Source organism: Juglans regia, chromosome 16 (assembly GCF_001411555.2).
Source record: "Juglans regia cultivar Chandler chromosome 16, Walnut 2.0, whole genome shotgun sequence".
NCBI lineage: Eukaryota > Viridiplantae > Streptophyta > Magnoliopsida > Fagales > Juglandaceae > Juglans > Juglans regia.
In genome coordinates this window covers 18,626,433-18,748,328 of record NC_049916.1, presented here as the reverse complement: position 1 = coordinate 18,748,328, position 121,896 = coordinate 18,626,433, and the positions used below count along the sequence as shown (strand labels likewise).

General features: G+C 33.9%; 8 protein-coding genes and 1 non-coding gene across 11 annotated transcripts; 4 read left to right on the top strand and 5 right to left on the bottom strand.

The window, feature by feature from the left end:
- Positions 1 to 727: 727 nt before the first annotated feature.
- Positions 728 to 2,707, bottom strand: LOC108989777 (two-component response regulator ARR5-like). The gene is made up of 5 exons (XM_018963513.2): positions 2,033 to 2,707; positions 1,859 to 1,938; positions 1,644 to 1,721; positions 1,488 to 1,558; positions 728 to 1,380 (listed from the first exon to the last, which is right to left on the bottom strand). Exons 1-5 carry the CDS (start codon positions 2,184 to 2,186, stop codon positions 1,071 to 1,073), a joined length of 693 nt encoding a protein of 230 aa, XP_018819058.1. The 5' UTR covers positions 2,187 to 2,707; the 3' UTR covers positions 728 to 1,070.
- A 26,807-nt stretch (positions 2,708 to 29,514) lies between these two features.
- LOC108989846 (metalloendoproteinase 2-MMP-like) lies at positions 29,515 to 31,008 on the top strand. The gene has a single exon (XM_018963607.2). It carries the CDS (start codon positions 29,721 to 29,723, stop codon positions 30,837 to 30,839), a length of 1,119 nt encoding a protein of 372 aa, XP_018819152.1. The 5' UTR covers positions 29,515 to 29,720; the 3' UTR covers positions 30,840 to 31,008.
- Positions 31,009 to 33,681: 2,673 nt separating this feature from the next.
- LOC108989784 lies at positions 33,682 to 34,410 on the bottom strand. Its single transcript, XM_018963526.1, has one exon. It carries the CDS (start codon positions 34,408 to 34,410, stop codon positions 33,682 to 33,684), a length of 729 nt encoding a protein of 242 aa, XP_018819071.1.
- Positions 34,411 to 54,163: 19,753 nt separating this feature from the next.
- Positions 54,164 to 54,724, bottom strand: LOC109017697 (uncharacterized mitochondrial protein AtMg00810-like). The gene has a single exon (XM_018999901.1). It carries the CDS (start codon positions 54,722 to 54,724, stop codon positions 54,164 to 54,166), a length of 561 nt encoding a protein of 186 aa, XP_018855446.1.
- Positions 54,725 to 67,295: 12,571 nt separating this feature from the next.
- Positions 67,296 to 78,474, top strand: LOC108989830. Of its 3 annotated transcripts, none has more exons than XM_018963586.2 (7): positions 67,296 to 67,654; positions 68,110 to 68,249; positions 68,552 to 68,601; positions 68,684 to 69,243; positions 69,441 to 69,521; positions 76,885 to 76,947; positions 78,135 to 78,474. In XM_018963586.2, exons 1-7 carry the CDS (start codon positions 67,601 to 67,603, stop codon positions 78,183 to 78,185), a joined length of 999 nt encoding a protein of 332 aa, XP_018819131.1. In that variant the 5' UTR covers positions 67,296 to 67,600; the 3' UTR covers positions 78,186 to 78,474. The 3 variants fall into 3 exon arrangements, with proteins under 3 accessions (XP_018819131.1, XP_018819130.1, XP_018819132.1); XM_018963585.2 differs by having other exon boundaries at positions 68,552 to 68,604; XM_018963587.2 differs by having other exon boundaries at positions 67,302 to 67,654; positions 68,552 to 68,586.
- A 16,367-nt stretch (positions 78,475 to 94,841) lies between these two features.
- On the top strand, positions 94,842 to 95,689 carry LOC108989804 (zinc finger protein 5-like). Its single transcript, XM_018963549.2, has one exon. It carries the CDS (start codon positions 94,868 to 94,870, stop codon positions 95,687 to 95,689), a length of 822 nt encoding a protein of 273 aa, XP_018819094.1. The 5' UTR covers positions 94,842 to 94,867.
- Positions 95,690 to 109,685: 13,996 nt separating this feature from the next.
- On the top strand, positions 109,686 to 116,218 carry LOC108989840 (chaperone protein dnaJ 16-like). Its single transcript, XM_018963601.2, has 11 exons — positions 109,686 to 110,087; positions 111,488 to 111,611; positions 111,825 to 111,907; positions 112,058 to 112,169; positions 112,457 to 112,561; positions 113,829 to 113,879; positions 114,585 to 114,674; positions 114,749 to 114,857; positions 115,185 to 115,333; positions 115,411 to 115,464; positions 115,576 to 116,218. The coding sequence occupies exons 1-11, from the start codon at positions 109,951 to 109,953 to the stop codon at positions 115,789 to 115,791; spliced, it is 1,230 nt and encodes a 409-aa protein (XP_018819146.1). The 5' UTR covers positions 109,686 to 109,950; the 3' UTR covers positions 115,792 to 116,218.
- A 434-nt stretch (positions 116,219 to 116,652) lies between these two features.
- Positions 116,653 to 118,471, bottom strand: LOC108987099 (peroxidase 65-like). Its single transcript, XM_018959958.2, has one exon. The coding sequence runs from the start codon at positions 118,170 to 118,172 to the stop codon at positions 117,177 to 117,179; it is 996 nt and encodes a 331-aa protein (XP_018815503.1). The 5' UTR covers positions 118,173 to 118,471; the 3' UTR covers positions 116,653 to 117,176.
- A 1,580-nt stretch (positions 118,472 to 120,051) lies between these two features.
- Positions 120,052 to 120,142, bottom strand: LOC118344918. The gene has a single exon (XR_004798648.1). It is a non-coding gene; the product is annotated as a small nucleolar RNA snoR118 (small nucleolar RNA).
- Between the last annotated feature and the right edge of the window lie 1,754 nt (positions 120,143 to 121,896).

Sequence of the window (121,896 nt, the reverse complement as noted above, 5' to 3'; positions counted from 1 at the left end):
AAATCTTCTCAAATCTCTTACCAAATCCCCTTATCCAACAATCTATGCAGCCTCCCGGATTGACATATTCTATTTCTACCTATAATTTTCTCAGAATACTATTTTCTTTTCTTTTATATAATTCGAAGAGATAGACCTTTTCTCTGAATATTATAACACCTAAATTTCATTGTGGACTTAAAATATTTGAGTGAGAATTATGTGCAAGTTTTTGACTCAGAAAATTATACAAAATTCATATCCATATTTGCAATCCCATTTTGCACTTTCTCTTCTGTTAATAACTCTAAATCTTATTTTATGTCCATTTGGATACTTGAAATATATGTTAATAATAGAGATATTTTATTAGATTTTGAAAAACAAAAAAGAAAATGTTAAATAAAAATATTATAAAATTAAAAATATTCATATTTTGAAATTTAAAAAAGTAATATTGTTTTTTAATATTTTATTTAAAAGTTTAAAAAATTGAAATAATTAAAAAATTAAAAAAATTTAAAATTAAAAAATATTTTGTATTTAGGTAATATTTGAATAAAAATTCTTTATCATCAGTCACTATTTACCACTATACATTTCACTCCCTATAAAAAATATCTCCATATCCTATGAAAAATATTTTCGTATCCTATAAAAAATATTCAACGTCCTATAAAAAAATTATAGATATGAGATGTGAGAGTAAATAGTACTAATGCAAAGAAAATCTAACGTCTAAAATACTTGCAATATTTGTGCTCTCAACGGGCCATAACTCCTTTTTATTTCCTCCACGAAGAAATTTGAATCGGATAGCTAGATTCATCTTAAAGTAATAACGTAATCGGTTATAATTATCAGTAATTCAGTATTAGTGACTGGAACTCATCGTCCTCGTAGGAACAAACGAAACAAAAGACGCCAAAAGACAACCCCGTAATGCAACAAAAACCGTTACACGTAACGGAGAATTGCAGTTCTGACTTCTGAGTCTTCTGACTCAGGGAAGAGAAGAAAGGGACGTAATTGCATGGATTGGAGGATTTCCGACTTGTAGAGTGAAGCAGGTGTGAATGGATCTAGATCGATCATCCGGTGTTGGTAATTTTAAGCCGTCTAATCGGAGAATCCAAAGGTGTAGGGATAGACGAAGGTACCGATGGCGATGATATAGGCGACCGCGACGGCGGTTCTGGTAACTGCGACGGCGACGTTGAGGACGTAACGGGCGGTTCTGAGGAATTCAGATCGCAACTCTCTTGTAGCTTTCTCTTGTCAATTCCTCCGTTATTCTCACTTCCAAATCCAACCTCTCTCATCATGTAATCCTTCAAACGTTTCACATCCGATAACTTCACCGGCTTCATTATGAAATCCTCCGCCCCTTCCTCCAAACATCTACGCCACACAAATTTCCAATTGAAGATAAAAGATTTTATTACAAGATCTCGAATGACAATATCGTTCACTGAATATAGATTTGATTGTTTGAAAAGAAGAAATACCGGTCAATTCGAGCCAAGACGTTCTCGGAAGACATTATCACCACAGGTATCTCTCGGAAAGTAGAGGATTCCTGTTTCAACAAAGCGTTTAGATTTACCGAACGAAAATCGGTTTAGATTTCGTCTTAGGAAGTGATGTATGTGGAATTTTCTAACCTTGATTTTCTTGAGCAATTCGTATCCGGTCATTCCAGGCATACAGTAGTCTGTGATGATCAGATCCACCTTCAAGCCCTAAAAGTGACACCCAGCTGAAAATCAGAATCTCTGATGCACAGAAGCTGAATCCAATAACGGAAATGAACATTTGACAATGTGAATTTGGATTTTTTTTTTTTTTTTCACATGCATGAAATTCTGTTCAAACTCACATCAAAAGAAACAGAGGAGCTCTTCTCCTCGTCCAGCCCCAAGAATTGCAGGGCTCTCCTTCCGCTATCCACGGCCGTTACTGGACATTCCAACGGTTTATTCAATCAGAATTCCGTGATGAAATAAACAAAAGAAGAAAAGAAAAAAGAGGACTTTCGTATCAAGAGGCAAACCTTTGCAAGAAGAAATCTTAAGCAGCTTCTCGATGATCTTCCGATCAACGAGGCTGTCATCGACGGCCAGAACGTGAGCTTCTTCGGGATCATAAGGCGAAACACCAAAACCATCGTTACTTCGCCGTGAAACAACAACGTTCCCCCCCTCCATCTCCGAGTCAGAAGGTCTTCGCCTTACAGTAATAAGCTTTTTTTTTTTTTTTTTTTTGTGGTTTCAAATTTCGAAATATTGATTCTCTCTCGAAGAAGCAAAAGCAAAACGGAGTTCCTCTCTGCGTCAGCGAGCAATCTTTTTTATACGCAGTAATGGAAATGTCTCTCTGTCTCAATCCTCACACACACTGTCTCTCTGTACGAGTCCCTATCTCAAATCAGATCCTCTCTCTCTCTCTCTCTCTCTCTCTCTCTAACAAATCTCATATAGCTGAGATTCTGATATCCTGTGCAGATCTCCAAAATCACAGCCCCGACATCTCGCGATTGTCCCGAAAGTTTCGTGAGTGATCGCGACCGAGACCAAGCGCGAGATTTTGGTCAATCTCGGACATGTGTGGCACGACACAGCAATTGGTCGGTAGAGAGGGGGGTGAGTTGACCGGAGGTCAATGCGAGGACCGGCCCGTCAAATCCGTAGGTGGTGGGAAAAGGAGAGAAAATTTTAGACAGAAAAGAGCGATAGGAAGATGACTCGGGAATCGGCGGCATAAAAAGGGCGGGACAAAATTATTTTTACGGCCTTTTACCGGTGACATTTTTCTACGTCGTTCGTACAATCTGACAGGTGGTAAGTTTCACTTTCACATCTTCCCACGAATCGTTCTTTTTAACTTCTCTTTGACTTAAAGATAGACAGCCCATCATTATATTAAAAAAAAAAAAAGACAGCGCAGCAGTGCACGTGCCACCTCGTGCTCCCTATTTCCTTGATTTTGCTTGATATTATTGTTTTGGTGAGAATATTTTGCAAAAAATATTCAAACATTATATATAATTTATATTTGAAAAAATATCATGGTTTATATATAGTTTTTATACTTAAATGCAAGATTGGTTCATACAGTATGCTCTAAAGTCAAATTATCAGTGTACTTTGTAATTGACCTGGTTTTAATTTCGGATTTTTTTAGTTTTTCTCGGTTTTAATTTTCTTTTGTTTCTTTTTAATTTTTGTAGTTTTTATTCCTTTCGTTTTCATTTAATTTTAAAATTTTATATATTGAAATATGTTATGTACTTTAAGTGAAAAATATAAAGGTATTTTGAAAAGGATATGGAATTCCTATAATGTCTACAGATAAACCAAGCATAATTCCATATATATAATTCCCTTAAAGACTTATTATAATAATTTCTTATTTATAGCCAAATATGACGTACCAAGGAATTTAGATTTTAAAAATCACATTCTTAAAAATGAAGATATTGAAATAAATGGTGAGATTATTCGAATCAAAATCCCCATAAATATTTTCTTCAGCATATACGAGTAGAAGTAATTTTAAGAATTTAGCTTATTACTAATTTTTCAAATAATTTATAGTTTTAAAACTTAAAATAATTTGTTTACGCTATTTTTATAAGTGATAGAAAAATGTTTTGTTTAATTCGTTGGCGATAGAGATTCAAACTTCAACAAATTATTAGCTTATGTCTATTATTTACCATATAATATAAAATGCAAAATATTATAAAAGCACGTAATTGGTACGTACACAGTCCCATTTCTCCCTATTAGAAAAATACAGAAATTAATTTTAGATATAGATCAAGTTATTGACCAACCAAACTCTATGATATATATTAGGAGAGAGGTAGGAGAGAGTGATGTTATATACAACACTCTCATCTTATTTTGATCGTATTAAATGGTATATAATATATTCATCACCATTAAATAGAAGCATGATAAAAAGGCATGCACATTCATCAAAGAGGTAGTGGAGAATCGATTCCTTATAGATTTTTAAATAGTGTGTGATAAAGAAATGATCATGGAAGGAAGATCCTGATTTTTTTTTTTTTTTTTTGTTGGTTTAATCAATCCTTGGCGGTTATCTAGGATTTTTTCAAGTGAATTTACTTTCTACCAAGAATATTTCTGGAGACAGATTCATAATTTACCTTTAGTAGGTATTGTGAGGGAGGTTGTTCCTAATGTCGGGCCAGAACCCACGAGGCATTGATCGGTCTAAGGACAGACTAGTAGGACGAAATTGGTATGAGAGAATAGGATGGTCGGGTCGGGTCGGGTCGAATCAGGTCAAAAAGGGAGAGGACGGCCCAAGAAGCCCATAAAGAAGCAACAAGGTAGAACACACGCACGAGGGGCATGGGACTAAGTCAGAAGGCCTGACACTTCTAATGGCTGACAATCCTCATGCACTAGGTCAGGGACAATCCTAGCCCTTGGGCACCGACGATTGAATAGACCTGAAAAGTAGGCACGTCTGATCGTGGTCATGGCGCATTTAATGAAGGATGGAGGCAGAAACGCCATGACAAGGACCCAAGGCTGTCAGCGGTCACCACGATCAGGGTCGGCCTGTCACATGAAAAGGAGTTGGTAGAGGACACGACCTGGGTACAAAGCGGCACCACTACGATCAACTTGTCAAGGGATCATCCCTACCAGGCATATATATTCCCCCCTCGAGGGCAAACAAACTCTCTACACACTTTCATTTAAAATTTCCTTAGATCACAAATGCATAACCCAAATTAACTTAGACATCGGAGGTATCCACCACTACCCCGAGCCCTCGTTTCCTATATTTGCAGGAACAGATCAACCCAGTACACGGAGTTGCTTAGGCTGCAAAATACAACATCAACAGTGGCATCGTCTGTGGGATATATCTTATAGAAGTGTGTCCTTTATATGCTAGCAACGACACGTTCCTAGACTTCACAAAGAGAAGAAGATCAATTTGGAATGATGGAAGCAAGACTCACTGAAATGGGAGACACAATGAAGAAGCTGATGAAGGAGGTGGGAGCCCTCTGGCAAGAAAACGATGTGTTACAAAGAACCAATGGAAAACTGGCGGAAGGAGCAGAACCTAGCCACAATGAGCATGCCGGTTCACAACGCACCCTAGAGATCGTTATGGTTGAAGAAGAAAGACACATTATACACCTTGAGTTTCGGGAGGTCGGGGACAAGTACGCAAAAATGGCTAAGCGAATGGGCGCGTCATCCTCTATAGACTAGCTGCTTACTAGCACGGATCTACTGTACAACGGGAAAGTCATGATCGTTCCTTTCCCGACCAAGTTTAAGGTCCCCCAGATAGAAGTGTACGGGTCCAAGGACCTACTGGAACACTTGGAGACATTCAAGACCCACATGGTTCACAGGAGAGGTTGCGTGTCAAGCCTTCCCACTGACGCTAAAAGGGGCGGCAAGAGCCTGGACCGTGCTGGCGGCTTTATCAATGCCGAGGACACCCTCTAAGCTTTGACGGCCCCCCAGAGAATCAAGCTAGAACAGGCGGATAAGAAAGCTGCATGATAGAATAGTGGAGTGAACTGCTAAGGGAACAAGAAGGGCGCGTAGGAAGTCAAACGAAGGAACGAGGCATCGACTCGGGCTCTTGGCGGACTGTGCGTACATACAAGTATGGCTATGGAGGGTGAACGTGCCCCAGCGGGAGGAACCTAAAAAGGGTCAGGAGGGCCACAAATACTGTACATACCACCAAACGGACCGACATCAGACTAAGGACTGTTATACACTAAAATAGAGGATGGAAGAGTTGGGGAGCCTGTTGGAACAACGATGTCAGGAGGAAAAAATGTCGGCATGATGAACAAATGACCGCCCAAGGCCCCGACTAAGTGAAAGCTTGAGGAGACAAAGGGCCAAAGGAGCCCACAACATCGAAGCCAGGTAAGGATAAGCTGTCTGGTAGGCGAAATCTGCATGATCGCAAGGGGATATGTGGGAGGAGGGCCCACCTCGTCCAGATGAATGACGCACGCCTATAGAGCTTGGTACGAAGAAGTTTTCATAGCAAGGAGGGCCATCGTTGGCGCCAGGAGACACGCGGTGGGACCCATCATAACATTCATGGAGAAAAATGAAGAAGACATCCTCCACCTCCATGACGATGCCTTGGTAGTTATCATGTTGGTCGCCAACTTCATTGATTTGGAGACTATTCCTAATTATATTGAGGTCTCGTTTGAATTCGAAACTTACCTCAATTCATCTCTTCTTATCATTACAATTTTTTCAAATTTTCATACAAAATATAATAAATAATTCAACTTTTTTAAATTTTAAAATAATAATAATATTAAAAAATAATATTCTAACAATATTTTATTTAATTAATCTAAAATAATCTCAACTCATATCTGAATCTCTTTTGTAGAGATGAATTTCAATAGAACTTGGTTCTAAAAGAAAAAAAAATCTATACTTTCCAAAATTCAAAAAAAAAAAAATCAATTTGGATTGAGAGATGCTATTTATTACTATTTATAAGTTTCAATTCATAAATTTTACTATTATTTTTAAATTATCACAATTTATTATATTTCATCTGTGAATTCAAACGAGATGTTAATATGTATATCTTTTCATCTCGACTTTGAATCCAAACACCATGTTAACGTGTATATATCTACCTCACTGTAGGCCCCATGCCTAGTACTCTAGAAAGTACAAATCAATAAAGCAACCCTTGGATGGATTCTAGAAAATGGAGATGGAAAAAACTATTATGCGGTCCAATCCTCATCGATTTATCGACCCATTTGACCGCTCAATGATTTTGTTTTGTTTTTTTTTTCCTTAATAATAAAAAATAATAATTTTAAATATAATGATTTATTTTTTTATTTTTTTAAAATATTTAAATATAATAAAAAATATGAATAAAAAAAAATTACTTTCATAACTAATGATATAAATAAACTGTTACTCAAGCAGCAGAATAGTATCATTCAATAGAGAATTACAATTAGAACAATGCTACACAATTTCTTTAGGGCACTGTTATGGATTCCGAATTTGGAACCCATTTTGTATCCCGAATAGGTTTTTTATTTTTTTTTATTTTTATGTATTTTTTTATTCATCATAAACATTTTATAAAAAAATAAAAAAATCACAATACCATTAAAAAATATTTTTTTAATCATTCAGTAAAAAAAAAAATATATTCGGGACACACTTTGGGTCCCGAATTTGGGACCCAAAGCATTTCCCATTTCTTTAACCTTCACACATCATATTTTTTTAATATTTTTTTAAATTTTTTTTGAATTTATTTTTTTTAAATTAAATTAATTTTTTATTCATTATTTATATATTAAAAATTTGATAAAAAAAATTTAAAAAATGTAATATATAAAAATTGTTTGAATAATAAGAGATTATATAATTTTTTTTCTTACAATTATATTATAATTCAATTATTATTTTTTAAAAATTGTTATATGAACTTTAAGGTCTAAAGTGAATAGAGATATACATAAATATTGAGCATTTAATGTTGCTAATATTCACTCAAAAAGTTATAAAAGTAGTCATCTGATTCGGTTTGGATACTCATCTCAACTCTGAGGGTACGGAGAGATGATTTTCCATCCAAAACGCATGCCGTAAAATTTTATTAGTGCTGCTACACTCGTAGCTGGAAGCTAGAGTTGTTAATAGGATTTTATTTTATTTTATTTTTATATATATTTTTAAATATTTTTTAAAAAAATTAAAAATTTATAATATTATTAAAAAATATTTTTTTAATCACTAAATAAAAATAAAAATTAAAAAAATAAAGGTAGAGTTAAGCGGTAAAATAGAGAGAAAAGAGTAATATTATCCAAATTTTAAAGATGATTTTCCATTTAAGAACAAATTACAAATCTCTAAAGAGTTAATATAAATTTAAATATATTTATATACTATTACTTAATATATTATTCTTAAAAGGTTTATATTCTATTACTTAATATAAATATATTTATAACTAATACTCAGTCATTTCAAATACTATGCAATAATTGGTATGACCCACAACTATCAAATTTTTTAAAAATTAAAATTATCTCATTTCACTTCTATCTAAACATACAAATTTTTAAAAACAATTTCATCTCATCTTAATTTAACAATCTCAGTACTATTTATAAATCATCTTAATTCATCTCATCTCATTATTCAAATGAGATCGTAAGTTTAGATAGTAAGTTAAGATGAAAGTTGAATAAAATATTATTAGAATATTATTTTATAATATTATTATTTTAGAATTTGAAAAAGTTAAATTGTATATTGTATTTGGTATAAGAATTTAAAAAAATTATAATGATTAAATGAGATAATTTTTAAAAACATTTCCTCCCATGCTCAAACAAATATAATTCTCAATTTTAAATATTCAACTTTTTCATATAATTATTATCTAATAATTATAATTTTTTTAAATTTCTAAACAAAACTACTTTTACAAATTTCTAAATAAAAATTATATTCAAACAATTTTTCAACTTAGTAATATCTTTATTTAAGTTCTTCTATCTCATATTTCAAAACCTAATAAAATATTTTAACTTAAACTATTTTACAACTATTTACAAATATATTGAAATATTCTAAGTGTCGTTTGAATTCGAAGATGAGTTGAGATGGATTGTGAATAGTAGTGAGATGAATTATAAATAGTAGTGAGATTTGTGAGTTAAAATTATTGAATAGTAATGAATAGTAGTGAAATGAGTTGAGATGAATTGAGATGGACTGTAAATACAAACAATAAGTTGAGATGAGTTGAGATAAATTATAAATACAAACGAGTACTATAAATAATAGTGAAATAAGTTGAGATGAGTTGAATAGTCATAGATTGGTGACCATATTTCAAAAGGCACAACAGAGTTGGCTATCACTTAATACCTTAATTCGTCACAACTAAGCATTACGTACGCTATTTAAGTGCGGGTCCACTTGATTTTTAATACGTGCCACTAGCCATAAAGATACATTTAAGATTAACCAACCAAACCAAACCAAATTGCTCTTCAATTTGACGACGTCCCTTTTCCGCTAACATTAAACATCGATCTATACAACCAACAACCAGCTTAACGATAGAGGAAGCAAAAGATAAATTTCCAACTCAACTTTCTCTTGTATTTCCGGGATTCAAAAGTTCATTCTTTGAAATTTAAAAGCCTAAAAGGAGAAGTAGATATACACAGTAAATTACGCTAATTAACATTTATTGAATATTTATTATTATTATAAAAATTCAGTTAAAAATATTGTTGAATTAAATTTAGATATCTATCCTTTTTTTTTTTCTAAGTCGGAACTCGTTTGGATAGTGAGATAATATGAAATAAGATTATTTTACATGAGTTAAATAAGATATTATTAAAATATTATTATTATTTTGGGATTTAAAAAAGTTGAATTGCTTATTATATTTTGTGTGAAGGTTTGGAAAGTTGTATTGATTAGATGAGATGAAACCATCTCTGTATCCAAACGAGATCTTAAAATTTCGATAAAAAAATTTGAAGTGAACATGATATGTAATAGGCCTGCAACCCGTCCAACCTATACTATTTTTTAACCCGACCCGAACCGTCTGTATACCTAGGCCAAAACGACTCGACCAATAATATGCGAGTCGAGTCTAAAATTACTAATAATATTCGCACAACAACAAATTTGATTTACCAACGATTCCTAAGAATCATCCATCTTACTTTCCCAATTCCTCAGTCACAACAAAACTTTCGTTAGACCTCAAACTCCAAAATCCACAAATTCACCCGAAACAAAACAAAAACCCCAACAAAGTTTCCCTTTATTTCTTAATCCAATAGAAACAAAATTTTTTCCAAGTCAACTGCCAAGCTTCAAATTCAATCAAAACAAGAACCTTGCTTTCCCATAGCAATGGATTCCAAGAACTACGAAACCCATAAAACAAGAACCTTGCTTTCCCTTTATTTCTTAATCCATCAGAAACACCATGCCAAGAGTTTTCGGAACTCATTGGAATCAAGGTCGATAGGAAAAAAACCTCCTAGTTCATGTTTTGTTGAAACAGGAAAACGCGGTGACAATGTTAGTAGTAAACAAATCGTCAGCCATTGTATATTGCGGATCCTCGGATGGGCTGGTGAACTTCTGGGGGAATGCGAGCAGCATTTGTCTCACGATAGGGTTCTTCGGGGCCACAAGTTGGCGATGTTGTGTCTTGCCACGGCGGGAAATCTGGTGTTCAGTGGGTCGGCGGATAAGAATATTTTCGTGTGGAGGAGGGAGGAGCAGAACGAGGCCCACATTTGCCTCTCAATTCTAACTGGTCACATAGGGCCTGTCGAGTGCCTCACCATCGACGAAGATCACGAGTCAGAAAAGGTCGATCAACGGTGGATAGTGTATAGCGGGAGCTTAGACAAGTCGGTGAAGTGTGGCACGTGCTTGGGAACGCGCCGAAATTAAGGCAGATGAGGGCGGCGGAGCGACCTTGCGATCTTCATAGTGTGTGAGACAGAGTGAGACGTTTGTATCGATCTAAAGACTTGGCTGCTAGGGTTTTCTGAAAACTCGAACACCTGAATGCTGAAACGTTTTATTTTTTTAAAAGAGTCGGGTCTGCCCATTATTTATCGAATTGAAGCCGACGTTGATGCAAAACAGTCTTCTATCGGAAGGATTTGATCAGGTTAGACGGGTCCAACAAGTATTTTGCATAGGCCTAATTATGTAATCCTATTCCATCCTAGGTTGTCTATAAAGCCATCATTTTTATGTTGTTATATTAAGATTGTGATATTTTATGATGGAGTGTAATGCACGGTAGAAATTGAAAATCTTGGTTAAGGGTGGCAATTGGTGGGTTATTGAATTCGTATTGTTTCAATTGAATTTAGTTAAGCAATAAGTAACCTAAACCCGAACCGAATAAATAAATGTGTAAATCAATCCCTAATCAGCTATTTTGTTAAAAAATAGGTTCACTTTTTCATGACTCATCTTTTTTTTTTTCAAAGGGTTTATGCAATGTAGCTATGTTAAGATTATGCCAATTGCAATTGTGTATTAGAATAGAGTTACTTTAACTTGACACAAATTTGATTGACTACACTAATTATTAATAAAATTATTCAAATTCACGTTAAATTAAAGAATTCTACTATGGTATCGATAAAAGATATTGATAGTTTGAACGAATCACTCTAATTTATTTATTTATTTTATATATATTTTAAATATCTTTAAATATTTTTAAAAAGAATACATTAATTCACTATAAATACTTTCTTTATGATTAAGTTAAAAAAAAATTTATTTACAGTCCTTAAATAGAGAGTACATGTGCAAGACTTTAATTAAACAAAAAAAAATATCATTTTGTTAAAGATATTATTATAATTTTAAAAAAATTTAAAAATTTAAAAATAAAATTAATTAAATTATAATGCAGTATCTAAATAAAAATTATACGTGACATTAATAAAAAAACAAAAAAAAGATTATGGGTCCATTTGGGGGCCAGTTTATCTGTCCCCGAGCATTTTTCTAAATTAAATTGAATTTAATAAAACTCCAAATTTTCAAACCTTATCTCGGCAAGTGGCCCAACAGGACAAGGGAGAGAATTGAGGAGATTTGGGGAGTCCCAAAGAAATCTGTAGGTGGGACCATGTTTGGACTTTTGCCACCAAAGTTTAAAATATTAAATTTAAATGTTCAGACACTGCAGCATCGAATCTGGGATAAGTTGTCTTTCCCAGATTGATTTCTTAATTTGTATTCATACTCCATTCTGTAATCGCCATTTAAAAATAAAAAATAAAAAAAAAATTCTATTATAAAAAATAATCTCTAGCAATTTAATATGATTTATTAAATTATAAAATATTTTTATTATAAAATAAATCTAACGAATTCAATAAAATTTCATCAAGTATAAAATTATTTTTATTATAAAATAAATCTAACAAATCAAATAAAATCACATTAATTTATAAAATTATTTTTCTATAATTTGTTTTTGGGACGCAACAGTATTATTTTTCTATATGATATATTATTTCTATTTTATAATAAAAAAATATTTTACAATCTAATTTATCATGAAAAGTCATATTAAAGTTTAGACCTTATATTTTTTATTTTCTATTAATTTTTGAAAGAATTAAGTAATGGGGTTGTAAAAGTGGAATTCCATGTTTTCCACTCATGTTTCCTTTTTTGAAGAAAGCCAATTAAGATTCTAAATAAAAAGTTATGCCCATCATTAATATAATTTGCGTAGCATTTTAAGCATATATTATACTTAAATCAAGGACTTTTATTTGAGAGAGGAATATTTGAAGTACCATAACTGCCATCAAAATGAGAATTGTATTGAGAGACTTTATATTTTAACCATGGCTACACAAATTGTTGGAGATTTTATATTGCAAAATAAAAATATGATATTTGAGATCACATGCATAAATTGCATTCTTTTCAGATAATATTTGAATTCATACAATTATCTTTTTAAAATTAGCCCCATTTTTTAATTTGATTTTCATCTTTTGACCCTTGATTTTATAAAACAGTATGTAGAGTACTAATGAACATTGTTGAGTGGGGATACCAATTAATTCAATATATATATATATATATATATATGAATTAATCTTCCCATAAACTACTATTCATTATCCACACCTCACACCTTATGAAAATAGAAAGAAAAAATTGTCAAAGTGTGGGATATGGAGGTCAATAGTAGCTGATGCGTAGCAAAACCATATATATATATATAGAAATGCTATACACCATACTCTCATCCTATTTTGATCATACTAAGTAGTATGTGGTACATTCATCACCATTAGATGATAAAGAAGTATGTAATAAATGATCATTTAATGGTGATATATGTGTCACATCATACTTAATGAGATGAAAATGTGATGGTAATATGGTGTATAGAATTTTCCAAATATATTTTCGCTTGTCATTCAAGTCCTTTAATAGCTATGCCTTTGGTAATTAAGGCTCCGTTTGGATACAGAAACGGTTTCATCTTATCTCATCATTATAATTTTCTTAAATTTTCACGTAAAATATAATAAACTATTCAACTTTTTCAAATCTTAAAATAATAATAATAATATTAAAAAATAATATTCTAATAATATTTTATTCAATTTTTAACTTTTATTTAAAACTATCTCATCTCATCTCACTATTCAAACCGGACCTAAATCAATCTCAAAAAGAGATTGGTGTATTTTAATATGGTATAAACAATTATCTCATTATTATTGCAAGATACATTGGTTCATACAATACAACCCCAATGATTAAGCATAAAATGTTTTTTAATAGACAAATAATTTTATTATAACAATACAGGGTACAAAAGATGGGGTTGAGAACCTCTACATAGGTTCTAAAAAGTCAAAGAAATGTATAAAGAAAGAGAAAATATATTTGTAAGTTTCATTTTTTACACATTCAACATATGTTGATATGGAAGTTTCAACTATATTAAAAAATTACTGGTATTTTGATTTTTTTAAAAAAAATTATAATGAGTCACACTATAAGTGGTGTTTTAACAAACTGACTTATGTGTATCAAATTTATAAAGAAAATATAAGGAGAAGAAGTTAGGACTAATAGACTAGTCTAAATGCCATGTTTTCTTTGCCAATAGATTGCCAATGGTCCAAAAGAAGATATGCCATGCAGTTGGTTCGAATTGGCAATCCTATAAAAGCATATCAAGGTTTCTATTGTAGTGTAGCCCCCTTGGATAATAGAACCCATCAAAGAGCCGAAACCCATTACGAAATGCAATGTTGCTAAGCTTCCAAATTCTTCTTAAAAGACTCGTGTGACTCTTGAATTCAGGGCTAAATTGCAAATAATTATTGAGCTAGTAGGTTATGAAAGGTAGAAATCGCCGTGTGATCATGAGAATGGTTTGTGGGCAGCAATGAATAAAGACTTTTATTTGTTATCTGTTGATAGAGAAGTGCGTCAACTTCCTGGCTTTAGGGAAACGAGGCAAATAGGTTGGAATTAGGAGTGAGAATCGGGCAGTCTGGATCGAAAAAACCGACCGGACCGAATCGGGAATAGTCCCGGTCGGTTTTGGTCCAAATTTCATGCGATCGAATTCATTCGGTCCAGTCTAGGGGTTTTTCAGATCAGACCGGACCGGACATAATGAAAATTTAAAAAATATATATTTTATAATTTATATATATTAATTATATAATTTTCATTTAACCTAATCCTATCACTAACTCACCATTAAGTACTTATTAACTAATACTAATATTTATGATTTTATACTAATACTAATACTAATATTTATACTAATACAAGTATTGTATTAATAGTCTAGACTCTAGACTCTAGACTCTAATATGGTATAAAAAAGAAAAATACTAATAATCTAATATAGACTATAGTTATACTAATATAGTCATAACTTATACTAAATCAGTATAACTAATATTACTAATATATAGCTATACTATATTACTAATAGTCTAATGCTAATACTATTATATAGTTATACTAATCATGATTCATAATAACTAATTACTATAAGTCTATAGCATTAATGTATTATTATATAATATATAGTATCAGTATCACTATATCATTATAATATATATACACACACACACACACACACACACTATAAGCCTATATGTAGTAGTAATAGTAACACTATAATAGTATAATATATAGTATTAGTACTAATTTAGTATTAATGTATTATTATATAATATATATTCCATGATAATTGAAATTGGGCAAAAAAAAAAAAAAATCAGATTTAGATGGCTTGAATGACCCATTTTGGGCATGGTCAAGATTGAATGGACCGATCGGACAGGACTGAAATGGACCGGACCGGTCCGGTCCTATACATTACTCAATCTGGTCCAGGGTGAAAAATTCCTAGACCAAATAGGTCCGGTCCGGTCTACAAAACCACCTAAGACCAGACCGAGATCACCCCTAGTTGGAATGGAGTGTTAGACTAATGATAATCTTGTAAGTATTTGAGAAATACAGAGAATTGTATTGATAGTTGGAATCCATGTGCCGATATTGAAGATGTGTGAATGATCAAATCTTGAAGATCAAAAGCCAAATAACTTAATGGAGCTGTGTGTTTGGCTGTTGAGGTTCCAACGATAAATGGTTCTAGGGTTTGAGCGCCATTTTGAGTGATGAACGAGGCGCACAAGCCCATCATTTTGAAGAATGGCTTTTTAATTTTTATAGATTGGTGATATATTATGTGTATTTGGAGCTGGTCGAAATAGAATATATCAATATTTTTTTTTTGTTTTAGGAGAAAAAAATATATATAGAAAGAAAAATGTTGATCGAACTGATGCATTTGATTGATGCAGCATTTTGTGTGTTTTTTTAATATATATTAAAACAAAAAAGGGCAAAATGTGCTATCGGTTAGATGCATCGGTACTCGTAGCACTATCCATATAGAAAAGTTCTACAATAATGGCTTCTAAGCCTTAAGAGGAGAACGAGGACGGGATAATAGTCCAACTAGGTCGCACACCTTATATGAGTGAGATTGATTGTGGATTCGAAGAAAGAAGAGGTGAGAGCAAAAAATCAAATGTTCTATAAATGTAAATCTTCAAAACATTAACATTAATACATCAAATAGGAACCTACATTAATCACGTAAAAAAGAAAGAAGGAAGAATTGGTTGACATTGTGATAATGGGAAACAAAGCCAAACAAACAAAGTTTATTACTAGGAAATCTTAAAAAGGTAAAAAGAAAAGGGGGAATAGAAATCTTGAGTGAATTTGTGAGCACCGAGGGGGAGGAGCCCACACAAACATTGTGAATTTTAAAATAGCGCCGTTTACCTTTGCATTTGCATGATTATCAAAAGACATTGATTGTGTGGGGCCTTAACATGTAGTCGGGGATTCGTTTATTTTCATAATTTTTCTCAATTTAATTTATCTAATTATTATAATTTTTTTAATTTTTTATATAAAATAAAATAAATAATTTAATTTTTTTAAATATTAGAATAAAAATAATATTAAAAATATATATTTTGATAATATTTTATTTAATTTTTAATTTTAATTTCACTAAATACAGTTTTAAAATATATAATTTCTATGTACTTCTTTTTAAAACAATAAATCTATTATTAAAAAATAATTTTTTGATATAAATCTAAAATTTATTTAAAACTATAAATATCATTTATCTTATTTATAATTATTATTTTGCACCGATCATTTCTCATCATCACTGTTTATGAACTTTAAAGAGATGGTTCTTTTTTTGCCCTTTTTCTTTTCAAAAGGAACAACGACCGTGTGAATGACCCATCTTTTTCCTTAAATATATATGGAATCTCTTTTTCGTCAAAACAGTGGGATTTGGGGGTATTTTGTTGCTGATACTTGTACGGGCAAAATCCAGCAGGAGCCGATGATCCCACTTTAACGGACAGGTAATCAGAACATCTTCCAATTTTTCAAACACCACCGATCCACTTTAAGGATTAATGTAGGATATGCTATAATATTATGGGAATAATGATATTTATAAAGATTACAAAGACTAAATAAATAATCATGTTCTCTTTAGAAACATCATTAGACGGACTTTGAAACAATCATGATTTGGGCGAAACAGTGAAAGACACCCTTTCAGCCGGCCTCGTTTGCATTCAAAATCTACCTTATCTTATCTCAACTCATCTTATCTCATCATTACAATTTTTTCAAATTTTCACATAAAATATAATAAACAATTTAAATTTTTTAAATCTCAAAACAATTTTTTTAAGTTTTTACACAAAATATAATAAATAATCTAATTTTTATTTTACTATTCACAAACTATCTCAATCCATCTCTGAATCTATATCACTCCGCATTGAGAAGTTCATGTTACAGCATCTTATATAATGTGTGCATTTTGATGTGCCAAAAGTAGTTTACTCAAACCCAAAGTTAGGTTTGATTCTGGAGAAATCTCCAACCTGAACCCCAAAATTAACTCAAAAATGGAAAGTATCATTTGTCTGTGTTTTTTGTGTCGTCTTTTATGATAAGAGAAATGACGTTCTTTATTTTAGTTTTTATTATTTAAAATCACACTCGTTGATGTGACACATTTGAAATGATTATTTATTTATGAGAAAAACATATGAAATTACTTAAAAAACATATCAAACAACTGTAACTAGATAATAAAACTTATGATAATAATTAATAAAAGAGAAATATTTGGTCCATAAAGATATCTTATAAAAACAAAATTACAAATTGATATGGTTTGATATGAAATGTCATATGTACTTGATAAATATAAAAATTTTACAATCTGATATATCACATCAAACTATATTTAATTTGTAGGTTAATTTTTGTCAAAGCTCTTATAGAACTAAGCACTTCAGTAATAAAATTGCTCAAAATTAAATATGAAAGACACACCAACCCTATTCCAAGTGTCTCCTTTCACTTGTTTTGGTTTCTGGGCCAAAAATATTGGCCCATAATTAGTAAGGTAATCGTTAGTGGATTGGAGAAGAGCTGGACAGGCCCAATCTTGCACACACTAAAGTTTAAACTCCGTACCAATACCTTGACATCTGACAATTGTTTAAAAAAAAAAAAAAAAAAGAAAAGAAAAGAAGAGAAGAAGGTCATTGGGCAGAGCGACAGTGGTTCACTTGAGCGCGAAGGAAGTTACGCAGGAATTAACAATGGAGTGCGCCGGAAAAGTGAGGAGAACTACGTGTTTGGGTCCACCCAGAAGACGCTGTGTCCGCTGCGGAGCCGTTGCTTATTGCTCCGTCTTCCACCAGGTTCCTCCGACGTGCATAAGCTTTTTTTTTTTTTTTTTTTTTAACTCTTAGCTTTTATGTGAGTTCCGAGCGTAATTGTTCTACAAAACACACAATTCGAATATCATGCTGATTATTAGCGCCCGAGTTCTTAAATCTAGTAGCGATAAGTGTTTTGGTGTGCGACAAAACATCTAGGTCTGCCTCAGTTCGTGTAGAATTGTTGTGTGCTTGGAAAGCGAAATTGGCTTCTGATTACAATTTGGCGAAAGAATACTAATTAAAATTCATGCTTATTAGACTTATTAGACTAGAGTGGTTTAGTGATCCAGTTTGTCAGCTTATGCAACCTAGTATTTCTAATGCTTTGAATAACCTGGCTATTACATATATATCCAATCATTACCTGTGTTGCTTTTGTGAAATAAGATATTGCAACAATTTCAATCTACTTTACAATGAAATTATTGTTGAAAGCCTGAAAGAACATGAACTATATTACTCATTACCCATATCTTCCCACTGCCCACGGTTCTATATTTGTTTTGTTTGGCTGAAAAGTGATGTATCAATATTACCACTAATGGGACATTACTTGTAATGGTTTAGCTGTAAGATTATGCACGGTTCTTCAATGTCTATGCTATACTGCCCACAAGCTGCTGCTAACCCTTCATTTCCACCACCGTAGAAGTTATTTACTTGGGTTGATATTTGGCATTTTTACTTACTAAAATTTCATATCATTGTCTTGAATTTTTTCTTAATTCTGGAAAATTTAAACTATCGCCTTCTTTTTTTTTTTTTTTAATTCTGGAGTGGTCATAAAAGAAGAGTGCAAAAAATTTGAACAACAAATGAGACGTGGAGATGTCTTGAATGATCCTTTCACATTTTCTCAGGAAGCTACACTTCAGGTAATATTCTCGTGTTATATTATATGTTTGGGTGACTTTATCGATCTACTTCTTTTGTTCAACTCTGCTAGGTCTGTGAAAAGGAGGCCAGGTGTTTATTCTGAGCAAAAGCGGCATCCATCAAGTGGGAATGTGGTTGCATGATTTCTCGTGTGTTGGTTACTTCCTCTGATTGTGAAGGAGACAAAGGTCCCAGCAGTTTTTACCGATTATTGTGAAGAAGCTTGTCATCTTGGAGCTTATTGCATAAGCACTGTAACTGGCCATCCTCCCACATTTCCTGTGTGTTTCACTTTCTTTCTGTCTCTTTTTCCCCAACTTACTGTTTCATTCTGTTCAAAAGCATGGATTTGTCACTGCTTAATTTGATTAGATTCAAAATTATTCCTCTGCCTTGTATATACAATTAAATCCTTTCAGACAGCCAACGGTGGTTGAAAACAGTGCTTTATTTCTCCCTTGATACAGTAATTGCTTCCGCTACGGGATGTGAAATGGTCTTCTTTTGATAGATTCATGGAGCTTTGGAATCAAACCATCACTCCCTTGTGTTATCTGCAGGTATAAGACATCTTACTGATGCAGCTCTCCTAAAGTTTTCGGGTGTTCATGGAAAAATTTTGCGAGACGTGTGCCTCACTCTGGTGATCATGATCTAGAGGCTTGATGACAGGTTTGGAATGTGAGATGAGAATTTTGTATTTTGTTTGAAAGTTTAAAATATTATGTTTTAATATTATTATTGTTTTGAGATTTAAAAAAGTTGAATTGTTTATTATATTTTGTATAGAGATTTAAAAAATGTATAATAATGAAATGAAATGAGATGAAAATTTTGTGTTTTGTCAAAAGAGTACTGCTAGAGCCAACGGTGGCTCTAGCATGTGTTTTTTCATATATTTTTTTCAGTTATTTTTTATAGAGATTTTTTTAATATTTTTTAATATTTAAAAAAAATAAATAAATATATAACATTATTAAAAAACACTTCCTTAAACAAAAAATTATTTTTTGTGTTTTTTATTTTACTTCTTGATTAAGGAAATATTTTTTTAATAATATTGTAAATTTTTTTATTTTATTTTTTAAGAATATTTAAAATTATTAAAAAAATCTATATAAAAAAAATACAAAAAAAACACATGCTAACTCCAGCGATAGGCTGTAGGAGCTACCAGCAGTGACTCTAGCATTATTCTTGTCAAAAACTCCAAACTTGTATGGTTTCTGTACACCTTTTTCAAATCAAGGCCAGGTTCATTTGCAATCATGATCGTTATTTTGTTCTTTTAACTGCTGCATTATTAAATTTAGTTCAATATAATTAGAATGGTGATTTATCGGGTTGCTCTTGCTTGTATTTCGTCGAACTCGTTCATCTTTTTCCCTCCTCACCCACGAAACAGGAAAAAAAACGACACAAATGCATACATAAAACATCTAAGGAGACAGTAATTAAGCAATCTGGCTCAACAACATTGAATTATTTCCTTCAAGAAACATAGAAAAAAAATAGGAATTGAAAGAATAAGACTGAACATCGTACGTATGTAAAATGGGGGGGAGGAAACAGAAAATATTTCATCCTTGCTGCATGACAAATTGAGACAAGGAGGGGCATAACTTCAGCTAGCGCTTTTGGGTGGTCTTCTGGTACTTGTCTTTGATCCAATGGAAACCCAGGGAGGCTCCTTCCTTAACCTTCTTAACACCGGTGGATGCGGCGGATTTAGTTTTCCCGAAGCCGTCTTCAACCTTTCTAGAATACTTACCCTTTGCACCACTGCCATGGCTGCTATTCTTGGTGTCAGGAACAGGATCTGGGTTGCTGTAGTCCCATTGATCAGCCCACGAGGTATAAGAATTGTTGGACTCCATTACTTACAAAGCTAAGCTATATAGCTTATGATCTTTTCTTGAGAAAGATAAAAAGACAGATCACCAAGTTAACTTGATTGCAGGTTCTTTTGGGGTTAGAAGATGGTTTTGGAGACGGGGGTCTATGCATATATATACATATATTATAGATAGATGCTGTATTTTATCGTCTAGATGGGTGGTGTTGGAGACCAAAATCAGCGCGTTTGAATTGAACAGAGAAGAGCAACAGGGATGTAGCAAACAAGAAGAGAGAACCTTCGTCCGGAATACAAACAAAAAAAAAAAAAGATTGGCAACACGCAATTCCCTTTCCGAGAAACTTTATTCGAAAAGCAGCAGCCGCTCGAAGGAAAAGGATCAGTTGGCATTCGTTGAATGCTCCACCGCGTCGCCCAGCAACCCTACATTAATTAATTAATTAGTTACATATCGTTCGCAATACATGATGTACGCGGCATGAAAATTATTTATATATATATATATATTTGAATGCTAATATTGGAACCTCATTTTCCACATGTTTGTAACGAGATTAATTATATTCTAGTATTCATTTTGATTAAACATTGGGTAAGGTAAGAAACAGTGAAATTACTACTTATCTTAGAAGTTTAAGTCTCGTTTAGTTACACAGATGAGATGAGATGATAAATCAGTAAATATTAGTGAGATAGTTTGTAAATATATTTAGTAAAATTGTATGAATTATAATATTTTATGGAGTTTTAAGAAATGATAAAAAAAAATTGAATAAAAATATTATAAGTTAAAATATTGTTACAATTTTATTTTTATTTTATAAAATCAATTGAAAATATTATATCTAACCATGTCAATTTATTATCTGTACTTTTATGAGGCAGGTATTATAAATTTTGAAGACTGGCTAGCTAGCTACTTGGAACGGAGGTATCTTAGCGTATTAATAAACATGGCAATGATTGATATATATTAAACATTATATTAAACTAAACGTTTTGATTAAACAAAACTTTGTTCTAAGTGAAACAATTATTAACATTAAAAATATCGAAAATTCCATGGCACCAACATGTGTGCCAACCACCTTGAGATTCCCTATTTTCCTTTTTTTTTTTTTTATTTAAATCTTTTTGCATTTTCATTATTGATTTATTTAATTTTGTGCCATGCACGTGTGAAAAGTTGCGTACATGGTTGTTAAAGAAAGAGTCTATTAGAGTCATAACTTAAGATGAAGGAAAGGGACTTTGAGTTAATTTTTCGGAACACGCTTAATTTTTAAAGAAAAAAGAGTAATACTACGTACAATCGTAGAAATCGGAAATGTTGTGCAGTCGTTTTGAAAAAAAGTGAGGTCTATTATTAAAAAATTAATTTCTTTTCATGTGGATCCCATATTTATTCATTTTTTTCAAAGCGACTGCACGATACTTGTACATTTACGACTACAAGTATCATTTCTCAAAAAAAAATTTATAAATTACACTATCATTTCGCTCTTTTAATGAGGTGGTATTGTAGAAGGAAATAGATTTGGATTATAGAAAAAAATTATGCTTGAGATGAAACTCTTTTAGACCTCGTTTGTGAGATTTAATACGACTCTAAATAAAAGTAGGGAATATAACGACTTATAATCCAATAGGATGTATTTAATTAAAAACAAATAGCATTGTTCATGTCATGTCGTTTAGGGAATATATATATATATATATATAAATATATATAACATAAATTATAGGAATGGACTGCGTTATTTTTCCTCTCCAGAGTTTATTTATTTATTTTTCCTTTCGTTTTTTGAATTGAAGAGCCCATGCATGCACCACATTCAACGATTCAATTTTCAACAACTTATTTACGCCAATTAATTCTCAATGAATGAAAAATTCTTGTGCCATTATGTGGCGTTTGGATGAACTATATATTCTCATGCTAGGAGAGAAAATTGAGATCCATATGAGAATTTTTATTTTCATCCCAACTCTCATCCGAAGGAAATATGGATTCCCATCTAAATAGATGGGATCCACTTTCCTAGCTTCCTGATCACGAGTTTATATATATGTTTATATATATGTATATATATATATATAAATGAAATGAACATATTATCTCTTTTAATTTTTTAAATTGTACACATAATTTTATTTGTATATAAAACTAAGACTTAGGCCAAGAATCAATCAATGAATGAGAATGATTTATAACTAATACACATAAGTCTGCTGAGTATTTTGTTTTTTAAAGGAGTGAGTTCGGTATATGTCATAAGTGACATGGATCGTTAATGGTATTTTTTTTAGAAAAATTATTTGCATCAATCTACTATTGGCTGCAGCTGTAACACACATAATGTGTTGAGTTAAAAAAAACAAAAAAACAAAAAACAAAAGACACCGCATTAGGTGTGTGGAGAGTGCAGGTTGATGTATAGCTGAACTTTTTGTTTTTAACTCTTTGATATTTGTAGTCTTAGGTGTGCAATACTTCACACTCTTTTTGAAAAGAACAATGCTAGATACAAGTTCAAAATAGACAAGTCTCATATAAGCATTTTGTAAAAAAAAAATGAATCCCACTAATAAAGAATAGTTTTTTCTTTACACTTTTTAAAGGTGGGGCCTACTTTTTTACACGAACTTATACTAGATTTGTCTATTTAAAACTTGTCGAAATCATTTCTCTTTTGAAAAAAATGGATAAGTCTGAAATCTACATAATTTTTTTTTATTTTTTAATGCTAGCCCCATTTTTTTTAAAAGGAAGTGAGCGGAGCTTACATCCTAAAATTGTATTTAGTATTATTATTTTTAATGCTAATTATTGTTTGACACCGTTTGGTTTAGTGAGCTTTAATGCTACCATTTGATCAAGAAGTTTTATGTTAATATTTGATCTTTCTGAACTTCTTGAAATAAAAAACAGAATATATATTTCCTAGAAAAAGCGTCTTAAATGGTTCAAACTATATATGGATATTTTGGGAAAAATAAAAACAAAGGTGATTCCACCCGAATGAGTAATTCTACATATAATTGTGAAGTACATAAATACCGCGTAATCACTTTAAAAAAGAATAAAATTCACTATTAAAAAGTTAATTTTTTTTTATGTGGGTCTCATGTTTTATTCACTTTTTTCAAAGTGATTACGCGATGATTGCATAATTCACAATTGTAAATATATTTTTTTTATTTCCAAACATGAGTTGAATCACATTTTCAGGAATGTAGATTCTCATGCATCACATTCCTAATAACATAGCCACAAATATTTTTGGGAAGATGAATTTTATGCATCAGTCACTATTCATTCCTACACTCCACACCTATAACTTTTTCATAAGGTGTGAGAGTGTTTTTTATAGTGTGGAGTATGGAATAATGAATAGTAATTGATGAGAAGAATTTTTCTTTTTAAAAAGTTGAATTCTGTGAACCAAACGTAATATGAGAGTAATCCCTAACAAATATGATGCCTCCTAGCTACCTAATTTGTTATGAATTTACGGGGAATCAAAGTCAGATGGGGAAAAAACAAATACTGTTACGCTAATTTAAGGTGTGAAAATAAAATCCTCGCTAAAAAGCATAATGTATCATATTCAACGCAGGCTTCATTTTCAGATATCTTACATGACCCTTCAAATTTGACCAAACAAGGCAAAAAGACGTAACCTCTTTGCTAGCAATTAGAGTCATTTACACGTTTTACAGTTTTATATTATAATCTCGCACAATGAGTGGTCTTCTAAGGTCAAATTGGAAACATTCCCTTAAACTTCTATTCCATCCTTCTGTCTATACTCTCAATTAGTATTGGGAGCGCATGAAGACTTTCTAGAATTCTTTTATTCAATCTTTTTTTTTCCATAATTCAAAGAGATATTAATAGACGTAAAATGTAAATTCAATACTATTTAACTCTTGATATGCTCTCTCCAACATTCAAGGTTCAAATTGATTTTTTTTCCTTGAATTACCGTGCATAATTAAATATAATTCATCGATAATTTTTATTTCAACTCATCTCATCTCATTTCATCTGTGAAAACAAACGAACCACAGATAAAATCGCAGTTCACCAAATTTGATAACTCTCGACCTACCTTTCCGTCTCCTTTAATTGAAGTTCATGGCAAGCAGGGAAGACAAATTGGTGGCTCAATATTGACAAATAATTAAATTTTGCACCAATTTTCATGATCTCTATTATTATAAGTCGTATTTAATTATCACAATAACTATTAATTCCTCATTCATAAACAGTACCAAACAAAAAGATGAACTTTCCCACAACTTCGTACAAGTTAAATTTTCCCACCAACAAATAATTCGCCAAACGTAAGAATAATACTATATTCTGTAAAATTTAATATGAAAAATTTTACAAAAGATATGCGAGACTTGCATATTTTTGAAATATATTTAATATAATTATATATATATATGGAAAATCAAATTTAGTATCCTGTAAAATTTTTTGTACGAAAATAAAAAAACAATTGAGTATCCAAATTGTTGTATTGAAAATCTAAAAAGTAAATTTTCCTATTCTTAAAAAATGTCACTGGTTTTAAAAATTGACCTTAATTATTATTATTTTATTTTTAAGAAAAAAGGGGGTCTATCTTAACTATACGCAATGGCGGAGCCAGAGGGACGGGTGGCCTGCCCCCTCCTGACAGAGATTCAACCCCCTGCCCTCGCTATTTTTCCAATAAAAATTATTAAAAAAAAACAAATTAAAAAATGGGTCTTCATACCCTTAAAAAGCTTTACAAATTTTTTTTTTCTTAAATTCTAAAATAACACATCACTAAGAGTAATAATATGTGATATGACCTGTGAACTCAACATGAATACAACACGAAATTAGTAAGTTTGCATTTGATGTTAACGGGTTCGAATAAAAACGGGTTTGAATTTGATGTTAACGGGTTCGAATCAAAACGGATTGACCCGTTAAAATACGATTTATAAACGGGTCATTAACGAGTTAATTGAGATTAACCCGTTTTGACTCATTTAAATTTTATTTCAAAATCACAATTTGAATATTATTGATCTGTAATATTGATATTTCTCAGAATGATTATATTTTTATTGGGAAATGCTAGGAGCCCAAAACGGACTCCCATTTATTTTGCCCGATTGTTTTATTTGTTATATTTTTTGGCTGAGTGATTAAGAAAATATTATTTAATAATATTGTAAATTTTTTTCTTTTTTTAAAAACATTTAAAAGTGTTAAAAAGATAATGTAAAAAAAAATCTTTAATATTTTCTTAATCACTAAGTAAAAAAAAAACTAAAAGAAAAAAAAGAAATCGAGCAAAATAAACGGGAGCCCAAAATGAGCTCCCTATCATTTTTCATTTTTATTGTTGAGATTGTAATTCTGAACTTATACTCATATTTGTTATTGTAGGATTTGTAATATTGGTTTTATTATATGTTAGAATTTGAAAAAGGTTGATATATTTTTTTTATTAGTAGGTAGTCTTGTTTTTATTTTAAGATATTGTGACTACTAATAAATATAAATTTTAACTTTTATGTAAAATTATGTTAATCGAGCCAAATGAGTTATGTGTGTTAGTTCAAACTATTTACATGAAACGTATTTAAATGAATTGTGTTGTATTGACATATTTTTAATTAAATATTAAACATGTCAAAACAGGATACCCGACACGATTTGTTATCTAAAATAAGTTGGATTAAGGTTTAAAAATTTAATATGTTTAGCTTAACGGGTTAAGTTCGAATTGACCTATATAATTGAATATTTATGACTTGGTACAACATGAAAAAGATTTGAAAAGATGAATTACCACCCCAATGGTGCACCTCTCAAAATTTAACAAAAATCCAAAAATGTCTGTCCCACATTCTAGAGGAATTTTTGAAGTCAACAAAATAATCCCCTAACTCTAACAGATCAAAAACAAAAATGATAGACCTACTATTTGTTAATAATTTATTTATAACTATGAATTAAAATAATAAATTTTTTAAAATTAAAGTTTGAATTTTATTTTGATTTGATGTTTTTAAATATTTAGAAAATATTATTTTATTAAGAATTGTAAATTAATTGTGATTGAGTTTTAAGCCTATCAGTACTCAATAAAAAATGCTGGCATTGTCGCACCTTTTTCAAAATATATATATATATATATATATATAAATATAGATAGAGATTTGTTTTGATATAAAATAATAAGACTAAAAAACTTAGCTTGAATCTTTAATAAAATCTAGATACTTTTAATTCAAAAGTTTGGCCTAAAAGAATTTCTATAAAAAAAAGATTTTCTCTTCTTTTGAAAACCATCAACTTATGATTTTTCGCTATAATTAGTTTTTAATATTTATTCATTGCAACCTCTCTTGCTCTTTTCACGACCATAATTTGAAGCGAGAATATTGTAATAATGCTAAGTGCTAACGTGGGATTTTAGTAGATGGACATATGTAAAATAAAGAAATATATAGTAATGTTAAATATAATATTAGGTTAAAATTCGAACATAAAATAAGATAATTTGTTGACAAATTTAAACTCGACTCATATTAATATAGAAATTAAATAAATAAGACTTAATTATCTACTATTCACTTAATAAGACTCACTTAAATTCAACTAATTTACACCCTAAATAAGGTTAAAAAGGGTCATTTCTTTTGAAAACGTGACATATCACGTACGTAGTTCTCAGATGAATTGGTTTTCTTTCTCAATAATGATACTTTACGTAGTTGTTACATTACATAAGGATTGAAAAGGACGTTTTGAAAATAAAGAGTCTATTTTTTTAAAGTCAAATCCATAGATTAATATGAATTTTTCCTTCAGTTTTAATTATGGAGAAATGGCTCTCATGCTTACGTCGTAGCTGCATTTGATTTGTGTGCTTCTCACGACTTTCTCCATGTAGATATTATATTAATTTTGAACCTGTAATTTAACTCCACGTGTATATGAATGGAAGCTACGCCGCCTTTCAATTGCACTTGGAAAACAAAAAACCTCTTGGTTCAACCTCCAACTTTGACCGCTTTATCTGTCCGTTCTTTAATTTTTTTTTTTAAACAAAAAGGAAGATGGTGAGATTAGCGTAGCTATCCTTTCTAAATGTGATATTATAAGAGCTTATTTCTGCTGTGAAATATTCAGTTTGAGCTATAGCTACAGTCTAATGGGCGAATTTGAGCTGAGTACTTTTTATTGCTTGTCCGTTCTTTAATTTAAGTGCTAGTTTAGGAGTTAAGATGAGATAAAAATTTTATAAATAATAATAAAATAGTTTATAAATAATAATGAGATAGTTTGAGATTTAATTTAAATGATGGTTTGGAGGTTTAGATAAGATAATTTTTTTATAAATAATAGTGAGATAGTTTGAGCTGAGTACCTTTTAAATTTTGAGAAATGATAGAGAAAAAGTTATATAAAACATATTATAAAATTAAAATATTATTAGAATATAATTTTATAATATTATTATTGTTTGGATATTTGAAAAAATTGAATTATTTTTTATTTTTTGTTTGGAAGTTTAATATAATTGTAATGATTAGTTTGAAAATATTTTTGTATTTGAATTATGTTTGGAAAGAATATGAGATGAGAATTTTAAGATGTGATCTATTTCTAAACAAGCCCACTTTTCTACCATTTCCAAGTCTCAAAATATTTTTTTTAATTTAAGAAGACAAACACACATATATATTTATACGAGAAATGATATTTGTAGTCGTGAAGTGTATAAGTATCATATAATTTTTTTTATAAAGTGTGAGTAAATACAAGATCCACATGAAAAAAAATATTTTTTTAATAGTAAATCTCAATAATTTAAAAAAGATTATGCAGTACTTGCACATTCCATGATTGTATCTAGCCTTATTCTATTTATTATATTTATTAGTAAAAAATGTTTTTTATTCATCTCAAATTATAATTTCTTATTTATTTTCTATTTTATTTCATGTTTAAAATCCACTCTAACAGTGAATATTATTTAATTTTATACAATTTACACATAATAAGTATCTATAAATCTTATCTATCTCAAATAATATCTATTAATATGTCATTTAAAAGAGGATTTTCGCCACTAAAAATTATATGTCTTATTTGTTAAAGATAAATGTTTTAGTTATAGAATAGTGTTATAAAAAAGTTTACAAACTAACGTAATTTGTTATAGTATAAATTCTTCGTACTCATTTTAAAAAGAAATACAGTTTATAATTAAAAAAATAATTTATTTTATATAAATTCTAAATTAAATCTCTTATTTTAAAAGAATTATGCGACATCTTAAAGAAAAATGTTTTAAGTAATATTGTGAATTTCAGAAAAATATTTAAGAATATAAAAAAATGAATGAAAAGAAAAATATATATAGCTTCAGCCTTTCAGGAGATCGTATACGGCGCCATTTACGACGTCACGTCCTCGTTTATTTCTCGCAATTATTTTCGTCTGATTTTATCTTACTTAATTATTATAATTTTTTTTAATTTTTATATAAAATAAAATAAAAACTTAAATTTATAAAATTTTAAAATAAAAATAATATTAAAAAATATATTTTAATAATATATTATTTAATTTTTAATTTTAATTTTAAATCATCTCTTCTTAAATTTGCGAAAACAAACGTTATTTACGTCTTCAATCGTCAAAAGATATAAAATTATAAAAAGTTTAAAAACACCAATATTTTTATATTTTTGCGCGTTCAAACCATCACGAACCGGAACCTTCCAAAGTCCGAAGCAGACATACTTTTCAACGCTAAAGATATGCAAAAAAATATTGAATGCATTTTCTTGACGAATACGATCTCCTGAAAGGCTGAAGCTATATATATATATATACGATTCACTTGACAACGACGACGAGGAACTCGAACATTTCAACCCCATTCTCTCTCTCTCTCTCTCGATTATTAAGCCCTCCTTCTTGGGTTTCACAGTTTCGATTCATTAGCCGCCTAAAAAAGATCAAAGCTTTTGTCTGAATTCTCTAATTTAAGAATGAGAATCATCTGCTTGTTCGCGTTTGCAGTTGCAGTGTCGTTCTTCCTCTCCTCCACTCCAGCCTCTGCTCGTTTCTTCCCCAATATCACATCTATACCGCCGTGGTTAAACGCCACCCATGGCGCGTGGGACTCGTTCCGGAATCTCTCCGGCTGCCACCCTGGCGAAAAAGCCGACGGCTTGTCCAAGCTCAAGAACTACTTGAAACACTTTGGTTACATCAACTCCTCGTCCAATTTCACCGACGACTTCGATAGCGACCTCAAAACCGCCATCGAGACATACCAGAAGAACTTCAACCTCAACGTCACGGGTGACCTCGACCCAGAGACCGTTCAGCAGATTGTGCGGCCCAGATGCGGCGTCGCTGATATTGTCAACGGCTCCACAACCATGAACTCCGGGAAAACGACGCAGTCGTCCAACGCTACGCACATACACACCGTCTCTCACTACACCTTCTTCCCCGGCAAACCGCGGTGGCCGCAATATAACCGGGACCTTACCTATGCATTCCAACCGGAAAACGAGCTGACTGACGTCGTCAAGGGCGTGTTCACTCGCGCCTTCAGCCGGTGGTCAGCGGTGACAGCTTTGACATTCACACAGACGGACTCGTTGGCCGATGCCGACCTCAAGATCGGTTTCTTTGTGGGGGACCACGGAGATGGAGAGCCGTTCGACGGTCTACTCGGAACGCTGGCCCACGCGTTCTCGCCTACAAGCGGTCGGCTCCACCTGGATGGAGACGAGAATTGGGTGGTATCGAGTGACATCACCGAAGCGACGGAGACATCGGCAGTGGACCTGGAGTCGGTAGCGGTGCACGAGATCGGGCATCTTCTGGGGCTGGGCCACTCCTCAGTGGAAAACGCGATCATGTACCCAACGATCCCGTCCCGAACGAGGAAGGTAGAGCTGGCCAGCGACGACATCTTGGGGATACAGGAGCTGTACGGAACAAACCCGAGTTACAACGGTTCGACTTCTACTACTACACCGTCCAGCGAGAACGAGGGAGACACTGTTTATGGCAGTTCCGCCCAGATTTCTGGTTCTTTGTGGGGCTTCAAGGCTGCCATGGCCGCCGGTTTTGGCTTATTGTTGGTCTTGTAATTTCTTTTATTTTATTTTTTGTTTTTTACTAGGTTTATAGTTCTATTCACATACATATGATTTGATTTGATTGGTGGTAAGTTTAGTGGTACATATTATCATGGAGAGGCAATTATTTTAGTGACTCTTGTATATGATATCTTTTCCATACCCGATTTTGATTTTATAATACTAATAATATAGTCTTGTTTTTTTTTTTTTTGTTTACCTAATTCGTTGAATTTGTTGGTCTTAATATTTAATAAGAAGGTCTTGTTAAGTTCACGGTCGAAGTCCTCTAATTTTGGTGGTCAGATGCCTCTGATCTTGAGGCTCTTAGGGTACGTTTGGGTATTGAAAAGTGTTGAGAATATTTATGAATAGTTATGAGTAGAGATTGGAGTGAGTTTGTGGGTCCCATTGAGAGTATTTTGAGTTGTTTGGATGTGTGAAGTATGTTGAGTTGTTGACTTTTGAGTAGGTAGTTGAAAAATGTGTGGGTCCCATAAATATTATAATGATTTATTTTTAATAATAAATATTATAATGATTTTATTATAGTGATTTTTTAATATTAATAAATATTATAGTGATTTTATTTTACTTTTATATATAATAATGATAAATATAATAATGATTTTATTTTTAATTTATATATAATAATGATAAATATTATAATGATTTTATTTTTAATTTATATATAATAATGATAAATATTATAATGATTTTATTTATATATATATAATAGTGATAAATATTATAGTAATGTTATTTTTTATTTATATATTATAGTGATTCAATTTTTAATTTATATATAATAGTGATAAATATTATAGTATTTTATTTTTTATTTATATATAATTGTGATTTTATTTTTATTTATATATTTTAGTGTTTTTACTTTTTTTTTTTATATATAATAGAGATAAATATTATAATGATTTTATTTTTTATTTATATATTATAGTGATTTTATTTTTTATTTATATATTATAATGATTTTATTTTTTATTTATATTTAATAGTGATAAATATTATAGTAATTTTATTTTTTATTTATTATATATTATAGTGATTTTATTTTTTATTTATATATTTTAGTGATTTTATTTTTTATTTATATATAATAGTGATTTTATTTTTTATTTATATATTATAGTTATTTTATTATAGTGATTTTATTTTTTATTTATATATTATAGTGATTTTATTTTTTATTTATATATTATAATGATTTTATTTTTTATTCATATTTAATAGTGATAAATATTATAGTGATTTTATTTTTTATTTATATATTATAGTGATTTTGTTTTTTATTTATATATTATAGTTATTTTATTATAGTGATTTTATTTTTTATTTATATATTATAATGATTTTATTTTTTATTTATATATTATAGTGATTTTATTTTTTATTTATATATTATAGTGATTTTATTTTTTATTCATATATTATAATGATTTTATTTTTTATTTATATTTAATAGTTATAAATATTATAGTGATTTTATTTTTTATTTATATATTATAGTGATTTTTTATTTATTTATATATTATAGTGATTTTATTTTTTATTTATATATTATAGCGATTTTATTTTTTATTTATATATAATAGTGATAAATATTTTTTATTTATATATTATAGTGATTTTATTTTTTATTTATATGTAATAGTGATAAATATTATAGAATGTTTGTGAATAGTTATGAGTAGAGATTGAAGTGAGTTTGTGGGTCCCATTGAGAGTATTTTAAGTTGTTTGGCATGTAAAGTATTTTCAAAAGTACGAGAATACTTGGAAAGTGTTGAAGAACTTTTAGTACCCAAACATTAATTTCTGGGTATAGTCATGGCTAGGATGATCTCTAGCTAGCTAGGATCGGACCCCCACCGATATATAGTGGATGCTTTTGAATTTTGATCCTTCCGGTAGCCATGCATGGAGATAGAGGCACGAATATTATGTGACATAGTTGGCGAGCTACTCATGAGATATTTGAAGTTTTTTTTTGAAATAAACCACAATTTCATTGCCAAATTAAGAAGTCGAACAATATTGTTTAATTATCCTAATTAATCTCATATATAGCTGGAAATAAAAGCTAACTGGACCTTCTTTAATTCAAACTTTTTCAGTGTCATAGGACAACAAGAGCTGTCTTGGCTAATACATGTACCACAGTACTGTTTCTTTCTCTATGTGTAAATTGAACCTTCCAGTCTGCCCCAGCTACCAGATAAGAGAGCTTTTATATCTTCTATGATGTGTCCATACCACGACAGATCTTCATGAACACAGTTGATGGCATTGATAATGACTCATCTCCTTCCAAAAGCACCTTATTTGAAAGCAAGTTCAGTATAGATTTAGACTATATTTGAATGTTCAGATGAGTTAAACTGAGTTGTGAATAATAATATTTTGTGAATTTCATTGAAATGAGCTTAATTTTTTTAAGTTGAGATAAATTTAAATTTTTAGGTTGAAATGTATGAATTAAGTTGAGATGAGTTTAATTTTTTTTATAAGAAATTGAAAAAATAGTAAATCCCATCAATAATTAATTTGAAATGAGTTGAAATCGATTCGTGCAGTCGCTTTGAAAAAGAGTGAGATCCACTATTAAAAAATTAATTTTTTTTTCATATGGATCCCATATTTATTTACTTTTTTCAAAGTGACTGCACTGCACTTACACACTCACGACTGCAAGTATCATTTTTCTATTCCAAACACAACCTAAATTCTTCTCTATATGTTATTATGCTGCTGGATGTGAAAGACGTACAGACGTTAATTCTTTTGATCAGTAATAATACTCAAATTTTTTTTTTGAATATTCAAGCTTTCATCATTAATTTAGCATATGTTGGATACAAAGAGGCCGGATTCCCTCCATTGTTATGCTCTCCTGAGAGAGTTTTAGTACATCCTTAGCTAAACAATGAACAATACAATTTGAGTTTCTAGATATATAAACAACCAATCCATACTCCAAGTTCTGAAGTTCAGCCTTGATGTCTTGTATAATCAATCCTACTGAGCTCCAGTCCTTTGCCTCTGAGTTGATATCTTTGATCACATTGAGAGCATCCCCTTCTAACAATACTCTTGAAATGTCTATCTGTTTACAAAGGAGAATTGCTCTTAGTGCAGCCATTGCTTCTGCAAGTTTAGCATCAGGAAAAATGCACCTTGATGATCTCAGAGTTGCTGTTATCCTTCCTTCCCAATTTCTGATCACCACTCCCACCCCCATTCTGCTGTGTACTCGGTCGACTGAGGCATCCCAATTTGCTTTGTAAACGTTGAGTGGTGGAGGTCTCCAAGTAGTTAATCCAGTAGGTCTTTCATTGATCAAGTCCACCTTCACCCTGTCATTGGCTTCTTTAAAGTCTTTGGTCGACTGAAGAGCTGCTTGGGCTATCCGAGATGGGTTCTCAAACTTTCCTTCAAACAAAAAGGCATTTCTTCTCCTCCACACATGATATGCTGTACAGGCAAACAACTCTACATCCTCTTCACTGAGTATTGCTATTACATGTTCCACTACCTCTTTGAAGGATTTGAACCCAACCTTCATTTTCTGAAGTCCTCTAGAGTTGACAGACCATAATACTCAAATTAAAGGGATGAATTCATGGGATTTGCACGGGATATATATATAATATATATGCAAATTTTCTTTATTGTTCATGGCATGCGTTGTGTATATATCAGCAATCCTATATTTTTAAGAGAGCACGATATTAAAAATATACTACAAATAATTAACGGTCTATTTAAAATTGTATCAGAAATCTTAAAAAATAATTAAATAGCTTCAAAAACTCTTTAATGATAAAATTAAGTTGTTTGATTGTTATATATTAAAGTATTTTTTTCATCTCAACAAAACTAAAAAATACGTTTAAGAAAAAACATTATTAATTTGATGTTTTCTCTCAAACGTACTTTTCTTGATAATACTGAACGTAATTTCAATTTTACATAAGAGTATCAATGAGTGAAAAAATCCTTAGAACTTTATGATAATTATATATTTGCCCTTTGATTTTATCAAAGGCAAAATGTTATGAATATTAAGTGCAATTGTATTGCTGTTTTATTTAGAGTACTGCTACAACTACAAAATAATTACATAAAACAATTACACAAATTGACGTGACTTCATCTAATTTATTAGATCTATTTTACAGTAAAAGTAACTTTATTATCTGACGAACCATATTAAATCATGTCAGTTTATGAGATTGATTTTGCGTAATTTATTTGTGGCTAGAGTATTTCCTTTTCAATTATGCATTGTTGAATGGATTTTTCTTCATTATATTTTTTGAAAATCCTATTAAACTATATTTATTGTTATTTGATTACAAAATTTGATTTCTATCAAGAATATGATCCTTATTTTTAAAAATCCAAATAATTATTATTTTTTTTTTGTCATTTCTACCTCAAAAATCAATTTTCTTTTTATATTATTTCTAAACAAATGTAATATGTTTGAAATTGCTTTAGATATATATATATATATATATATATATATATGATTTCTAAACAGTAAACAGTTTTAATAGGAATTCCAAACATGCACTAGATGATTTATCTCTTTTGATCAGTTTAAGCGTGTGGGACAAATAATAATTTCACATTGTATCAGATCAGAAGTTCTAAATTTAAACTTTAACTCTACACTTTATTTTATTTAAGTAAATATTTCACTTATTGATCCATTCATAATCAAGAGTCATTGAGAGGTTGTTGTTTGATAGATTAGAAAATGGAGGTGCAGCTACTAGCTAGCTATGTGAATGATATTTTAAATTCGGTCCAAAATATCAAGAATTCAATCATTTCACTTCACGTATTATATATTTTTTTACTTGGTATCATGTCCAACAATGCAATAAAAGTAAATTAAAGATACTAGAGCATATGGGTGTCCCATACATATTAAAGTCTTTGTTACAATAAAACTAGTGTACTTTGTAAGGGAGAAGGGAATACATGAATTAAAAGTACAATTATAGAAAGTGGTGGTTTGGTTACACAACATCAAATTATCTCATCTCATCTCATATAATTATTACAACTTTCTTAACTTTTCATACAAAATATAATAAATAATTCTATTTTTTTTAAATTTCAAAATAAAAAAATATTAAAAAATATTATTATAATAATATTTTATTCAAATTTTAACAAAATATCCAACTTTATTTCATCTTAATTGCGTAACCAAACGAGGTTGTGCTAATTTGCAAGTTAGATACCTCAACTTTTATTGCCCGGCCCTCCATGTTCTCATGGAGAAGCAAGAGTTTAACATGATAACTAGACCAAAAGATCAATAATTTATGGCCGGACTTGAAGAAACACATCATGTGACTGTACCATGCATGTCCAACAGTCGTTAGGATCGGTTGCAATTTTGCCACTATACCTGAATCTCATGCGCTACTCAATTGCTAACAGTTCTAAGCCCATCTAGAAAGATCGACACAATCGATCTAATGAAACTATAAACATGCATGGAAAGAGGGGGGAGAGAGAAAAAGCAATAGAAAGGGAGGGATCAAGAGCCACTCCTTCCCCCTCTTAGGGTGGTTCAAAGAAGAGAACTACTTCTTGTGTTTATATTTTTAAACAGAGGAAGAGGATAGAGCGAGGAGTACTTCATTGTGAAAACAAAATATATGGAAACCTGTCAATCGACATTATCATTGTTATTATATCAAAGAGAAATTATATTTCTAGTTCGTGTAGGTTCTGCGTATTCCATTTAAAAGAAGTGGGTAAATCTAGAATCTACATAAAAAAAATTATTTTTTTAATAATAGATCTCACTTTCTTTCAAATAGTATGCGCAGCACTTATACATCTTAAGACAATATCTATGATTAGTCTATATCAAAGCATGCGGAAGAGATTAGAATATGACTCATTCGTTATTGACATATTCTATGTATAATTTTTAATAAGTAGCATTGTGCCTAATCCAACTATATGTATATATATATTATGACATGCAATAATAAACATAGATTAATACATAACATGATGTAATGTACGTACCTGTGTGGAAGAGGTTATTGTACGTGTTTGCATTGAACTCACATGTTTATCACACAAAAAACCATTTTGTTGATTGTTGACTTTTACACATGCACGACTTTGAATGATCAGCTCGACTTCTAGGCTGTGTCCATTGGGGAGTAGATTTTACTGATCTTCTCACAAACATAGGCGAATTTTTGGTATCATTCTTGTCTCTTCCTGTTACAAGTCAGAACTCATTCCCAAACGGGCTGTGTTTTTGTTTTATGTTCTATGGGCATCACGATAGTGAATTCCATATATAACAGAATAAAAATTCAATACTTAATTTATATTTCCAAGTACCTTACTGCTTAAGCTAACTTTAAGTACTCTTTAAGGGTTTACAAATTAACGATAACTATTCCTCCAAAAAAAAAAATAACGATAACAATATAAATTATGAAACTCTTTATATGGTTGAGATTGATTTTAGTCACACCACCTTAATTTCTCTTAATTTATATATAAATTATATATATATATATATATTTTAAGAAGAGGACGGTACTCCAAGTTTATTGATAACCCTCACTTTTGATGGAAGAAAATCGTGGTTACAAACGGATACCTGGCGGCTACAAATAAGCATAAAGGCTCAAACCCAGGAATAAAAAAGCACTAAAATTATAATTCCATAATACAACATTAAACTAAAAATAAAAAACTATACAAACATAGCAAAAAGGACCACACAACTCGCAAAAACACTGTTAGCACCTGCAAAACAGAAAAGCAAAACAATACCAAACAAAACAAATAAGCAGAATACATCAATAACAAATCAACAATGAAGCGAAGGAATGCCCAGCTTGTCCAATCTGATGATGCCTCACAGCATTCTCGGTACTTCCCCAAGGCCTTGCCACTCCATTTGTTGGCCCATTGCGCCATACTTTGCAAGTCAATCATCAGTTTTATTTCCCTCTCTGAATATATGTCGAATTGAGCAAACTATAGAACCATAAGAGCAAGAATTTCCTCCCAGAAGTCTTCCAGATACCAAACTCCACATCTTCTTTTCTTCCACCATGACACCACCACTTGAGAATCAAGCGCAATATCCACATAACCAATCCCCATATTATTACGAACTTTAAGACCATACAGAAGGGCTAGTAATTCAGCTCTATTATCGACCCAACGTCAATAAGAAAAGCAAATGCTTGAACCAAATTACCTAGATCATCTTTGATAATACCACCCACCCTTGAAGGCCCAAGATTACCAAAATTGTTGCCATCTATATTTAACTTGAACCAACCTTGACTTGGTTTTTTCCAGGCCACCAACTGAGGATTGCGCCTTGACAGGACTAAAGGCGGAATAAACAAAGAATGTAAAACCTGAGTATTATGTTTGGAGCATTTAGAAACCTTATGAATGTCTTGACAAATCTCCCTAATCCAGTTTTGAATGGATTGCCCCTAAGGACTCTAATCGACCCTCCATGCGAGCAACACATTTGTGACGCCAAAGGCGCCAAGAAAGAAAAGAAGGGAGGAGCCCCACAAGAACCCCCACTTGGGTAGAAGAATTAGCATGTCTAAACCAAGCCTCTACTGTCGCTCTCCAATTGCCACCGACAAGTAAACCAAAAATACCACCACAATAACACCACACCCTATTAGCAAAATTTCCTTGGAACAAAACATGATTTTGGTCTTCATAATTTCCTTCATCGCAACAGTAACTCCTAGGCACAATGAGGGCACCATTTCGATGAAGGCGATCATCAACACTAAGAGCATTATTCCAAGCTTTCCACATGGAGACCGAAACCTTCAAAGGAAGCATCTTATGCCACACCTATGTATGCCTCGCCATAATGGAAACCCTTACACGGATACAATCCCAAGCTGATTTGATAGAAAAACAACCACTGTCATGCATTGTCCAGATCAGCACATCTGGCCCCCTCTTACAAACATAAAGAGCATCAATAATATCCTCCACATTATCATGCCCCATCAACTGAACCAGCAAATCCATGTCCCACAAGTCAGACATTTTACACTCAATAACTTTAAGCATAGGACGACCCATGATCGGGATATCCTTAAATAAATGGTCCTGATCCCTCCATTGATCATACCAAAAGTAAAGATTACCTTCCCTAATACGCCACTTCGAGTTATCTTGGACTAACGGAATACTTTTAACAATCATCTTCCAAAATCTCATACCCTTGTTCGTATCAATAAGAGACCAAGGTTTGGAACCCACATATTCACCTTTAAAGAATTGAGCCCAAACAGAATTACCTTGGAGTAGATTCCAAGCGAATTTCATATGCAAAGCCCTTTGCATATCATTTTGATTACATAAACCCAAACCTCCTTTTACCACTAGTTTAGACATTTTGTGCCAAGCCACCCATTTTTTCTTCACTTTCCCATTTGCCTCACCCCAGAAAAATGTACTCATCAATCAATGTAACTCTTTGATAATGGATTAAGGAACCTGTAAAACAACAAACAAATGCAAAGCAATACTAGAAAGCACATGCCGAAGTAAAATAATGCGACCTCCTGAAGAAAGAAGCTTCATCTTCCAACCACTAATTTTATTCCGGACTTTATTAAACATCTCCACCAAATGAATGTGGTTAAGCCTCCCCAAAATAATAGGCATCCCTAAATATTTTAAAGGAAAAAAAACCTTTTGAAAAACTAGTCATACTCATAAGCGCTCTCTTACGACCCAATAAAATTTTTTGAGAAAAAAAATTGCTGTTTTTTCTTCATTAATCCTTTGGCCTGACCACTTCTCATATGTGTCTAAAACAGATAATAACTCCAGAATAGATCTTGTGCTACCATTGGTAAAAATCACCACGTCATCGGCATACATGAGATGAGAAATTTGAATCATACCTCGGGCTTGATAAAATTGACTGAATCTATTTTCCACCACACTGTTCTTTAGGAGTCTAGAGAGAACCTCTTGAAGAATAATAAACAGATAAAGGGAGAGAGGATCCCACTACCGCAAACCATGACCGCCTTGGAAAAAACCTTTAGAGGTCCCATTCATCATAACAGAATACCAAGGAGACAAGAAGCAAGCCCAAAGTAAGTCACATACCTGAAGGGAAAAACCAAAGCAATGAAGAACCTCCAACAAGAAGTGCCAGTCAACTCGATCATACGCTTTAGCCATATCCACTTTAAGGATGATATTACCACCATGAGATTTCTTATTAATAGAATGGACAATTTCCTGTGTAAGAGAGATATTCTCAAATATACTGCGTCTAGGAATCAAGGCACCCTATTCAAGAGAGATAATCTTCGGAAGAAGGGTTGTCAAACGATGAACAATGACTTTAGAGCAAATTTTATAGAAGACCAAACAAAGGTTGATGGCCTAAACTTGTCAAAACTTGTAGGCTCTTCAACCTTCAGAATTAAGACAATGAATGAGGCTAAATAGAATCTCGGCAACTGCTTAGACAGGAAAAACTCTGAAACTGCTTCCCAGACATTCATCTTCACAATCTCCTAGCAACTTCTGAAGAAACCCGCTCCAAAATCGTCCCGCCTTGGAGAGCTATTAGTCAGAATAGAGGAAATAACTGCATAGATTTCTTCCATAGTAGGGGTACAATAGATACGAACATTCTCCTCACCTGAGATAACAGGAGAGATTAAGTAGGAAAGATCTGGAATTTCTCTTAGAGAATCCGCTTGAAGAAAACCAGGCAAATAATTAGCGGCACCTTGGTTAATGGCTTTCGGCGAATAAAAAATAGCCACATCCGTAGCTCTGATGTCAGAAATACGTTTACGTCTTTTATTAGCCAAGTAAGCATGGAAAAAAACGAAGTTTCTGTCCCCATCCACTTTCCATTTTACCTTCGCCATTTGCGCCAATTTAGTATCCTCTTTACTCCTCTAAGAAGAGAGTTCTGCAACAGCCAAATGAAGCTCCCTATCAGCATCTTCATCCCAGCCCTGAATTAAGCTACTTTCAAGCCTCTCCATGTTCTCTTCAAGCTGATTAATTCTGGCCGAAGTACGACCAAAGACCCCTTATTCCAAGCCTGGAGAGCCACCCAGACTTGTTTTAATTTATTAGTAAGCTTTCATAAACCCATACCTTCAACTGCTACCATCCAACCTTGCTGAACACAAGCCAAAAATTCAGGATGATCAACCCACATCTGCTGAAACCGAAACAGAGGAGGCCCCCATAAGAGAAAATATTTTTAGTTAACTCAATATGCATAGGACAATGATCAGATGTCGATCTCGATAAATATGAACAAACAGCATTATCAAATCTTGAAATAAGAGAGGCATCCAGAAACACACAATCTAGCTTTGCCCAACTTCTGGCTAACCCACGTTGCCTATTGCACCAAGAGAACCTTCTACCCTCTGTTTTCATTTCAAGCAAACCGCCTTGATGAATCCAACTATTGAACTCTTCCATAGCAACTTGAGGCCCAGGTCGACCACCCCTTCTTTCCGAGTTAGATTGAATAACATTGAAATCTCCTGCAAATAAACAAGGCACAGCCCCAAGACGAGTCAAGCTCAGGTCATCCCATAACTCCTGCCTTTCTAACCGAGAGCATTTTGCATAAATGAAATTGCATAAGAACTGTTGAGAACCCGTACCTACACGAAGAGAAATAAATTGAGAACTGCTATGAACAACTTGAACCTCCACAATATTTTTCCAAAAAACCCAAAATTTTCCTCCAACTTTTTCATTAGAACAACCATTCTCAAATTGCAAACAATGCATCAGACTTTGAGCTCTATCAACCATTCCCTTCTAGGCGTAGCTCATCCACATTAGGTAGAACTTCTTCAACTTGCACCACTGTATCCTGCCATAAAACCCATGTAGCCTCACCCATGGTCTATGTTTCCACAATGACCACCCCAGCTATATTATGAACATCATTGATCAAATCATGTGCAACCATAGGAGCCATATATTGGTCCTGCCCAATCGCCATATCACCAGCCTGAGTAATTTCCAATCCAGTAACCACAACCAACTGTTTTTCTTGATTGCTCATCAATGGGTCCCCTGTTTCGAACAGATTTTCCTCATTTTGTTGTTGCTCCACGATATAAGGTTCTTCTTCCTCCATCTTTTCCTGTTGAACTTATGGATTTTCTCCTGAATTAGGAACCTTTTTCCGAACCCAAATTTTTTTCCCAGTCATCGCCTTAAGAGCTCGACATGTCCAAGAATTATGTTCCTTCACCTTGCACCTACAACAGAATGTTGGAAGTGTTTCATAGATGATTTCTTGTTTCCGACTCAATGCCTATCCAGGAGGCCCAATCCAGAAATAAGGAAGAGGCTATTTAGAGGCATCCATGACCACACAAAGACGAGCTCCATCAGTCCGAGTGACGTACTAGGTTGGGTTATCACGCCGTTTGAAACTTCCAATAGGAGCAGTAAGTATACGTAAAATGGAATCGTGGTAGAAATTAGGAGGCAAACATGGAAGCACAATCCACCGAGACAAAAGCTGGTTCTTTTTCTTCACTAAATTCAGTCGTCCACTGGAAAGCCCGATAATTAACGCCATCGATATCACAGGCTTCACGCGATAGGGCTTTCAAAAAATCCTCCTCAGAGGACATGTGCATGAATACATTCCGAGGACGCCTCATTGCAGATACAACTAGTGTGCCTTCTAGCCCCCATCCGTAATGAATGAATGCCCGAATGGCGTCCAGAGAAGGTCATTGTTTAAGGAATTTCAAAACAATTGAAAACCTAAATGGTCCTGCTGATCTCTATATTTCTTCCTAGGAAAATTGGAAGTAGACTTCTCCGTCAATGGTTTTAGACGCATGGAACGAAACAGAGATCTCGGATAGAGCTTAAGGCACCGCCGAGATGAGGTCCACGAACCGACAACCTGCTTTGGTTGCCATGCAGCCTTACGTGAAAACCCTTATTCGGCAAAAAGGAGAAAAAACCCTAGCAGAGCTCAAATGTCGACTTTGTATACGTACACCACATACTTATATATATATATAATCATCTTTCTAATTTTTTTTTTATATTTATGTCGTAGGAGCATCCAGATCCAACTTACCATACATTTTTTTTTTACTAAAATATGATAAAAGATTTGGCAAGTGACCAGTTTACAGCATTCGCATTCGGTGCCCTAAACGTCATTTTTCCCTTTTAATTTGGGGGAAAGTTTAGGGCTTTTACCTCAAACTCTCCTCCATCCGAATCCCTAAAATAGGGTGTTTGCATTAGGATGCTATAGTGGATCCCTGTATAGTTGCCTACAGCTCGAATGTATCTTCATGTTGGCTACAGCTCATTGCTTCCTCGTCTCTCTCCCCCAAACCGTTGGGTGCCTTCGTCTTTTTCGCCCATCTCTCGCACCGTAGTCACCATTGACAACAACCTCTCAATCGATTCATCACTGTAAGTATCCCTATCCCGTCTCGCTTTCCTCCATTGCTGGGTTCCCCATTCTCATTCGTACACACTATGGCGATTCGGCTTCATGCAGCTTTAAAATTTCATCCATTCAGGATCCTCCATGGCTGTTTACACTGAGCTTCTCTATCCCATTTCACTAAGAATAAGGTTCCTTCATGGTTGGATTTTCAGATCCAATGCTTGACAAAAAAACCCTAGATTTCCTTCGGGTTTTCAGATCTCCTACGAATAAATGCTTTTCTAGGATTTTTGTTGCACTGCCTTTCCTCAATTTCTGTGATATCATCCACTCGGATCGTGAAGGTGAAAAGGGAGGCAGTCTAAAGGAATTTGTCATTTTCTTTTCTTTTGGAGTTGCTTTCACACGGCTAGAAGGGCCTCAACTGTTTGTGAAAATGTCCATTAAAAGTTGTGTCAAAGTGACCATCGTGTACTCCATTAACCCCATCTCGAAGGTTGTTGATGGCCCCCCAAGCAAAGACTACAGTGGTCGAAGAGAATTATAGTATTGTGAGTAGAGTGATAAGTAAAAAGTGAGGGGTCAGCAGTGCTACGAGAGAACCCATATGCAAAGAGAAAATTACTAAATTTATCAAAAACAGGCACGAGGAGCTTGTTTTAAACTATATAAATCTTTGTTTAATTTACAAATGTGCGAGGAAAGAGTAGGATGGATAAACCTGGAGGTTGACCCATAAAAACATATTCTTGTAGATTATCATGGAGAAAAGCATTCTTGACGTCAAGATGGCGAATGTCCCAACGATGAAAAAGAGCTAAGGTAAGGACGATCAGAATGGTGCCAGGTTGGATGATAGGAGAAAAAGTCTCTATATAGTTGACCCCATCCATTTGATAGAACCCTTTCACAACAAGGCGGGCTTTGAGTGGGTCGAGAGATCCGTCAACATTGATTTTGGTCTTGAAGACCTATTTACTATGGGTGGCCAGCGGGCCCTACCCCCGCTGCCCCGCCCCACTTCCGCTCTGCCCCCGCATGGCGGGGCAGACAACCCCGCTCCGCCCATGCGGGGGCCCCGCCCCCCGCCCTGCATCTAGGGCCCCTAGCGGGGGCGGGTGGCGGGGAGGGCTCAACCCTGCCCCACATTTCCCCTGCCTTGCCCCCGCTTACATTTATATATATATATATATATATATATATTATATACATATATATAATCATAAATATATATTTATATTTTATAAATTATGTATATATAAATATATATTACAATTTGTTAGACTTGTTCACAAAATATGCATTGACAAATTTAAAAACTACATAGTTTAAAAATTAATATACTACAATTTACACAAAATATGCACTAACAAATTTAAAAATTACATAGTTTTTAAATTATAATCATATTTACAAAATTTAAATTTATAATTTGGATCTAAAAATGTATTTTTAATTATTTTTGCACTTAGAAATAATTTTAAATCAAATAAAATATAGTGTTTTTTTAAGTGAAAAGAGGCGGGGCGGATTGGGTCCAATCCGCCCGCATCCCGGGGGTGGGGTGCCCCGCCCCGTAGTGGGCGGGTAGCACCCCTACTATTTGCAGCCAATGACATCCATGGACGGGGGGTGCATGTGTTGTTGTCATGGAGGGCTTGGATTTTGTCTTGCATAGCCTTGTACCAAACAAGATGTTTGAGGGCGAAGCTAACAGTCCTGGGTTCTTGTGGAAGATCAACAAGAGTATGAAGATTAGCATATTTATGGTTATGTTTGTGAATCTTAACCTTGGAGCGTGTAACCATGGTGGCGAGGAGGAGAATGGGGGGAGTTAGCCACTGGTGATAGTGGTGGAGTCGCAGAAGCGTTTGTCTCACAGAGAGCGTCACTCCACACGACACTACTAGAGGATGAAGTAGGTGCGGTGGGTGGGGTGGGCACAACTATCGTAGGAACGAGAATATCAGTATTAGGAGGAGGGACTTGTAAGGAAGAAGAACTAGCAGCACCTATAGTGTTAGTATTTGATATAGGATAATGCCATTGATGGAACGTAGATAATACTTGAGCAGTAGAGGATGGGATATGAAGGTTACCGGGTTGTTTAAATGGGAAGGTGGATTCATCAAAGACGGCATGTCGGGAAATGAAGGTTCATCGAGAGGGAGGGTGGTAGCATTTGTAACCTTGATGGTGATCACTATAGCCCATGAAGATACATTGTAGAGTTTTGGGATCAAACTTGTTATGTTTGGTGTTCGATGTGTTAGGATAGCATTTTGAGCCAAAGACACTGAGTGAGGTGTAGTTGGAAAAATGAACATAATGGACAGAAAAATGAGAATGAAGGTCAATGGCGGTAGAAAGGAGGCGATTAATTAAAAAGACAACAGTAGTAAATGCTTCTATCTAGAAGCGTTTTGGGACGCCACTATGAAAAAACATGGTCATGCCTAATTCCCGAATGATGCGGTGTCGGTATTCGATTGGGCCATTTTGTTCAGGGGTATGGGGGACATGAGTATTGATGTAAGATTCCCTCTTGCTGGAGGTGTGAGTTGAATTGGTGGTTAGCGAATTCGCCACCGCTGTCAGATTGAAAAATTTTGATTTTTTTGTTAAATTAACATTCAATGTATTTTTCAAATAAAAGAAAAGCATTAAAAAAATCAGATTCTTTTGCAAAGAGGGATAAACCACGTGTATTTGGAAAAACCATCAACTAGACATGTATAATATTGAAATTTTCCAATCGATGAAATTGGGGCAGGGCCCCACATGTCACAATAGATTTTATCAAATACATGAAGATTAGGATAAGAGGAGGGTAGAAAAGATAATTTGCTCATTTTTCCTAGTTGGCAGCTCTCACAAATTGAGGTGCCAGTATGCTTGCCGATGATTTGAATAAGACCTTTGGAGTGAAGAACATAAAGAGTAGAGGCTTGGGGATGATCCAACCGTTGACGCCACATTTCTTTGGGGACCGATCGAAATCGGGTGTAGAAATGAGCTTCAACAAGAGGAGATAAGATATACAAGTTACCCTTTCGTCGCCCGTTCAAGATTGTGCGATTGGTCACTTTGTCCTTAATGGAGAAACCAATACTATAAAATTCACAAAGCGAAGGATAATCAGACGTTAATTGACTAACAGATAAAATATTTTTTTCAAGATCAGGAACTAATAAAACATCTTTTATTTTAATTTGAGAGGCACCAGACCTGATAATAGTATCACCAATATGGGTGATTTCATGTAAAGTACCATCACCAACAATAACAACATCAATACCAAAATAACGTCAAAGATTTTCAAGCATACCTGAATTACCTGTGCAAAGTGATGAGAAGGGCTAGTGAGTTGGATGGACTGGGTGAAGCTGCACCCGTTAGAGGAGAAATTTCGATCACCTTGCCACCGACCATTGTGCCTTGTCTTTTTGTCCATAAAAGGCCATAGAAGGGTTAGAGAAAGAGTCATGGAGATGAGAACGAAGTTCATACCCTTGGAGGAGCGGCACTAATTCAGTGTACATCGGCATCGGTGGTTTGAGCATAGAGGTGGTGAAGGCTCGTACTTCGGTCCAAGGTTGCTCAGGAGAGAAAAAACCTTCATTTTATTCTCCATGGGTCATCTGATTGCTGCAAGGTTATCACATAGGGACTTAAACTGCCGAAGGTGTTCCGCAAGAGAGGAGATCGGCTCCTTCCTCAAATATGAAATCTGTTGGGTGAGATGAAATTCTCTCTCCTGAAAGACTTGTGCGTATGCGGCTTTAGAGCTTCCAACACTTGATTGGAGGTGTCAAAACCAACCACCAACTCGAGGGCTTCTTCGGACAAAGTCCCAATGAACCACCCACGGAGGAGACGATCGGCCTTGCGCCATTGAAGGTATGGCTGACTTAATTCTTGCGGGGGGGTTAAGGGAGTCATCATTAGTGTTTGGGTGGTGGGGGGGAGTCACCAGTGAGGTGGTCGACTAGGTGATCTTGACTTTCTGCCAAGGCTAAAAGTTGCTCCCTCCATAAAGGGTAATGTCCTTCATTGAGTCTGAGTGTGACAAAATTGTTAACACTCAGTGGAATGGAAGCCATGATAATTGAGAGGAAGACTCTCTTGCACTCTCACACGGCTCTTGATACCATAAAGATAATTAGATTCCAACTATTTGTGTAAATGTCTCACACATCGTGAGAGCATATATGAGAGCCTTCCATTATATATAGTGTGTGTAAAAATATGTAAAAGGAAAATACAAGAGAATATGGAAAATAAAGAGACGTTACAAAGAAAATTAGAGCAGATGATTTTGTGTTAAGTTTCCATATATACAGTTTGTAGCCATTGGGTCTGTGTTGATGATATGTGTCTCATTTTTCATATGTGGATTTGGAGCCGTTGGTTCCTTGTGGGTATTTTCAATAAGCAGTTGTAAGATACTATAAAGAGGATTGTATCTATAGCTAGCTATATATGGCTGCATGAGTAATGTATATCCATCATGGGTTCTTAGCTGTATATTATATGTAAATGAGAAATGTTTTAATTATAAAATTTTTTTATAAAAATAAATTCATAAACTGACGTGACTATAAATAAGATTATATAATTATATATTTTTATTATAAAATAGATATAATATATCATATAAAATTATATTAATTTATAAATTTATTTTTATATAATTTTTTAGTAACTATAAAAGCAGCAGCACTTCTCTATATAAATACAATCACGAAAACTGACGTGAGCTCAGGCGGGAAAAAGGAGTATTTCTACTACTTATAATTAGGGGTGTAAACTCAAACCGAAAAACCGGAAAACCGGTCTGGACCGGATTGAACCCGACCGGTTTTACCGGTTTTGAACCGGTCCGGTCCGGAACCGGTTTTTAAAATGTAAAAACCGGCCGGTTCCGATCCGGTTTCGGGATTTTTTGGCCCGGACCGTACCAGATCGGACCGGTTGATTAAAAAAATAAAAAATAATATTTTTATATATAAGTTTTATACAAAATATTTTATATATATTAAATATTAATATATATATAAGTTTTATATATAATGTATAATTATAAATTTTTATGTGAAATTTTATATATATTCATATATGAAATAATTTCTTATTATAATTTATAAATTATTATATAAAATATTAATACTAAATCACTAAAAGTTTATAACTAATACTAATATATAACTTATAACTATACCAATAGTCTAATATTAATACTATTATATAGTCTAATATATTAATAAAAGTATAAAACAGTTTTTTTAAATCAATTTTTTTTTTTATAAACAAATTTTTAATGACAAATTGTGAGACTTACATGTTAAAAAAATTGAAAAACCGGACCGGTAACCAGTAAAACCGAAACTACTGGTTTAGGAGGGTAACCGGTACGTAATCGGTTTTGAAAAATACAAAACCGGTACATACCGGTTCGGTCCTAGATTTTATTCAAAACCGGACCGGACCGGACCGGTTACGCCCATTTTTTAATTTCGTACCGTACCGGCCGGTACGGTCGAAATTTTTTGTTTCGGCCGTCCGGCCGGTACAGGTACTACATGTGTTCCGTACCGGTCAAAATACCGCTCGTACCGGATAGTACTGGCCGTTTCGGCCTGTACCGGCCTATATTTCGGCCGGTACCAGCCGATATTTCGGCCTATGTGTTTTTTTTTTTTTTTTCATTTTTTCAAACTACAAATTTATTTTTTAACCTCTAATTCTGACTAGACTATTTACAATTTTTATATATATGTATTTATATATAATTTATTTATATATAAACTATTATTTTGAAATATAATTTATATATATATTTATATATATAATTTATTTATATAAAGACTATCCCGAAACGCTATCCCGAAACGGTACCGGTATTAAAATATTTCGTTTCAGTGCCTTGACCGGTACGTCGTCCGGTACAGTATTCAAAACATTAGTTACGCCCCTACTTATAATAATAGGTAAACATACCTCTGTTATAGGACCTATTACATTCGATCTTCATAAAGCCTAAAATCAAAACGGGGAAAGAGAGATCTCCTTATAGGTTGTTCTTTGACACCCCATGAAGGGTCCATAGGCTTTGTGAATGGAGCTTAATTTACATGCCATGCATGGATTATTAATGATCAACTTGCAGGACAAAATTAAACTACCAAATGAAAATAATTTTCTTGGGCATCCACATGTTCGCACATATTGAGAGCTTTGAAGCCTGGTAGTATCTAAACATGCCTTTAATGTCTTTGGTAGCTGTCTGATTCGAAGCAGCTAGCTTATGATGCTAGCTAGGGATTGTAAACTTCGAGGCCAAAAATATATATATATATATATATTTAATTAAAATATTCTCTCGGATTGTACAATAATTTCACGTTTTTCCGACATCGATGATTTTGATCCTTTTGTACTATATTTCACCATGCATGTTGACAATTATATTTTTCGGACTCGGTTCCAATCAATTAGCTGCTGATCCTTTTTCTGATCCGGTGGTCAGATCATGGCCTATAAACAAACGTGCTGCATGCGGTGATTTTGAGTCCATTGCTTGTGAACAAGAAAAATAAATTATTATAGGAAACAAAGGAGACATCAAGGTTTTATAACTTGATTAGGTGGAAAGATCACCTTATACATCCATGGATCTAGATAGGGCTGAACAAAAACCCAGCAAACCCGACCCGACCCATTTTTCCAAATTAGTCCAGTCTGAAAACCCGACCTGTTTGCTGTTAAAATTGTAAACGGGTATTACTTGTTGCATGATTTTAACTTATTTCGATTTCTTATTTTCAGTTTATTTTTTATCTCTCTCTCTCTCTCTCTCTCATAGTCGAAAACTATCTCATTTTCTTCTTTTTCTTCGTCTGCAGACCGTGGCATCGTATCCGTAAAAGTGCACACAAATCAATTCGTTTGAAAGTTTTCATCAATGGCTGTTGTTGCTAGCTTTAGAAATGAAAAGCTAAGATTTGACTTTCATGATGATTCTCGAATATTTTGAAATATTTAAATAAATATATATTTGTTGGAGCTATGCAACAACATCGAGCTTAGAGATTTGAAAGGTATTTTAGGAGTTTCGTGTGAAACTATTTTCTATGGAGAATCGAAGAACATCTGAAAGTAGTGTGTTCAGTTTTTTTATTTTTTTTTATTTTTGATTTTCTCTTATGGGTTTTTCTTCTGGGTTTTTCCATCTGATTTTTTCTTCTGTGTTTTTCTCCTATGTTTTTCTTCTAGGTTTTTCCTTCCGATTTTTTCTTTTGGGTTTTTTCATCCGATTTTTTCTTCTATCTCCTGTGTTTTTCTTTTGGGTTTTTCCATCTGATTTTTTCTTATGTGTTTTTCTCCGACTTTTTGTTCTATGTTTTTCTCCTGTGTTTTTCCTCTGAATTTTTCCATCCGATTTTTTCTTCTATGCATATGTTTTTCTCGTGGGTTGTTCCATCCGATTTCGATTTTAAGATGATTATCGCGTGTGTCTAATTGTGATTTGGACTGGGTTATGAAATCTCCAAAAACAAAAACAAAAACAAAAAAACAAAAACAAAAGCAAAAATTCCGGTAATCAATTAACGGGTAATCGGTATGTGAAAGATTCGGGTTGGGTCGGGTCGAAAATTGGGTTTCCGGATCAGATTGATGAACAGCCTTAGATCTGGAGGCGAAATAATTATAGATGGAAGTTTAATACAAGTTCTCAACTCCCATTTGCACTTTGTTACCATGAGAAAATGAAGAAGATGAAGTTGGGGAGCAAGAACAAGAAGTTATCCGTCTTGTGCCAGAAGTCATATTGCCAAATCTCTCTTCTTTTTTTTTCTCTCTCATATTTTGGCTTTTATTTGCCTTTCTTTCCTTATTTGATCACCATGAAAAGGAAGAATTTATAGTCGAGTTCCTCGATCTCTGTCTGTGCATCTTCCAATTAGTTTATTGAAGCTTTCCTAGTTAACTTTCATCATCACCAAACAGAACTTCAGACATATATCCACAGTTTAGAAGTAATAATATTAATGAGAATTCTGGATCCGATATTCGATTGATAAAAACAACTACAAAGATTTTTTCTATAGGCAATGAAAAATAAAAGAAAGTAATTAATTACGATATATAATTTGTAAATATTGTAAGTCAAGCTCACTTTTACATCCCCAGCCACCTTTTCATGATGCCCATTACTTTTGTTTTCCACTAAAACATTGCACCAAAGGGACCTATATATATATGGCCAATGCCTCGATATCCACTCAGCTAAAACGTCTTAAAGTAGCTGATACCTGATAATGCTGATCTCTTAATTAGTACTGGAATCATGTGCCTTCTAATTACTTGATAAAGCCCTGTTCGGCTTTTAATTATACACAAGATCATCAGGTGTAACCTGAAAAAAGAGAACGGAAAAGACAAAGTCCGATGAAATTAGTCTTCAACTTTTTTAATTAGGGTCAAACATGATCAAGTAAGTGAGTATAATCAAACTATACTGCTATATATATATATATATATTTATATATACCTTGAATATACATGCATGATTTAGAACTGTATGCATAGTGCTCGAATCCAATGCCAACATCACGACGAAAAGTACTCATCATGAATCTTTGAATAAGAGGTAACGCAAAACCTTGTCAGTTGTCGACGACACTGGCTAGCCAGGGTGAAAATGTACAATAAATGAACAAGGCTTGCATGCTGCAGGCCAATATACTAATTGTGACATTTATTTACCTCCTAACATCATGCTAGCGCGCTCTTTTCTTATTTATTAATTTATTTCTTATCCCTAATTCACACCACTCTCAAACATTGCTTATAATATGCTGGCAAAAAGGCTGGATTAATACAGATCTACATCTCTGATGCCTCTCTCTCTCTCTCTCTCTCACTCTCTCTCTCTCTCTCTCTCTCTCCCCCCCCATCATGCTGGCTTCATGATGATGATTCTCTCTTGGGAAAGATTGTAATGGTCCTCAAACCGTCTCCGATCAGAAATATAGTTGACACCACAACACTTTCGGAATTCCATTATTTCTTCCTTGAAAGCGAAATACAACATCCTGAAGCTAGTAATCATGATCATGATGGCCGAACGCCTCTTCGGGTTACAGTCATCATTTGTCCCTCAGTTTCATCAATATCACCACTCCTCCATCTCTTACGACCCACCGGCACCAACCGCACCAAAACTACCACCCTTCTCAAAGATTGAAATAAGAAGAAAGAGAAAGAAGAAAATACAAGGTTAGGAGATCAAGAAGAGGAAACCCTTCCTCTGATCTCTCTATAATTCTAGTCTGTTTAGAGTGAAGGGTCTTCAGCTTCTTAAGTAACCTTGGAGCGATGTCAGTTTCTTCTCTTCGATCTCTTCTCTCCGGGAATTGAAGCCTAATGGTCCGATTGTTTTCTAGATAAATTGCAAATCCAGACAAGTGAAAGAGCTAGCTAGCTAGCTATTATCCATATGGTGTTTCTTTTGCTTTTCCATCATTAATATAATATAATATATATATATATATATATATATATATATGCATGCATGAGAGTTTCAGGTAGATCATGTTAATGTTGGGGCTGTGCTAAATATATTAAACTGATTGAAGGAGTACTACTCGAGCTGAATTCAACGGATATACACCCCGGTATGTGGGTAATATGTGCAGTTGCAGTAAAATAATAATGATGATCTCTCTCTCTCTCTCTCTCTCGTGCTGAATATTATTGTACATTTACACTTGTTTAATTTTCTTGGCTGTATAAGCTATATTGATGCAAGTTTCATAAAACAGTTAAAGGCAGATCTGCTTATATAATTGCTATATCTATGCATAGTAATAAATGCCGTCTCTAATGATCATCAAGATGGGCAGTTAAATATTGGTGGTTAATATCCATCAATTATATGAACCTATATCTATTAATTTAGATGTTAATGATCATGACCTAGTTCTCTAGCTGCCACCAGATGGCCGTCCAGATCCATCAATATTTACTCTGCTCCTTTCCTTGAGTCCAGATCCACCAGATCATAATATATATTATTTTCATGAGTTCTTTGTAAGAGAAAAAATCAGAAAAGGAAGAAGGAATGATAGAGAGTCAGGCCACGGAGTGTGCAGAGAACAAATTGATTCTCTGTGATGTATATTGAATTGCTTGCGGAATCCTGTACATCCTTACCACTATATATGCTGTACATGCTTGCTAAAAAGGAAATAACAGAATAACAAACCTATTACAGCTATGCACTACAAGACAAAAAAATGAATAATACAAAAGAGAATGTTCTGTACTCTTAATACTATAAGAACGACATGTAGATATTAAGAGAATAAACGACATGTAGTTGCAGCATGTTCTAAAACCCCCCCACAAGATGGAGAATGAAGGTTAACAATTCCCATCTTGACCAAATGAACTTGAAGCAGAGTAGCTGGCAGTGCTTTTGTAAGGAGATCTGCACATTGGAGATGAGAAGGAACATAAGCTGTGGAGATTGCACCTTCAAGTATCTCGGATAAGATGGCAATCTAACTCAATGTGCTTTGTGCGCTCATGGAAAACAGGGTTTGTTGCAATATGAATTGCAGCTTGATTATCACAGAAAAGTGTGGCAGCTTGAGGGTGAGGCACACGTAGATCAGTGAGGATAAACCTTAGCCAAGTAAGTTCAGAACATGTGGTTGCCATGGCCCTATATTCTGCTTCAGCTGAGCTTCTAGACACAATGGTTTGTTTCTTAGATTTCCAAGAAATCAAAGACTGACCCAAGAGAATGCAGTTAACCTGTCACTGATCTTCATGTATCAGGGCAAGATGCCCAGTCAAAATCACAATAAGAATTAAGATGCAGCTCTGAAGTAGATGACAGCAACAAGCCTTGACCAGGTGTAGCTTTAATATATCTTAAAATTTTCTGAGCAGAAGCTAAGTGAGTTGTGGTGGGCTGATCCATGAACTGGCTGAGAGTTTGGACAGGATAACTGATGTCTGGACGAGTGATTGTTAGGTAAAGCAGCCTACCAATCAATCTTCGATAGATGGAGGGATCAGCAAGAGGTGAACCAGTGGTTTTGCTCAACTTCAAATTTTGTTCCATAGGAATTTTTACTGGTTTGGACCCTAAAACACCAGAATCTGCAAGTATGTCAAGGGCATACTTTCGTTGGCAAATGTGAATACCTTCTGAAGATTGAGCTACTTCTATCCCAAGGAAGTATCTCAAAACACCAAGATCTTTAATTTTGAATTTGTTATGCAATGAGTCTTTGATAACAGCAATTGAACTTAAGGAATCACTAGCAACTAAAATGTCATCCACATATATGAGTAGGGCAGTAAAAGAGTTACCATTTGTCATAGTGAACAAGCTATAGTCAGCCTTGGACTGAGTAAAACCAGAATCCAGTAGAAAGGAAGTTAGTTTCGCATACCACTGTCTAGAGGCTTGTTTCAAGCCATACAAACTCTTGAGCAATTTGCATACTTGCTAAGGACCCCCCTTGGTATATCCTAGTGGTTTATTCATGTAAATGTCCTCTCTAAGTCACCATGGAGGAAGACATTATTGACATCAAATTGATGCAAATGCCAGCCTCGTATTGCAGCAACTGAAAGAAGACATCTCACAGTAACCATTTTGGCTACTGGTGAGAATGTCTCATTGTAGTCAATCCCTTCCTGTTGGGTGTACCCTTTTGCAACCAACCTAGCTTTTAACCTTTCCACACTTCCATCAGAATTTCTCTTTACTTTGTAAACATACTTACAATCAATAGCTTCTTTGTTTAAGGGTAAATCTGTGAGGACCCAAGTTTCATTTTGTTCTAAGGCCAATAACTCAGTGTCCATGGCCTTACACCAGTTAGGATCTTTTATGGCTTGTGAGTATGAAGTAGGTTCAGAAGCAACAGAAAGACTAGAAGAGAAGACTTGTAACTCAGGTGAAAAAGACTGGTATGATAAATAATCATGTAGAGGAAAAGAACAACTAGTGAGAGGAGAAGATACCTTGTCCAGAGATTGAGAATGGGGGGTGAGTGCAGCTTGCTGGCAGTGGAAATCTTGAAGATAACTAGGAGCTTTTCTTGTCCTGGAAGACCTTCGAAGAACAGGTTGAGGTGAAAGAGAAGGGCTGCTGTCAGCTGGTGATTCAAGAGAGGTAGAGGAAAGAGGACTGATAGGATTAGAACTAGGAGATGAAGGACTGACAACTGTGAATTCAGTGGATGAAGAGGGATTAATAGGATCATGTTCAGGAGTCACATATGGATCATAATCATGATCTAAGTGAGATGGAAGAGAAACAGATTCTGGTTGAGCAGCAGTTTTAGTGGAAGAATTAGACTGAAATGGGAAAATAGTTTCATGAAAAATGACATCTCTTGAGATAAAAGTAGTGTGAGTTCCCAAGTCCAATAACTTGTATCCTTTGACCCCAAAAGGATAACCTAAAAAAATACATTTTCTCCCCCTTGGATCAAATTTCTTTCTGCCATGAGAGAGGGTGGATGCAAAACAAAGGCATCCAAAAACCTTTAAATGTGTATAGCTTGGCTTAGTGGAAAAAAGAACTTCATAAGGTGTCTGATTTTCTAACAAGGGGGTTGGTGTCCTATTGATGAGGTAAACTGCAGTTAGAATGCAGTCAGTCCAAAAAGATAATGGAAGACCAGATTGGAAATACAAAGCTCGTGCCACATTTAAAATGTGTTGGTGCTTCCTCTCCACAGTCCCATTTTGTTGAGGTGTCTCAACACAAGTTCTTTGATGAATGATCCCCTTTTTGTTAAAAAATTCAGTCATTTTGAATTCAATGCCATTATCACTTCGAAGGATTTTAATTTTAGTCTCAAATTGAGTCTCAATTAAATTATAGAAGGACTCTATACAATTCCTTGTCTCTGATTTGGCTTGTAAAAGGTAGACCCAGGTAGTTTTAGAGAAATCATCCACTATGGTCAGAAAATATCTTGTACCATCATGAGCTGTGGTGGAGCATGGACCCCAAATATCACAATGTATCATTTCAAAAATGGCAGTGGATTTATGAGAACTGGTTGGAAAGGGAAGTTTATGTTGTTTAGCAAGAGGACATATATAACAAAAACTAGTTTCATTAAACTTGTAACTCTGCTTTACAACAGGATCTTCAATTAAACCAAGTCTGGAATGTGATATGTGACCTAGGCGACAATGCCAAAGGTCACTATCATTACTATTATTTATAACTGAAAAGGAAATGGAAGGAAAAAATGGAGATAGATGAGATAGAGTATCAGCCAAAGCACTAGGAGAAACAGTGGTGGTCAAGAGGTGATACAAGCTGCACTTCACTTCACCCATCCCAATCGTGGTCCAAGTGGAAAGGTCCTGAATAAAACAAGCATTAGTCAAAAATATTAAGCAACAAGTTTGAGTTTCAGTGAGCCTTTTGGCAGAAATCAAGTTAAAAGAGAAAGAGGAAACACATAGGACATTGGTGAGAATCAATTTCTCAGTGACCTTGACAGTACCCAAGTGGGTAACAGGCATACAAGTACCATTAGGTAGCTTGACAGAACATGAAACTTCTGCAGTGATTGAAGTAAAAAGAGAGTGGCTACAGATCATATGATCTGTAGCACCTGAATCAATTACCCAGGGAATATTGGTGGAACAGACAGATTTATGTGTAAATGGAGAAAAATGAGTGAGAGGTATACCAGATATCTTTGAGGCTTTAGGAGCAGAAACATTATTTTTGAGAATGGTTTGTGCCTGATTAACTGAAGGAAGAGCAATGAGAGGATCCTTTTGCTGAAGTAAGTTCATGAGCTGCTGGTATTGTTCCTTAGTAAAACTCACTGTGTCCTCACGAGTTTCCTCTTGATAAGAATCATTTGAGAAGCTAGTTTGATTGGCAGATAGGACTAGACCTTTTCCCTTGTACAGCTTGTGCCCTGGGGGGTATCCATGAAGTTTGTAGCACTTCTCAGCTACATGGCCAGTCATATTGCAATGGGTGCAAGTAGGAGCTTGAGCATTACCAGCTTTAAAGCAATTTTCCAGTGAGTGACCCTCGATATGACAGTGTGTGCAATAGGGCCTTTCTTTTCTCTGATGAGGTTTGGTGTTGGATTTAAAAAATGCATGAGGGGTCTTAACAGCTAAAACCATAGAATCAGGGGATGGTGAATATGTAGTGAGGAGGTTATGTTGTTCTTGTTGCTGAATTAGGGAGAAAACTTTGTTGACAGTGGGAAGAGGTTCAATAAGCATGATCTGGTCTCTAGAGTTAGCATATTGGTCATTCAAGCCCATGAGGAACTGTATGACACAATCACGCTGATATCTATCATTTAAAATGCTTAGTTGCCCACAAGAGCAAATAGGAACAGGGTCATAAATAGCAATTTCATCCCACAAGGTTTTAAGATTACCATAGTAAGTACTTACAGAATCTCTATCTTGTCGAAGGTTTGCTAGACTCCTTTTTAATTGGAAAATTCGAGGTCCATTCTGTTGGGTAAAACGGTCCTTCAACTCTTCCCAGATTACTCGTGCATCATCCACAAAAGCTACACTGCACTTTATATCAGAGCTGACTGAGTTTTGAATCCATGATACTACCATGTTATTGCATCTTTCCCATGCATCGAAAAGAAGGTCATCCGTATCAGTTGGTTTGGAAATACTTCCATTAATGAACCCCAGCTTATTCTTGGCTCTAAGTGCTCGACGCATTGCTCGAGACCAAGTAGAATAGTTGTCTGTTGTAAGGAGGTCAGCAACAAGGACAAGGGCAGTGTTATCACCATTTTCAACTCTATAAGGATTGTTTGGGTTTGTGAAATTTAAATAAGGTGTGTTTGAATTTGGGTTTTCTGTGTTTGTTGAATGGTCTTCCATGGCTTTGTAGAAAGGGTTTTCTGTGTCTGTAAGAGTGCGATCAATAGCAGGAGTAAACCCCTGCTCTGATACCATGTAACAGAAAAAATCAGAAAAGGAAGAAGGAATGATAGAGAGTCAGGCCACGGAGTGTGCAGAGAACAAATTGATTCTCTGTGATGTATATTGAATTGCTTGCGGAATCCTGTACATCCTTACCACTATATATGCTGTACATGCTTGCTAAAAAGGAAATAACAGAATAACAAACCTATTACAGCTATGCACTACAAGACAAAAAATGAATAATACAAAAGAGAATGTTCTGTACTCTTAATACTATAAGAACGACATGGAGATATTAAGAGAATAAACGACATGTAGTTGCAGCATGTTCTAAAAGAAATGAACATGTTAATTCAAGGCTTAATTATATTAATTTCATCTCTATATCTATAAGATGTTGGAAAACAATGTATAAGATGATCTCGGGACCGATTATATATAGGACGAGATTTTCACTTAATTTGAATTATGACACCAATATAATATTATACGTACTTATGCAATTCCTAAATTAATTTAGATAGATCTGGATCGATGCATGCACGTACATATTCCATATCTATAATAAACAATGCAAACTTACTGCATATTTGCAACTGATCTATATATATATGCTCCTCCTACAGTTTCAGGTCATTTGTTATATCATATATATATATATATATATATATATATGTGTGTGTGCGCGCGCGCTTCTAACATTAAAGCAGAATTGGGTTTGTGCAACGTCTATTTAAACATTTTTTTTGTTTGCTAATAATACGTTTTTTTTTTTTTTGCAACGACCAAATTTATTTCTTTGCAAAAATTTTACAATTGTAACGAAATTTTTTCCTTGCAAACGTATTGTTGTAGTTAGTATGTGAACTTACTTTCGTAATTATATTACTAGTGATGACTGATCAGGATTAGCAAGAAGTTAGATTATGACACATCATCATGTACATTAGTATGATTTACAACGAGTTTATATATAATTCTATGTTGTAGTTCATAAATTCATAAGAAGTTGTCTAATTCATTGCAATTAATCGTTGGGACAATTTATTTCTAATTCATCGGAAATGAACGACACATATGATTTACAGCGTGTTTATATTTCCGTCTCAATTAATAATATTTTCAACAAAATTATTATCGTTGAATAAATATATTTGCAACTATTTCTCAATTCGTTGCAAGAAGGAATTTGCAACGATTTTTCAATTCGTTGTAGAAATATATTTGCAATATTGATTTCTGAATTCATTGCAGCGATAACTAATCTCGTTGGTAAAAGACTAGTATTTGCAATAAAAAGGGACTTGACCTACGTGTACAATACCAACGATAATATATGTATTTATAATTTTTTTTTATTTTTATGTCTTAGCACTTCTCGAAAAAAATTTATGGAAAAAAGAGTTTTCCTAGTTAAGTTATTTTGATAGTGGCTTGATTTAAACTGAAATTATTTTAGTCTTGCATACAAATTGAAAAGTCATTTTTATCAATATATTTATTTTTTTTATCGTCTCTTAAATTTAACATCAAATGGTTGGTAAATAAATAGATAATAAAAAATAATATTCCATTATTTAATATAACGTTGAGATATATTATATAATAAAAAGTGATAATTAAAAATGATGATGAATAATACTTTTCGTATGCATAATTCCATCCGCCAACGAAGGCCGAGACAGACCAATATGGCCATCTCTTGTCAACGAATAGCAACATTGCTGAGGAAAAAAAAAAAAAAACACAAGTAGCAATTAATGTTGAAGTAAAATGTTGGGAGGGGGCCGGGGAGACCAAGTCGAATCATGGCCTCATGTTCTTCAGGAAATCCTAAAAATAATTGTATCAAACATAAACATCAGGCATATATAAAAAGCATCGATTTTTTTTTCCCCTTGATAAAAAAACATCCAATTTATCATCGTATTGATTTAGTACGAAAACGGTTACATTTGTATAATTTGGTGGAGTTCATGAGAAGGTCATAGATTCATATTTTCATTGGTACGATATTGAAGAGATCATCAATTTTGTGTCCTATAGTACTTTTAATGAGATTGAAATTAGGACTATGATTCAAGCCCATTTTGCATGCAGTAGTACCATAATTGGCAGTTCCTTGTGTAAAGAAATAACACTGCTTTTGATTTTAAAAATTCTGAACTCATCTTCATTTGCTATACATGTTCAATTTATATACAAGGAAACTAAGTATGCTAATTAAGTATGGTAAGTTACAATGTATGATACCATAAGATTTACAAAAAAAATCAAAATTGTTCCTAAAATCAAGCTTGCACAAAAATCTACCAAATATTCATCATTTCCGTTGAGTTGGTAGAGAGAGATTTGCAGTATCTTCCTTAATACGACCCCGCAAGAACATACCATCAGTGAGTCCGATCTTGTTTCTGAGATGATTTGTACGTTGATGCGAGAGAGGTTTGGTTAGTAAATCTGCAAGTTGATCAATGGTATGAACATGACGAACATGAAGGGCATTTTTTTGAACCTAGTCTCGAACAAAGTGAAGATCCATTTGAATGTGCTTCATTCTTGAGTGCTGAACAGGATTAAAACTAATATGTGTTGCACCAAGATTGTCACAATACAACATCAGTGGTTTTGGTAGAGAAAATCTCATTTCTTGAAATAGAGAGAGTATCCACATTGACTCAGCTGCAGCAGTGGCCAGCACCCTATATTCGACTTCCGTAGACTACCTTGCAATTGCTCTTTATTTCTTACGAGATAGGAATTGTTCCAAGCAAAATGGGATAGGCAGATGTTGAGCTTCTATCATCCAAGTTTCCTGCCCAATCCGCATCTGAGAAGCATGTAAGTGCTGGACTGATGGTTTTTCTAATGGTTATGCCATGAAAAATTGTGTTCTTCAAGTAACGCATCAATCTTTTTGTGGCAGTCCAGTGAGTCGTTGTTAGACAATGCATGAACTGGAGTAGTTTATTGACTGCAAATTGATGTCAGGTCAAGTTAAAGAAAGGTATTGCAAGGCACCAATAACTCGACGATATTCAATGGAGTCAACTGAGGAAGTACCATCAAGCATCAGCCAGTTTCAAGGGAATCGAGGTGGACAATGGTGTTGTCACATCCTTGGCACCATCCACGCTAGTTCGAGCCAAAAGTTCATGGATGTGTTTATGTTGTGTTAAGAACAATCCATAACTTGTACGAATGACTTCAATTCCAAGAAAGAAATGCAGGGGCCCCAAATCTTTGATAGAAAATTTATTCCCAAGTTGAGCAATAATACTTGTCACAAATGCCGAGTTATTGTCTGTTATAATCAAATCATCAACATATACCAAACAATAGACAAGAATGGAGCCAGTATCATACACAACTAATGAGGAATCATATTTAGTATTCAGAAAACCAAATTCCAATAAGGCTTGTTTGAGAGTTGAGTACCAAGCACATGGTGCTTGTTTGAGACCATATATAACCTTTCAAAGACAACATACATGATCTGGATTTTTAGGATTCTGAAAGCCTGGTGGTTGTTTCATGTATACATTTTCTGTAAGATGACCATGAAGAAATGCGTTGTTTACGTCGAGCTATTTGAGTGACCAACCTTGCATCACAGCAAGAGATGAAACTGTGCAAATTGTAACTAGTTTGAGTACAGGACTGAAAGTCTCTTTGTAGCCAAGACCAAGTCTTTGATTAAAACCTTTCGCCATTACTCTCACTTTGAACCTGTTAATTGAGCCATCAACAAGTCTCTTGATCCGAAAGAGCCACTTGCATCCAATAATGTTGCACCCTTTTGGAGGTAGGACCAGTTGCCATGTATCATGGCGCATAAGAACAGTTAGCTCGGAAGACATGGCATCAAGCCATCGAGAATCAGAAAGGGTCTCACTTACACTGGTGGGTTCCAAGGAATGGGGTATTGGATGCTTGGTGATCAGAAAAGATTTTTTTGGTCTATAAATGTTATTCATTGAACGAGTGACCATAGTATGTGTGCGCAATGTATGTTGTTGAGGGATCATAGGTTCACTAATTTCTGATGTGTTTGATGGTGGAATTTCATGCGAAATTGAAGAAAGGATATAAACAAATACCTGAGGACGGATAGTCGGAGGAGAGGAATCCATCAAAGACGACGGAGGATGATCAGTACCCATACCTGGAGAATCATCAGCTGGCAACAGTGAAGAGGGGATTTTCGGCAGAGAGAGCAGTGTAGCAAATTCCTTTTTCAACATAGGAGAAAGGGGATTTTGAGATATTTGGAAGTGTAGGTTTCAGGTTAGCCAAAGGAAAAGTTCATTCATCAAACAGAACATGTCTCAAATAATAGAGACAATGTGTGTTGGGCTTAATGCACACATATGCATTTTGAGAAAGTGAGTAGCCCACAAAGATACACGACTTGGCTTTGGGCTCAAGTTTATGATTGTTGTATGGCCTGGTTAATGGATAGCAAAAACAACCAAATTGCTTGAGTTTTAGATAGTTTAGGGTCTGATTAAAAAGCTTCTCAAATGGAATTTGATTTTGCAATGTTGAAGTTGGCATTCTATTTATGAGATATACAGCAGTTTGAAAAGCATAAGGCCAGTATGAAATAGGCATATGAGCATTTGTGAAATGTGTGAGTCCTATTTCAACAAGATGACGATGTCGTCTTTCAAACATGTCATTTTGTTGGAAAGTGTGGGGGGCAATTGTGTAGTGACCGATGCCATGAACAAATAGGTAAGATTTGAGAGCGATATATTCTCCTCCATTGTCTGAGTATATACTTTTGATTCTAGTGTTAAATCTATTTTCCACAAGGTACCAAAATTGAACACTTGATTTAAGAGACATAGGATAAAGCCATATATATTTAGTGTAATGGTCAATAAAAGTAAGATAATATTTTGACCATCAATACCAATATCATGAGAAGAACCCCAAACATCTATATAAATTAATTACAGTGGACCAGTGGTGCTTTGCTAGTTAAACCATGAAAATGAAATGGTTAAGTCGTGACGATGAGCTTTATTTCGAGAACATGAAGTACATAGAGCATGATTTCCATTTTTATTTATAGGTAATGAAAAAGTATGAATAAGATGATGGACAACTTTAGAAGAGGGATGGCCAAGCTGTTTGTGCCATCCATCTATGGTGGTACGTTCATGAGCATAAGCAACAACATTTTTGGAAACCGTAGCCAGTGTTTCTAGTAAAGGGTACACGCATCTTCACATGCGCCTTTGAGTAGTATTATCCCATGATCTGATCCTTCACCAAAAAATGAGAAAGGTGAAACTCTAGATAAACATTATTTTGTTTGGTAAAATGATGATCAGAGATCAAATTTTTGTTAATTGTGGGAACACATAGAGTATCGCATAGGTGAAAAACACGATTAGGCGAGATAGAAGATAACGAGCCGACATGAGATACAGGCAAACCTGATCCATTACCAATTACCACCTCATCAGTACCATCATATTCAGAATGAATTTAAAGATTTGAAAGATCAGTGGTCATGTTATGGGATGTAGCTGAGTCAACAAGCCATTTTTTATCTCTGCCTTTTGAAGCAGTTGCACAGTTGGCAGTGAGGTCATTTGAAGCAATTTTGGGGCAGTTTTTGGCCGTATGGCCCATTTGATCACACATTTGATACTTGATATTTGGGCTTGAACTTTCAAAAACCTGAGTCCGAAGGCCATTTTTTTTTATTGTCACAGCCCCTGTTGTGGGAAGATGAACGACATTGAGTAGCAGTGCCATCATTGCCGATAGATCCCCCTTTTCGATGGTTGTAATTCGCGGTGGTAATCAAGTGCTACGTAGATTGGGTTTCCAGCCATCGAAGGTAATTTTCATGACCAACCAAAAGGTCATGAAGTTCTTCAAACTTTAGTGAAGTATCTCAAGCACGAATGGGCGCGACAATGTCCCTAAATTCAAGACCCAAACCATTTAAGATGTAAAAGGATCAGATCATTATCCGAAATAGGATGATCAATAATTGCAAGTTCATTTGCAATTATCTTGACTACTTGGAGGAATTCGGTGATAGAACGGCTGCCACGAGTGCTCAATGTGAGGTCCTCCTTGAGTTGCATCGCACGTGTTCCAGATTTTTCCGCATAAAGATGGGTAAGAGCTGCCCAAGCCTCATGAGATGTTTTGCAAGAGGCAAGGAGAGGAGTAATGGATGTGGAAGTGGAAGTGGAAGCAAGGATGGCATGAAGGATTAATTTATCTTGGTGAATACAGTGGGAATTCGCTGCTTTGGAGATAGCAAAATTGGCTTCATCAATGGCAGGATATGGACGTCTGTCATTGAAAAAATTAATGAGATCATAACCAATTAGCAGTGCTTCAAATTAAGATCTCCATTGAGGGAAGGTAGCAGGAGTGAGTTTTTCATTGATGGTGGTGGCAGTGTTAATGGTGATAATTGAATTATCAGAGGATGAGGAAGAAGAGGACCCAAGAACAACTGCCATTTCCGAGAATGAAGGAATTAAATCTCGTTAGACCAGTTCTACCGATACCATGTAAAGAAATAACACTGCTTTTGATTTAAATTCTATACTCATCTTTATTTGCTATATATGATCAATTTATATACAAAGAAACTGAGTATGTTAAGTAAGGTAAGTTACAACGTACGATACTATAAGATTTACAGAAAAAATCAAAATTGAAAAAATCAAAATTGTTCCTAAAATCAAGCTTGCATAAAATCTGCCAAATATTCATTGTCTCCGTTGAGTCTGAGTTGATAGAGAGATATTTGCAGTATCTTCCTTGATACGTTGTCATCTAAATTCCCAACAATTAAGAATGTCAATATAATCATATTCAGATAAAAATAACTTACCAACCTCAAGTAACTTCCTTCCTGACCTTTTTATAATTATAATTTAAAAATAACAAAACTGTTTTCTACCACACGACATGTATCAAAGAGAGATACACTAGATAACATTTAAGTCAAGTTCAAAACTATCATGAGATTCTCGAAACTTTTTATTTGAATTATTAAAGTGGGATATACATCTATAAAATAGAACTTCTGATTTATATATCAATTGTTTAATAAAAATTTTAAATAATATTAAATATTCAATAAATGTTTAAAGTGTATTTTATGTCTTTATTATTAGAGTACGGTCTCGTTTGGATAATGAGTTAAAATAAAATAAGTTGAAAAAAAAGTTGAAGACTAAATAAAATATTATTAGAATATTATTTTTTAATATTATTATTGTTTTGAGATTTAAAAAAATTGAATTGTTTATTATATTTTATATAAAAATCTGAAAAAGTTATAATAATGAGATGAGATGAGATAAAATATTTTTTGTATCTAAACGGAACCTAAGATATAATTTTAAGACGTATAAATCTCACATATTTGTTTTAAAAAGATAGAATCTATTATTAAAATATAAAATTTTTATGTAACTTTTAAATTTGTTCGTTGTTTTTTTAAAGGATTACACGAGGCTTTTGTTGGAAATATATTCTGAAATGCTTTATAAATTAGAGAATATGTAAAATAACAAGAACAAATTTGAAAGAGAGAACTCGATGTTGAGGCACGTTGTGATAGACGTTTTCCTTAGAGTAGATTCTGCCGTCTCCAATATTAAACATGCACTAGGCTTCATAGTCTACTCCCAAGATACAACAACGTTGGTTCCCGTTAATCTCCTCGTCGGTGCACACAAAAGGAGATCCTCGAACCCGATATAAAATAGCCAAAGCCCAAAGAAAAAAAGACAAAGAGAAAGATGAGGTGTTTCTCTAAATTTTGTAAAGAATTTGGAGTTTTTTGAATTTGTGGGTGGAGTTCCCTATTTATAGAGAATGAAAGAGCACTTTCTCAAATATTAGAGAATACATTAAAAATAGTTCTAATTCACCAAAGGATACAACCATTTGTTTGGTTGGAAAGCGGTTAAGGCTCATATCCCTAAGAGGTATACATTGGTTCAAGTACCAAGACACAAAATCTAGATAATCGATCCGATACATTGAACAATGGTAATGGTTCACATTATTTTCACTTTATATCAAATATTTTAATCATTTCTAAGATGAAAAACCAACAGCTCTTACCTCTTATGACTATACAGTTGTATTCTTTTTGGCCGAATGTGCAATATGTATTCTCATCAGGCTTTAAGTTATTAGAGAGCAAAATATGCTCACAATGGATTAACTACTATTCTTTACTTTATTATTACTTTTTACCTACTTTTCTACTATTCATTACTTTTCACCTATTTTTTACTACTATTCAATATTTTATTATTACTTTTTCATTACTTTTTCACTTCTATTCACAAACATTCTCAACACTTCTCAACACTTCTCACTACCCAAACGTACCCTAAAAGTAACTTTCAAAAGTTTTTCTAAATTCGAAAGTTACTGTACATACTTCAAATATATATTTTATTAATTATTTCTCTCTCACTTTCTTTCTATCACATATTTTATCACAATTAATATATTAATTTGAGTAAGTGATATATTAATTTAATAAGAATATGATTATTAATTAATATATAATAGGTAGAATAGTAAAATATGATAAAATTAAAAATTTTAATAATTAAGAAAATTAAATATTTTTGAAATTATAAGTTATTCATTACTATATAATAAATAAATATATAATCTAATGTGTAGATTTGATGTGAATAACTAAAATCAAATTTATTTTATATTATTTTATTGTTATATAATAAAAAAATAATTATTTTAATATGGAGATTCATATAAATAAAATAGTTAAAAGTTAAATTTTTTTTATATTCATAAAAAATATCTTTTAATTTTAGTTAATCCAAATAGAGTTCTCTAAGTAATGATCGAACGTCCCACATCGAATCCGATCAAAATCATAACACAAATATTTGACCATATCCGCACTCTGATGTCCCCACCCAGCATCGACGGTGCGTAGTGCGTGCGTCCTTCGAGTCCTTCCTCTTCTCATTTCCACCCATTAACCATATCAATGCATCATTCTCACGCGCATTCTCGTTTGCCAACCAATACGCTTACTTTTTTTCAAAATCAGTTCGACTCTCTCTAGATTTTTTTTTTCTTCTGAAAAAAGGGTCGTTACTTCCTTAAAATCAAATATTTCCTTCCGCCGAGCGAGTCTTCGGAATGGGATTAGGGTTTTTGTCGTTCGGTCAATGGCGGTGATGCTTTGTGTACTATACGTAGTTGGAGCGAGGTTACCTAATTGGTTAGCTAATTGATTATCTAGGGTTTGGGTTTTGAGATAATGGCCGAAACTTCCAGGGACAGAGTCACCATTACTCTGGGGCGTAGTGGCCAGGTTATATTCTTATCTTTTTACAGTTCTTCTGTTGCTTATTTAGCGTTTTGTTCCTTTTTCTGTTCTTTGTTTGATTCAATTAACCGCGGCAGAGTTTTCTTCACCGGCTGGTTTGAAGCTTTACATTTTATTGTTTTTGTTTTACTATTTGTTTGGTTTCAAGAAAATGAAGGAAATATTTTTTTAAAAAATAATCTGATTCTGTATGAATTAATGTATTCGACCGGGCTTGGTGTAACTGCTGAGCTTAGTTTAACTAGTTTTCTCGTTCTCGTTTTCTTTTTATATTGGGGAACAAAAACAACCGAGGTTTTTTTTTTTTTTTGTTCTCACCTTCACTTATATTACTGTACCGGCAACGAATTGGAAGGTTAAGTTTCCACGGGTTCCGGATGTTATAACTACACTCGTAGTGCTGTTCTGTTAGTGGATTGACTTGTACCCATCTTATACAGGTAATAAAGAGGGCTGGTCAAGTATCAAATTCCTATGCTGATTCTCTGCCTGCAGCTGGTGCTAAGCGGTCCGTAAGAGATAGATTAGGAAGTAATGTAGATGGTTCCTTTTTGAATGGAAGCGTGCTTAACAACAAACGGTGCGTCTTTCTTTCGTTTTTATTTGGTCCATTGTGTTGGCCTTATTATATGGCTTCTCTTTTCTGCTCATTAACTCTTTTCTTGGGGATGAATACACTGTTTGGAACTTTCAATATGTACACAATTTGTTTGGGCACATATCTGTTGTATGGATAAGTAAAAGTTCTCAACACTTGATAAGTGGAGTGATTGACTGATTTTCAAATGTCTTTTATAGGCTTTGCCTGCTTGATCTTTTTTGCCGTCTTATCTAAGTTAAATTTCTTGAATTAGAGCTGATGGTTATAATTACCATTTGCAGACGACGGGGAGATATTAGCATGCCAAGTTTGAGTGGTAATGGTTTAGATGGTAGTAAGTTCAAGTTCCATATATATGCCTTTGTTCTGTATTTATTTTCCAATTGCTAATGTCAGTTCCATCCAAATATAAGATGTACGCATTGGTAGAGATGACCTCCGATTTAAACTCATGCAAAAAAATGCATCTAGAAGAGCTCAGGATGACAATGATCAGAAGGGCGCTGACCTACGCGAGAAGTTGTCTAAGGCCAGTCGGCCCTCGGTAACTACCCTTGATTCAAGGCAGCGCCTTGCAGAACCAAAAGACACAAGTTTCCTGGGTCGAATTCCTTCTACAAGAAGAGCAGATGATTTGCCTCGGATGGACTCAACGAGAACTTCTTACTCGACATGGACTTTGGATCATTTGAGGAAAAGATCACCTGATAGAGCTCTAGGTATAGGTAGTTCTAGGGGTCTCTCCCCACCTAGGAACATGGAAGAACAGCATAGAAGGCCATTGAACAGGACAGCTGATGACGTAAGATCAGTTCCGTTTGTGAGGAAAGATGTTTTTGATACTTCACGACCTATTGGTACTGCTAATTTAATTGCAAAACCTGCAATACCTCCCGTACTTTCCAAGCCTGTGCCGCCGCCTCTTGGACAACTTCCTCCACAGACTGGCGTTGGACAAAAGATTTCATATATGGTACCGCTACTTATCTTAGATACTTCTGGATCATGGGGATGTTTACATCTCAAGTTTATCAACTTCCCTATTCTTTGATGAATTGCCACTAGTACCGTCTGGATATTTTTGTGAATATTTATTTTTTTGTTCAATTTCAAACACTATCTTTCTTTTGTCCATGTTCTTTACTTTGTTGCTGGTGGTTTTTTATGCAGGGTGATGAACAGAAAACTGTTGATGGCTTGTTACACTCACTGGGATTGGGAAAATATGTGATTATTTTCAAGGCTGAGGAAGTATGCTATGTTTTCTTTTTGCTTAATTTGACAAATATCTAAATTTTTCTAATGTCCTGAATCATGCATGTTTTCATGTAAAAATTGAAAGTCATGTATTGTCGCCATAATCTATAGAGCTTCATACCATGCAATGAGAACCAGCAAAAAGCATCATGTTAGGAATTAATCATGTCTTGATTTATTTAATATTTGTTCACTATTTTCTTCCTCATTTTCTTTAATGAATCGCACTTCCCATGCATCCTACTGCAGTCAATATGAAATCAAAGAGAGGTTACTTTTTCTAGTCACATAATTCAATCTTAATACTAAATAATATAATAAAAACTTCAGATATTGATTATTTGGGCATTCCATCTGCTAAAACAGTAAAATGCCGTTACATGAGAAAACAAAAACCTTGCTATATTTTTTTTGTAACTGAAGTTTTATTAACCCACCTTATATCTGATGTGTCAAGATAATTCTTCCCAACCCCATAGCTCCCATTGACCTCAAGGGGAAAATTCCCTAGTCCGATGGCCCCTAGAGATTGTTTGCACTCAAGGGGATTTGGGGGGGGGGGGGAGCATAACCCTAAACTCAAGACCTATACCACTTGAGCCAACCCCTAGGGGTTTCAATAATAGTCTTCTTCCGAAAAGACTCCCCTTCTTGATGATACCTCTGTAACCATTTCTCAAGGTGGTAGGATTACCCTAAACAAAAGCACTCTATCCAATTTACCAACTTATTTCTTATCCTTGTTCCCAATTCCAGTGAGCGTGTAGCTCCGAATTGAACTCTATCGTGACTTCCTTTGGAGTGGTCTTGGGGATGAATTTAAATTCCATCTTGGTCAAGTGGGACAAGATATGCTCCCCAATCTCTACTGGTGGGTTGAGAATTAGAAATTTGAGGGTCTGCAATTGGGCTTTATTGGGAATGGTTTTGGCAATATAATATAAAAGAGGAAGCTTTATGGAAGTTGGTGATTAAACACAAGTATTGGGGGGGGGGGGGATAGGGAGGTACGTGGGACTTATGGAGTGGGTGTATGGTTAGATGAGGGTGGGGTGTGTTTGGTCACCTAGAATTGGGATGGGAGATGGCTTAAGAATAAATTTGGCATGACATATGGAGATAGTGCCCTCAAGGACTCATTCCCTATAGTGTTCATAATTGCACAGGAGAAAGAAGCATCACTAGCAGACCTTATAGAGATGTTTGGTGACTTGGTCCAATGGAATGCAATTTTCACTAGGGCGGCCCAAGGTTGGGAAGTTAATAGTTTTGAAGATTTTTTTAGACACTTGTACTCCATGAGACCGAGTATTCAAGGAATTGACACTTTGTGGTGTGTACCCGCTAGAAAAGGTATATTTTCAGTTCGTTCTTTCTATAAGTCCCTCACACAGGGGTCGCTGATATTTTAAGTTCGAAAATATGTGGCTATCAGCGGATGAGTTTGTAGAGAAGGTGAGTGCTTGGTGGTCATCATATCAGTTTGTTGGTACTCCAAGTTTCATTCTTGCAAGCAAGTTAAAGGCGCTGAAACAAGACTTGAAGAAGTGGAACTTGGAAGTGTTTGGTCACATTGACGATCAGAAGTCTGCAATGTTGGAGGAATTGCAAGAGTTAGAGCGCAAAGAATTAGGGGGAGATACCTCGGAGGAGGTGGTTTTGAGGAAGGGTATAGTTATGGCAAACCTGGAAAGAGTTCTGTTGGCAGAAGAGATTTCATGGCGTCAAAAATCCAGGGCCCTTGGTTGAAAGAAGGGGATAGATGCACTAAGTTTTTTCACAAAGTGACTAATTCACACCGGCGTAACAATGATATTGAGTCGCTTCAAGTAGACTCTCAGGTGATTTCTTCCCCTCCCTAGCTAGAAAACCATATAGTACACTATTATGAAAACCTTATCACGGAATCGGAATCTTGGAGGCCGAAGCTTGATGCCTTGCCTTTCGAGGCAATTGACTCACAGAGAGCGTGTGATATAGAGAGGCCTTTTGCAGAAGAAGAGATTTACAAGGTCATCTCTAGTATGAATAAGGATAAAGCACCGGGTCCGGATGGTTTCTCAATAGGTTTTTTCCAAACATGTTGGGATATTGTGAAAGGTGATGTAATGCAGGTCTTTAATGAATTTCATTCTTCCCAAAAGTTTGAAAAATCTTTCAATGCGACTTTCATTGCTCTCATTCCCAAGAAACACGGGGCTTTGACTATTGAGGACTTCCGTCCAATAAGTCTGATCAGTTGCATGTATAAGATTATTGCGAAGGTTCTGGCCAACCGGCTTAGCCCAGTGTTAGAGCATATTATTTCCAAGTCTCAAAACGCATTTATTCGGGGGAGACAAATTCTTGATTCGGTACTTATTGCACATGAGTGTTTGGACCACAGACTTCGGGAGGGAGGATCAGGTGTTGTGTGCAAGCTTGACATGGAGAAGGCGTATGATCATGTGAACTGGGAATTTCTCTTATACTTGCTTGAGAGGTGTGGTTTTGGGGTTAGATGGAATTCATGGATGCGTTATTGTATTTCCACGGCCTGATTCTCAGTTCTAGTCAACGGCACACCTGCTGGTTTTTTTGATAGTTCACGGGGTTTGCGGCAGGGAGATCCTCTATCCCCACTTTTATTTGTTATAGTTATGGAGGCACTAAGTAGGATGATGTAGGCTGTTGTTGGAGGAGGGTTTTTAGCTGGTTTTCAGGTGGGCAATGGCTTGGGTGGCCCTATTATCATTTCACATCTCCTTTTTGCAGATGATACTTTAGTCTTCTGCGAAGCGGACAATAGCCAAATCCAAACACTACGAGCATTGCTACTTTGCTTCGAAGCAGTGTCAGGGCTCAAAGTGAACCTAGGTAAGTCTGAAATGGTTCCTGTGGGTGTGGTTCCTAATATCCTCAGTTTAGCAAGCATGCTGGAATGTAAAGTGTCTTCTTTTCCAATGAAATATCTGGGCCTTCCATTGGGAGCAACGTTTAAGAATAGAGCTATTTGGGATGGGGTGATGGAGAAGATAGAGAAAAGGTTGGCTGGATGGAAACGAGTATATTTATCAAAAGGGGGTCGCCTCACTCTTATTAAGAGTACACTCACTAACCTTCCTACATACTTTCTATCTTTATTTCCTATGCCTGCAGGGGTGGTAAATAGGATGGAGAAACTTTTTAGGGCATTCTTATGGGGAGGCATGGGGGAGGAGAAGAAATTTCATCTGATTAGATGGAAAACAGTTTGTGTCTCAGTTGTGAATGTAGGGTTGGGAGTGTGTAACTTGAGGACTTTTAATAAAGCTTTATTGGGAAAATGGCTTTGGAGATATCACTTGGAGGAGGGAGCATTGTGGAAGGAAACTGTTGATGCTAGATATGGCGTCGCTAGGGGAGGGTGGTGTTTCAATGAAGTAAGAGGGGGATATGGTGTGGGTTTATGGAAGTTTATAAGGAAGGGGTGGCCATGCTTTGCAAATCAAATCTGTTTTGTAATTGGTGAGGGCAATCGAATAAGTTTTTGGCGGGACATGTGGTGTGGAGATCAAACTTTGGAAATGGCTTTTCCGGCACTATATCGTATTGCAGTTAATAAGGAGGCGTCAGTAGCGGAAGTGCAACTATTTTCTCATGGTTCGTATCAGTGGAACATTCTTTTTAGTAGAGATCTACATGACTGGGAATTATCTATTGTTGCAGATTTTTTTAGATTACTATATTCTACACGGATCCTTATAGCACAACATGTTCGTTTGAAATGGAGATCTAACAATCATAAGTTAGGCACAGTGAAGGCGTATTATAACATCTTGACATCTCAAGATAATACTCCGTTTCCCTGGAAGAATATATGGAGGTCTCGTGTGCCTTCTAAAGTAGCCTTTTTTGTTTGGAGTGCCGCCCTTGAGAAGATATTGACCACGGATAACTTGAGAAATAAAGAATGTGTAGTCATGGAGTGGTGCTACATGTGTAGAAAGAATGGAGAATCGGTGAACCATCTCTTACTACATTGTGAGGTAGCAAGGGCATTGTGGGATGAGATTTTTCAAAGGGTTGATTTAGCTTGGGTTATGCCTATGAGAGTGGTGGACCTGTTGGGTTGTTGGAGGAAGATGCAAGGTTGTCATCAAGTGGCAATGGTATGGAAGATGATTCCATCGTGCATCATGTGGTGTATTTGGACGGAAAGGAATGCGCGCTGCTTTGAAGATAAGGAACGCACACTGGCCGAGTTGAAGAAATATTTGTTCCACACATTATTGTCTTGGCTTTCCGCCATTGTATTACAGGGGGGCAATGTTCATAATTTTTTGTCTTTAATCTATCGCACGTAGAATGTAATTAGGTGTTCTATTGTATACTTCCTGTGTACATGGGCTATACTTATTTCACTCATATATATAATATTGATCTTTTACTTATCAAAAAAAAAAAAGTCCCTCACACAACCGCAAAACAATCACTTTCCATGGAGAAGGATTTGGAAAGCACAAGCTCCGTCTGAAGTTGCATTTTTTATTTGGACAGTTGCGCTTGAAAGGATTTTGACGGTTGATAATTTAAGGAAGTGGGGTATGGTGGTCATGGAGTGGTGCTACTTGTGCAAAAGGAATGGAGAATAGATAGATCATTTTCTTTTACATTGTGAGGTGGCGAGGGAATTATGGGCTGGTATTCTTGATAGAGTCGAACTGAGTTAGGTAATGCCTAAAGAGTGTGGTGGAACTACTAGCGTGCTGGAACAGGAGGCATATCAATGCAAATTTGGCAATAACGTGGCATATGATACCTTTGTGCTTAATGTGGTGTCTATGGTTAGAAAGGAATGATGGGTGTTTTAATAACAAGGAGCGTGCAGTGGGGGAAATCTGAAATTTTTTTTATATTCTCTCTTTTACAGTGGTTTTTTGCTATTGTATTGAAGGGTGGGAATGTCCATGAGTTTCTTTCTTCTTTTCAGTTCACTAAAATGTAATTAGGTGTCTCACTTTGTATACTTCCTGTGTACTTGGACATTGCCTAGTATCATTCTATTCAATAAAGCTACTTATTTACTTATTAAAAAAAAAAAAGGCTCCTTCTAGGGTGTCATTTTTTGCTTGGACAACTTCTCTGGGAAAGATTATGACGGTGGATAATTTACGGAAACGCAAGGTGATTAAAGTGGACTGGTGTTGCATGTGCAAAACAAGCGGTGAGACTCTAGATCATCTTCTACTGCATTACGAGGTTGCTAGAATGTTATGGGAAGATGTTCTCAGACAGTTAGAGCTAGCTTGGGTTATGCCTGTCACAATGGTTGAGCTTTTGGCCTGTTGGACAAACCTAGGCGAAATCACTGTTGTGTGGAAGATGGTTACCATATGTATTTTGTGGTGCTTATGGCAGGAGCGTAATGACTAGATGTTCAAAGACAAGGAGTGCTCTCTAGAGGAGATTATATTACTTTTTGTTAGAACTTTATTTTTATGGGCCAAAAAGTTGTTGACTTCAATGACCTTGATTTTCATGATTTTCTTGTTTCTATTTCTTCATCCTAGATAGGTTTTACCTCTTGTATACCTTCTTGTGTACTTGGGCTATGCCTATTCTCGTTAATATAATTGTTTACTTATCAAAAAGAAAGAATTGCCTAATTAAAGATTCTCAGATTATGAATTCCCAACCCTCCACTAGAGATTGGTGTTGTACATACCTTATTCCACTTGACTAAGTGGAACTTAGTCTCCTCACCAATTCCACCCCACAAGAAGGCCCGAAAAATCTGCTCAATTCGATTAGCCACACTTGCCGGCCAAGAAAAAAGAGAGGAAGAAAAAATATGAGGGAAGGTTGGAAAGTGTACTCTTAATAAGAGTGGTTCTTCCCCCTCTAGACAGGTACAACCTTTTCCATCCAGCCAATCTCCTCTCAATTTTCTCCACAACCCCATCCCATATAGCCTTAGCCTTGAAAGAGGCCCCAAGTGGAAGGCCCAAGTATTTCAATGGCAATGAAGCAACCTTTCAACCTAGAATTCTTGCCAACCTGCTAATATTCCTAACATCACCCACCGCACCATTTTAGACTTCCCAAGGTTCACCTTAAGACCGGAAACAACTTCAAAACATATCGATAGAGCCTTCCTCGTCTAAATGTGACCCGGGTCCATATCACAAAATAATAAAGTGTCATCTGCAAAAAGAAGATGGGACACATTAATGAAACCATTGTTAATGCTTCCCACCGAGAAGCCCAATAGAAAACCAGTGCCAACTGTAGCTTCCAACATACGAGTAAGTGCATCCATAACAAATCTAGGCACATCTATAACAACTTATGGAAAGACTCAACCTCATACACTCCTTTCTTGGATAAATTCTGGCACATCTTGTCATCCTTGCGCCATTTAAATCTGAAAGCATTTATCCATCCATAAAAAGAGGCAAAGAGGTGGGCTTTTCAATATTGTGTTGCATGGATAAATTTAAGGGGAATCATTTGAAAACTTTGGGTTGTCTGCCACTAGTTTATATAGAAGGGAATGAGTGAAGCTTCGTAGAAAACACATGGACCATTGAGGGACTCAATATTTTCTTTCTTAATGCACTATTAAATGTCAGCCACTCTGTCTTTCTGGTCTAAGTTTCCAGGATTATCTGACTCTTTCTTCTTTCTCAAACTGGGAACTTTTGGTGTATATGGGTGTACCATCTTTTTATGGTTGTGAATAATACTTATCTTGTTTATAAATAGAAATTATCACTTATGATCATTAGCCTAGATTTGTTTAGTCTTTTGCTCTTTGTTAGTTATAGAAAAAATATTCACTTGTAGATTGCTGTAATGAGGAACTGAGACATGATATCTACTTTAACCATTGATAATTGATTCCAATATATTGAGCCTGCCTCTACAGATCTGTGTTATTCTACAATCTTATTTGATTTCTTTATAAATAAACTGTAAATAAGTTAATCTCAGAGATTTCAAAATGCTTTGACACTCATTTAATACACATCATTCACTTGGGAATGATAATGAGTGGGATATCTTTCAACTCATTGATAATGATGTGGATGGATGTAATGGTTAATCAAGCTTTGTTTAGCAGACCACAGTGACCTCTAAAATGTATATCTGCATCCTTTTTTATATACTTTTTATTAAGCTATGATCGATGAGAGAGCAATATTTCTTTGATTTATCAGTGCTGCAGTGTGAAGCCACAGTATGATATGAAATGGTTAATATCTTTGATTCATGATTGAATAGTTGAAACTTTAAATGTTTGTTGGGTTGTAAAGTATTCTGCACTGAACAATAGATGGGTTTAATAGCTTTTCATTTCATGCAGCTGATACTTATAATATTTCATAATGTATAGGTGGATATGGCTGCATTGAAGCAGATGAGAGAAAATGACCTCAAAGAACTGGGGATTCCTATGGTAAATTTTCTTTCTTTACCTTTGTTTCTCTGTTTTTTATCATTATTTCTATACCTTGATAGACATTGTTCAGGAACTCACCTGGATTATATGTAGATGACACCTTATTTCCTTGGGCTGCAGTTCATTCGTGGACAGTTTTAGTTGGAATCTGTAAACTGACTTAATTTTTTAAATTTTCCTCTCAAAGTTCACATTAAATGTGGTATCGTGTTTCTCTTTCAGCTGCATCTTTAGTAATAAGTGCTTTAAGAACATTAAGTTTGAGATATTTGTTTGATACTGTATGGGTGCAGATATCAATCCACACTCTGCTTGTGATTTAAGTGACACTTTTTATATCTGTAACTAGCTTTTGATTTAAATGTGATTACAAAAAAATCTAGAAAAAAACCCTTTTGTATTTTTTTTCCTATTTAAATTGCTATTTAAAACAAAGTTTATAATGTCTCCTCGTAGTGGGTTGCTCAAATAATTCCTTAGGAAATACTTTTTGAGTTATTTGTTTACATCTGTGTATGGACCAACTTGAAACGGTTTTGGGAACATGAAGAAAGATTCTGGAATGTACAAGATATGTTGATCCCAAGTCCCTTTATTTTTATTGGCACCGAGTGTCCAGGAACAGTAGCCCGACCTCGGGGGTGCACAAGCCCTCGACAAGGAGTTTCCCGCAAGTGCACCTCAGATAATTCAAGGGGGGAATCTCCCAGTCAAATGGCCCCTAGAGATTATTTGCATCCAAGGGGACTGAACCTTAGACCTTGCTGGAGCATACCCCCAAACCCAAGGCATTTACCACTTGAGCCAACCACCTTCAACTCCTCCGCCCCACCTCGGGGAAAAAAGAAGGAAGGGCAGGAAGGAGATTCAGCAGAAAAATGGAATGGAATACTCTAAAATGCATAATTGCTTTTATTGTTAGAGAAAGGAATCATAGTCGTGGAAATTTATTATATAAATGTCATTGCTATTGAATTTTAAGTTTTTGTGTGCTCTTCATTTTTACTTTTTTTTTGTCTTTCCATTCTTTCCTTTTCATTTGGTGCAAACAAGTAGCTGGCCCCCTCTGAATATATTATTAATCTCATCATGTTTCTGTGTCTGAATCATGATATTTTTGCCTTATTCATAGTAATCATGACATTCTTTGTCTGTTTTTCTTATAAAGGTTGTTTGAATTGCAGGGGCCAAGAAAAAAGATTCTTCTTGCTCTTTTGCCTCCATCCAAACGGTAACCGTGACAGTTACAGTTTCAAAGCTAAATTAATAGGAATTCTCTGAAATCAATACTCTGTGGAGCTCAGATTGGGTTTTGTAGGTGGTCCGTGTATCAGTTACAATTTTTTCTTTTCATCTGGCGAATGACATGATTATGGAACATTAAATAGATCTGGATAAGGAAATTTGAGATGTAGATTTTTTTTTTTTTTTTTCTCTCGATTATGGTTCAATGGCTTTCATATGGAATCTCAAATCAGTATTTTTGTTTTCCTTATAATGATATGGAACTGATTGTGAATTAAACACCGGTAAGGGGTAGGAGCATGTGAGTGTTAAGAGAGGTTGTTTAGGAAGTATGTGATTTGGATTAATGTGCTTGTGCTATATTTATGAACATATATGCTTGCTTCTTGGCCGTCCAACACCTGCCAAATTAAAAAAAAAAGTAAAATCTCTTTTCGGCGACCTCTAGCTAATGCCTTTTGCTTGCGAGCGAGCTGACTGTCAAGGCATATTACTCCCAATCACCAAATGTTTTAGAGAGGAGACTTGATATTTATATAGCAACTAGCAAGCTCATGTGACATGTATTAGTGGAACTGCCAGACTATATAGATAATTGTAGGTCCACCAACGATCGACAATTAAGGTTGACGCCTATAAGGAGGACTAATTAGGAGAATAACTTCCTTCTTGGAAGAACATTTGGAGGAGCATTATTGCCCTTTAAAGGCGACTTTTTTTCTTTGTATGGACAACCTCATAGGGTGAAAATCTTTATCATGGACAACTTGCGAAAATGACGAACTATTGTAATTAGTATATGCAAAAGAAAAGGGCAAAATGGTTTATCTTTTGTTTCTTCGTTGTAAGGTTGCTGTGGGACAATTTACGATTTCTTCAATAGATTGAGATTTATATCATATGGGTTATGCGGATATTTTAGATGAAAGTTGAATAAAATATTTTTATAATAATATTTTATAATATATTATTATTGTTTTAGGATTTGAAAAAATTGAATTGTTTATTATATTTTATATGGAAATTTGAGAAAGCTGGAATGATGAGATGAGATGAAACCGTTTCTATATTGAAACAGATTAGTCTTCCTCCTTGGTGCTCTTTCCAAACATCCTTTTAGCGGCTTCGTTCGACTGACTTAAATACATAAATAGGCAAATCCTGACTTATTAAATAAAAAGTTTATCCGACTTCAAAGTTGGATCGAACATATGGTAGATAATGACAGAAAAGTAACATGAGAGATCTATATCACTTATCGATAGATGAGATTTCCATTTTTGTAGGATGAGCAACAATCCTTTGATGTTTCAGGGGCTTCGGTTGAGGAATATGCTTTTTAAATCTTGTGTGCGGGGTTTGGGAAATCATGCATGTGTTTTGTCCAGAATGTACGTCTATATATGTTAACCGCAAAGGACCATATGAACTTGATGCTTTATGTAAAAATGGAGAGATTCATGGATTTGGGAGAGAGTAGTTTGCCCAGTAAAGAATGTTTTGTAAGATGATTGTTGAATTCGAGTTTGGTGGAGATGCCATTCCATGTGAGAGTTTGCATTTGAGCAATTATTTGGTCGCGCGTGTTATGACATCAATGTCGGAGTGTTGGTATTCATGAGTTGGAGATTCTGTTTTCTTTTTGGATTGGATGTTCATTGTAGCCAGTGGGAATCGTGGAAGTTGACATTTGAAGTTACAAATTTTCTCGGAGAAGCAAGGAGCTCGGGGCGCTTTATCAAAAAGCCGAATGACTTGTTTAACGCTATCAAAACATTTATTATGAAGTGGTATTTAATATAGGGGTGTGCGCCAATTCAGTTAGAGTTGGAATTCTCTAAATCTGACTCCGACTCTTGCCCAAGTTTGAAATCCAAATTTCAATTTGTGTAGACTCCGATCCGATTCCGACTTATCGAAATGGAGTTAGATTTGAGCTTGTTTTTTCAGTTTCATATTTACTCATTTTTAGGCAAAAAATTTTTGTGATATTTTAAATTTCAAGTTTACTAAATGCATAACCAGAACTCTTTGAATAAGATCAACAAGATGCTCCAGTTAATGGTCATTCTACATCAGTATTTATAGTAAATATTTAATTATAAAAAGGTATTAACAGTAAATATAATAGGAGCCCAACAATAAAGTAAAAAAATCACAGGTTTAAAATTCAGCTACTACTTTCTATGCCATATAATACTATAGTACTATTACATATTATTTTATATTAGACTTGTTTATATACTAGTGTGTCTAATTATTCCATGTTATTATATATTAGTATTACATGTTATTATAATGTGTCTAACTTACTTCTAACTCAATTATATATTAGGTTTTCTAGTATCTAATTACATGTTATTATACTTTAGTAAATTAGTATTATGTATTATTAACTTATTATAATAAACTTATTTTAATACTAGTGTCTAACTTATTTCTATTCTTGATTATGTATGATAGTAATACTATGATGTTTATATTTACTAAACTATTATTAGTCTACTTATATTATAGTATAAGTATATTATTTTATAATAATTAGTAAGGGTGTAACCGGTCCGATTCGGTCCGGTTTTGGAAAAATATTGTAACCAAACCAGTATATACCAATTCTAAAAATTTAAGAACTGATACGGATAAATTCATCATTGAAACTGGAACTTTCAGTTTTTTCGATTTCGGTCCGGTCCGATTTTCCAGTTTACCATTTACACATGTGACACTATATAAGTTTAATATTATAATTTTTTTAATACTAAACTTAATTGTGAGAATTTAGTACTTATTATTAACAATTACTAATTCATTAATGTTCAATTATACTAGTATGGTATAAGTAGTATTTAACTTATTAGTGAGATTAATAAACTTGAATAATAAGAATAGAATTTCATGTTATCTTAATTAGAAATTTAGCATATAATATATATAATAATATAAAAAATTAAAAATATATATACTGGTCAGGTTGGATTTAAACCGGTTTTTAAAATATGAAAATCGATACCACACCGGTTTAGGAGCTGTTTCGGTTTTTAAGAATTGGTACCGCATCAAACCAGTTACAAACCGGTTTGGTCCGGTTCAACGGGTTTTTCAGTTTTTTCTTACACGCCTAATAATTAGCTCATACTAGTATATTGTTAAATTTAACTATATAAATTCTAGTTATATAATTATATAATTATATTAGTATATATGATTAATATATAGATAAATAAATATTTTTATAACATATGTACAATATTAAAATCAGATTTAGACTTGAAGTCGAAGTTTGTTTGACGACACCTCTGACTTTTTTTTGGGAGTCGGAGCGGAGTTTTGGATTCTTGTTCAGCCCTAGTATTTCACACACACACACACACACACACACACACACATATATATATATATATACATGTATATGAGCTACTAGTTTGATTTATAGTTTGCCCATATGTTGTCATTGTATTGTTATCGACGTGATTTTCCATTAGGGTTATCAATGATAGATAGATCATGTCAGGGGCAGACCTACGTTGATGGTTGGAATTGCCCCCCAAAAATTTTCAAAAAATGCTTTAGTATATGGTTTTTTTAAAGATGTCCTAATATAAAGATAATTCCCCAAAAAAAAACATTTTCAAAAATCTCTTTTAATATTTAGTTGTCTAGGTTTCTTTTAGTTTTTTAATAATTTTTTCATACTTACACCTATTTTTTGTCATTACTAAAATCTCACATTCTCTTTTTTTTTTTACATCTCATAGGAGGCCAAAAAATATATTGGTCTCTTTTTATAAGCTATTTGGTAAATTTACAACCTCATTTTTCCTATTTATTTAGACTTTTCAAGTCTTCCACTAGCTAGCTTGTTTGGATTAGATTTGTTAATAAGTACATATATACTACCATCGAGCTAACAATTAGGAGTGAATGCAACAAATCTCACATAACTATTTCTATCTATATTATAGAGATTTTATAATATTCAATCTTAGATTCAACAAAAAAGTTTATCTTTGTTTACTTAATTTTTATCATTTGCTTCAAAACAAATCCTACATGACTATTTCTAACTTAATTTTTATCGTTCACTTGAGTCCGATGTAGTTCAAGCGAGAGGTTTAGATGGGTGGTTTTAATAATTTAGTTTGTCTCTAGATAACAACCTTATATGGTTAATGTTAAATATCAGTGACACACTTTGCTACCTTAAATGTAGGTTACTGTTCACCCCTACATATGACACACTTTGCTAATCTCTCTTACCCCAAACACGCGGCACCAAATCCTAGTTCCGCCCATGGATCATGTTAACATCATTTAATATTTCAAAGTTAAAAATCTAATGATTCAGTATTTGTCGTCTTCAAAGAACTTCTATACAAAAAGTAAAAAATCTTAATATATGATAGATACGAGTAAGGCTGAAATAGATTTCATGTTGTTGTGGAAGAAATGGAGAGTGTCTTGGACAAGGCGGAGGATAAAATAGTGGTCATGAGTATTATAAGAACGTATGGTTCCTAGAAATGATTTGATGTTAAAGGGTAAGTTCATTGTCTCTCCTCTCTAACCTCTATCTTAGTAACTCTTCTCATCTCTTATCTCGCCATTGCGTCGTCACTCTCTCCACTCTAACTCTCTATCTCACTCTCTCTTCTCTATCTCTTGTCTCTTCTGTCTCTATCTCACACTCTCTCCTAAGCTCTTTGTCTCTCTTGACTCGACTCTTAATGACAGTCTCTTATCTCTAAATCTCTATCTCAATCTCTATTCTTCGTCTCTCGCGCGTCCTGCCAGTGTTCTTGTCACTCTCTCCTTTTTGAATCTCTATCTCACTCTCTCTTCTCCATCTCTCGTCTTGCCATCGTTGTCGTCACTCTCTCCTTGCTATCTCACTCTCTCTCCCCCATCTCTCGTCTCTTCTCTATATCTGTTTCACTCTCTCTTCTCCATCTCACCATCATCATCGCCAATGGCCCATCAAGATCCATTGGCGGCCAGACAACCATAGGCCAACCCGGCCGCCCATCCGGCTGGGTGATAGGGACAAAAATACAACTACCACCCAGTACGTACGAGGGCCGGCTACTTGTCCGCATGGGGAGGATAGCAGCCCTAGTTGTTAGAGAGGCTAAGACATATTTAGAGTATCAACTAGCTAGGCAATCTCCAACCGATTCTATGGGCGGGAAGAGCAAATGGAGCCATAGAAATGGACAAAACCTAGGCCTAATCTTTGTAAGGTGAATTGGGAGAATAAAGTGATGAATAAAATTGAAGTGGGGGGTTAGTGATCAGGGGTAGTACTGCAGGAGATCAGGTGATAGCGGCAATGTGTTATAGGTTGATATATATAGCATGGTCCCAGTAAATATGGTAGAGTTGATGGTACTATGACGACAGCTATGATATTCTATACAAGCTTGGGAATGCGTCTGTTAGGATTTGAAGGAGATTCTCTGCTGACAATGTAAGCAATAGAAAATGAAGAGGAGAGTTGGAGCAGGTATGGGCAACCCATCGCAAATATTAACTAAGAAATGACCAAGCATGGATGGAAGATTCGACATCATGCAGAAAAAGGGGCAAATCAAGTAGCTAGCTCATATTTTGGCAAAGCTGGCAGTTGGGCATGCACTGCTTTGAGCAAATTGCTTGGATAGTGGACTGTCCTATTGAAATATTGAATGTTATAAAGTATGAGAAACTTATTAATGCTGGTTTATTAATAAAATTGCTTTCAGATTTTAAAAAAAATAAAAACTAATAGATATATGTTTTATAGGAAAATTCTACAACCAATTCCATCATATTTTCATCCCACTATAATGAGGTGATATTATCCATCAACACTTGGATTTTTCTTTTAAAAAGATAAATTAAAGGATGATCTAAGAGTGATAAAAGTATCACATTTTATATAGTGGGATGAGAGGTTGATATAAAAAAATTAATTTACTATGCATCAACTACTATTCACTCGTACATACTACATCATTATTCCATTATGATGAGATGAAATAGTCTATTAACATTTGATTTAAAAAGAAAAAAAAAATAAGAGATCATTCAACAGTGATGAAAAGTGTACGTTGCATGTACAAAGTGAAATGAAAGTAAAATAGTAATGTAGTATATAGCATTACTTTTTTGATACAATCTAGTCATGTGGTAAGACCTCTGGAAGCGGCTTCCTCCAAAGTGCTCGGAAACTCGCATGTTGCCCTGCTTTTATAACCCTTTATATATACAATGTGTGCCATGTTTTACATGAATATCATTTTTTAAAAAGAACTTAATATTAATTAGGTATCATCATTTTACATGAATATATATAAATTAGGTATCATCATTTTATAAAACTATACCTATTTTACTCACATTTTAAAATACAATTATATAAAGAGTACTTGTGAAAATGATTGTATATAAGTTACTCTCAACTAAATTTCATTTACTCTTTTATAATCCCATTCATTCTTAATTCAAATGATCTTTTTTATGCGCTAGTTTTTAACTAATGATGATAATATATATTAATCTTCATTCCTCACAAACGCGTAAAGATCCTCGTGCATATGATCCAATAATAAGTAATTTGTTAAAATATATATATCAATGCTATATGAACAGATAATTTCGCCTCTAATTAAATTCCAGTACCATTCGATCGATGTTAATCATTACAAAAAAACTGTTTATTTACGATCAGTTAATTCTAGCGAAATGACTATTTATAACTAAAATTGGTTACAAATAGTTTTTTTATTATAATAAATTAATCGTAAAAGCTCGTTTTTCTTGCAGTGAATTAACAACTATTTGAACGATATTTCTTATTACCCATGCAGTACCGCCACTTTTATATATCTTCCCTAACAATTGGTTGGAAATTAAATTCTCTCTAAAACAGTACTGAGTCCCTCAAAGTCAATGAGCACTTTGTTGGAATGATAGAAGTATATATCGGCTTTTACAACTCAAAATATGACCTAATTTGGTCCTTTTAGTTTTGGTAACCTTTTTCTCGTAAATGCATTACTTTAAGCTTCCACTACGGACATTTTTTTCAGCTTAATTAGAGAGCACAGAAAATATATATAAATATATATATATATATATATATATGTATAAAAGTTTCGGCAGACTGAAAGGTTACATGATGAATAGGTTGAGGTAGTCAACCCCAATATATATTAGCTAGGCTACGTGATGATCTCCTAATTGCATACGGAGTTGAACATGATGATGTTCTCCACATATATATATATAATTACTTCAAAATTAATTACTAGATCTTTGACAAATCAAATTTTACATTGTCAGTGTCAACAATGTAGAGAATGTTTTTTTATACGTACCGACTTTTAAGTATAAATACTCTTTCAAACACATATTGGCATCGATCTGCTTTTGCTGATACAGTCACGAAAACAATTTTCAACCCTGCTAGCTAGATTGATCTGACCAAACTACATCTGATCTAGCGATCGATTAGCTAACTTCTTCATGTCTTCCTCACAACTCTGTGCAGTGATTGGTATATGCATGGTGGTAAAGGAAGTAGTACGTAAGTACGTACTCTACTAGTCGTTGAGAATATTGTTGAAGTGTTAGACACACGGAATTTGTGAATTCTCATCTCATTAAGGTACTGTGTAAAGGTTCCCTTTATATACAGCTGTGAGGGAATAAAGTTTGTTACATGGGAAAAGATCCAGTGTAATACATAAGAAACAGAAAAATACTAAAGTGTCCCTGGAGTATGTACAACAGAATGATCTAGTTTAATACGCCCCCGCGAGTCCATGGGGGTTTCACCAACATTGAGACTCGAACGAAAAACAGAAAATTTTTCAGAGACTAAAGGTTTTGTAAAGATGTCAGCAATTTGATCATTTGAGCTACAGAAAGCTACTTTCAATGTCTTGGCAGCAACTCTGTCTCGCACGAAGTGATAGTCAATATCCATGTGTTTAGTGCGGGAGTGAAAAACTGGATTGGCAGAGAGGTAAGTGGCACCAATGTTGTCGCACCATAAAATTGGAGACTTGGAAAGAGTGATACCCAGCTCCCGAAGCATGGTTTGAAGCCAGATAAGTTCAGCTGCCGTGTGAGAGAGGGCCTTGTATTCAGCTTCAGTGCTGGATCTTGCAACTGTTTTCTGCTTTTTGGAGCTCCATGAGATGAGGTGACTACCAAGATATAGACAAAATCCACTAGTAGAACGTCTATCATCTGGGCAGCCACCCCAGTCAGCATCACAGTATGCTTGAAGTGTGAGAGAAGAGGAGTACTTGAAAAATAATCCATGATTAATAGTACCCTTAAGATACCTAAGTATCCTCTTAACAGCAGACCAATGTGGGAGTTTGGGCGAGTGCATGAACTGACATACTTTGTTGACAGCAAAGGATATGTCAGGTCTGGTGTAGGACAAGTATTGGAGACCTCCAACAATACTCCTGAATAGTGTACAATCATCAAAGGCAGGCGCATCAAGCTGAGAGAGCTTGAGAGAGGCTGCCATCGGAGAGGAAATGGACTTGGCTTGCAGCATATTACTGCGGGCAAGTAAGTCTTTGATGTACTTTCGTTGGGACAATATAATGCCAGAGTCACAATAATCAACTTCAAGTCCCAAAAAGTAAGATAAGGGACCAAGATCCTTAACAGGGAAAGTCATGCTTAGATCACGAATAATTACATCAATGGCATGTGAATGTGATGAGGTGATAACCATGTCGTCCACATAAATCAGAAGAAATATATGGAGATCACCACGATGTAAAATAAACAGAGAGGGATCGGATTGAGATGCAATAAAACCATAATCATTTAGCCAAGATGTTAATTTAGCAAACCAGGCCCTCGGTGCCTGTTTAAGGCCATAAATAGCCTTGTGCAATTTGCACACATGATTAGGAAGTTTGGGATCAATAAAACCTTGCGGTTGCTGCATATATACATTTTCAGACAGCTCTCCGTGTAAGAAAGCATTCTGAATATCCAGTTGGCGCAGGGGCCAACGACTGATAACAGCAATTGAAAGTACTAACCGAATGGTGGATGGTTTTACAACCGGACTAAATGTTTCATTATAGTCCAAACCAGGTTGTTGGTGGAAGCCCTTAGCTACCAACCGAGCTTTTCTTCGCTCAAAAGTACCATCCGAATGAAATTTAGTACGATACACCCAACGGCAACCAACAATATTAAGAGAGGGATTAGAAGGTACCAAGCTCCAAGTATGATTTCGAAGAAGAGCATCATTCTCAGTAGCCATAGCCGCGCGCCACTCAGGGAACTTCGATGCGACCGAGTAGCTTGTAGGTTCATCTGGAGCAGGACCTGTAATGAGAAAACAATGCCGTGTAGGATATGGTATCGTGCCATCGGTGGAGATGCGAGGTCGCGAGGAGTTCGTGTGACTTCGGGTAATAACAGGGGATCTGGGGTTTTGTAGAATGGATGGTTGGGAGGAAGTTGAAGAGGGCGGCGGAAGAACTGGGAACTCTCGAGAAGATTGATAGTTAGGAGAAAAGGAATTAGGGTTAGGATGAATTTGAGATGGGCCGGGTAATTGAGGTGGAGCAGACGTACTTGGTAGAGAAGATGAGATAGACGGGCTCGAGAGAGGAAGAGTGGCAGAAGGGCTTGGGCCTGGCCCGAGAATAGAGGAGGTAAATAAAGGAAGAGGGACAGTGGGCTGGGAGGATGAGGTGAATTTAGACTGAGACTGTGGGCCACGAAAAAGGAAAGAAGCCTCATTAAAAATAACATCTCTAGATATATAAAGCCTGCTGGATTTTAAATCAAGACATTTATATCCCTTGTGAACTGGACTATAACCCAGAAAAATGCAAGAAGTGGAGCGAGGGAGAAGTTTATGTTTGTTGTAAGGCCTCAAATTAGGCCAACATTCACAACCAAAGACCTTAAGAAATTTGTAATCGGGCTCACGATGATGGACTAAAAAATGAGGAGACTTATTTTTAAGAGACCTTGTGGGAAGAAGATTAATGAGATACACTGCTGTTTCAAAGGCTTCAGGCCAAAATTTTGTAGGAAGAGATGAGTGAGCAAGAAGGGCAAGGCCAGTTTCGACGATATGTCGATGTTTTCGCTCAACAATACCATTTTGTTGGTGTGTATGTGGGCAAGAAAATCTATGAGTAATACCAAATTTTCGACATAGTGGAGTGAGGGAAGTAAATTCACCTCCTCCATCCGTTTGAAGTGTAATTAATTTGGTATTAAATAGACGTTCAACTAAAGGAAGAAATTGAGAAAAAATTGATAGCACATCAGACTTTAATTTTAAAGGATAAAGCCATGAGTATCGAGTAAAATGGTCAACGAAAGATACATAATATTTGAAGCCTAGTCTAGAGAGTACAGGACTTGGGCCCCAGACATCAGCACTCACTAACTCTAAGGGCCTGGTGTGCACAACCCGACTAGAGGAAAACGCTAACTGATGACTCTTGGCTATACGACATTCGGAGCAGATGAAGGGAACATCACTTGGAGAAAATTTCAGACAGCTGGTGTGCAATATTCGAGAGACAATGGCGAGGGATGGATGACCCAATCGTTGATGCCATTGCGGGAGAGGAATACATTCGCCAGTATGAGTGGAAGGTTGTGAAGACGAAGACGCTGAGGAGGGAAACACGTACAACCCATTACGCGTTGGCCCTGTGAGGAGGGTTCTCTTGGTCCGATTGTCCTTGATACAGAAATGAGAAGAGTGGAATTCAAAGAAACAATTATTGTCAGTGCAAAACTGAAGAACAGAGATGAGATTTTTAGTAATATGAGGTACATGAAGAAGATTGTGTAACTGAAAAGAAACAGAGTTAGTAAGAAGAGAGGATTCACCGAGATGCTGGATAGGGAGGCACGAACCATCTCCAACACGTATTGCCTCATTACCTTGGTATTGCTCAGACGAGATGCTCAAGTTACTCAGATCGTTTGTGATATGATGAGTGGCGGCAGAGTCTGGATACCAAGAAGAATCAGAAAAGGAGGTGGGAGCGGTGTAGTTGGCGGAAAAATGAGAATTGGGTGTATTATATGAGGGGGAAAAGCTTTGAGGTGGTTCGGCTTGATAGGAATGATCAAACCGAAATCTGCATTGTAAAGCAATATGGCCATTTTTATTACAAACTTGGCACATAGGGCGAGGGGTAGTAGGTGTTTGCTGAAATGTCCCAGAGGACCCAGGTGGATAGCGGCCACCACGACGACCACGCCCTCTGCCTTGTCTCCCACCACGCACAAAGGATCATCCACGTTGGTCACGGCCTCCACTGACTGTATAATTTATGGAGGGTTCAAAAGTGGTTTTAGAGGTGTGGGTCATTCGGCTTTCATGGATAAGGAGGATTTGATATAGCTCATGGGAGGAGATGGGTTCAAAACGAGTGGTAATTGAAGTGACAAAGGGCTCATAAGCAGGACCTAAACCATTAAGAACATAGGATACAAACTCCTTATCAGGGAGTGGATTTCCAATGGATGATAATGTATCTGCTAGTGACCTAACTTTGCCATAGTAATCTGTGATGGATTGGTCTCCTCGTGAGAGATTAGTGAGCTGGAACTTGACCTGAAACTCCTTGGCTTGGGAATGAGAGGTAAACATGGAGGTAAGATTAAGCCATAGTTGTCTAGAGGTGGTAGAAGATAATACATGACCAATGACAGAATTTGACAGTGAAGAAAATAGAATACTAAGAACAAGCTGATCAGTCTTGTTCCATGTATGATAGTCAGGATTTGGTTTGGTAGGTGCATCTGATCCTGAGTCAAGGTATCGGGAAGGACATGAGAGAGAGCCATCAACATAGCAATAGAGATCTTGTCCTCTAAGGTATGCAGTGATCTGAACCTTCCAAATCAGAAAATTATCATCTGTAAGTTTAGTTGTAACAACATGAGAAAAAGAGGAGAGAATGGAAGAATGAGATTGAGGCGAGGAGGAATTAGGCGTGGCCATGGATCAATAAAGAGACTGCTAGTCAGGCAGCTCTGATACCATGTTAGACACACGGAATTTGTGAATTCTCATCTCATTAAGGTACTGTGTAAAGGTTCCCTTTATATACAGCTGTGAGGGAATAAAGTTTGTTACATGGGAAAAGATCCAGTGTAATATATAAGAAACAGAAAAATACTAAAGTGTCCCTGGAGTATGTACAACAGAATGATCTAGTTTAATATGAAGTACTACTGCTACTCTTATTTTCCGAACCACTTCTTTAAGCGAAGGGGGAAGGGATCCGGAGGGGGTACGTAGGGTAAATTTCGTTTGGTCAATCTTGTACAACTATATATCATGTCCTTGTCACGGTGGATCTTGTTACGATTTTCTCAAGCATTATAATCATTATGTTCTGCTGATGCTTTCCAATAACTTTCCCTATAAGCTAGCATGATCGATCGATCAGCTAGTACAAGGTAGTTGGCAGCATGTGTTGCATTTGTTCCCACTAGCTAGCAATATCATGAATGTTTAAAGTGCTTTCCCATAGTCAGCAGCGTGACATGATCATTGGGCACCGATCATATATGCTTATATATTTAGGATTAATTTTTGTACCAGCAGCTAGCTAGCTTGCTCTTTTTTTTCTCACGCTAAAACATTATTGTCTAATAGTCAACGCATCAGCACTGGCTATTATAATTGAGAGAGACAGAGAGAGAGAGTTAAAGTGCGGTGACAAACTTTGTCACTCAAACCAATCTCATTACATAATATATATTAAATGCTAGCTAGAGGGAAATGATATGCATGCATGTAGCTAGATTTCTCAGAACCATTTACAGCAATTTAAGTTCAATGGATTTAGTCTTAGATTTGCATGCAGTTTTTGGGGTTTATATATTAATATTAGCAGCATGCGGCATGCCGAGCAGGCAGACGGCCAGGATCGAAGATCTTCTTCTTATGTACAGATACTGCATGCATTGGATGGTAGCATGCATTGAACTGTGTTATTTCTGTAATATATATATATATCCACAGCATGGTCTGCCATATTTGCACTGTGTATCGATCCATATTCACATAACTTTTTTAATGTTCTGATCTTACACTATAATATACAGATTAATGAATTTTCAATATTACTATCTATGCACACACATAACACATACACGCGCGCGCGCGCACACACACATATATAGCAGTCAATTTTGGCATTCTGTGTGTTTCCATATGAAATGGATAGAAAATTCTTGAGGAATTTATCCGGAAAAGGAGCAAGATAGAGTGGAATTGGATGAGAACAGAGCTCTCTCTTCTTTTTTCAGGGGGTGGCTGATGGTAGGGGCCACAGTTATGATCCTCTCTATCAGTCAATGGAATAATGAAATGAAACTATAGCTGAAATCAATCAATCAAACCAACCCACCCAGCAAGAAAGAAAGAAAATGCACCACACTAGCCACCTTTTATTCCACATGTTTGGATGCTCTAAATGCTTGATGACAGCATGCCTCCTTGGAATTCTTCCTCCTAAAGCGAAAATTAAAGCTTGTTTCAGTACACAGGAAAAGCAAGAAAACAGAGGAGTGGGAATTGATTAGCATGGGAGATCTACTGAGTACTGGGTGTAAGAAGTCCACCATTGGGGAGATATATAGGTACTGACAATGGATCGAACAACAACACAATCCAATCGTTTTTAATTAACTTGTCCCCAAAGCCACAAAAGGTGGGGTCCAAGATGATCAAAAACTATCCATTATAAATGCTTTGCTTATTTATACAATATTATTTGTTTATGACTTGATTCACCTGAAAACATATGCTTTTGGGCATAAAATATAGGGTTTTGCCTGCCTCTAAGAAGATATGCCCAGATCTCATTATTAGTGTGTGTGTCTATATATATATATATATATATATATATATATATATATATATACACACACACACATATATTCTTAATTACATCATTCCCCACTTCTTGATCTATAATCCTTTGTTTTGAAACTGTACTCCCTTACTTATTCTAAGACCTCTCTTAAACATGATCAAGATATACATGTTTAATTAATTTGGCATATTTTTTAGTTGAGTGTGGCTGAAGGGATAATATTATAAAGAAGCTAGCTAGCTTCATGATCAAGTGCTGATCAATCACATTTATAAAGATCTGATCTGCATTTTAAATATTTTATTTGGAGCGCTGTAGTAGATTGGACTGCATGGGCATTAACCCACATGGTCAGCTATATATATATATATATATATATATATATAATTATTATTTTTATATGTAGTAGTAATCCTAATGTTTATTATATGATTAGCTTTAGTTAGGGCAATAGATGAACCCACTGATGACAATTAGTGTTTTTTTCTATTAGAAAAATTATAGATATGCTTAGAAGTACAGTGGAAGATTTGTTTCAAAGTTGGAGTCCTCTGCTTCCTTCCAGCAGATTTCATCATCCCCATATTTCTTTGACTTTTGGTTTTAATATATAAAGTTTATTAACAAATTTCTTAAGCATTGAGTAATATATATGTTTTAAAAGTCATAGTGGTAACACAACAAGAAATAAATATATAATTGGTATCCACATTATTAATATGATCATCATGATATTCTTTTGGTATTATATCTTTTTAATCACTGCAAGTTGGATGCAATTATCCCATCTCATAAATAAGTTTGGAAAAAGCTAAAGTTACCGAGATTTGGGTCCCATGAATTATCCCGATAATTTTTTTTTATTTAGTAATTAAAGAAATATTTGTTAATGATGTTGTGAATTTCTTTTTAAACGTTTAAGAGTAAAAAAATGAATGGAAAAAAAAAATCATTTGGCCTTATCAGAACCTATCCTTGATTGGTGTAGCACGACTCAATAAATTTATGAATATATATGTAAATTATAATATTCTCAAGTTTTGCCGCAAATTAAGTCCTTCACGTGATCTATTTTTGGTTGAAAATATGAATTTTCAACGCTAATGAAATTCGGTACTGCAAGTTAATTGCATTACTGATCGAACATATATAATCTATTTGCCACAGAGGGTTTTGAAAAGGAATTAAAGAATTACATGTTAATATATATGGTTTTTTTATAATAATAATAAAAAGAAAAACAGATTGTAAATACATGATTTTAAGATTTTAAAATTGCATTACATCCTATAAGACAAAAAAGTTGTTCTGACAAGTTCATAACAAATTGAGCTGTACTACTATGCGGCCTGAGAAGCACCGCTCCTCATATTTTTTTTAAAATATATTTAAATATTTTTAAAAAATAAAAAAAATACATCAATACATTAAAAATTATTATTTTTAATTATTAAGTAAAAAAATTAAATATACAAGCGGTCAAAGTAAGAGGACAAATTAATATTTTCCTAAAAAATTACATAACAATATTACAACCCTAATTTAAAACTAATCCGAGATAAAAAGTAGCCATACATTAAAGCCCATAAAATTGAGATCGAATTAATACATGTTTGTTCTAGCATGCACCGACATGTACGTTTACAAAACTAGTACAAATTATTAATACATTAAGTTTAGATATCTTTACAACCATAGAATATAAAATTGTTCTGATAAGTTCACAACTAATTAATTATTTAATAAGATTACAACCCCTTAAAATTAGTCAAAACTAGTAAAAATTTATAAAATTGATTTGAATAAAAAAAACGAAACCCCTGTAAATGAAAGTTGTGTTATTAGTTTTATATGCACGATATTAAATCCTCTTAAAATACAATTGTTCTCAGATATTTTCAGCTATTTTAAATATTTCATTTTCAAATATTACTCAAACATAAAACACTTTTCAATTTTAAATTTTTAACTTTTTTATATAATCATTACATAATGATTACAACTTTTTCAAACTCTCAAATAAAATAAAAAATCTTATACAACTTTCTCAAACTTCTAAATCAAAATTATATTCAAATAATTTTATAATTTTATAATATTTTTATTCAACTTTTTTTCTCTCATTAGTGAAAACTCAATAAAACTTTTGACTCAAACTATTTCACTATTATTCACAAATCATTTCACTACTCACATATATTTTGATATCTTCTTAATATCCAAACTAGACCTTGGTCTTTGATAAGGTAAATTAGTTCATTTTAAAGATATTATATATACATTATATTAGCTTTGTTTCTGAACAAAAGCTAAAGCCAAATTATAAGCATATTGCATTAACATTCACTACAAGAAAACTGTTTATTTATGGCCAATTAATTCTAAAGAAATGATTATTTAGAGATAAAATGAATCTGTTTTGATCACAAATAGTCTTTTTGTCACAAACAAATGATCACAAATACTCATTTTTCTTGTAGTGATTGTTCACAATTTTGTGATGAAGACAATAACAATAACAACAATAAACATATAAGAATAATAGTAATAATTAATATTATCAATATCGGATGAGATGGCTTCCCCTGATCTGACTCTCTTTTATGTCTTTTTTTTTTATTGACCCTTATGCTTGAGCCATCCATGATTATTAAACTATTACTTAGGATGCAATGCATCGTTGGAAACCATAGATATTTTTACTATAAAAGGAAGAGAAGCCAAGCCAAACAACCATCTTTAAGTTTGAGAAGATATCGATCGATCCTTTTTAATTAATTAGAGCGATGACAAAGGGTGAGTCTAATCCATCATCTCCCATATGGGATGTAGAAAATGGACATTCTGCCTCTTCTTGTGCTGATGAGAAGAAACTCAAATTATTTGGTTTTGATCTGAAGCCATATTATAATAAGATCAAGAACGAGAGCAATCTGAAAGGCCATGCGGATGGAGATTATGAGAGTGCAAACTCATCTTCAACATCAGCTTCCTCTGGAAGAGATCAGAAACCAGCTTCCAAGGAGAGCTTAGCAGCCGGGGGCCCTGCAGATGACAATAAAAGATTTGAGTGCCAATATTGTTTCAAGGAATTCGCAAACTCACAGGCATTGGGAGGCCATCAAAATGCCCATAAGAAGGAGAGGATGAAGAAGAAGAGGTTGCAGCTTCAAGCCAGGAAGGCCAGCAGTATCAACTGTTACCTACAACCTCTGAAAAACAACCTGCTGCATGGTTTTCCATCCAACGGTCCTATGCCTTTGCTTTACAGTAGTACTCCCCCATCTTGTAGTACTACTAGTGATCATCAGTTCAAACTCTATGATCATGAATCTCAGATTTGTTTCAATCCCTTTGATGATCATCAAGATACCCTGCATCTTCGAACTGGGTCAAGGTTATCAAAGTGGTATGCTGTACCTGCTGCTCACATATCTTTCCAACAAGATTCACGTACCTTCAGTTTAACACATAGTACTGACAGATCCGGAGAGAACAGGCATGCAGTTGTCTTTAAGCCCTCTTCTCCTTTACCCTCTTCCCAGCAGAGTTTTAAATCTCTGGATCTTCAATTAGGTCTAGGCATTCAATCAAATATACGAAGCTAGCTCCTTTAGAAGTACTGTCTTATAAATATGTCAATTTATTATATACACAGTATATTTATGTATAGGTTTTTACTTTTTAGTGCCATGTCTTGATTTCCAGTACTAGCTTGGATTCTTTGAAATCTTTCATGTAAGTACTACAAAACCATATGAAACATCGTGATCATGTATGGCTTAGCTGCTTATTATTATCTCAGCATGAATGTCAAACCATGAAAGATACATGAGATTTACTTTGTTTTGCTGACTACTTTATGATCTGCTGTATACTTTATGAGATGTGATCGTATCAAAGTACTGGCTACGAAGATGTTCTTGTTCTATAAACTACATTAACACACGTGGAATTTAGGCTTTTTTATTTTTTGTAAAGAAAGCCGGATCGGCAATGAAAAATTTGCAAACTGACAGATAGCCCATCAAAACTACTTTCCAACCCATTTTTTTTCTTTCGGCCGTCAAGACCACGTTTTTCCTGTCCGTTGGTAAGTTGCACTGTTGCACCATCATTAACCAAACACCATGACTTCAAATCCCAGGCTTAATATTTCTCTTTCCTTTTGTTTTTAATTTGTAAAAACTCTTCTTGCATTAGGTATATATATATATATATAGAGAGAGAGAGAGACACACACACGTATGTGTATATATATATATATATACACACACATATATAGCTAGCTGGAATTATATATAAATTGAATGCAAAATTAAATTGTAGAATATTTAAGTTCCATTTAAATAGTTCTCTGGGTTTGATTATATATAAGACTACCATGCATGCATCTTATTAATTATTTGGCATATTAATTAATGAATTAAATTAATTATGATTAAAAAAAGATGGAGGATCTTACGTTTACCAACTGATCATTTAACAATTGACGACGTTCACGATCTCTTTCTTTAATAGCATTGAACTATATATTTCTTTGGAAAAATTATTAATTATATATATAATTAATTATATTAAAGTGTTTGTTTGAATTGTTCTTGATGAATCATATAATATATTTATAAGTCGATCGAGCAGATCATCATGACGGCTAGCTTTAATTAAACTTTAAGTTTAATTGGTCAATCGCTTTAATTTGTAGTACTTTATAATTGCTTGATGGATTGGGTTTAAGATTTATATGGAGCAGATCGAACCTTATTAATATTCTTAATTTAATAATTAGTACGTATAGTACTAAAGATCAAGAGATCTGCGCCAGCCAATATTCGGGTATATAATATTGTTTGATATTTGAGAAAATCTGAATGTTTAAGGTCCGATCTTTGTTCTTACAAGTTATTTGTTTAATTGCATGCATGCATTCAACATTAATATATAGTACTTAATTGCAGCTAAATAACAAAAGTAGTATGATCATCATCTAGCGTAGGCCAGTCTTAATACTAATTTTATTTTCCTGACTTTTCTAATATGTACGTTTTGATAGTTACCTACTATATATATATATATATATATATATATATATATATATATATATATATGAAATCATGTATGACTTAAATTTATAGTCTCGTTTATTTTTACAGATTAGATGAGATAAAATGAGATGAGTTGAAATAAAAGTTAAAAGTTGAATAAAATATTGTTATAATATATTTTTTTAATATTATTTTTATTTTAAAATTTGAAAAAATTGAATTATTTATTTTATTTTATATAAAAATTTTAAAAAAATATAATAATTAAGTGAATTGATAATTTTTTTGAAAATAAACGACGCCTCTTCTTTTATTTTTCAGAGTTTTTTAATAGAGTAGTGATAAACACACAACACTTTGTACAACACTTTTCACAACATATGTTATAAAATAAGGATATTTTTGTAAAGTGATGTTAGTTTTGTAAGGTATTTTACAAAAATATCTCTCATTTTAAAACATTGTTGTAGAAAGTGTTGTATAAAATGTTGTGTGTTTATCATTTTTTTTTTTAATATATTTATTCTGATATGATATAATGTATTAATTTCGTACTCTATTGTCGATTTTCGGGGGGTTGGAGTACTATGAGATCTTATCATCTTCAAATCAATATCTTCTGGATTGATTTGATAACATCGTATCTATATTTATTTTATTTTCACAAACCTCAATTCTCATACGAGGAAAAAAATCCCCTCAAGTTGTGATCCGAACTTATAAAGGGTGATGCTACACCCCATGGGGGCTTCTATTGTGGTGTAGTATTATTTTACATGTATTTTATTTAAATAATTTTTTATATAAATTTTTTAATATTTTTTATTATTTTAAAAAAATAAAATAAATTTAAAATATTATTAAGAAAATACTTTCTTAATCAGAAAATAAAAAAAAATATTAAAAAATATTTTCTTAATCACGAAATAAAATAAAATTTTTTTATAATTTTTTATTTTATTTCGTAATTAAGAAAGTATTTTTTAATAATATTATGATTTTTTTAAAATATTTAAAATGGTCATGCTACAGTTCTCGCTGGGGCTCTTGTTGGGCTTAGTATGTACTTTTCTATATGTATTTTTTTAATTTATTTTTTATATAGATTTTTTTTACACTTTTAAATATTTTTAAAAAATAAAATAAATTTAAAATATCATTAAAAACACTTCTTTAATCAGAAAATAAAAAAAAAATATTAAAAAATACTTCTTTAATTACGAAGTAGAATAAATATTATTTTTTATTCTATTTCGTGATTAAAAAAATATTTTTTAATAATATTATAATTTTTATTTTATTTTTTTATAATATTAAAAATTATTAAAAATATTTATAAAAAAAAACTAAAAAAAATACATATAAAAAAATGATAAAGTCCAGCTGGAGTCCCAGCGGGACATCATGCATTTTCGACTTATAAAAGGGCTCAAGTAGGAGAGAGAATGAACTTACAACATTTATTGATGTCATGTACTGTAAATAAAGCAATGCTAGGTACAGTCCCTATTTAGAGATTGCAATGCAAGTCTAGGCTATTTTAACTTTAAAATTTTTTAAAATTACAAAATTATCCTTTCTAAAATGATATTTCTCTCATTTAATAATGTGCCTGCACATGCAGTCCCCACTTGAGGACTGCAAATAGAATTTTTCCTGTAAATATCCTGACAGCAATAAATGAACAATAAATTTTGTAAGGCTGATGAAATGTATTAAACATCTCTCAACTCATCTCAACTCATTATTACAACTTTTTCAAATCCCAACATAAAATATAATAAATAATTCAACTTTTTCAAATTTTAAAATAATAATAATATTAAAAAATAATATTCTAATAATATTTTATCATCTCAACTCAACTCACTTCAACAACCAAACGCAACCTTAACATCCTAAAATCCAAACAAGAACTTTAAGAGTATCTTTATTGGCTTAGATAAAGTTAAAAAATATTTAAAATTTAAATAATTTATGTTAAAAAGATCTCTCATTAGATTGGATATTTTTAAAATAATTTAGATTTTTACTATAGTAATTGATTAAAAATGGAGAATTTTAATTGATTCACTAAATATTAAAATATTAATTTCTCACTCCAACCATTTGTAAGTATTTATGTAGGTAGATTTTTTATTGACATTGAAATGGATATGTTGCTAGATATTTAATTATTAAATAAGAAATTTAGATAAAATTTTAGATAAGTTTAATCTCAATTTTTGGTTATTAGTATTAAATGAAATTTGAAAATATGATTTTTTTAATATTAATTTAATTAGAATATAATTATTATTAATAATAAATTGGTATAATTATAAAATGTGATATAAATAAATTAAATAAAAAAATTCTTAATTTAATAATATTTTATTATTATATAGAGAGAATGGTTAATCCAATGTGGAGATTGAATTTAAATGTAATGGACAAATGCAAAAAAAATGTAATATTGACTAAATTTTGAAAATGCATTTAATCAAACCAATGAGAATACTCTAAAATAAAGACCTTGATCAATAGGATCAGTTCTTTATAGGCACTTGCACGCGAGCACACATACTTATATTGTATATATGTATATATATATATACGTTTTGATAGTTATATACATACTATATATATAGTGTGATATAGGGCCGACCCAATTTTATTGTAAGGAAATTTCTGAAAGTGCAATATATGGGATCAAGATTTATTTTGTAAGAGTGGGTTTGAATGGTCCTGTCTTAAAGAGGTTTTTCGAAAAAAAAAAATTATCTGAAATGATGTTTGTTGGGATATCTCACTCCCCATTATTTGTATTATCCTTTATTTATTTAATTAAATTAAATTTTGTTGATAAGAAAATAAAAAATAAAAAAAAAAAAAAAGAGCAAAACCATTAATTATGGACATAGGCATTGTTAAGTTGTAACATCGAACCAACGAAAATGATCTTTGTCAATATTTTCTCTGTTTTCTTATTTATTTTCATTATCTAAGACATAACAAAATCTTTCAGGATATGAGCAAAGCCGTCAGCTAGCTTATGCTAGCTAGGCTAGGCTTCGATCCTAATTATTAATTTAATTTATTACTGTTTACTATATATTATTCTTTTAATTTTATTCCCTCCCCCAACTGCTATCACCCCTCTTACAATAAACAACACTTTGTCTTGAATCTGATGCCTTCCAAGCAATATTCTCAAACTTCAAAAATATATAAACTCATGAATTCGATATCTTTCCTGAGATTTTTCGAGAGGTCATGTCAGCTTTGGTACAGTTATCACTCCAAAATGAATATCATAATTTAAATTTAAAGAATTTTATACATCAGTTAATATTTATTTTCATATTCCATATTTTTAATTTTTTTTTATTTTTATAAAGTATTAAATGTGGGATAGTGACAATTTAGATCGAACTTTTTACGAGCTGTCCTATAATAAGATTTGAAATAATGGAAGTATCTTATATTTATTATAATAGCAATGAAAAAAAAAAAAAAAAAAGGACCATGCATGCCTCGTGAAGTCACGTTTTATAGGGCTTCTAGCTTGCATATTAGTAACACAAAGGCCGGACCATTGGATTAGCTCATTCAAGTAGTGGAGCCGAGCCAGTTGATTTCGGGAATTGGACTTTGAGCCCATTAGTTTATGAGATGGACCTCAATTGGGATCTACCGGCCAGTGATCTATCATAAACTATTAATAATAATTACAAACATTCTTGAAAATAATAATAATAATAATAATTATAAACATTCTATTCATTACCTTTTTAATTTTTATTATGATTTCGTTATTTCTGATGTAGTGTTTAATAATGAATAGTATTTCTTGAATAATAATTACATTTTGTTAGATCTTCCAAAAATAATAATAAATGATCGTCTTTTTTTCTCAACAAAATAATATTTGAATTAAAAAAAATGATATTTACAGTTATAAAATACGCAAACACCACACACTCTTTTTAAAAAATAGAGTAAATACGAAACTCATATTAAAAAATTACTTTTTTTTAATAATAGATCGTATTATTTTTAAAATAAAAAATTTTGTGCTGGTACAACTCATAACTGTACATTACTCTTGAATTAAATCGGGAAAAGACACAATTAATTAGAACAATGGAAATAACACAAGGTATCCATTCAGTTGGAATATCTTCCAAGATGCCACTATCGAGCTTCAAAGAGCTCATTTCACGAGATTAAAAGATTTTTTTGATCTATGAACTTTGGTAATTTGCCGAGATTTAAAGTGCAAAGGACAAGAATGAATCTTTCTAATAGTTGAAGAAAGATTAGCCTTCGACAAAATAGACGGACGGGATGATCCATTGTCAATGTTCCAATAGGAGAATCACATTCAAGAATCATATTTTATAACCTTAATTTGTATCATGAGGAACATTTTCTTGATTATCCGTGCAGAGAACGAGGCATGTGGTGCCATATAACTTATTAAAAAAAATTAAAATATATTTTTAAAATAAAATAGAGTCCAAAAATACAAAAAAATGACGACTAAAGTTTTAGATTCTCTCTACCTTTTATGTTTGTGTTAATGCCAAAAAATTGCACAATAGATTAGAATGGGAGAAAGAGTCATTTCCGGCCCGCGGTAATGGTTTGGGCCTTGATCGGTATGGTTTGGAGTTTGGTGTGGCTGCAAGGTGTCTGTACGTACATCCATGATAATGAACAATGAATAAATGCATGGAAAATAAAAGAGGTAAAGATACACATATTTACGTGATTCGACATAATACTTATGCCCATGTGTCGTTCGGAGGGGATCCACTATAATATAATTGTTTTATAGTCTCTCATGATCTCTCTTTCTCGTTGTATAATAGAGATCATGAATCTGTTTTCTAGTGAAAATCTCATCTCTAGAGCTCTCGTCGCGAGATTGAAGGAAGTGAATGAGAAATTGTAATAACAGGCTATAAGTCCATTGAAGTCATATAGTCCCTTCCTTTTATCCTCTACCTCTTGTTTTTTTTATATCACATCACATCTCATTTATGCTGCATCTCCTTTTTTTTTCCTCTTGACATATTGTCAATCCTCAGCATTTTGTTCTCTTATTTCTTCTCTATTTTTTCCCTCCTGATGAAACCTCTAATATTGGACTGGGCTTAAAAAGTCATTTTGAGCCTTAGATATTTTATCTCCTCCTATTTGTGTTTTTAATTTTTTTTTTTAATAAGCTATATTGCACCACTTATGTGGCGCCACATCAAGAAGGAAAAATAAATTATATAAGTTATGAGGCATAATAACATTTCGTTATAGAGTTTAAACCAATATGAATTGATTGGTTATGCAGTCACCAAAGCCTGCCAAAAGCAACAACTGTAGAAAGGAAGAAAAAAAGAGGAGTAACCTTACAGAACATGAAAATATAAGGGCCACTGAGCCAGGGGGACATTTTCCATACAACCCCATAAAAGTGCCAAAAGAAAAAGATTACAAAAAAAGAGGTTCCAAAAGAAGAGGAGGAAAAAAAAAACCCTAAAGCCTCCATAATTAAAGCGTGCACACAAATTTTATAAAAATCATATTTACACTCATAGAGTATACAAGAGTCGTACATTCCTTTTAATAAAAGTGAATAAATTTAAAATTCACATAAAAAATTAATTTTTTAATAGTAGACTTTATACTTATTTTAAAATAGAGTGCGGCGCTTACATAACGTATGATTATATTTACCATTACTTTTTACAGCCTACAATAATATTCCATTCTCGTTTCCTTCCGACACCCAAACAAGAACGAGTGGCAGATGAAAATTGAAAAGAGGTCTAGCAATAAAAGATAAATAATTTGTACAAACCTCAAATAAATAAGTCTCGTGCAAATCTTTTGTAAAAAATAGACCCTATTTTAAAAAAGTGTAAAAAAAATCTATTATTTACAAATGTGACTCACTTTTTATAAAGAATTTACACGAGACTTATTTATTTAGGATTTGTATCTTACATTACTCGCAATAAAATAGCCTCAAAATAAGAAAAATATACCAAGACTTAACAAGCCTAAATCCTAACAAAGGAGGATTTCTAAGGATCGTCCTACACATGAACTCCCTAATTAAAAAGGAGTTTGTTTGCCTTATCCTTCTTATACTTTGCCCCTTTAAAGATTGGCACGTGGGATTCCCATGTGCTTTGACTCTTCAAAGAGTTGTTTTAGAAGTTACCAAAACTAAAAAGTAGAAATAATAATTATTGTATACTACAAATATAACAAAAAAGAGAAATAACATAACATAATTTTTATTACAAATTGAGAAAAAAAAAAAAAAAAAAAAGACGACCAAAATGAGGCTCCTATTGTAGTTCCTTACTTGAACACTCCCACAGCATAAAAGCAAAGAAGAAATGGGAAAAGTAGGGCGGTTTAAAAATTAAAAAATGGGACTTTGGTACCAATTTTGCACCGTCAAAAGTTTTTCTTTTTCTTTTCTAGTCAGAGTCGAACTTCTTTGTTTGGCTAACTCCACCTCTGGCTTTAGTCTCTGACTCTAAATCTGACTTTTACCTCTAATTTTGATATTACTTAAGAGTTTTGTTGTGTACAAATAAGTTTATGTACCAATCTACGTATTAATATTGTTGCATTCATATTTTAAATTTAAATTAACACTGTTTTCAATAAAATTTACTTTCTGACCAATTATATTGAATGAATGCACGTATTAGTGCGCAAAATTACTTATAATTAGATTTTTCCATTACTTAATTTCGATATTACCATACATAAGTTATAAAAATGTGTATTATTTATATATTGATAATATATACTCATACAAAAAATCTATAATTTTTATATTTAAATTCAATATTATACTAGTAGGTGACAATTATTAAAGAATAATATTAATAGACTATCTAGTATATGTACACATTGCATATCATAGTATCACTTATAATTCTAAAGGGTGTGATCACCAAATGGTGTATATCTTGGAATGACACCCTCTCCTTAGTGATGGTTCTCATGGGATAATGGTTAAGGAAGTGTCAAGAGATACAACTTTTAGTCAAAAGGTTGTGTGTGACTTGTAAAGTGTTAAAAGACACAACTTTTTGATTTAGTTAAAATGTTATGTCAATTCTTAAGACTGTGTCATTTGCTAACCATTGAGTTATCAATGGTTGTTCTATTTGTCAACTGGTGAATGATGGTCTATAAATAGAGGTCATTGATGCACAAATTCATTTACTCATTTATCTTTGTCTATCACCAACTTGTGGGATAAATATCCTCCCAGGAGTGTCACCATATTGCCCAATTCCGTTTCTATTTGTTTTTCATAATTCTACAGTAGTATAAGAGCCGGGCCATGTTAGAAAGAATTTTTTCACTCATTGTGAAGACGATAAATAGGCAAGTGTTTGGCTTGGTTTGGCAACCACATTTACATATTATAATTATCTTCGAAGGTTTGAAAATCCAAGAGATATACTTTTTCAAATCAATGTGAGAGGATTAGAGTGTACTGAAAATCTTCAAAATCTTATAAACTGTTATTATTTTGAAAAAAAATTATTAAAATATTTTTACATAAAAAAGTAATATATTTTTTAATTTTTCATCGCCCACTATCACTATTCTAAGGTCACCGAAGTTGATCACCGTTGCGGGATCTGGTTAGGCTCTTTTTCCGTCCTTTTCTCTAGCCTTTAGGCTTTTTGTAATTTTTATTTTATCAAACATCGAGAAAAGCAAAATCCAATAGTGTCCATAACGGCGAGAATGCAAAGTATGATTCCATTTTTGTCTTATGTATTTGTTGCTAAGTTGCTAATCCTTTTTCGTTTCATCGATTATTTAATTTAAGAGAAATATTTAGCTATAAGATTTTTTTTTATAAAAATAAATTTATAAATTAATATGACTTAATATAATATATTAAATTATAAAATTACTTGTAAAATAGATTTAACATATTACATAAACTACGACAGATTATAAATTTATTTTTATGAAATATTTTTATAATTATAGACTTCTATTTTTTCTTTGTTTGTTTTTATAATTTTTCTTAACTCATCTCATCTAATCATTATAATATTTTTAAATTTTTACATAAAATAAAATAAACAGTTCAAAATTTTTAAATATTAAAATAAAAATAATATTAAAAAAATATATTTTAATAATATTTTATTCAATTTTTAACTTTTATTTAAACTTATTTCATCTGTAAAAAACAAACGAACAAAGATAAAATATAAATTAGTAAACCTAGACTTTGGTTCAAGCTGCAGGTTATGGTTAATTATAAGGATATAAGTCTTTTCTTTTCTAATTTTAATTGAAAAATAGTGAGATCATCTATTAAAAAATTAATTTTTTTTATATGAGTCATATATTTTATTTATTTTTTTAAAATAATTACGCCACAATTATATAATTCACAATTATAAATATTTTTTCTCTAATTAAATATAATTTGTTCGATATGATCAACGACCAATATTACACGTTGATCAACAAGTCGAATCGCTTATTTCTTTACTATTTTATTTTCCCCAACAGTAATGGCACGCCATGCCACTTATTTTAGTCAAATCAAAATCCTCCACGCTGCCACTTATGACATCTTGTCTTTTGATTTTCAAATCAACATCCCAACGGTAACGTTACTTACTCCGATCACATTTCATCAACTACGACATTTTCAATAAAAAATAAAATTGTTTAATTTATCCATTAAACACACCAATAATAAAAAGAATCGCGTATTTACCCATTAAACATAATAACTAATAACAAAGATATTTATATTTCTTTGTTTTTTAATATTTATAATAAATAATATATTACATACCATCACGTAGATAACATAACAAATGCATGCAAGGACATTCTTGTTGGTCTCTTTAAATTTATTTTTAATAAAATTTTGATAAAAAATTTATAAGAATAATACTAAATATTGTCCTAGAATATCTAAATTTCGCGTATTCTTTTTTTAAAAAAATGAATTTTACTATTACAAAATTAACTATTTTAGTTTTTTATGTGGGTCATATATTTATCTTTTTTTAAAAAAGAGAAAATTACTTAAAGTTTGCACACTTTATAATTAGAACTGCAAATATCATTTTTTAAGTTATAAAGAGTGGATGAAATATTTTGGGCACGCAAGAGAGTAAAGTTATTGTAAGTGGTAGGGTGAAAGAATTTGATTGAAATGAGTGCAATGACACACCAAAGTGTTAAAAAAAAAAAGAGGAAAAAATTAAGAGGTCCGACATGTAAACAAGCAATATTGGCTAGAAGGGATAAAAACCCCCAATCCGATAAGCTAAGCCTCACAAGAAATAAGAAGCCAATCTCACTGCCCAATGATCCATTCGGTCTGACTAAGAGCCCCACGGGGAGTAAGAAGTCTATCTCACTACCTAAGGGTCCATTCGGCCAAGCCAAGAGACCCTCGAATTAGTAAAAACGAAGATTGATGAGAGATGATGAAATTCTAACAAGATTTGACAAGTGTAGGCGTTATAGACACATGTCAAGAGGTTTGCGACGTATCAGTCAGAGACTCACGCCACATTAATTACCTTTCTTTGGTATGCTACGTCACATTAAATGCTCCGAGCATGTCCCAAACATTCATGAGTTGCGGCTATTGGAGAACGTGTGGGAAAAACCACCATCACCCACGTCCTAAGAAAGGAAAAGGCATGCACCGCTGATACGGGTTGAGAGGTCGCTGACGTATCTATTAGAGACTCGCGCCGCATTAATTACCTTTCTCCAGTACGCTACGTCCCATTAAATACTTTCAACGGCTAGAGTATGAAGGTGATGACCTGAGTATACGGGTCGAGTTGCTTCCCCATCCCTTGTATAAAAGTGAACCGCCGTATACAAACTAAGTCGGGCAAAAAACTTCTATCCAAACTCCTTTAGAAAATTATCTTAGATAGCGGAAGATCTTAGACTACTCCCATACCCTCTTTAAATTATGCTTGTGCATAAATGAAGCTATCTCCTGATTGTTCGAGGAGATCCAGCTGCACATGCTAAACACGTCCAATACACTTGCCATCAAATTTTATAACAAGAAATGTACTATTACTTTTGAAAAAGAGACAAGACATATCTAATATTATTACTCATAATTAAAAAAAAAACGCATCTCATCATACAAACATTACAGTCTCTTTTAAATAACTATGAACTGTCATGACCAAACAGAGAAGGATTTATTAGATTTTTTAACGATAGACAAGACTGAAAGAAATAAAATTAAAAATTGGAAAAATAGCGAAAAATGATTTCTTGAAGCATTAACTGCCAACTGTCAAAGTTCTGGCATGAGTATTAATTAACAAACAAGATCGTGCCGCCGATTTTATAGAAATCTCGATTTTATCGTGCATGGATGGGAAGAACCGTTTCGGAAATTCTTAACCCGTGATGAAAGATGGGTTTAGAACCATATGGGAATTCAATGTCTGACATAACAAGGCTGTGAAGATAGATGGAGACGATTATTCTGTAGAATACTACCTGCCTTTTGAAATATGTTGAGCCTAAACCTTTTATTTATTTATTTTTTTAAATGCTAATTCCCCATTTGATTATCAAGGTTGGTAATTCATATTTGCCAATTAATTTACATACCCCACCTGCCTGAATAGGTTGGTATTTACGTATAATTTAATAAACAACTTTATTTATTGATTATTCAATGCATTACTGATATGGAAAGCTAATTATATCTTTTTAATTTTAAAAGAATATTTATATTTTAAATAATTTTAATAACTATAACCAATATTTATATATTTGATCATTGACTCATAACTCATTGTTTATACTTGAAAATAAATCAAACACCTTCCCATGAGCACATTGAGACATTAAATAATATGAAAAATGATATTTACAGTCGTAGAGTACGTAAGCGTTGCACAATTATTTTTAAAAAAAGAGAATAAATACGATACTCACATAAAAAAATTAATTTTTTAATAATAGATCACACTCTTTTAAAAGGATTATACGGCGCTTCGCACTCCATGATTGTATCTAGCATTACTCAAATAATATATTCTTAACTATGATTTTCAGTGACATTAATAGTAGTTTCTTAATTATGGTTAAAAGTGAAACCAAAGTCGATGATTTTGTTACTCAAGTTCCTCTCAAACTTTCTTAATGAGAAAAAAAAATTATAATATATTTTGTGATACTAATAATCACACTAATGAGTTGATTCATAAATCACTGATAATCATATTTGGATCATAACATTTTAATTATGTTTTCTAATCTGACATATGTAACAGTCCCCTCTAATTACATTAATGAGATGAGATAGTAATCTTTCCACTTTTGAGTTTGACAACTTTAGTTACTTATTTGTATTAAATCATTTTTTAATCTTATGCTCATTGCTCACCCAATAAATCTATTAGCTCTTAATTTTTGATAGGATATCCTATTGAAAAGGCAATCATTTATTAAAAATTTATTAAATTAAGAGAAATATTTCAACTATAAAGTGATTTTATTAAAATAAATTTATAAATTAATATAATTTAATGTGATATATTAAATTATAAAATTAGATTAATTTTTTATTTAATTTTATATAATCTCTATTAACTTTTTTCTTAAATGAATGGATACTGACAAAAAATATATATATATATAAAAGGATAATAATGAGTTGTACCATAAAAATCAAACTAATAATTATCGACACCGAAAGGGCAACAAGTTGTGAACATAATAAGATGATTGGAGCCTGAAGTCATGTCTCAACAAGTGTCGGTCCAACCACTGATTGCGGTTTCAATGCCTCACCTTTTTGGCATTAATCATTGCCTAAATCACTCAAATCCCATATCCTATGCCCCAAGTAGTTACCCACTATTTCCCATCTATATATAAAACTCTCTTTAATGAGTTTGTAATCGTAATTAACAAATAATCCATTTTAAAAATATAAATATAAATATTTTTATTTTTATTTGATATAGTATATTTTTAATAATTTTATAAGTTAAATATTTAAAGAGTTTTGTTGCATATAAGTCGATATGTTAGCTCATCATTTATAGTGAAACCTATTATAACTTCAAAAAAAAATTTAAAATACCAATAATTTTTTAAAAAATTTTCACTGTATTGACTCGATACTATTGAGTGCATAAAAAATAAGACTTACAAATAATTTTTATTTTATTTAGATATAAAATTAATTATAATATAAATAAGATACCTCTACGGATGAATCTCCCAATAGAATCGATTGGTGCATTTTTTATTTCTGGAATATGTTTAAAATAAACCAATTTAGTGCATTTGTTAATATTTAAAAAAGAATGCATCTATGGATACAAATGATCGGTCTGTCTATCATTTCTCGTGTAAATATGGATTGATGTTATAGATAATAATAAAATTTAAGATAATATAATAGTGTTGTTTTAAAAAGTTTTTTACTTAAAATTAGAATACTAAAAAATATTTAAGAAAATAAAAAATAACAAATACATGAAACTTATTTGGAGCGCCTCTCCTCAAATTTGTCGTCCTGCTGTCTCTTTCTCTCTCCTCAAGAGCTTCCAGCTTCCAGCTCGCAGGTCCATGGAGTTTCTCTCCCTCCTGGCTGTGGTGTCCCCCTGCTTCTAAAGCTTCCATTGTTCTCCGATATAGTTCGTGGAGAATAAGTGATTATATAGAAAGAAACTAGGCTCCACGCTACTGAGCTTTCGTGAATTTATGGGGGAGTTTCGGAGGGATTTATAGGGGGTATAGCGCAGGATAACTGATTGATTTGAAGAATGCCGGCGCACAGATCGAAGCCAGAGAATCATGAGGAGGCGAAGCCGCTCCGGCGGGACCCTTACGAGGCTCTCGGCCTCTCGAGGAACTCCACGGATCAGGAGATCAAAAGTGCTTACCGAAAGATGGCTCTTAAGTATGTTAGAACTTTTTATTTCAAATAATTTTGAGCTAATTCGGCATTATTGATTAGTTTTTTTTGTGGGGATAAGTTTGAATTATTACCATCATTATTTATTGCTCGACTTCGTGTTCCTTGGAGTCGAATACGTCAGTGTTGGAGATTTGGGGTTTTAGAGTCTTTGAGAGATTTTGTTCTTTAGAATTTCGGAGTGGGTATATCGGAGGCTTTCTTGTTGTCGTACATTTGTAAGGCGTGATTGAAATGTAGATTTTCCTTAATTTCGCACTTGAATGTCAAACACATATTAGTTATACGTGTATAAGAGTTTTGCTAATCATTACCGAAGGAGCATGGAAGCCAAAGGAATGATTGTTTTCAAATCAAGTGATGCCATGATCCTGGATATGAAAGTTTAGCGCTGCCCTGGTAATTGTATATGAGAGGCATTTTATGAAAAAAGGACCAGATAGGATGCTGGTTTAGGTTTGATACGGTTTAGATTTGTCGAGACTATAACAAAGATGACAGGTGTTGGCGATTTGTGAGAGGTCAGTAAGAGAGAGACGTATCAACTTGACTCAACTCAACTTAAAGGTCAACTACACAAATTAGGAAGAACTTTGTCACTTATCTGGAGTTCGATGGTCTTTTGTAAAGTAACCTCTGAAAACAACTCATTAATTCACTATAGTGGCACTTCATCGGACAAGATGTAGAAGTTAAAGGTTAGCAAACCCCATTGGAAACTTCTATTGGAGATTTCATGATACAAAACCTCCTCCAAGTAAGCTTCTTGTTTCCTCACACACTAACGATAGATTAATTGCCCTATGTGGTTTACCTTTTGAAGTCAAGGTGTTTTTGGTCTAGTTTTTATTCTCAGATGGATTTTGGTAATTTTTAACTGTTGTTATTTGGTTATATTTTACATTTTCTACATTTTGCGTTGCCAATATTTTGCTTGGATGGTAATAGCTTGGGTGATGCCAAGACTCGTAGTGGACCTCCTAGCTTCTTGGAAAGCCATTCAGGGTAAATCTCAGATCGCCTCAATATGGAAGATGGCTCCAATATGCTTATGGTGGTGTATTTGGAGGGAGAGGAACGAAATCTGTTTTGAAGATCAAGTGCGGTCAACGGATGAGCTTAGAAATTTGTTTTTCAGTACTTTACTCCATTGGTCGATTGTAATTGATTTTCATAGCATGTCTTTTCATGAATTCCTTATAGCTCTAAACTAGCATGCTTAGGCATTGCTCTTGTATATGTTCTGTATACTTGGGCTCTTGCCTATTCATTTGATCAATAAAATCTTGTTTGCCGATAAAAAGAAAATATTTTGTAATATTCTTCTATTGCTCCATTTCAATTTGGTTTAGATGGTTAAAAATGCTAAAAGTATGCTATTTCAGGTACCATCCTGACAAGAATGCAAATGATCCTAAAGCAGCCGATATGTTTAAGGAGGTCACCTTTTCCTATAATATCTTGTCTGATCCAGACAAACGGCACCAGTATGACACGGCTGGTTTTGAGGTGAGATATTAATGATAGTTGTTTATATTGATAACTCTCTTTGGTCCAGGTAGATCAACTGTGTTCCTACCAGGGTTACAATGTTCATGCTGTGGTCCTTTTGTTACTGAAAAATCATTTCGCATGCAATCATTGAGACTCTATTAATCCACTTTTATCCTTGGCTTGCTTTTGAAATCTGATGGGGAACATGATTTGTTGTTCTTTACCTAGGCTGTTGATTCAGAAAGCCAAGACTTGGAGCTAGATCTGTCAAGTTTGGGAGCTGTGAACACCATGTTTGCTGCACTTTTCAGGTATGTTTCTGTTTTTCTTTTTCCTTCTCATTTTTATTTGTGAAAAATAAAAGTTCTCAGTGATTTTCATGAGCTCTATGCATTAAGTTTGATTGTCACTATTTTTACTCATCAACAAAAGTGTCATTTTCACTATTTTCTACATGGCAGTAAACTTGGTGTGCCAATCAAGACCACTGTGTCAGCAACAGTCCTGGAGGAGGCACTTAATGGTATGGTCACCATTCGTCCACTTCTGTTGGGCCAGCCTATATCTAAGAAGGTGAGCTATACTTATTCCTGTTGAGCCATTTAAAAAATTTCCATGTATCGCTTGAGCGTGTGAGAAGCACATGTTTTTTTAATAAACGGACAAATATCATTTTTTAACTTCGACTTTTAAAAAAGCATGTGCTTGTCGCATGCTTAATGGACACTTGTTACTTTTATAGATGGGTTGAAGGAAGTTTCCTCCAACTCAGTCTGGATGAAAATTCTATCCTTTATTTTTCAATCAGTTGCGGTGTTGGCATTTTAATCTTTTCTTAATATATTTTTTTTATTTAACAGGTTGAGAAGCAGTCTGCTCACTTTTATTCTGTTACAATAGAAGAAGAAGAAGCTCGAGCTGGCTTTGTATGTCGAGTGCAATCATCTGACAAAAGCAAATTCAAGGTTAATAAGTCCTCTGGTATCCATATGCAATGAAAATTGCATGTTTTGTTTTCAATTTAATTGTTGCTTTTGTGGTTTTCTTTCTACTCTTATGAAGCTTGGCTTCTTTCAAAAAATTATTGAAATAATTTTTTAAGCAATTTAGATCACTTCAGTGTGGTCAAAAGTACAGAGGAAATAAAAGCCAACATATTTTCTTTCAGAACGTGAGGCTTCCATTGTTCCAAACGCATCAAAGTTTGTTTTTTTTAGCACATCAAAGTTAAGTTGTTATTGCTTTGACATAACTCTATGTCAAAGTTTTGTTATCTATAAGTTCAACTTGAATGCTAGCAAATGTTCTTTTGTTTACCAGTTATGGAACCTTAGAAGCATAATCCAGCAGTTTTATTTTATCAATCTCTCTCTCAGATTTTGCTTTTCTAATAGGGTAGAGTGGTGAGCTGCATGATCTTGATTCTTGCTTGCTGATAGACCACTTATGGTCACAACCTCAAAACTAGACTGTTGATTTCCTACCATCTTTGCTGAAGCTTGAACCCTTCCTTTTCTATCCCTTGGGCCCTTTAAAATGAATTGATAAGACCATAAATCAGCCCCAGGATGATTTGAACTTCTGCGATCAATTTAGTTTTTACTTGTTAAAAAAAAACAGTCCTGTGACTGCTAAGTTTTGGGTCTGGTCAGTAGTTCCACAAATGAGCCTGCGAGGCAGTCTAGCTTATGTCTTTAATAGAAATGTACTTCTTTTAAATAACTGAATATATAGCGCTCAACTTCATTATCTGACTGCAAATTTCACTCATTCAACTTGAGAGACTGTAACAGAGGCATGTATTTTGTGTACTTCCCACACAGTTGAGGTGGTGGTACTGCAGTCTTTTTGTCATGATTTCTTGAAAATGTCAATGATCTGGGAATTTCCTCCCTCACTATGCCAGCAGGGAAGAAAATAATATAGTGGTCCTTTCCCAATTACTTTCCCTGCTTATATAGTTTTTACAAAGTGTCGAGTTCTGCAATTTTAAACTCTAAAAATCTGTATTTCTTTATTTGTTAACTTTGATTCTGCCATTGCCTTCGGAGGATTATAGTTTATTTTATTTGTTTAGATATTTTTGGTGAATAATAGACAAACAGTATTTTTAGGCTGATTTAGCATTTAGGTAATACCCTATATGCTGCGGATTTAGCTGAATACTAGTATTTTCTGTTTGTGAATAACCATTACTTCTGGTACTAATATATTAGTTTTTTTTTTTTCCAGTTGTTGTACTTTGATCAGGAAGAGAATGGAGGATTAAGCTTAGTGCTGCAGGTATTAAGTGTTTTATTCTCTCATTTTAGCTGGTTGAAAAGTTAGAAATCTCAAATCTCTGTTTGAGTTTTTCCTAACGAGCTTTGAACCATACTTATGCAATTGGCAGATGAGAAGAATTTCTTTTATCTGTAAACAAGAATTGAAGCATTGGGGTTTACATGCATGATTTCAATTTTTTGAATTTAGAGGATGTGTTTGTGGCTGTGTGTCTGTCTGATCATAAGTTCTATCCAATTTATCGTTTTCAACTCTTGTATGTGTAGATATTATTCCCTCCCTAAATCTGATCTAAACACTAATGAAAAACTGTCCCTTTTCTCTTGAAATAGATAACTTTATACAGGAAAAAACTACCTAGCAGAGAATGCCAGCATCTTAATCCAAAAGTTGTGTGTCACACACACACACACACACTATATATATATATATATAGAGAGAGAGAGAGAGAGAGAGAGAGAGAGAGAGGATAAGCACAGGTTTGCAGTGCTTGTATATTACTGCTGTACTGCTGTATATATACCCACACAAACATCATAGGGTTATCATTTGTGGTCTTTGATGGTTCTTTGCACAATCTTCATACTGTTGCATATATCTTTTAGGACCTTAATGCACAAATTAGCATCTTCTTATGCTGTTAATATTCACATGGCATACAACAGTCTGTTGCTTTTGTAAAGTTATATATAATTATCTCTGTAGGAGGACAGTGCCAAGACAGGAAAGATCACATCGGCTGGAATGTATTTTCTTGGTTTTCCTGTTTATCGGCTGGATCAAACAATGAATTCGGTGAGCTGATAAATATACTCTTCAACTTATAATTTAGATTTTTTTTGTCTGATTTTGGATACTTTTGGCACCAGATGGCTTCTGCAAAAGGTCCAGATGCTGCCTTCTTCAAAAAGCTGGATGGGTTTCTGCCATGCGAAATAACTGAACTGAAGGCTGGCACCCATGTATTTGCTGTTTATGGTCAGTTAGTTGGCGTGTATTTGATTAAGCTTATTAGGTTATTTGACTACATAGGAACCCCTACGGATTGGTCTTGAGGGTATGCTCCACCTAAGTCTAAAGTTCAAACCCTTTGGTGTAAACAATTTCTTGGGGCCACATCCCATAAATGAAAAGCCAATGATTTACGTAGTCCGTGTGATGTGGACAAGGGAATAACCGGGTTAAAGACCTGTTGAATTTGCACGTCTCTGAGATTTCTCATCATTAAAAAAGAAGGTTATTTGAGTAGACAGGTCCCTGGCTGAACCTGACTACCACTTTCCTCTTTTGTTGTATTTATTCCAGGTGACAACTTTTTTAGAAGTGCAAGCTACACAATAGAGGCTCTTTGTGCGGCACCTTGTAAAGAAGAGAAGGAGTATCTTAGAGCTGTAGAATCTCAAATTCTAACAAAAAGAGCTGAAATATCAAAATTTGAAACTGAATACCGAGAGGTCGAGACTTAAATAATCATTACATATGGCTTTATAGTTACTTTTCTTTTTGTTAGTTTTTACGCAAGTGTTGACAGGTTATGGCACAATTTACGGAGATGACTAGTAGATATACTCAAGAAATGCAAGCAGTGAGTTTATTACGCATAAGCTCATTTAAAAAATGACATTTCAATACATTGATAAATTCTAATAATCACTGATTTTGTTTTGCTTGTGTTTGTTGTGTGCTGGTTGTGCAGATTGATGGCCTTCTCAAGCAAAGGAATGAAATACACGCATCATACACTAATGCTCCAATGAAGCAGAGTACCAGTAAGAGAAAGAACAAAGGTTCCTTCCAGGAGGCCACAGAAGATGGTGAGGTCAGAGAGAAGAGATCTACGATAAGGGGTCATCCTAAGAAAAAGAAATGGTACAATATCCACTTGAAGGTTGACAGAAGAAAGCCCTGCTAGTGCTGAAGAGGGTAAGATTTGTAACTATGAATTTTTCAGTGAAGCAAATTCAGGTAGTCTGCCCTCAAATTTTTGTTATGATGGTTTGGCATCTCCACAAGAAAAGTACCAGGCCAAGCGATTGCAGCAACCTATCGTGTTGATCCTGGTGATTATGCTGGAATGCTCCATTACTCTAGCATGTCAGGGGTGACAATAACTCGTTAATGTAGGAACACCCCCCCTCCCCAACCCTCTCCTTCTCATTTCCTTGGCAATTCTTGTTCTTTTCCTCAGTATCCTTGGTCTTCATTCCTGTAAATCGCCTAATTTATTCACGAAGTTCATTCCATCAACTTGTTGCATCGGATGTATTTTGGGATTAAAGAAATGGGAAAAAATATGAGACGAGATTTCCTGCTGCTAAGTCACAGGTAGTTTTTAGCAAGCAATTGGATTTCATTTGTTTTTCCCGAACCTGTGGTTAATTTACTGTAGTTTACTGTGGTGATCAGGAGCTGTTTGGTTTTTGTGCTTACTCAGGTTTAGAAGCCCCTCGTTGAAGGTATGATGCTTTTCATTTTACTGCGCTTTGCCTCGGCCATTCTCGTGCATCTATAAATTAAATAATGAGAAATACTTTAGCTACAAAGAAATTACACAAAAATAATTTCACAAATTGACAAGACATGATATGGTTCGTCAAATCGTAAAGTTACTTTTATTATAAAGGATTACTTGAAGTCATATCAGTTTGTAGAATTACTTTATTTAATTTCTTTGTGTCTGTAGTACTTTGCATTGGAATCAAAGACTTTTATAAGCCTCTTGTACAATTATTCATTAATTTAGATGTATGGGTGGTCAAGGTGCATGGTATAAGCAATTATTCCTTCGCTTAGTTTCTTGGTATTTCGATCACAAGAAAAACAGTGGTCTAAGTAAAATATCATCCATTTATGATCTCTGTGCTCTGTGGCATAATGCGTACAAAAAATCCAAAAAATTGGAGCGCCAAACAAAGTTGCCTTACCTAAATATCTATTCTATACCCAAAAACAAAAGCCCAAGCCAACAACCTTATAATGGTCATTGCATGCCTCAGTTTCACTAAAACATAACGTTGCACCTTTTGTTAATAAGATTAACACTTCTAATCCGCTCCTAATTATTAGATAAGGATCTTCTTCATTTTAAGTGAAATGGATGATCATATCCATTTAGTGTAAACATGGGGTATTTTGGTCATTTACTTGTCAACATGATTTGCATCAATGACCAAAATACTCGTTGTTTTACCCACTTCAAAATGGAGAGGATCTCTTATTCCTAATTAATTATATATGCTTCTATCACCATTTAAAACCAAAAACAAAAACGAAACAAAAAAAGAGTATTGAAGGATTTCAAGCTTTAAGAACGTTGAAAGCATCGCATCTACGCCGCACCTCTCCAAGACTTCCAGTCTTCACATCAAGGAAGCTCAGTTTTCCCATTGCCTGGGCGAAATCTTGAAAGAACTTGGTCTGATTTGCCGCGTACATGTCTACAAACGGCTTCGTACTCTTGTCCACCGCGAACGTCTGGTCGGAGTCCAGCAACCCCAACCCTCTCTGCAGATTTACGTAGTACATGTTATCGAACTTGTTCGGCGTCATCACGTCGTTAAAGGCTGCCATAGCTGGGTCTATGGTGTAGTTCGCGCAAAGACTCCTCAATCCCTCCGCGAACTTGGGGTTATATGCGGGGTCGTACTCCGAGGTCTTGCTGAAGTTGAAGATTCTGTGGCTGAATTGATTACAGTGACTGAACCCAATGGTGTGTGCTCCGGATAATGCCACCATTTCTTGGACAGAGAATTTCTTGGAAGCGAAAATGGAGAGAATCTGAGACAATGGCATCGTGGGTTTGGCGATGTTGCCTTCGACGTGCTCGGCTTTCGATACAAAGCCGTCTTTTCGGCCGAGGAGGACGGGGAAGTTGGGCCCGCCAACCATGACGATCAGATCACGCGTGGCGGTGGCGAGAATGTCGGAGCAGGAGACTATGCCGGGGCATTCGAGCTCGAGGGCGGTCTTGACTCGGGTGACGAGGTCGAAACCGTCGCCGGCGAGGGAGAGGTTGACGTCGGCATCGCGCTCGGCCTTGTTGAAGGTGTTGGAGGAGATGAGGAGAGAGGCGTCGCAGCCTTCGACCATGCAGTCGTGGAAGAAGAGGCGGACGGTGGCGCCGGCGGTGCTAGGGGTGCTGAGCTGCTTGTCGTTGATGACTTGTTGGATTATCTGTGGGAACTTGGGGCATGACTTATCGTAGTAGTTGACAGTGAGCTGCGATTCTGCGAGGGGAAGGAGGCTGATCAGAGAAGGAAGAAGGAAGAGAAGGAAGAGGAAAGGCAATGCCATAGATAATTAGAAAGTCAGGGAGAAAGTATGGTAAATTGGAAGGGAAGGGAAATGGCGGTGAAGGGAGGTTTGTGGTATAATGGTGCATGCCGGTGAAAATGGCAAACCACGGGAACTTCGAACGCGTGTTGTGGAAGAGAGGATTTAGAGGAGGGAATGTATATATTTGGTGAGAGAGAGAGAGAGAGAGAGAGAGAGAGAGAGGTGATTTACGGATGTGTGCGATTCTCTTTTGCATAATTGCATGCCTTTATTTGTACGTACACGTGTCCATTGCATTTGGTTACTTTCAAGTGAGATCTGCCAATTATTAGATCTAGTTTCAAATTCTAATATGATTCACTTTGCCTTATTACTCTCTGATGCAATAAAGGTGGGGAAAGTTGAGTCATCTCATTCACTTTGCCTCGGGGTTATCTCATTCTTTAAAATTTGATTAATATGTAATTTTTTTACTTTTAACTAATCACTCAAAATTTAAAGTCTACATTAGATTAATCATTACTCTCTAAATAATAAAATATTATTATTTTTTATTATTTTTATCTTTTAATTAATTTTTAATTAATTTTCATAACTTTCAAGAATCATATTTATTTTCATTTTCACAATCTAATAATCTATAATATAACAATCTCATATGTAAATAAAAATCTCATATGTACAATCCAACACTGCCAACATTCCCTTCAATAACCCAACAATCCAATACAAATATACTTGCACACAAATCCAACACATATAAAAGTCACAATCCAACATTGTCTGCTTTATCCCATAGAAAAATTCTACATTCAGCTGCTTAGTGTAAGCGTCGGGTAAGCGCGGGCTGATCGACGTGGTAAAAAAAAATCCAAACGCACCGTTTTGTCCCTCTCTCCCTCCCTCTTTTAGTTTCCATCTCCCGCATTTTCACTTTCCATTCCTCCCTCCCTTGAAGCCGAAGACCACTTGAAGCAGCGTCTCCCTCCCTCGAAGCCTCCCTCCCTCAAAGCCACCCTCCCTTCATCAACCTCCCTTCGTCTTCATTTCTATTCCAAGCTCCAACCCATGTACATGCATACCAAATTGAATGCAAGAATATTGGAATTACACCAAATTTTATTGATCTGCATGTTATAACAAAACCATAAATGCACTCGACAAGTACAGAATCAATATTTGCATAAATGAACAAGAGTATAAGCGAACCAATGTGTCTTGCAAACTCAGTGTGAACAAAGCTACTCCACCAACATGATTTCAATGAAGAAAACTCAAAACCCAATACATATATAGATAATTCACATCCGGAAAAAATAAAAGAAAAAATAAATAAAAAAGAGGACTTTGTAAGGTGTGTGTACTTATGGGACAGATCAAACTTCCCCAATTTGTAAGAAGTAAGAAGAGGAAAGGTGGGAGTTTCAACGGCCATTTTTAATGGCATATTCTTTTTTGGCTCGTGTGCTTCTATGTTGCTTTCCAATCCAGTTTATGCTTTCAGAGAGAAAAGAAAGGGTATTTAGACGAGCAGGAAAATACCCACAAAATGACTCACAATCCCAGACGAACATGGCAAACCAGATCAATGTGGGTATCAATGAACCAAATCAGACTGGTAGGAAGATGAAGAGTTAACATGAACACGAACACGATCAAACGAAAACCCACATGAAATCTAGCTGAAACCTCTCTGAAAGTTAACAAGCTCTGTTTCAGTGTAAAAGTTTCTTTCTTATTCTTCAATGAAAGGATAGCAAACAACGTGCAGATGAAATTTAACCTTTTGTTTTTTTTAGCTGATGTGGCATCAGCGACTTTCCACAGTTTGAGCTCAGGGACTGTACGTAGAAGAATTATATCCCATATAATCCAATGCTGCCTGAACAAAGGGACAACATCGGATATAGCTTTCTAGGGTTGCATTGTCCATCAATAAAACAACTGATAATCAACTACTTAGAGCCCACTGCATATTCATCATCTTCATGGATAATCAACTCGACATTATCCTTTATATACCAACATAGAAAATGATTGGATAACAAGAATAATAAGTAAGCCACCAGTCGACCCAAAACTAGGATTGCAGTTAAAAAAAAAGTCATTAATTGGAAAGCATATGCAGAGATATAAAAACAAAAGGGGATTTGGCAAGGTGTTATTCACTGTGACTGGGAAATGGTACTAAGGCAAAGTGACTCAACTCCCTTGCACAAGACTATGCCTATTATATACTCCACAATAAGAATGGAAGGAAACACACTCAATCTATGGGCTATCAAATCAAAGGCATCCAAATAAGAGGCATATTTGAATACATATAGCACATACAGAGATATATAACATCCGAATAAGAGGAAACACCCTCATTGCCTGCTGTAATCCAACACTTCCTGCTATAATATATAACACCCAAAATATAATCCAACATATGGTATTGCTTCACAACATGTTTCATCACGTGAACCAAAAATATATAACACCCAAAATATAAAGTTTTATTAGTACAACATTCACATATAGTTGTTGCCCACAGTCACAAACACCTATATTTAAAGTCCAAAATAACAAAAAGTCACAAAATAGCATAGACAATAGTTGTTGCTCAGCCACATGTATTTAAACCAAATGTGGCTACCCAGCTACTAAAACCAATTGTAAAGTGTTTAACTACAATATTAAGTGGATAAGCACAATCCTAAAACATTACACCAACAAAAAGCTACACATCTTCAAAAGGTTGAGATGAAAATGGAGATGAAAATTGCTTCCTTGAATCCTTAAAAATCTCTTTTTGAAGATTCAATAAATACTCTTGCTGCATTCCATTAATGGTAGCAAGATCCATCTTTATTATCTCTATATCGATCTTCATTTTCTCTATATTGTTCTTCCTATTTTTCTCCACTAGTAATTCAGCCCTATCAGCATTTAAATTGCTGATCGCTTGTCTTCTTTTAGAGATGAAGATGGCTTTATCATTTCTCATGCTAGTTAAGGCCTCAATAAATTCAGCATCGGCAGATTCTCTAACCTTCCTCTTTCTCTCCCTTCCTTTATCAACCTTGTTGCCTAGAGGTCTCTCAGAAATTACCTCTATGTTGTCATCTATCGTGTCATCTCCTAGTGGAGTTGAATCCGCCATAGCTGGGCGTTTCCCATGTGATTTCCTTCTCATTGACAATATGAACATATGTTACAATCATTTTGGTTGGTGTCTCAATAGACAACAACAATGTTCCATGTTGTAAGTGGTCTTCTCAATCTCTTTATACATGATTTTGACTCTTTCAATCTAAATATACGAAGTAGTGAGAATGTGAGAAGAGAATTTCAGTAACAAATTTTAGAATTGATGCAGTTAGAAACTCATACTTTGTCCTGCTCTGTCGCATCACTTAGATGCAATGATTATATTTAGGCTACAACAACACAAAACTTATTTATGCATTTTTGAATCACCGACCATCGATTGGTCAATGACCTCGTAGAACGATTTGCTATGCTAGGTTTTTATACTCATTGTAATAATCGCTAATTCTCTCCCACATTTATGAAGATTTTTTATTGGTCCCCCGTATAGTATCCATGCTAATGTTTAGCCAAGCCGACACGAGGAGATTGTTCTCCTCTACGGTGAAAGGCACACCTCGTTGTGTTTTCTTCTTAGGTGGCCCTTTTTCACCTTCAATTATGTTGTTTGGAGTACAACATTATCATGCCTGCTAACTACTGGGGT

Excerpts from the sequence above, each read along its gene's own strand:
- LOC108989840 (XM_018963601.2), top strand. The coding sequence starts at position 109,951 with ATGCCGGCGCACAGATCGAAGCCAGAGAATCATGAGGAGGCGAAGCCG. Across the intron at positions 114,675-114,748 it reads TGGATCAAACAATGAATTCG|ATGGCTTCTGCAAAAGGTCC; the intron begins GTGAGCTGATAA and ends TTTTGGCACCAG. Across the intron at positions 115,334-115,410 it reads TTGAAACTGAATACCGAGAG|GTTATGGCACAATTTACGGA; the intron begins GTCGAGACTTAA and ends AAGTGTTGACAG.
- LOC108989830 (XM_018963585.2), top strand. The coding sequence starts at position 67,601 with ATGGCCGAAACTTCCAGGGACAGAGTCACCATTACTCTGGGGCGTAGT. Across the intron at positions 67,655-68,109 it reads CTCTGGGGCGTAGTGGCCAG|GTAATAAAGAGGGCTGGTCA; the intron begins GTTATATTCTTA and ends CATCTTATACAG. Across the intron at positions 76,948-78,134 it reads AAGAACTGGGGATTCCTATG|GGGCCAAGAAAAAAGATTCT; the intron begins GTAAATTTTCTT and ends TTTGAATTGCAG.
- LOC108989777 (XM_018963513.2), bottom strand. The coding sequence starts at position 2,186 with ATGGAGGGGGGGAACGTTGTTGTTTCACGGCGAAGTAACGATGGTTTT. Across the intron at positions 1,939-2,032 it reads TAAGATTTCTTCTTGCAAAG|TAACGGCCGTGGATAGCGGA; the intron begins GTTTGCCTCTTG and ends TGGAATGTCCAG. Across the intron at positions 1,381-1,487 it reads GTCTTGGCTCGAATTGACCG|ATGTTTGGAGGAAGGGGCGG; the intron begins GTATTTCTTCTT and ends TGTGTGGCGTAG.
- LOC108987099 (XM_018959958.2), bottom strand. The coding sequence starts at position 118,172 with ATGGCATTGCCTTTCCTCTTCCTTCTCTTCCTTCTTCCTTCTCTGATC.
- LOC109017697 (XM_018999901.1), bottom strand. The coding sequence starts at position 54,724 with ATGACAAATGGTAACTCTTTTACTGCCCTACTCATATATGTGGATGAC.
- LOC108989784 (XM_018963526.1), bottom strand. The coding sequence starts at position 34,410 with ATGAAGGTTGGGTTCAAATCCTTCAAAGAGGTAGTGGAACATGTAATA.
- LOC108989804 (XM_018963549.2), top strand. The coding sequence starts at position 94,868 with ATGACAAAGGGTGAGTCTAATCCATCATCTCCCATATGGGATGTAGAA.
- LOC108989846 (XM_018963607.2), top strand. The coding sequence starts at position 29,721 with ATGAGAATCATCTGCTTGTTCGCGTTTGCAGTTGCAGTGTCGTTCTTC.